The 144179-nt window shown below is 37.8% G+C and overlaps 3 protein-coding genes and 2 long non-coding RNA genes across 11 annotated transcripts in view; 2 read left to right on the plus strand and 3 right to left on the minus strand.

Annotated features, from left to right (window-relative positions):
- The first annotated feature begins 24099 nt into the window (after positions 1-24099).
- LOC125391305 (uncharacterized) lies at positions 24100-57492 on the plus strand. 5 transcript variants are annotated; one of them, XR_014997421.2, is made up of 8 exons: positions 24124-24209; positions 24798-24905; positions 26850-26925; positions 28502-32303; positions 33184-33326; positions 35561-35692; positions 48847-48984; positions 56464-57492. It is a non-coding gene; the product is annotated as an uncharacterized LOC125391305 (long non-coding RNA). The 5 variants fall into 5 exon arrangements; XR_014997418.2 differs by lacking the exons at positions 48847-48984; positions 56464-57492 and adding an exon at positions 39408-40325 and having other exon boundaries at positions 24100-24209; positions 24798-24817; XR_014997420.2 differs by lacking the exons at positions 48847-48984; positions 56464-57492 and adding an exon at positions 39408-40325 and having other exon boundaries at positions 33170-33326.
- On the minus strand, positions 25668-104828 carry Ca1 (carbonic anhydrase 1). 3 transcript variants are annotated; one of them, XM_048420650.2, is made up of 9 exons: positions 104649-104828; positions 38379-38422; positions 34317-34376; positions 33690-33887; positions 32155-32273; positions 29383-29478; positions 28722-28784; positions 26842-26997; positions 25668-26104 (listed from the first exon to the last, which is right to left on the minus strand). In XM_048420650.2, exons 3-9 carry the CDS (start codon positions 34351-34353, stop codon positions 25988-25990), a joined length of 786 nt encoding a protein of 261 aa, XP_048276607.1. In that variant the 5' UTR covers positions 34354-34376; positions 38379-38422; positions 104649-104828; the 3' UTR covers positions 25668-25987. The 3 variants fall into 3 exon arrangements, with proteins under 3 accessions (XP_048276607.1, XP_048276606.1, XP_085533526.1); XM_048420649.3 differs by lacking the exon at positions 104649-104828 and adding an exon at positions 62661-62844; XM_085677400.2 differs by lacking the exons at positions 38379-38422; positions 104649-104828 and adding an exon at positions 62661-62844.
- Positions 104829-111543: 6715 nt separating this feature from the next.
- LOC125390958 (MKI67 FHA domain-interacting nucleolar phosphoprotein-like) lies at positions 111544-112623 on the minus strand. The gene has a single exon (XM_048420184.3). It carries the CDS (start codon positions 112614-112616, stop codon positions 111963-111965), a length of 654 nt encoding a protein of 217 aa, XP_048276141.2. The 5' UTR covers positions 112617-112623; the 3' UTR covers positions 111544-111962.
- A 22283-nt stretch (positions 112624-134906) lies between these two features.
- Positions 134907-141971, minus strand: LOC125390762 (uncharacterized). Its single transcript, XR_007228866.2, has 3 exons — positions 141890-141971; positions 136548-136627; positions 134907-135820 (listed from the first exon to the last, which is right to left on the minus strand). It is a non-coding gene; the product is annotated as an uncharacterized LOC125390762 (long non-coding RNA).
- Positions 139954-144179, plus strand: part of Ca3 (carbonic anhydrase 3) — a 7990-nt gene continuing 3764 nt past the window's right edge. Inside the window, exons 1-3 of the mRNA XM_048419845.3 lie at positions 139954-140112; positions 140792-140989; positions 143239-143357. Of these exons, the coding sequence (XP_048275802.1) occupies positions 140079-140112; positions 140792-140989; positions 143239-143357 (351 nt within the window). The 5' untranslated portion in view covers positions 139954-140078. The remainder of the gene's footprint in view (positions 140113-140791; positions 140990-143238; positions 143358-144179) is intronic.

Consider the following 144179-nt stretch of genomic DNA (forward strand, 5'->3'; position numbering starts at 1 on the left):
CAATGGGGTGACTGGAACCATGGCACTGACTACACCATGAGAAGCAACCATCTGAGCCTTAGATACATTGGCACCTGGAAGATTGATCACCAGAATTACAGACAACATCAATCAGAGAAAAAGATGGGTAGACAAGGTAAGAATACATATAACACCACAAAGAGCAACATGCCATCAGTAAAACCTAGTGACCATACAACAGCAGGGCTTGAACAAGCAAATATAGATGAAGCAGAAGATATTGATCTAAAAAAATAACTTTAGGAGATGAAGGTGTAAGTCACAAAACAATCCCACACCAGTTTGGAATTATGATTAATAAAAGGATTATTAATTTAAGGAGAAAAACTTAGAGATCACTGTCCTAGACAACAACCCTCAGCATGACCAGGAACAGAGTCTAGTAGCAGGAAGCAGGAAATGAAAGCAAGAGAGAGAGCGAGAGAGCACACGGCTACCGTTGCTTTTTAAAGCAAAAGAGACCACACCCAAGTGGGCTGAAAGAGTGGAAGGAACTCCCACAGCACCTCTCACTTTGTTTAAATAAGAGAATTCCAAACCTGATACAAAACAATATACACTAAGAACAGATATCAAGTATAAGATTAGAATTACAACCAGCATATTAAGCAAGGAACATATGCTAAATGTTTTAATAAACATTCTATCCTATGGAGTCTAAGTCTTGTATAAGAAATGGCTTTGCTAGATCATAAGAGTATAGTAACTATAAATATCTAATCTTCAACCCTAACAAAGGCCTGAGAAGGGAGATACTATTACTTGAGCAGGCAGGAAGTATAATCAAGAAGGTTCCAAATCGACCAATATATGACAGACAATTAGCTACCTGAGCAATCACCCAAAGTCTCATTTTGCAATGTTGAAGCAACCAACTTTGACTAAGATCTAGCATAATTGACAGACCATTTTCCGAAGCAGAAAATTTTTCAAAACCATCCTACTCTATCTTGGCAAGATTTGACAGTCCTACTTATTCATTTTTCAGATACTATGTAACTTGTCAGTGACTGAGGTAGGAATAATAATGCAATATGAAAATATATCCTAAAAGTTGTATCAATATACAGCATGTCCTAAACCGAGGTAGAAACATGCATATATTCAATCTGACAAAGTAACTTTGCATAGGTGTACAAATGTAAACAAAAGTAACAGATAAAATTTGGACTTGTATCAATATACAAAAATTATACCAATGTAAATTATCCATTTATTATAGCTCACACGTATTCACATTTTTACCCAATATTACTATCTCCCCCCTTTTTTTGACAAAAATAGTTTTCACCCCAACCCTCTGTCTAGTACAAGTAATAATCACCAACCCCTAAACAGGCTGACTGAGGGAAGGCTCATGCCAAGTTGGATACACTCCAAGCTGGTGGCAGGCAGCTGAGCTGGAGGGTTCTAAAACCAAACTTTGGGGGCCAGATGAAGGCATAAGTCACAAAACAATTCCACAACAGTTTCGAATTATGATTAATAAAAGGGTTATTTATTTAAGGGGAAAAACTTACAGTTCACTGTCCTAGACAACAGCTCTCGGCAAGACCAGGAATAGTGTCTAGCAACCAGAAGCGGGAACCAGAAGCAAGAGAGGCTACTGCTGCTTTTTAAAGCAAAAGAGACCACACACAAGTGGGCTGCTATCTTAAAGGCTGTTGGCTGAAGGAGCAGAAGGATATCCCACAACAAGGAGAATGTTTGAGGCCCTTAAAGAGGAAATGAGAAATTGCCTCTAAGAAATGGAGGAAAAGACAAACAAAAAGTTGGAAGCCATCAAAAAATTTCTTAAAGAAAACCAAGAAAAAGCAATTAAACATATGAAAGAAACTATTCAAGACTTAAAAAATGAAATAGAGACAATAAAGAAACATAAGCCAAGAAAGTCATAGAAACAGAAATCACGAGAAAATGATCAGGAACCACAATTGCAAACATAAACAGCAAAATACAAGAGATGGAAGAGAGAATCTCAAGCACTGAAGATATAATAGAGGAAATACCGTCATCAGTCAAAGAAAAAATTAAATCTAACAAAATCTTAACAGAAAATCAAAGAAATAAGGGGCACCATGAAAAGACCAAGCCTAAGAATAATAGATATAGAAGGAGAAGAAGTTCAACTCAAAAGTACAGAAAGTATATTTAACAAAATCATAGAACACTTTCCCAGCCTAATAAAATATATCCCTATGAAGACACAAGAAGCTTAAAGAATGCCAAATAGACTGGATCAAAAATAAAAAAATGGTCCCCTCATCATATAATAATCAAAACACTAAACATACATAATAAAGAAAGAATATTAAGACCTACAAAGGGAATGGTCAAGTAACATATAAAAGGCAGACCTATCATAATTGCACCTGACTTCTCAATGGAGACAATGAAAGCCAGAAGGTCCTGGTGAATTATTATGCAGACATTAAGAGACCACAGATAGCAGCCCAGACTACTATACCCAGCAAAACTTTTGATCACCATAGAAGGACAAAACAAACTGTTTCATTACAAAACCAGATTTAACGAATACCTAGCCACAAACTCAGCCCTAAACAAAGTACTAGAAGGAAAACTCCAACCCAAGGAAGTTGGCTACATCAACAAAAGCACAGATAATTGATGAAGTCACAGAAACAAATTCCAAAATAAAAGAAAACACACAAATAAACAACACCACCAACAAAAACTAAATGACCAATAGATAGCAATCACTGGTCATTAATATCCCTTAATATAAATGGACTCAACTAACCTATAAATAGACACAGGCTAGAAGATTGCATTCAAAAACAGAATCTATCTTTCTGCTGCATACAAGAAATACATCTCAACCTCAAATACAGACATCATCTCAGAGTAAAGAGTTAAAAAAATTTTCCAATCAAATGTACCTAGGAAACAAGCTGGTTTAGCTATCCTAATATCTAACCTTACAGACTTCAAACTAAAATCAGGCAAAAGAGACAAAGATGAATGTTTCATATTAGTCACAGGAAAATACATCAAGAGGAAATCTCAATACTGAACATCTATGTCCCAAGTACAAGGGGACCCTCATATGTAAAAGAAACACTTCCAAAGCTTAAATTATAAATTAACCCCATTCTCACCACTGGACAGATCAGTCAGACAAAAAAAATTAACAGAGAAATAAGGTTGTCACTCAAATGAACTTAGCAGACATCTACAGAATATTCCATCCAAACAGGAAAAGAATATACATTCTTCTCAGCACCTCATGGAACCTTCTACAAAACTGACCACATACTCTGTTACAAAGCAAACCTTAACAGATACAAAATAATTGAAATAACCCCAAGTATCTTATCAAATCACCATGTCTCAAAACTGAAATTCAACAGCAACACTAATCCCAGAAAGCCAACAAAAGATAAAAATTAAACAATGCTCACCTGAATCATCAATGGATCAAGGAAAAATTAAATGGAGAAATTAAACACTTCTTAATAGTCAATGAAAATGGCCACACAATACCCACATTTATGGGACACAATGAAAAGCAGTGTTAAGAGTAAAGTCTATAGTACATTTTAAATGTCTACGTAAAGAAGCTGGAAAAAAATCCCACACTAGTGAATTAACAGAACATTTGAAAACTTTAGAACAAAAAAAAAACCAAAGTCACCTAAGAGAATTAGACTACAGTAAATAATCAAATTGAGAACTGAAATCGACAAAATAGAAACAAAAAAATTACAAAGACTCAATGAGAAAAAAAGTTGGTTCTTTCAGAAAATCAACAAGACAGACAAACATTTATCCAAACTAAAGGCAGAGAAAGAATATTCAAATTACCAAAATCAGAAATGAAAAGGGGGATATAGCAACAGATATGGAGGAAATATAGGGAATCATCAGGTCATATTTTGTAAACCTGTACTCCACAAAATTGGAAAACTTAAAGGAAATGGACAACTTTCTGGATAAATACCACTTAACAAAATTAAATCAAGACAAGATAATCAAATTAAATAGACCTATAATTGCTAATGAAAGAGAAACAGTCATCAAAAGTCTCCCAACCCAAAAAAAATGAAAAAAAAAGAAAAAGCAAAGGACCAGATGGTTTCAGCTCAGAATTCTACAAGATTGTCAAAAAAGAATTCATATCAATACTCCTCAAATTGTTCTACACAATAGAAACAGAAGGAACTTCACTAAACGCTTTTTATGAAGCTACAACTACCCTGATACCCAAACCTCATAAAAATATTAATAAGAAAGAGAAGTACAGATCAATTTCAGTCATGAACATTGATGCAAAAATACTAAGTAAAATACTGGCAAATTGAAACCAAGAACACATCAGAATCATCATCTACCTTAAACAATTTGGTGTCAACCCAGAGATGTAGGGATGGTTCAAAACATGAAAATCTGTCAACATAATCCACTATATAAACAAACTGAAAAATAAAAACCACATGATTATCTCATTAGATGCTGAAAAAACTTGTGACAAAATACAACATCCCTTCATGATAAATGTCTTGGAGAGATCAGGGATACAAGAAACATACCTAAACATAGTAAAGGCAATATATGGCAAGCCATCAGCCAATATCAAACTAAATGGAGAGAAACTCCCAGAGATCCCACTGAAATAATAATAAAAAAAGATAAGATTGTCCTCTCTCTCCATTTCTATTCAATATAGTTCCTGATGTCCTAGCTAGAGCAATAAGACAACAAAAGGAGATCAAGGGGATACAAATTAGAAAAGAAGAAGTCAAACTCTCATTATTTGCTGATGATATGATAATTTACATTAGCAACCCGCAAGATTCTACCAAGGAACTTCTAAATCTCAGAAACACTTTCAGTAATGTAGGAGGATACAAGATTAACTCAAAAAATTAGTAGCCCTCCTTTACACAGATGATAGATGGACTGAAAAAGAAATCAGAGAAACATCTCCCTTTACAATAACCACAACTAACATAAAATATCTCGGAGTAACTCTAACCAAACAAGTGGAAGACTTCTATGACAAGAACTTTAAATCTTTGAAAAAAGAAATTGAAGAGGACACTAGAAAGTGGAAAGATCTCCAATGCTCTTGGGTAGGTAGAATTAACATAGTAAAAATGGCAGTCTTACCAAAAGCAATCTACAGACTCAATTCAATGCCCATCAAAATTCCAGAAAAATTCCTCACAGACCTTGAAAGAATGGTACTCAACTTCATATGGAAAAGCAAAAAAAAAAAAAAAAAAAAAAAAAAAAAAAAAAAAAAAAAAAAAAACAGGATAGCCAAAACAATCCTGTATAATAAAAGAACTTCTGAAGGCATTACAATCCATGACTTCAAACTCCACTAAAGAGGTACAGTACTGAAAACAGCCTAATATTGGCATAAAAAAGACAGGAGGACCAATGGAACAAAATCAAAGGCCCAGATATGAATTCACACAGCTATGAACATCTGATTTTTGATAAAGATACAAAAAATATAAAATGGAAAAAGGAAAGCATATTTAACAAATGGTGATTGCATTACCAGATTTCAAGATGTAGAAGAATGAAAATAGATCCACATCTATCACCATGCATGAAACTCAAGTCCAAATGGATCAAAGACCTCAACATAAAGGCAGTTATACTGAACCTCAAAGAAGAGAAAGTACACTTGAACACATTGGCACAGGAGACCACTACCTAAATAAAACCCCAGTAGCACAGACACTGAGAGGAACAATTAATAAATGGGACCTCCTGAACCTACAAAGATTTTGTAGAGCAAAAGACATGGTCAACAAGGCAAAACAGCATCCTCTAGAATGGGAAAATATCTTCACTAACCCCACATCAAACAGAGGTCTGATCTCCAAAATATATAAAGAACTCAAGAAATTGGTCATCAAAAGAACAAATAAGTCAATAAAAGTATATGGTGTAGGGACCTAAACAGAGAACTCTCAACAGAGGAATCTAAAATGGATGAAAGGCACTTAAGGAAATGTTCAACATCCTGAGTCATCAGAGAAATGAAAATAAAAGCAACTCTGAGATTCCATCTTACACCTGTAAGAATGGCCAAGATAAAAAACACTGATGACAGCTTATGCTGGAGAGGTTGTGGGGAAAAGAGAACACTCTTCAATTGCTCGTGGGAGTGCAATCTGGTACAGCCCCTCTGGATATCAGTACGGTGATTTCTCAGAAAATTAGAAAACAACCTTTCTAAAGCCCCCATGTCTGCCCTTGTATCTGAGGTGTCCTTGGAATACCAGGTATCCCTATTTCAGTGCTGAGGAGTTTCATCTAGATGGATGAGTTTATGCTATCCTGGGGCAGACTGTCCTGAAAGAGAGCACATCTCCCCTACCCCAACTCCTGCTGCAGGGGCTTCTTTGTTACACGCAATCCTGCCTTCCCCAAGCCTGCCCTATTGTCTGCAAGGTCCTTGGCCCAGGAACAGTTACTGCTCCAGCTCTAAGGCTATCCACCCAAAGGGGTGAGTGTCTGCAGACCAGGCAGGCTGGAAGGGCACCTTCAGCTTCTGCTGCAGGGTCTTCTGTGTTCCACTCAACACTGCCCTGCCCCCACATTTGCCCTTTTGTCTGCGGAGTCCTTGGACTACCAGGAGACCCTGTGTCTGTGCTAAGGCGTTCCATCCAGACAGGAACAGTTCCTGCTCCTGCACTGAGGAGATCCACCCAGAGAGTCAGTCAGTCACAGCAGACTGGACCAAGACACCAAGACTCTTCTGGCTCCATTTGAAGGAAGAGATGGGCAGGCACCAATGCAAGAATTCCTCCAACAGCCTGAAAAGCAACATGACATCACCAGAAACCAGGGATCATGAAACAAGAAGAACTGAACACCCTACTCCAGAAGAAACAGAAGAAATTCACATTAAATGGAACATTATGAAAATATTAGAGGACCTTAAACAGGAGGTGGAAAACTGCCATAAAGAAACAGAGATGACAAACAAAAAAAGGTAGAGGAAATCGATAAATCTCTAAAAGATACCCAAGAAAAACAAGAAAAAGCAATCAAACAGGTAAGGGAAACAGTTCAAGACTTGAAAAGTGAAATGGAGGTAAAGAAGAAAACACAAACCAAGGGAATGCTGGATATAGAAAATCTGGGTAAATGAACAGGAACTACAGAGACAAGTATTACCATCAGAATACAAGAGATAGAAGAAAGAATCTCAGACACTGAAGATACTATAGAGGAAATAAACTCACTGATTAAAGAACAAAACAAATCCAACAAATTCTTAATACAAAACATCCAGGAAATCTGGGACACCGTGAAAAGACAAAACCTAAGAATAATAGGGGTAGAAGAAAGAGAAAAGTTACAAGTCGAAGGCCCAGAAAATATATTAGACAAAATTATAGAAGAAAACTTTCCCAACCTAAGGAAGGATATTCCTATGAAGGTACAAGAAGCATACAGAACACCAAGTAGACTGGATCAAGAAAAAGCATCCCCTTGCCATATAATACTCAAAGCACAAAACATACCAAATAAAGAACAAATATTAAGAGCTGCAAGGGAAAAAGGACAAGTAACATATAAAGAGAAACCTATCAGAATTACACCTGACTTCTCAATGGAAACCATGGAAGTCAGAAGGTCTTGGATAGACATACTGCAGACTTTAAAGGACCATGGATGCAAGCCCAGACTACTATATCCAGCAAAGCTTGCATTCACCATCAATGGAAAAAACAAGATATTACAGGACAAAACCAGATTTAAACAATACATAGCCACAAACCCAGCCTTACAGAAAATACTAAAAGAAAAATTACAAACCAAGGAAACCAACAACACCCATAATAACACAAGCATCTGACCACCCTCCAGCAGCACAACTCAAAGAAGGGAAACACACAAACTCTACCACCAGAGAAAATAACCGTAGTTAACAACCACTGGTCATTAATATCACTTAATATCAATGGACTCAATTCATCTATAAAAAGGCACAGGTTAAGAGAATGGATACGAAATCAGGATCCAACATTCTGCTGTTTACAAGAAACACACCTCAAACTTAAAGACAGACACTACCTCAGAGTAAAGGGTTGGGAAAAGGTTTTCCAAGCAAATGGACCAAAGAAACAAGTGGATGTGGATATACTAATACCTAACAAAATTGATTGCAAACTAAAATCAATCAGAAGAGAAGGAGATGGACACTTTATACTCATAACAAGAACAATTCATCAGGAGGAAGTCTCTATCTGAATATCTATGTGCCTAATATAAAGCACCCACTTATGTAAAAGAAACATTACTAGAACTCATTGCATACATCAAACCACACACTCTAATAGTAGGAGATTTCAACACTCCACTCTCACCAACGGATAGGTCAACCAGACAGAAACTTAACAGAGAAATAAGAGAACTATCAGATGTAATGAAACAAATAGTCCTAACAGACATCTGTAGAACATTCCACCCTATCAGAAACAAATATACCTTCTTCTCAGCATCACATGGAACCTTTTCAAAAATTGATCACATAATTGGTAACAAAGCAAACATCCACAGATACAAAGAAACTGTAGTAACCATCTGTGTACTATTGGATCAACATGGAATAAAGCTAGAATTCAACAACAATTCTAACCCCCCCAAAGCCTACAAACTCATGGAAACTGAACAGTCAACTACTGAACCACCCCTGGTTCAGGAAGGAAGAAATAAAGGAAGAAATTAAAGTCTTCCTTGAATTCAATGAAAGCAAAGACACATCATACCCAAACCTATGGGACACTATAAAAGCAGTGCTAAGAGGAAAGTTCATAGCACTAAGTGCCCACATAAAGAAAACGGAGAAAGCACACATTCGAGACTTAACAGCACACCTGAAAGCTCTAGAAAAGAAGAAGCAGATTCACCCAGCAGGAGTAGAAGACTGGAAATAATCAAACTGAGAGCTGAAATCAACAAAATAGAAACACAGAAAACAATCCAAAAAATCAATTAAACAAAAAGATGGTTCCTGAAGAAAATCAACAAGATTGACAAACCCCTATCCAAACTAATCAAATGGCAGAGAGAGAACATGCAAATTAATAAGATCAGAAATAATAAAGGGGACATAACCACAGACAGAGAGGAAATTCAGAGAATCATTAGATCTTACTATAAAAGCCTGTATGCCACAAAATTGGAAAATGTGAAAGAAATGGACACTTTTTAGATAAGTACCATATACCAAAATTAAATCAAGACAAGGTGAACAGTTTAAATAGACTTGTAAATTGTGAGGAATTAGAAGCTGTCATCAGAATCCTCCCTACCAAAAAAAGCCCTGGACCAGATGGTTTCGCAGAATTCTACTAGAACTTCCAAGAGGATCTAATACCTATACTCCTTAATGTGTTTCACAAAATAGAAACAGAAGAGTCATTGCCAAACTCCTACAGTCACCCTGAAACCAAAACCACACAAAGACTTAACCAAGAAAGAGAATTACAGACCAATCTCACTCATGAACATCGATGCAAAAATTCTCAATAAAATACTCACAAAGAGAATCCAAGAACACATCCAAAATATTATACATTATGATCAAGTAGGCTTTATCCCAGAGAGGCAGGACTGGTTCAACATATGAAAATTTATCAATGTAATCCCTCATATAAATAAACTGAAGGAAAAAACCATATGATCATTTCATTAGATGCTGAAAAAGCATTTGACAAAATTCAACACCCCTTTATGATAAAGGTCTTTGAGAGATTAGGGATACAAGCTTCATTCCTAAATATAATAAAAGCAATATACAGCAAGCTGACAGCTAACTTTAAATTAAACGGAGAGAAACTCAAAGTCATCCCACTAAAATCAGAAACAAGACAAGGCTGTCCACTCTCGCCATACCTATTCAATATAGTGCTTGAAGTTCTAGTAGTAGCAATCAGACAGCATAAGGAGATCAAGGAGATTCGAATTGGAAAGGAAAAAGTCAAACTTTTGTTATTTGCAGATGACATGATAGTGTACATAAGCGACCCCAAATACTCTACCAAAGAACTCCTACAGATGATAAACACCTGTAACAATGAAGCAAGATACAAGATCAACTCCAAAAAATACTTCCCCTCCTATACACAAAGAACAAAGAAGCAGAGAGGGAAATCAGAGAAACATCACCTTTCACGATAGCCACAAATAGCATAAAGTATCTTGGGGTAACTCTAACCAAGAAAGTGAAAGATCTACTTGACAAGAACTTTAAGTCTTTGAAGAAAGAAATTGAAGAGGATACCAGAAAATGGTAGGATCTCCCTTGCTCTTGGATTGAGAGGATCAATATAGTAAAAATGGCAATTCTACCAAAAGCAATCAATAGATTCAGTGCAATCCTCATCAAAATCCCAACAAAATTCTTCACAGACCTTGAGAGAACAATAATCAAGTTTATATGGCAAAACAAAAAAATCCAGGATAGCCAAAACAATCCTATACAATAAAAGTACTTCTGGAGGCATTACCATCCTTGACTTCAAACTCTATTACAGAGCTACAGTAATGAAAACTGCTTTGTATTGGCACAAAAACAGGGATGTTGACCAATGGAATCGATTCAAAGACCCAGATATTAATCCACAAACCTATGAACACCTGATTTTTGACAAAGGAGCTAAAATTATACAATAGAAGAAAGAAAACATCTTCAACAAATGGTGCTGTCATAACTGGATGTCAACCTGTAGAAGAATGAAAGTAGGTCCATTTCTATTACCATGTACAAAACTCAAGTTCAAATAGATTAAAGACCTCAATATTAATCTGATCACACTGAACCTCATAGAAGAGAAAGTGAGAAATAGTCTACAACACATGGGCACAGGAGACCTCTTCCTATGTTGTAGAACCCCAGTAGAATAGACAGTAAAAGGAACAATTAAGAAATGGGACCTCCTGAAACTGAGAAGCTTCTGTAAAGCAAAGGACACTGTCAGTAAGACAAAAAGGCAGCCTACTGAATGGGAGAAGTTCTTCACCAAATCCACATCAGACAAAGGTCTGATCTCCAAAATATATAAAGAACTCAAGAAACTAGACTTTAAATGCTAATTAACCCAATTAAAAAGTTGGGCACTGAACTGAACAGAGAATTCTCAACAGAAGAAGTTCGAATGGCCAAAAGACACTTAAAGTCATGTTCAACCTCCTTAGCGATCAGGGAACTGCAAATCAAAACAACTCTGAGATACTATCTTATACCTGTCAGAATGGCTAAAATAAAAAACACCAATGAGAGCCTATGCTGAAGAGAATGTGGAATAAGGGGAACACTCATCCATTGCTGGTGGGAATGCAAACTAGTGCAACCACTTTGGAAATCAGTGTGGCAGTTTCTCAGGAAACTGGGAGTCAACCTACCTCAGGACCCAGCAATTCCACTCTTGGGGATATACCCAAGAGATGCCCAAACATACTACAAAAGCATTTGTTCAACTATGTTCATAGCAGCACTATTTGTAATAGCCAGAATCTGGAAACAACCTAGGTGTCCCTCAATAGAAGAATGGTTAAAGAAGGTGTGGCACATATACACTTTAGAGTTTTACTCAGTGGTAAAAAACAATGACATCTTGAATTTTGCATGCCAATGGATGGAAATAGAAAACACTTTACTGAGTTAGGTAACCCAGTCCCAAAAAGAGAAATATGGTATGTACTCACTCATAAGTGGATTCTAGACATAAATAAAGGACATTGAGCCTATAATTTGTGATCCTAGAGAAGCTAAATAAGAAGGTGAACCTAAATAAAAATCTATAATTCTCCTCCTGGATATTGGTAGTTGGCAAAATTGCCAGACAGGGGTTGGGAGCCAGGGGGTGGGGAGTGAGGTGGGGATAAGGGGAGATGGGGGAAGAGAAGGGTGAAGGGGAGGATGGGGAGAGCTTGAGGGAATGGAATGGTTTGGATGAAGGAGGGGTGGATATGGGAGCAGGAAAGTATATATCTTAATTAAGGGAGCCATTTTAGGGTTAGCAAGAGATTTGACTCTAGAGGGTTTACCAGGTGTCCAAGAAGATGTCCCCAGCTTGTTCCTTGAGCAGCAGAGGAAAGGGTGCCTGAACTGGCTTTGTCCTATAGCCACACTGATGAATATCTTGCGTATTACCATAGAACCTTCATCTGATGATGGATGGAGATAGAGACAGAGACCCACATTGGAGAACTGAACTGAGCTTCCAAGGTCCTAATGAGGAGCAGAAAGAGGGAGAACATAAGCAAGGAAGTCAGGACCGCGAGGGATGTATTCACGTACTTACACTGTGGGACAGAGCTAATGGGAGATCACTAAGGCCAGTTGGAATGGGACTAATGGAGCATGTGATCAAAACCGGACTCTCTGAATGTGGCTGACAGTGGAGGCTGACTGAAAAGCCAAGGACAATGGCACTGGGCTTTGATTCTCCTGCATGGATGGGCTTTGTGAGAGCCTTGTCTGTTTGGATGCTCACCTTCCTGAACCTGGAGGGAGCAGGGAGAACCTTGGACTTCCCATAGGGTAGGGAACCCTGACTGTTCTTTGGACTAGAAAAAGAGGGGGAGGGGAAGTGGGGGGAGGGGAAGAAAGGGAAGTGGGAGGAAGAGAGGAGGTGGAAATTTTTAATTAAAGAACCAGTTTTCACATTAATCATTTTCTTGTAGAAGTATATTAACTGATAAGGGTGATTATTCATAAATTATTGACAAATTAAACAAATGAATTACAGACAAATAAGGTAACAATTTATAGCATTCATCTATATGGTCTTATCAATCTATATGATACAGCCACACATTTAGCTTTCTGTATGTCTCTTTACTCATACATTTATCTATATCTTTTTGTTGTGGGTTTTTAATGTTGCATTTTATTTTATGCATATGTGTATCTTCATGTATGTGTATGTACCACATGCATTTAGGATTCAGAGAAGTGTATTAAATCTCATGGGGCTGAAGTTACAGATGATGTGAGCTATCATGTGGGCTCTGAAACTACAATGGGGATCATCTGTAAGATCAGCCAACGCTCTTTCAGAACCTCTGAGCTATCTGTCTAGCTTCTCCCGTCTTTAAGCTCCCTTTACATACATGTGTGTATTCTTTTGCAATACAATAAAGAAAAACCTTAAGACTCATTTTTGATCAGTATTTATTCAGCAATTTTATGATATTGTTATATTTTAAGCTAAAATATGCATATTTCAACTGATAAACACTTTTTTATATTTATGTGGTGCAGTGAAGTGTTTTGATATATTCATGCATTGTGAGATCGGATTTGGTTGTTTAAAAAACATCTTTTAGGCTTATTTGTGTTCTATAATTTTTACACAGTGTACCTGTGTTATAGCCCTCATTCTCCAGCACACATTCTGGAAACACATCCCTTATGGCAGAAATTTCACAAGTTTGGTCACAAAGAAACACATTTCTTATACATACATAGCATTGTACCCATATGGCCTTATATGCAGAACAGTATCTGTAAAATTTATTCTAAATTCTTTTAGGTCAGAAATGTATAACTCAACAGTGGTTCAGCAATGACAACTAGTAAGGCCACAGACATGAAGTGTTATTGGTTTCCACACAGTCAGCTTTTTGTTACCAATTTCATTTTTAGCTCAAAGGTTTATTGGAGTAAGGTTTCCATGTTGTGGTGTTCAGGGAGGCATCACCATCTGAATTCAGAGGCAGAAGTGTTGACTGGTGTGGGAGGCCCTTTTGTATATGTGTTGCTTTTGTTGGTTAATGAATAAATAAACTACCTTGGTCTGTGAGGGTAGAATAGAGCTAGGCAGGGAAAACTAAACTGAATGCTGGGAGAAAGAAGGTGATGTCAGTGAGGTGCCATGTAGCCCGTTGTCAGAGGGGAAAGATGCAAGCTTCCAGCTGGAACCTTGCTGGTTGGCCATGGACCTCATGGTAAAATATAAAATAATAGAAATGGGTTAACTTAATATGTAAGAGCTTGCTATGGTAATTGACCAAGCAGTGATTTAATTAATATAGTTTCTACGTGGTTATTTCAGAGCTGAGAAGCTGGGAAAACACAAGTGGCCTCCTATAACAGTTAACCATCAGCTTTAACAAACAGACTCTTCTTATAGATGTTAGTTACTCAGAGAGCACTCAGAAAGGAATTAGCTCAGAGGCACTTTCTGAAGAGTCTAATCTTTTAGTTTTTTGTCTTTCCCACATTGGCATTTTACAGGTGTGGGGATGGTCTATGCCGTAACATGGTGCTCACAGATGACAAGATTTAATGAATGTTGTTATGAACAGTGGTATGGTGTAAGATCACTTTTCCTAAGTTCACATGTGTGTAAGATATAATGCTATGGCACAGAGTAAAATGTGAACATTAGTTTGTACAGTCCAGGTAGACTTTTCACTCATGATCCTCCTGTGTCAGCCTTCCAAATACTAGGATTACAGGCAGTCATCACCACTCTTTGTTTTAAAAGTAATTTTGAAGTTAGCTTTGAAACATTCTTTGAAGAGGCTGAGTAAAGTAAATATTCTGTCTCTGTTTTGTTGGATGCTCCCACTGAAAGAACTAAAAAGGAATAAGCACACATTTGATACCATGACAGAGACTGAAAAAGGTGCTGGAAATTGAAAGTAAACACAAACAAGATTGGTTCTTTACTACATCAGTTTAGAAGAGTTTAAGAAATGAATATTAAAGAAATTCAGAAGTTTTATGGTTTTAGAAAGAACTAGAAGCTCTTCTGCGGGGCTGTGGACATGTCCCACACTCCAGTTCTCATATAAACTTAAGTAACATTTTCTTAAGGAGTATCTTCAGTTTATAGACTCAACAATAAATCTTGGACCATAAAACTAAGTATATTTTTTTATGCTTGTCACCTCAGCATACTCCTCAGACCCTGAAGACTGACTGGATCTTACTATAGAGCCTGAACTCATGATCCTCCTTCCTCAGCATTTTGAGTGCTGTAAGAACAAGTGTCCCCCACATACCCAACCACTCTTATTAATTTATTCACAAGACAGCAAGACCAGAGGTCTGCACTAATCTAAAAGCTGTTTTCCCATCTTCTCATTTTCTCAAGTGTAATCTGATGTCTTCTTTCCTGACTGCATTACTCTAGTAGGACTTGCTATATACATGAAGTTCAGGAAATGAAATATTTTGGAAAATAATAGAGAACACTAGTGCATAATCTATATAAGCTCTGCCTCCTTCAGTAACTCTGCTGCATTCTGTGCATATTTCCACAAATCACTGCTGCTGTTCTCTCCTAAGAACAATAAAATAGACAACAATGAAAATAAACAAGAATTTTCTCACTGAAAAATATATTGCCTGCATCAATGAACAAATGTTTATTGATGATCTACCATGTATAAAGCATCAAGAACATAATAATGATGTGAAGAACAAGGTCCTTGACTTCATGGTAATCTCAGATACAGGGGCTGTGTGAAAGTCAAGGAGTGGGTAACATGGAGCTTTTGTTTTTTCTTTCTCATCCTGTAGTGACTCTCCTTAAAAACTGAAAATTTTGCTTGAGCTTTTGTGGCTTGGGGCCCATGTCAGTAAATGTATTCTTAAAGTGTGTACAGTGAGTATATAGGAAGAGGATCATTGTGGATGGAGTGCACAACCAACAAGTTAGTGTAGGAAGCATATGTTGTAAATTGGGTTTTAGGACTGTGCTTTTGACTCTCTTATCTTTCTTTTAATCCTAGCAGCCCATCTCATTTTTCTGTATATAAATGATCAGTCTGTAGATGTGATAAAGATATGTGACATTTCCATCCTGGCCAAATCAGCCTACACAAACTATGCACTGTTCTTACTTCCATGGGAGGATCTTATTGACCTGTCTCTTGTGAGAATTCTGCTTTTATATATCTGTTTCCTCATGCGTTAAGTAGAACATTCAATATCTCATGGCTTAAAACTTAGAACCCTCATATTTGCAAGTAGGCACATACATTGACTAGTTTCATTTCCTATTTGAATGAAAAGCCAATGGTGTAAAGGATGCTTTTGGAGAATTTTATAAACTTATAAACATAAAAACACAATGCAAATATCCTCAAGGCCCATGAAATTATTTAATAATATTTTGCCATAGGGGACTGATATTTTTAATTTTTTCTTAGAGCAAAGAAGCATTAACTCGATTTTGTTCTCTTCTGAAAATGACTCAGGGAAGTAATTAATTTTCCTTTACACCAGTGTCTGTAATTCTCATGTAGTTTTTGTTGTTGTTGTTGTTTTTTGGTTGTTGTTTTGTTTTTGTTTTTGTTTTTTTTTTTCAGTGTTTCGAGACAGGGCTTCTCTGTAGCTTTGGAGCTTGTTTTGGAACAAGCTCTTGTAGACCAGACTGGCTTTGAACTCACAGAGATCTGCTTGCCTTTGCCTCTCAAGTGTTGGAATTAATGGCACATTCCACCACCACCCAGTTCTCATGTAGTTTTTGTGACACAGAGTAAACAGAAGAGTCCAAATAAAATATTGCAGTATTCATGGCCACTCTGGAGCTGATCACATTCTGATGGCCAAGGCTACACATAGTTATGCTCATCAGTTTTATTTGTGTTAAACAATAAATATTACCTTTTGGGATCTATTGAATTCTAAATGTCTATTCACATGCTTTTTACCCTTTAAATAATTTTTCTCTTGAAATTTTTTTAGAACACCATGTTAATTTAAGACAAATTAAATAAATTATAATAAAGAAGTGCAACTATATTTTCACTATATATGTATGTATGTATGTATATATGTATGTATTGAAAAATGACAGTATCTCAAAGAAAGTTGCAAGTTAAGGGGTCAGATTTAGCTATTAAGAACTGAAATTTTCATCTTGTTTTAGTACCTATCTATCTGTTCTGAGATAAGGTCAAGAGCTCTCTAGAGCCCCAACTTTCTCATGTTGAAATTAAGATAATAATTATGTATAATTCATAGGACAGCTGTGGTGATCAAAGGAGTTATGTTAATGTAAAAGTCAGTGGAGTGTCACCTAACTTTCCTTGGGTATTTATTTATCAAGCAGTTAGCACTTTGAAGTATTACTATAGATCTGAGTCTTTGTGATATTATGCTATCTTTTCCTTTATCGAATGCCTTAATGTTAGCAACTTTGTAGGGTAGGTGATTTTATAACCTCTAATTTAAAAACATAGAGAGATCAAGGTACTGAGAAGTTAACTATTCAAAGTTAATAGACACTATCATAGAAGTATATGATACATATATACCCACACTCTGGAGGCTGAGGCAGGAGGATTGCAACTTCAAGGCCATTTTAGTCTCTGAATGATAAGATATATTCTCAGAAGCAAGTCAAAATAAAGTCAATAGACACAACCTGGGCTGGAGCGGGCCTGGAACAGTGAACTCCATGGGAGCAGAAGTGGATCCATACCAGGTATATTTGCTAAAGCAGGACTTGGTCAGAGACCTACGCCAGGGCAGGCCTGAGGCAGTGAGCTTCATGGGAGCGTGACTGAGCTAGTGACCTAGGCTGGAGTGGGCCTGAGATGCTGAGCTCCTCAGGAACAGAGCAGATAAGACCAGGGGCATTTACAGAAACAGGACTGAACCTGCAACTTTAGCTAGAGCAGACTTGAGATAGTGAACTCCACAGGAGCAGATACAGGGGAGCAAGCGCTGAGGGAGTGGGCTGTATTCAGAGATGTCTCTTGGTTCAGGCATGAGTCTGGGATCTAGAAGGGTGTAGGGAGGAACCAGAGACCAGGAATAGACCTGAGCCAGGACCCCTGCAGGTGCAGGGGTGAGTCTGGGACCTCTGAAAGTCAGAACCTAGATTTAACTGGAGAACTACTATGCTCAAGGATGCATGTTCTTAAACGAGGTTTATCCATGTATCTATTAATTAAAGCAATTTATTTCATTCCTACTATATGCCAGGAATTGTCATAGGCATTTGGGTGACAGAGATAAATTCTCTGGCCTTGAAAAAAATGCTGATTTTTGTGGTGAAAATATTCTGAACAAACCATTCTAATGCTATGTTGTGTATCACTGGTTGGCTTATACTGGAGTCTCAGAGGCAGTTCATAGCAAGCTGAAAGTCTTCCATCTCTGAACAACTCACTGGCTGTGGAGCAGGTATAATGGGAGTCCAATATGTCCAAAGTCTTAAACGTTATAAGTCAGTTTTTACAAAGCTGTTTTTGTAGTGATTAAGTGTAAATTATGAATTTTGTATCATTAAATATTAAGCCATATAAAGAAAACTGATTTAAAAATTAGTGAATATTTCTGTATGCTGTTTAGAAGATCTGTAAATATTTGGGCAAAAGATAATAGAAAAATCAAACATAACTCATTAAGAAAATTAATTTGTCCCACAAATATTTTGAGATTAATTTTTAAAAAGTGATGAATCATGGTATTATTTACATAATTTATTAATTATTGACAGGAATATACTGACTGCTCCAAAATATACTTATGAAATAAATATTGTGAAATTTTGCTGAGCTTGATGGCTCACACAGTTCCAGTGTTCAGGAAGGAGTGTCTAGTGGTCCAGGAATTTAAATCTTCCTTGGGTACATAGCTCAAGGTCAGTTCACACAAGAGACCCTATCTCAAAACAGAGAAACACCAAAGGGTGTAAATTTTTAACAAATTTTAATAAATTATCAGTGAAGGCAGTACAAAAAATTTAAAATTCTAATCCCATTTTTTTACCATTTTTTTGTGGTAAATTCTCATGTATCCCAGACTGATTTTGCACTTTGAATAACCAAGGATAATCTTGACCTTATGATACTCTTTCTCCTTACATTCCCAGTGCTTTGGCATTTGGTGCTGGAGAGTAAACCCTGGGCTTCACGTTTTTTTATTTTTTCGAGACAGGGTTTCTCTGTAACCTTAGAGCCTGTCCTGGAACTAGCTCTTATAGACAATATTGGCCTCAAACTCACAGAGATCTGCCCACCTCTGTCTCCCAAGTGCTGGAATTAAAGGTGTACACCCCCACTGCCCAGCAAATGAACAGAATTAGAAAACATCATCTTGAGTGAGTTAACCCAGACCCAAAAAACACAAATATGGTATGTACTCAGTCATAAGTGGATACTAGTCATAAACAAAAGGACACAAGCCTATAGTTCAAGATCCTAGAGAAACTAAATAAAGTGAACCCAAAGAAAAACATATATAGACCCACCTGGAAATTGGAATCAGACAAAAATTTGGGAGCAAGGGAGTGGGGGGTAGAGGGAAGAGAGAAGGGGTGTTGAAGAGAACTTGAGGGAATGTGATGGTTGAGATGGAGGAAAGACTGATATGAGAGCAAGGAAAGAGATATCTTGCTTGAGGGAGCCATTATGGAGTTAGCAAGAAATCTGGTGTGGGAAACACTCGAGTCTGCATCACCACCCTCCTGGTATGGACTGAGCCTCCATACCTTTATGAGCTTGGGCAAGGGCCTAGGGGTTAAACACAAGACATACACATATAGAGAGTCCGGGTCATTCGCCAAGAGGTGAATGCCAAGTTTTATTTTGCTTCCGTCAGGTTAATATACCTCTTTCCCCAGGAGAGAAGGACCCCCTCCCAGCCAGGAGTGAGATCACAGTGTTGAGAGCCTGGCGCTGAGTGGCAGGTACTTCCAGGCAGGGGGGGGTACCGAGCTGGGAGCTATGACAGACAGTTAGGAGAAGATTTAGGCGCTGTGGGAACTCTCTTTTGCAGGTGAAATTACCATACCAAAGACGAAACAAGGCTCTATGCTAATCCTCCAGGCTGGTAGAATTGAGCAGAGAAATTAACAGGAAGCTAGGCTGATTTAGTGTAAACATTTCTTGCATCCTGTGCTTTGGCCTCAAGGAGCAGGGGAAGAACCTGGGATCCAACAACCTGGCTCTAGAAAAATGCCCAAGAACCCTGAGGGATGAACCCAGCTGAGACCCTAAGCAATAAAGGCGAGGGTGTCTGAACTGACCTTACCCTGTTGTCAGACTGATGATTATCTTAAATATCACCTTAGAACCTTCATCCAACAACAGATGGGAACAGAGGCAATGACCCACATTGGAGCATTGGACTGAGCTCCCAAGATCCAGTTGAAGAGTGAGAGTATGAGCAAGGAATTCAAGACTATGAAGTAGGGGGAATCATCCATTGAGACAGTTTGCTTGAGCTAATGGGAGTTCACCAACTCCAACTGGACTGGGAGTGAATGAGCATGGGAACAACCAAGCCCCTCTGAAGGCGGTTGACAGCTGGGGCAGACTGAGGGGCCACTTATAGCAATACTGGGATATGTCTCTACTGTGTGTACAGGCTTCATAGGATCCTATTCTCTTTGGATGCAAACCTTGCTCAATCTAGACATAGTAGGGAGGGCTTGAACTTTCCACAGGGTGTGGTACATGGCACTCTCTTAGGGTTGGAGGGTTGGGGGGAAGGTCTGTGGATGGAGAGAGAGGGGACTGGGAGGAGGGGAGAGAGTTGGAATTTGAATTGATTTTTTTAAGTAATAAAAAAGGAAAAATAGAATATAAGATAAGCAATTAAAACTTAAAAGTGATATAGATATGAATAATTTGCATTTGTATGGATCTTGGTTTATTGATATAAATTTAAGGTCAATCGTGTTACATGTATATTTCTGTTCTTGATTAAAGTATTATAATCATAAAGTTCATTTAAAAATGTAATGTATTATTAAGAAATAAAAGTTAATAGATAATCATCTATAATAGTCAAGTTTGATTTTATAGTTGTAATAGATATATTTCAGATGGATAGGCATTCTTCATATCTTTCAAAGACTACAGAATATGGCATTTAAAATGTTTTAATAACCTAGGGCTTTTCATGACAATGAGACATGTCTGCTCCTGCTTCCTGAGGAAGATGGGCATCGAAGAGGCTCCTTATGGAGTTGGTTAGCCATTTGGCAAGAAACTGCTCTTGCCTGGACCGTTTCATAAACTGGCCATGAAGAACCTGCAAAGAGATGATTGCTGAACTTGCAAAAAGGTGAGATGGTCCTTCAGGGTTACTGCTTCATGAAAGAGTTTGGAGATATTCTACAGGATACAGAAGAAAGTGACTGAATTGTCTTTGAAATTTCCAGCTTCATGAACAAGTCTGCTGGATATTATGGACCTGTAGGCTGAAGATGGATGCCCCAATGGTGCAGAAGAACTTTGGGTAAATGTACAGGCAGCAAGATGTCTCTGTCATTTCTAGAGTTTTGGAAGTTGTTTACTTAGGTAATATTATATCCTTCTGAAGTCTTTGATGGAGTTGAAGAATTTATAGTTATAGTTTTACCTAGTTATGATAAAAGATAAAGTATATACAAATATTGTAACTGTAATTTTTGCTTGATAACTGTTTGGTTATATGTAATTTTTCTATGCTAAAGTTAAAGCCTTCCTTTTTGTTTAAAAGGAAAGGGGAAATGGTGTAGGAGTTCATTCTGTTTGTGTGTTGCTTTCATTGGTTAATGAATAAAAAAATTGCCTTGGCTTAGTTGATAGGACAGTACTTAGGTAGGCAGGGGAGACAGAATTGAATTCTGGGAGAAAGAAAGCAGAGAGAGAGAGAAGTCATGGATCCTCTGCCTGAGATAGACACTGGTTAGAATCTTCGGTAAGCCACAGCCATGTGGTGATACACAGATTAATGAAGATGGGTTAAACTAATATGTAAGAGTTAGCCAATAAGAAACTAGAGCTAATGGGCCAAGCAGTGATTTAATTAATGCAATTTCCGTGTGGTTATTTCTGGTGTAAACTAGCCAGGCAGCCGGGATGAACAAGTGGCCCTCTCCCTACAACAAGAGTCATGTTTTCTTGTCTCTTTGAAAGCCCTTCTTATTCATGCTTATTATATCTGTGTTCTTTTCACAGCTGGGCCAAATGAACTACATAATGCAAATTCAAATACGATGTTTTCTAAAAATGGTACCTTAAACAAAGGGTATGAGAAGACACATTGTCATTCCACATCTAGTCAACCCAGCCAGTGCTTACTCCTGGCTACGCTGACTCCAGTGTCTACTTCTGTATAGAGATGGACTTATTTTCTTTTTTTCATTTTGCCTGTTTATGTATGTAGTGCATGTGCATTCATGCATGTGTATATGAATTTTCGAATTATGTACGAAAATGTAAGTATAAGTGCACATGTATAGGTGGAGACTGGTGTTGAGAGAGGGGGCCCTTTGTTTGTCCCAACCACCCAGCTAGTTTATACCTGAAATAATCAAATAGAAATTATATTCATTTAAACATTGCCTGGTCCATTATTTCTAGCTTCTTATTGGCTAACTCTCACATATTAGTTTAACCCATCTCCATTAATGTGTATTGCCACTTGACTGTGGCTTACCGGCATGAGTCTAACTAGCATCCGTCTCGGGAAGGAGAACCATGGTGTCTGCCACACTGGCCTTCTTCCCAGCATTCTGTTCTGTCTACTCTGCCTATCTAAGTTCTGCCCTATCAAAAGACCAAGGTAATTTCTTTATTCAACCAATGAAAGCAACATATAAACAGAAGGACCTCCTACACAAGGCTGGCAGCTGATGTTAGTTGTCTTCATGATTGTTTTCTGCTATATTTACTGGGACATGGTCTCTCTTTTGATTAAGTTTGCTAGCCAGCTAGCTTATTCAAGGGATAATTTATGGTCACCACACCAGTTATGGTTTTTATGTGGCTTCTGGGGATCCAGATTCTGGTCCCCATACTTACAGAGAAAGTGTTCTATGTACTGAGTCATCCTCTCAGCCCTGGAAGTACTTTATTTTATATTGAAAGAGTGATTTTCTTCACATCAGTCTAGTATATCTATTCTCCTAGTACAATGCTCACCTCAGGAAAAGAGACATCTGTAGAGCATAAAGATTAGCCATTCTCAACCTGTGGGTCATGATCCTTTAGGGGGTTGAATCATACTTTCACAGTGGTCACCGATGAGCATTGGAAAACACAGATACTTATATTATGATTCATAAGAGTAGCAAAATTACAATCATGAAGTAGCAGCAAAAATAACTTTATGGTTGTGATTAACAGCCCAATATGAGGAACTGTATTAAAGTATTGAGGCATTACGAGGGCTGAGAACCACTATCTAGAGCCTTCCATTTGAAAGACCCCCGAAGAGAGTCTTCCTTCTGGAGAGACCCCTCCCAAGGATCAACGAGAACACCGTTGCGGATGCAAACAGCAAGAGGTTTATTTTCAGATACACAGGCGCCTGGGGCAGCAGAGTCTCTCAGAGAACTTGCGCGCCCTCAGGCTGTGGTAAGGGGTTTTTATAAGGGCAGAGAGCAAAAAGCGCGGTTACAGAAGCAGATGCCTTGGTTACAGGGATTTCATTGGACAGCTTAATTTAGTTAGCCAGGTTAAATTGGGGAGAAATTCCCCCTTGATACATGGACCCCCCGGTTAGGGCTGAGTTGGCCCTTTCATAACTGGCACTTCCCGTTCTTGCCTTGCCTTCACGGCTGACCACAGATATCCTGTTCTGCTACAGACAGTCTGTAATCCTGTTTTGCAATGTATGACTGTCCTCTGTCTGAATTCCCCAAAAGTACAAGCCTTGCATAAAATGGCGTTATTTTTAGCTGCGGCAGCAATTTGAACAATTTGGGTTGGGGTCTTTCACATTGTGGAGAAGAAACCCTTGTTGAGCAGTTGACTGTATGTATCCCAAAAGGCAGGATGATCTGCATCTCACATCCTGGTGGAAGCACAAGCTTGGAAACACTGAGGAAACTGAAGCTGATTCTTTTAGATCTTTCTTAGAGTTCCAGGGAATTTGTCATAAATGCCGGCTGTCAAACACTTTTAAGATAACAGAAAATCCTCTCAGGATGTTCAATATTCTACCAAAAATCAGCAAGCAGCGAAGGCACAGAACAGAAGGGAAGTGAGTAAAATCTTCAAATGGTCCAAAGGAGGTCCGCTCCTCTGATGCGGGAGAATTGTCTGTATTCTGTCAATCATGTTTTAAATAAACGCTGATTGGCCAGGCAGGAGGTGTAGGTGGGAAAACTAGACAGGAAGGGGAAATGATGCAAGGAGAGCAGGAGGAATTCTAGGGAGGAGGAAGCTGATTTCCCCACTCCTGCCCAGATCACCGAAGAAACAGGATGTAAGCTGCCCCACTGAAAAAGGTACTGAGCCACATGGCTAAAATAGATCAAAAAAATGGGTTAATCAAGATGTGAGAGTTAGCCAGTAAGAAGCTAGACCTAATGGGCCAATCAGCTTTATAATTTATAGAGATCTCTTGTGTGATTTTTACTTTGGGACTAAACAGCTGGGGGTTCGGGCAGGACAGAAACCCCAACAAACAAACAGGCCCCTCATTGTTACACTCCTCTATGTGTGAGAACGGCTGCTTTATCAGTCACTTTAAGAAAGCACGGAAGCCCTATGAAGGAGCAGGAAGGAAGCTGACTTTCTGGAAGTATTCAGCTTAAGAGAACCAGACTGATGACCTTCATTTGTCTCCCGCCCCATGCTTATCCTTCCAATTATGAGACTCACGTAACATACACACGAATAAATCCTGTAATCCATTTTAACCTTAAACAAACAACAAAGCACAGGTCATAGAATCCAGTATTTTCTAGGTCCTTCCTATAAAACTTATTTAGAAATTGCTCATTTCCAGAAAGTGTTTAAAATGAAGATCCTGAGCATTATTTCGACATGAATGTCTTAAATTAAGTTAATATTTCTTTCCCTTTGGTTCTTAGGACAGCTTGAGAATCCAGGTGTAAGTATGGGTTTGGAGAGATGGTTGCTTGTGAAGTGCTTACCACACAAAATGAGTACTTGAATTCAGATCCCCGGCACTAACACAGGTACTGGATATGCAGCTTTTGTCTGTAACACTGGAGAGAGAGAGACAGGAGGACCCTGGAGCTCACTGGTCAGCCTATCTAGTCAAATTATTGAACCCCAGGTTCAGGAAAAGACCTTGTCTCAAAAAAAAAATAGAGACAAACTGGGAAACATATCTGTTATTGGCCTCTCACCTCCACATATGCCTGAACACACATGTGCACACACGCACACACACACACACACACACACACACACACATCATCATCATCATCATACACATACAAACAATCAATATGACTCAATGTCTGCAATTGGCCAGAAAGCCCCTGAAATGTGCCTGTCTCTACCTCCTCAGTACTGGGCTGACAATAGTGCCACCACAACTACATTTTTATATGGGTTCTTGGGATTGAACTCAGGTCTTTGTACTTGTGTAAAAAGCACTTTACTGACCGACCAATCTACCCAGCCCCTTTCAGTTTTAAAACACAGACTATGCTTACAAACCCATCAATTATAATAATGGAAGAAAATCCCTACCCTTGGTAAGTCACTTTTACGTTGTAATCGTAGGGCAAATGGATGAAAGCAGTGCTTGTAGTAGCATAAAAGCACTAAATCTAGAGGCTTTCTTAAGTCAAAGAGATTAGTCAGTGCTTCATTCCTGGCTTCTCTTAGATGACATTTGAGGCGAAAGACTCAGGTAAGCCCTTTAAGGTTTAGTACTGTAAATGGAGGAGAAATCTAATGGTTTTAATAAAATGCACAATAGACAAGGAGAAGAGAGAATGCCATTTTTATTGCTTCAATTAAAATGGAGAGAGGAGAAAAGGAAATCCCTTAATTGTGATTTTCTTATGAAACATTCCACAGAGAGACATTAGTCACAGTGCTTGTATAGAGATTACAATTGGCAAGCTTATGGATTATCTGCATTAACACCAGGAATTAAAATGAATGGCTGTTAGCTTTATGGATTAGATTTGCAGGTTTGCTGTCTTGCTAGCACAGAAATAACTTTGTTTCTTAAAACTGACCACTGTACTGGGTGATGTCTGCAGAGGGCCGGGTCCTGATGGAGGATCCTTCTTGCCTAGCATCAAAATGAGGCTGTCACTGTTCTGCCCTTCAGCGGCTGGGTTGGACGGTGGTTGTTCAGAATAGGAACATCTGCCTCTCCCTCTGCATTTGACAGAATACTGCGGAGCTGTGCCAGCTGTGGGGTGAGACATTTAAAGGATGAAAAGCTGTTAAAGTCCAAGAAAGCACTTTCTTTCCAGAGAAGTTAATGTATTGTTGCTTAGAAAGCAGTTAAAGATAGTGGTGGTTCTCTTGGTGGACAGGAAGGGGGCTGCACTAATGTTCCCGCCTTCGCATAGTTGGCTCCGTCAGAACATCAGCTTTCCTCTGTTACTTGGGGAGCTTATGCAAGTTGTCAGTTCAGCACCCCTTAAATTCTTATAGCGTTTCCTTTTGGGAGTTGTTCAGATTAAGTGGCTTAATCCATGCAAAGGGCCTATAGTAGTGCTATAGTAGAGATATTTACTGATGCTCCACCAGCATCAGTAAATGGCAGGGCACAAGGCTGGGAGAAACACAAAACAGTTGGGGAAAGTAGCTCTTCCATCAAACAGCAGCAGCATCTTTAGAAATAATAAGCCAGAAGGTGCTTTGTTCGATGTTTTAAAACTTTAGCTAGAAAAACTGAGACGATTTGACCAACTGTTAAGTTTGGCCACCTGAGAGACATTGTGGAAGTTCCAAGGAGAATTCACTGTCTGTTCCTGACATTCGGAGAAGCCACCTAACAAGTTTTGACTTTTCTTTATGAAGAACAGCAGGAACTTGGAACTTCATGAGTCTACTCTCTACATAGAGTAAAAACAGTTATTGGAAGGACTTTATCTATTTATTTGTTTGCTTGTTTAGAAATAAATTCATTTTAATTGATACCTGTTCAGGGCTGGCAGTGATGCTCTCCTTGAGGATGAACCAGGTCACACTTTCATGAAGAGGAGGGTGAGTCAGAGAGCCAAAGTAAGTCCAATAATCCCGGGATGAAGGAAGAAGACAGGATGGGTCAAAATTTGTGAATGGGGCTCGTTTTCCCTGAGAACAAAAACAGTATATATTATGCTATAAAATGTATCAATCTATGCCCCTTTATATATTACCTAGAAATTTTAGGTGCATTAAATTTTGATTTTCTACTATACTTGTTTAATGTCTGGTATGTTTGTGAATATGAACAATATAAATAACATAAAAATACTATATGGAAGTTTTAGACATTGAATCTTCCTCTTCATTTGGTGGATGATGAAAAATCTAAAAATTTTATGTAATTTATATTTATCAAAAGACATTTAATATTCATTAGGAAATATCTCAATTTTCTTTAGATAAATAATAACTGATCAGGGATACTTATGGGAATAAATAAGAATAAAATGTAATTGATGGGTTTGTCCTGAATGCCTTTGCCCCTAGAACAGGACAGAGCATTATCCAAAGAAATTAACTGATATTCGTAAGGTAATTTTTATACAACCAGTTTTACCAGACTGCTTTTTTCAGTCAATTTAATTTTTTAGTTGACTCCTATAAATTTTCCAGGTAGATATATCATCGATACATGATAATTTTGTCTTTGTTTTCCCAATATTTAGCTTTATGTTTTGTTCTTTATTTGTTTAATAGTTAAAATTTTAATTATGATGTCAATTGTAATGGCGGTAGGCACTGTACTATTCTTTTTTCATGACTGCACTATAACAACGTCAGCTGAAGAAACTAATAATATGAATTTTCATATTTAATCCGATAATATAATGATCTAATCAAAGATTAGTTCTAACACTTAGCTATCCACATCTAGAGTGAACTCTACTTGGTCAAAAATATGACTTCATCAATAACACTGTTGTAAATGATTTGCTGTAATTTCAGAGTTATTTCAGCCATACTACTAGGAAAGGCTGTGCTACCTGCTGAGTCATCTTGCCAGTCCCTCTAATAACATTTGGTGTTTGTGCCAGCTTTCTTATACCAAGGCTGCCCAAATGATTCTTTTTGTTGCTGTTTATTCTATAGAGTAAATTCTTTATTTGTTGATAAAATAGTGTTTTGTATTCATCTGTAATTTTATTTCTTTTTTACTATTTTCTGCTTTTATCCTCACTATTTCCTTCTATTTTATTTTCATATATTTTTATATCCTTGAGTAGAATTTAAAGAACATTCCATCTCACTTTATTACATGCTCATTCAAAGTTCTTTTCTGAACTCAGCATAAAACAAACTTATTTTTCTTAAAATACAGTTGTTCTACTCACTGAAAAAAATGATAATTACTTTGACCTTCAGAATAAGGTAAAACAGTGTTAAGACTGTGGTGCTAAGAATGGATATTTTAGAAAATCCATTAAGGGTTTTAACTTTAGTTTAGAATCATAGTTCTCAAATAGGGCTCTTCGGGCCCATATTGTCATGTTACTGAAGAGTTCAAGATGTTCCTTTTATGAAACAGGAAGCTCTCACTGGAGTGTGATTGTTTTTTAGCAGATCAAGAAGTGTCTGATCAAAAAGTCACTTTTTTGATTGGTTTTATCAGATCAAAAAGTGTTCTACTAGAAACAAGCACCAAGAAAACAAAAGAAAACCAGCTCCTGCATCAATTGCTCCAGGACAAGAAAGGTTTCCACGGCACCTTGTGTCTGCTTGGCTTCTACGCCTGTCTTCCTGTTTCCCATTTCAAACAGGCAACTGGATGATTTATGTACTTCTGTGTGTTCTTGTTTTCAGAATTAAATTAGCTTACTTAGCTTATTTACCTTAGTTTTAACTGAGTTTAGGGCATCGAGTACTTTCTGCAGGTTTGGGTTGGTTGGACCAACCTAGAGAATTAAAAGATAAAGAAAGTGTGAGTTGCAGACTGATACTTTTAAAATCTTCTTTAGTCAAAATTTAGTTTTTCAAGTAACATCAATAACTGGAGAGAGAGAGAGAGAGAGAGAGAGAGAGAGAGAGAGAGAGAGAGAGAGAGAGAGAATTTCTTTGTGCTCTAAGAGGAAATTTTATGTGGCATGTACTTTTATGCGATCTTGTATTCTGCCAATTTCTCATCAGGTATAATCACAGACAAAACAGTCAAGAGAAAATATGGCTTAAATTTATTTGTGAACAAGATGGTCAAAATATGTAAGACATATTCTGGATGTTTATTAAAACAATGACACAAAATTGCACCTTCGATTTTATCTGTTATTTTAGTTATACTTGATGCATTTCTGTCATTTTCTGAATAAGTGTTTGATAAAAGTCAGGTCAAAATATTATAATCCAAAGACACTTAGTCATTCAGCCTCATCCAATTTAACGACAGCTTTCTTCAGAGCATCTCTTCAATGAAAATATAAATTTAAATGATAGTAGGTTTCACAGCATCTACCATTGTAAAAATCAAGTGAAAACTGTGTAACTCCTATGACTCACCTTCACCAAGACACCAATGATCGCTATCCCATCAGCCTTTGAGATGGCTTCAGCGGCACTAGAGTACTTTGCTGAATTCCAGTGAACTATGTGAAGCTAGAAGGGGTGACATGTAAATAATTCACTATTAATATTGTTGCAAAGGAAGAGACAGAAGATGAATTATATGTTAATGTGTTATATTTAAGATATTTCATGGTAGTGGTAGACAAACTCCATGTGAACTCTCATCTTGTGGGCAACTAGCTTTAGGATAAAAGGTGAAATAATTTTCTCTTCCATGAGAGAACTTTGTAAGAAGATCCTTGACTGCTTGGAAGTTTGGGCATATCAGTGTTTTTCCCAGGATCCCCTCAGTCAAATTCTGCAGTCTAAACTCTTGGTGAAATTTTAGGCTCATACATGCATGTGTGCCTGGATGTGTTTCTGATATTGTCTTTATATCTCCATATGATATCTAACAGATGTCTGAGGAGTCATATGGCTAAGAAAAACCTTGATTCCTCATATTACATCTGTCATTTTCTCCTCTTAGGAAAGGTAATACTGTTCTCCTAACCACTCAAGCAAAAACTACCACAGCTATAAAAAAAAATCTCATGCTTTACACATTTATCAGCCTCCATGCCTAGCAGAGTATACTTCTTCACTTGGTCATTGCTTGGTTTTTTTTTTTTTTTATTAACTGCTGAACTTTCTTTGTTTCTACAGTTAGGACTGAACTCAAATACAACACCTCAATGAGTCGATTATCCAATATAAAGTTATGGCCACCATAACTCAAATCTTTTGTTTTCATGCTTTTATCAGATCTCTTCTTTCTCTCTACCCCCTCTCTTTCCTTCTTAACTTAACTCACTTTTTAAAAAGACTTTTTATTTCCCTATAAAATGAGGATTCTTCTTAGTTACTTTAACAACAAAAATTTAGTATACTATAAAAACTCAATAAATAGTTGATAAATAGAGTAATTAGAACACGAATGTTGAGGACAATCACTCAGAACAGTCCTAGTTCACGTGTCGTCTCATTATCGTTTATACTCCCTGCTCACTGACAACTCTCTGTGTGCACTCACATTGCCATTTAGTAGTGTTTACTTCATTCCCACCATCGGCTCATGTGTTATCTCCTCTACAGAACTACAGGTAATGTTACTGATCACTTATGATGTGGAAGCTGGCTTGAGTACATAAGGAGATTGATGCTATAGTACTTAACTATAGAAGAGAAGAGTCACATAGCCAATATGGCCCAGCTTTGACTCCATGAAGGTCAAGAGAGGACCTTGCACATGTCACACATTACCCTATATCACCTGGTGTGTCCTCCACACAAGTTTTCAAGCTGTATATTAAATAACATGTTGAACTTTGTGACTAAATGCTTCTCATCATTGGCTTAGATTATTTTTCTCAATTTATTTGAGTGAATATAATCCCTGATTTAGATGCCATTAATATTTACAGGTATCCTTCCTAAAGCCTAATATTTTAGACTTCTATTCTACTTTAGTCCACCTTCAGTTTTGCAGAAGGGAAACTAGGAATGAGTTTTTATAGCCTTCTGAAACACTGAAAGTTATTATATAAAAATTATAAAATAAAACAAGTTAATGCTGTCTTCAATCCCCTAGCACCTAATTCTATCACAATAAACTGCATATATTTTAAAACATCTTCTGTGAGAAATTTCTCTTACATAGTTACTTCAATAGGTATCTCAGATAAAGGCATAATGTATTCATTGAAGGATTATCTGATAAAAACAACAGCAACAAAATTCATTGGAATATAATAACAAGCAGATATTGTAATTATCTATCAAGAAGGCTAGTTAAATAAATTCTGATATTTATATAATTGAAATACTGAGCAGTTATTTTTAAAAGAGAAAAAATTAAACCCCTTCTGACTTATAAAATAATGATAATACACTGGAAACTGGGGAAAAATTTCAAAATCATATGCATTATAGAGTTCATTTTAGCAAATTAAAACTAAAATGGAATCATACTTATGTACACACACTATATATTCATATAAATAGTGAAGATTTTTATCCTTTTTTCTCCCTAAAAGTAAAACAGTTGTGTTTGATGATGCGTATCCAGGTTTTCAAAGGAAATAGAGATATAACATCTAGAAATTGTTCACAAATTTCCATAGGAGGAAGGATCAAGAGGTGGCATTGTGACCTCTAAACAGGGACTCATAGAACCTTGTCCATGTGTGGGCTCCTCTTTTCAACCATTAACTCTATGATTAAAGTCCAGTGCTTTTTTTTTACTGTGTTATTTCACTGTTCCTGCCTGGACAAGTACATGATACTGGTGTGTCCAAATTTGAGAAGTTAAGTAAAAGCAACATGTAAAAGTAAAAAGTAAAAGTAAAATGTTCAGTTCAGTCAGGGACTTTGATGTTGATAATATGTCAATTTTTTTAGCTATCTTTTTTTTTATTGAGCTCTACATTTTTCTCTGCTCCCCTCCCTGCCTCTTCCCTCTCCCTTTCACCCTCCCCCAAGATGTCAATATTTTTCATGAACTCTTACCTATATGTTTGGGCATTTCTTTAGATAAATATATAAAATATCCCTTTATTGCAGTATATAGTGTGCCAGTGTTTGATTTTAATGGATTTATATGCATCTGTCCTACAAAGACCAGCAAGCTCTCCTCTTTGATGTATTCTGATAGTAGCTTTTCTAATTCATTCAGATATGTTTTGGAGGCATGCTCATGAGCTGTCTCTCATTAATATATCACATTACCTCTGCAGAATATTTGACTCCATCCACGGTATGCTCAGATCCATGGTCGTTGGAATTGCCCCAGTGAAAATGGAACTGGATGAGCCGATAGGTATCAGAGAGAGGGCCCCCTTTCAGAACTAGAAAGAAAGAGAGATACTCTCAGCCAGGTAATCTCTGGTTCATATTTAATATAAATCAGTGCTACTTTATGTTGTGTGAAATAGAAACAAACACCAGTGGGTGTCAACATTTTATTTTCATTGTGTTTCCACTCCACAACCCTGAGGATGACACTAATATATAGTGCCTTCCTGATTATGGCAGCAACGATATAGCTCATGAAATATTTACAAGTTACAGCAAAGTTTACATATTTATGTTGCCAAGATGATATATTTCAAGGTGAATAAATGATATGATCACAGAGTTTTCTTTGATCTCCATTAATTTACAAGGATACTTCTTCATTCAACCTTACTGTGTAGCTAGTAAGTACAATTTCTATTAACTAAAAATTCACTGTCACTTGCTTTTTTAAAAACAATTATTGAAGATATAACAATGTAGTTTGACTAATTTGTTGAGACCCTATGGCCAGGGACCAAGAGATACTTACTGCTTGTGGGGCAAGATCACTTTTTAAACATTTTCTCCGAATGACAATCCAGCCTGGTGAATCTGTCCAATCATGTGATTACCTAAGCAAAATACCCTCTAGACCTAACCTATTATTAATAAGGGGCACACCCCTAAGGTAGCTAACATTTCAAATTAGAATTTGGTGGGAAACTAGGGTAAGAATGGCATTCATGTCACTGGAACTCTTATAGAACAATCCGTTAAGAGCTTATTCAATAAATACTGATGAAAAGTCAACCATGTGGCAAGTAACATGCCAGATTCTCAGAAATGATGGGAACTCGCGCACCACCTGACTTCTTATTAAGTTCATCCACTCTCATCCTGTTTAGGATATTTCCTTTATGGCTTCATGTTTATTGTGATTTTCATACTAGACTCTTTTGGAAAAAAGTTGTCTCTTTACAGAAATAATGATGAAGATCCTGGAACAGCCAGAAAAGGAGAGATGGCTCATTAGGAAATAGAAGGATTGCAAGAAGAGCTGGCAGCTCTGCGAGCCGTCTTCCAGGAGGCCACAAAGCCTCCCAGTCGTTGCAATTGTAAGTAAGGTAAGGAATACAGTACACAATACACAGGACGCTGTGCTGCTTCTGAAGCTACTCTGACTCTTGCCTGCTCTTGAGACTGTTTCTCCTATTGGGTTGCCTTATTCAGTCTCAATACGAGTGCCTTGGCATTTTTTTTGTATCCTCTTTTGTTTTGTTTACCTGTTGTCTCTTAGACATGCTCTTTTCTGAAGGGAAGTGGAAAAGTATCTCTGCAGGAGAAGGGATGTGGGGAGGATCTGGGAAGAGTGGAGGGAGGCAAAACTGTGGTTGGAATGTATTATATGAGAGAAGAATCTGTTTTCAACAGAAAATACATTTAGTAGACTCTAAGGAAACAAGTATCAAAAATGTCTTTATGCTCACCAGACTGGCTACCGCTGTCATCAAAAACTACATGGAAGGAATGTCCCACGTTAACAATTTCTTTGGCAGTTGCAGGATTATAGGAGACACTGATAGGTTTCAGAGAGGTGTCATGTTTGACATCACTGGTTTTGATATCAACTGGAGACTGGTTGTTTCCATTGGCAATGGGATACAGCTTGCTCCATTGGTCCGGACCTATGGGAACAAACATGTCCATGTAGCTACAATTTTACAGAATGCTTCATTCCAAGTATCAGGACTTCAACTATTTCCTTGTTAGATTATGATTTAGTCAGGTCTCTTAAATGGCATTCAGTATTTGAAAATGTACTTTTCATTACTATACTAAAAAACAGTATATTTGGCAATATCATCAATACAGGCCTAATTACACTATCTGTACAGTTATAGTATAGAAATAGTATGCACATACCAAATATATTTTTGTAGATCTTTATGCCCAAAGGCCAACTACTAACACTACATACAATGATATTGTAATTATTCAAAAGTGCATCAAGTCATTAACCTGTGACTGTACAGTTAAGTTAAATGATTATTAAATTTAACAGTAGAAGTGGGAATAAAGTGTTATTTTGACAAATACAAAAGAAGTGCTCCTACCGTTTTTGGCATCATATCCCCAGTCTGCACTTGCCATGATCTCCTGTTTGGTTTTGGTTCCTGAAGAAAGAAATGATATGCAGAATAACCAACCGCTCCTGTGACCGCAGCGGAGATCTTCAGTGACACCAGGGTTTTTATAGAAATGTGTCTGCCTATAATAGTCCACTATTTCATAATCTCTGCTTATCAGGAAGTATACATATCAAAATAAATGGTACTGTAAAAAATGTCTCTCAGGATTAGGTCAGCTCTAATTGTTTTATTGCATTATAAAAATTAAATATCAAAATCATAGATGTTATTATTAAACTAGTCTTGTTCTCCTATGCTTGTAGAAGACATGGTTGAATATTGACTGATGTTTATCAAATTTTCTAGAATAAAAAGTACTTTGTGCCCTTAGGATTTCTAGTGATGCCATAACTGGTTAACTAAACAATGTTAGCAACAGTAATTTAATAAGGAAATGAATGTGCATCATGGTTTTAATTTAGAATCAGGTAACAGAACCCATAATTAATTATCTATAACATAATATTATTCATAATGACACATTTTATAGAAACACAAATAAACTTTCTAGATGAATTACAAAGAATGTGTCAATGTGAGACATTCTTCCTACATGAACTTTTAGGACAATAATAACCATTCAGGTTAGAAAAGGTCCTTCGTTCTGGAGACATGTTGAAATTCATAAGTGGGTATGATTTTATTAATATCAAAGCAGAACATGGTATAATAGCTTTCCACCTAAAATAAAATATGCCATCTTTATAGTTATCTGCAATTTATTATCTCTTTAATATTGTTTTATTATAGCACATATAAATTCTATAAAGTAGGAATGACCATTTTGTAGCTGAGGGATGTTGAAGGAATTCATCACAACTAACAAGATGTCTGAACCTCAGACTTTATAGTTCAGTTGCCTCCTTCATTCCACCACTATATGTGTTGCCCTGGGCGAAGTGTGGGTTAATGACAATTCTGCTTCTGGGTTCACAGTGCTCATAGATCAATCTGAGTATACACCATCGTGAGAACTCACCTTGTTCACTCACTCACACACTGTTTAGTGATGAGAAGCAGCAGAAACTTTCCAGAGAGACACAGAAAGCTGCCTGGGATGTGTCAGAATATGGATAAGCCATTTAAAGTCTGCAAATATTATTGTTTGGAAGTAAAAACAGAACCAAAAACTTCTGACATAATGAGTACCTTTCTTCCCTTTGCTGCAGAACTGTCTGCACTGCCATGAACCACGAAGGAAGATGGGCAACAGGCATGCTTAGCTAGGGGCACCATTCATGCTGTTGTTCTTTAATACTGATGACTGTATCCTTCCTCAGGAGGAATCTGGCCAGCCGCTGGTAAGTATCTAGAGCATGAGGAGGCTAAAGTTCCCACCCTAGGATCTTAGTAAGCATTAGGAAGCCCAGCTTGAAAGGAAACTTAATTTTATTTAAATAACATTTTTTTTAATTTGATGGTGCTCCGTGGAGTTTTCACATACAACATCATCTTGAAGAGCACATGTGCATTATAAAACATTAAATTCAATTAATAGTCACATTACTTTGAGTTGATTTTGTGACAATAGTACCTAATGTCCACTCTCTTCATTTAAAAGAATACAATCCATTACCATCAACTATAGTTAACTTACTCTACAATTCCTGTCTAATTGTAATTACTATCCCTTAGTCATCTCCTTAAATCTTACATTGAATTACTATATGAAACAATGCATTTGGAAGGAACAACATTCTTGCATTATTGCATGATGATTCACTATAGGAATGGCTTATATGGTATGGTAATATATTTAAAGTTTTAGGGGCAACTTCCTTGACTCCTACCTTCATGACCCTTTATTTTATGATGTACTCAGGGCATATTCAAGTATTCCCACAAAGAAAGAATTAGAGGGAGAGTTGTAAAATTTCATGAGGGTCCAACCCTAACATGGCTCTCACTTACTTCTATTCAATATTTTCTTTTCATAAACTGACTCTCTCATTTTTATGTCTAAGCTAAAGGAATGGTGTTTAATATTTTTTATCCATTGGACTTTGACTCATAGACCTCTTCCACTGTACTTCCCAAAGATTATAACATTTGCATTGCTTTTACTCCTAAGAAGATGCTCAAACTATACAGGCTCTTCTAAACAGCTTATTTCTTGAAACCATCAAATGTATAAATGGAAAAAAGCTTTGTGCTTTTACTGATAAACTGTTTTGAAGGAAGCCATATACTCCTGAAACTTCATCATAAATCACCAATGTTAATAGAATCATTATGAATTTCAACATATCTCCAGAATGAAGGACCTTTTCCAACCTGAATGGTTATTATTGACTGGTCCACTACCTGCTACTACGACAAAAGAATTAGAAGAATTAAGTTAGAAAATAAACAAAGTTTATTTGAGCTCATTGTGCTGGAGGTCTCAGTCCCAGCTCATTTGATCTGATGAGCTGTGTCATGGGTAGAGCGCATGGTAAGCAAATGTCTCACTTAGGAGGCAGAGATCCAGTGGTGTTCTGCAGTCCTCCTCTATGCTGTGCCCCCAATGAGTGGTTAGTGTTTCCTGAGGCCAAACCTCTTAAGGATTTGTCCTCCCTCTCAATAGGTGCCTCTCTGAGGACCAAACTTTGATGCATGGACTTTTGGGGGGGTGTTTAATATCCAAAGTAACAGACATGGTTTTCCCTGAAATGGCACATACATTTCCAAAATCAAGGACTATTAAGTTTGACATTAATCTCACAATACTCCCTAAATTTCATGTCCTTGCATAAATTATATTTTTGGTGTTGTTGTGACAAGATCAGTCTTATTTTGAGTGAATAATTTAGTCATAGAACATGGTAATATTAGCCAGGACATTTCTACATTAAGATAGATAAAACTATGAGAAACCAATTTAAATGGCTTATCTGAATTTTATACATACCACTTCCACCATATTGATCTTTCTCTTCACTTACATTGAAGACATGTGGGAAACTTTGTTCCTCCAGTGTCCATCTCAGGGCTTTGCTCCTGTGGACCTGCTTCCTGGAGTCAGAACTTGCTAAGGCTCATCACTCCCCTCTCACACTTCCAAACCCTCCACTGTGTCTCTACACTCTCAGTCTCTCTGCTATACCAGTCTATATCATTTAGTTTATAACCTTGGTTACATCAGAAATTATTTTGGTCACATCATGAAATTATCAGATTCACTATAATTTCAGATTTTGGAGCAGGATTCGTTTCAGATCAATGATATTCACCTCATATATGAGAAAATGCTCCAAACTAAATACCACAAGTTAATCCAAAATTTTAGGGATGGAGAGGGAGGAGGAGGGGGAAGGGGGGGAGTGGGAGGGTGTTCGGAGGAGGGGCGGAAATGGAAACTTTCATAATTTAATAAACAAAACAAAAAAAAGAAGGTGAACTCATGACCACATTTGAACTGAGCAGAAAGAATCTTTCCTTCACACTTCTATTAATGGGCTGGTGAAGTGACCAACTGCTTCTGTCAATCATTTCTGGGAGTGTGAAAACTTTGGTTCTTAGAAGTGTCAAATACTTTGACACGTTGTGTGTCAAAATTTAACTGTTCAATTTTTATATGAATTTTTTTGTGCTAAATTGAAAAAAATTCCTGGATTCTTAAGGCTACTATTGCTATGATTAGGGACAGTTTTTAACTCCCCCCGCCACACTCATATGTCTTAGAGCATATTACCCTTGAAGGCAAATTTTAAATCTGGCAATGAACTTTTAAAAATCAGTAACCAACTCAGCTCTACACAAATAATGACTTTAATTCACAGTTTCAGGGAATTTATAGCGTCTTGTAATTTGACATGTTTGTAAAACATTAAATTGCAAACATATTTAGTAACTTTCTTATCTACTAAAAATAACCCAGCTGGAAAATCCTTCTGAGAATAGGAATGTATAAATATTTATTAAGATAATAGTCTATACTGCCTTCTTTGATGATTGGAATACCCTCATATTTATCTTTAAAGCTGAGGAATATTATTTGTATCTTACCTTCTATAGCTGATTAAGGAAGGTGCTCCCCTCAACCAAATGACCTAAACAAGAAACATTTTCACATGAAAGCAAGGTATGTACATTACTTCATAAGCCATAAAATGAATTTAAATCCAAATGAGGGCTTGAGAACAGAGTTTGATTTTAACCCCCAGGCAAATAGACAATTACATAAAGCAAGAGAGTCGAAATGATTGCATGTGGCCTCAAATCCAAACAATTGCATAACAGATCTGCTCACCACAGCTTAAACTAAATACCACAAGTTAATCTAAAAGGAGATAAGTTTTCAAGTGTAAATATCAAGGAAGGTGAAGGACATTTTTATCAGTGATCTTGTGAAAATCTTTCATGTACCTTTTTGAGGTTTCCATCTAAAATCATCTTGAAATTAGAAGAAAAAGCTCTGCTGTCCCCCATTGCCTTTATTAACTCCAAAACTTTTTTTATTCTATCATAGTAGATTTCTAAAATGCATTTGCAGTTAAATATGTCCTTTCTTAAATCCCATGTTTCTTAATGCATTATTTACAGAAGACATGTCTTGGATTGACCTGGTAGTGATTAAAAGGTGCTCATGTGTGAGTCTTATTTTTCCATTACTTCTATGATATGATAGTATCTAGACTTGGTGATTTGTTAATATCAAGTGTGTTTCCTAAGCATTGGTAGCCCTATTAGCTATAACTGGGAGCTATGTGAATGATCCCCCATCTAATTTCTAAGAGTTATATTTAAATGAAACAAGTTTCTGACCAAATTCCTGACTGTGCATATATCATTAACAATACATAAACATATATTATTAAGTATAGATTATTAACATGAAATACATACCACTCTTTGTGTACTTTTACATATGTCGTTTAAGTAAAGTTTTCCCATATAGCAAGAGCTATAGACTATAACAAACCCCCAACATCAGGCATTAAAAGCCCTCCTTTGAGTTGTTGGTCATAGTTGTCCAAGATACTCTGAAAACATTCTAGGCAATGAATACTGACTGCCCTTATTTGCTTCTCACAGATGAAAGGCTGAGATCCTATAGCTGAAGATACCAAGTGCTTTGCACAAAGGACCCAGAGGATTCTGAGCTGGATCTGACCTGAAAGCTCCTCACTGAGGACTAGATTTCATGGTACCAGAAAGCTCCATACAAGCTTCCAAAGGACCGAAGTAACCAACAGTTCTACTCAGTCTATACCTATGAACCATAGCAACAATCACCATGGCACTGAAACTCTTAAGAGTGCAGTAGTGGCACACATACCTTGAAGTTAACCAGCAGCTCTCTAATAGGATGTAAGGACAGCTCAAGAAAGGGAAATTGGCCCTGATATTGGAAACTTGGCAAATTACCTAGGGTTATTGAAGTCATAGATCTTGGAAGAGAACCTTACAATCTCCACTTTAATAAACCAGTATAATCCCTAACTAGATTTTAAATATTTATCTTTATGTCCAGAGTCATATGTATGACTATCACCAGCCATCAAGAGAACTTCATTTTGAAACAGATGAAGGTCAATATAGAAGACCACAATGTTGTGAAGATTTATGAAGCCAGGTTGTTATATTTACAACACAACTTCTGCAACTAAGGCTCATGGATCATTTTGAAAGAGGGGGCGGAAAGACTGTAATAACCTGATGATCAGGAAGCTTGCTGTGAAACTGTCTCCTAGAGATGTCAGAGAAGTTACACCTATGAAGTCTCACTAAAGTGGCTACCTAAGCAAAACCTGACCAAGACAGTACCAATAGATACGCTAACTGTGGAAGGGGGAAAGCTGAGGAGGCCTCAATCCTAGACAAAACTACAGGTGACTGAGGAATGTTGAGAGCTGGACAAACAGTCTTCCTCAGAGAAAACTCACCAACCAGTAATCCAATACCAAATGATCAGCCCTGCAAATATACATAAAACAACATGATTCAGACCAATCAGGTTATGTTTATATATTTTGGAATACATATGTATGCACACATGCACACACACATACAAATAACAAAAACTAAAGAAGAAGGGGCCAGGCATTTGAAAGAGAATAAGGGGAGGATGCATAGAAGAGATTGAATGAGGAAAGGGAAGCAGGAAAAATTTAATTATATTACATTACTTAAAAATATTTTGAAAGTGAATGCAAAGTGACAAGCTGCTTAGAGTTACTGCTTTCTCCACTTTCCTGTTGTGACACAATTTATTCTTGAGCACTAATCCAGAAAAACACATTCTTCCCTTTAAAAAGAACACGAATGGAATTATTACAGGTGCCTTTCAAAGAAGAAATATTTTCTTTTATGCAGTCCCATGAAAAGATACTTTGAGTCACTGTAGCTTTACTTGTATGACCTTATTTTCAGTATTCTGTGTGGTGAAAGAACAAATATCTGTATTTTCATTTCAAAATGAAGGAAGAGCCCTTCATGGTTTAGGGGCTTGTCCTACTTGTCAAAATTGGTGATACACATCAGACTTAGAATCTCATCTTCAAACTATGTCAAGAATTCTTCACTATTATGAGTTAACTGAAAAAAATTACCCAACAACAGCCTTTCTCCCATTACATTTACTTCATTATCACCATGGAGTTCATTTAAACAAGGAGCTACCTTACAATGGTCACTGTACTTCCCTGGAGTATAGGTGACAGAGTTGACACATTCTTTTGACTCCTGCTTGGAGCTTGGTGTCCTTCATGATGCTGTCTGTGATTGTGAGTCACTATGTTCCCCAAAGGAGCATAGACTGTAATTCTGCACACGTCAATAGCCAGTGTACACAGACCCAGAGAGCTGAGCAATTGCTTACTTTTCTACCGAGGTTCCCTAAGTGCTCACAAATCCTATGCTTTTGTGTAGAAACCAAGCAATGCAAGGCTTACACCACCAGATCCCAGTGTAGCTTGCGAGGACATTTCTCTACATTTTCACAAACATTTTCTCTACCTCTTCCAGGTCTAGAGGTGAAGGATAGATACTTTCCCTTCTGTTTCTTAATCAGGTAGGCAAAACACCATTAGATTTATATTTGAATCACTACAAAAGACATCAGGAAAGACTTCTGTTCTCCTAGCAAAGGGTGAAGTAAACAAGTTTAAATGAACATACTTTTTTAGCCTGTCTTCATTAGGTAAAAGTTTATTTGAAAAAAATAATTTAGTTGATAATGGTTATCTCTTGTTTTGAACTTTCCATTTTTCTTTCTATTATTTTTTGCAAGTTGTTTCAGGCAAAGGAACATACATTACATAAATATTTTGCTTGAAAAGATATTTAAATATTGGTTTAAGGAATGCCATAGCTCTTGGAGCTTTCTTATGTATGTGACTCCTCAGTGCAGAGTACATACAGTGTTTCCTTCTCTTTTTTCCTGAGTCAAGTGTTCTGAGTAGGTCATGTAGGCAAGAGTTCTCAAATGTGACTTACAGGCACTGACTTTCTGGACTCCAAGGTTCTGGGAAATGTATCAAAGGACAAGATCCCTGCTGCATCCCCTGGGAACAGTATTTGGCCTGTCCCAGAGTTCTTTAATGTGAAGTACTTTGAAATTGCAGTAATATCTTTAAGACTGCTCTCAACTTTGCCTCTAAATAGTTGGCAAACTTCCACAGAAGCTTTGTGCAACTTCCCAAGATTTACAAAAGCAGGGACGGATGCTGGCCAGTGCTTTCATTTCCCATCATCACCCAGGAGGAAGCCAGGACCTGTTTGGTGAGAAAGAACTCCAGGAAAAACACTTCTCAGGTTCATGTCAACATTTTTAAAATGGGCACCCATAGAACCCAAAAGAATCCCAAGAGCCCAAGTTGCTAAAAGCCATGTTCCAGTTAAGGTGAACCCTATAACTGTGGATCTCTTGGGACACAAAGGGCTGGTTTTATATAGTGGAGTGATTTGATATGCAAGATAGATTCCTGGCTATGATCTCCATGCCTCCCGTTGGTAATCCCCAGGGCAGCTGCAGAGCCAGTGCTCACATGGACATTCTTACAATGAGGTCTTTTGTTGTTCCTGTGCCGAGCTCTGAGAATTCTCATAAATTCCTCTGCAGAGCAGGGTAAGATTTGAATGCGTGGTTCCTCACAGATGGCACCAGCTGTAGCTGCTCTTTTCTATTTTATTTTTTGTTTTAAAAATTTTCTTTGTAGTTTTCACTCAGTTTCCAGCTGCTGATGCACATGGTATTATCAGCAGAGACCAGTTGTTTCCCCCAAGGCACCCCTAGATACAGGCTGACTGAATGATTTATTCTATCTAGTTAATAGAATGTTTTTAAAAGAATCATCATAATTTTATAGCCAGAGGCAAACAACACAATTTCAATGAATTATCCAGGGCTTAAAATGTAAGAGTAAAGTAGCAAGAAAAAGAAGTGATTATTATTTAGCAGTAGCTAAATAGACTGAATTTGAAGGAAAGGGTGATAGTGTGTCTTTTATTAGATCAAATACTGACGGCAACATTCTGGCATGATGGACGTGCCTTCTGCATGAGATGACTATGACATCCTCTCAAAGTACAGTCCCGAGGCTACATGCCAAACATAATAGATGTGACCTTTCAGTACCGTGGCTTCTGGCATGGCACTGGTGTAATCCTAGATCACTCATTTTTCCATTTGGATGTAGCTGAGACTGACAGGGCAGGTGTGAATCCCAAAGTAACTGATTTATAGTCAGCTTTTAGACTCTTTCCTGCTTGCCTCTTCCAAATTAAGCTTGAAAATCTACTTCTCTTTACCACTTCTGTGGATAACCTGGAGACAAGAGTTGTGATATTCCTGATGCTTCTGCTAAGCTGATATAACTTGGAGCATTTATCAGCACTGCTATCAAACGTTACAAGACTAAGCTGCAGCTTCTTCCTACAGCGGACATGAACTGCAGTGAGCAGACAAGCAATGTTTGCAGTGCAACAGACGGCAGCATGGCTGTGGGCACTGCCTCGAGCACTGCAGCGCTTAGGGCTGATTTTATAATTCAGTGACATATTGTTATTGATGCTACCTAGGATGCCTGTCTGCAGAGATGTCCCCAAATCACTCCACACAACACCTAGGACAGGATGGAGAAAGCTTGTTTGGAACTCAATGGCCCACATCTTCCTAGGGTAAAAACCTGGGACAGATATTAGTGAAAATAGAGAGGGAGAGAATCATATTGCCATATTATAAGCAGGAAAAATGCTTAAACCAGTGTAGGTCATATTTCAGGGATAGGTATGTCTTTTCTTGAAACTGGCTTCAAGTTAACCTGAATACTGAACCCACACACTTACACTTGGCCTCATTTTTGTTTTGGACCACCAGAGATTTCTGAACCTTAGCCCTGGTCTTTCAGCCATGACTCTGACCTTGCCTTTTGTTGGATTATGTCACAGCTCTTACTGCTATATGGCTCAAACCCTGCCAGGTCAACCCATCTCTGAGGCCAGGACCCCTTATTCTTTGTGTTCCAGGACCTGTTACTGACTGTAGTTGAGTTCAGACAGCCTAGGCAACTGTTTGCACATGATGTTGAATTTATGCCAAGGAAGAAAACTGTGCACAAGGATCTAAGCCACAGGGGGAAGAAAGCAAGGCAACTTGTGCTAGGAACAGAGGGCATATTGAGTTCTCCAAACAAGCAAGCAAGCAAACAAACAAAAAAAAACAAAACAACAAAACCTCAGGGATCTCTGATCTTTGGCTCTTAAAAGGCATGCGTCAGAGAAGGGGAATAGATCTGAGAGACAAATGGCTTCCAGGGGGAACTTTGCTTTCTGTTTGGTCACCTACACTTGCTCAGGTTACACTAATAATCTTGACAGGGAACTAAGAGAGACAGAGGGATCCTTTTGTGTTCCAGGAAAACCATGTTTAAGGGGAAGTGATTCAGTATCTTTTTTCAATGACAAGACTGGGCAGAAACTCATCTTCTGTAGTCACACCTAAATTTCACTTTTTAGTGAAAAAATCCGTTCTAATTTCCAGAAAAGGTGCTAAAATGGAAATGTTGAGACAGTCTTTCATTCTTTAAAAACACCTGCTTCCTTCGACATGCACAGAATAAAAAAGAGCTAATTGCAAGTAGAAGAAGAGAGAGGCAGTTTTAAGTCATTGGGAATAGATTCAAGTTTGAATCTATTCAATTGTACACAAATTGTGTACATTTGTGTACACAAACACAAACACACACACACATTCAATTTTAAAACAAAAATCAAAAGTACGTTTTCAATTTAAGCAATAATAAAACACACCTTATTTTTCATTGTAGCTTAAAACTAAGCATACAGTATGAATCTAGGCATTTTTATCAATGGCAATTGTGATAAATTTCCTTTTCTGGTAAGAAGGATCAAGAGTGTTGGCATGCAGTGGCTTCTTGTAATGCATGGTGCTTCCAGCATTTGACACAATTCTCATGACAACATGTGAACCCACTATAGTGACAATCACTTCTGAGGGTGGGCAAGAATACCTGATATTACATTTCAGGATGAGAGAGATAAAATTTGATTCCATAAAAAGGGACTAAGTCCAACTGTGTCTTTCACCACAGTTAGGAATTTTAAAACCACATTGAACTTTTCCATGCTACACTTGTAAGAATAAAAGCTCTTCCTGAGTTAATCCACAGGATGTGTGGGCCTACAGAAAGATTCCTAACACCTTAATTGTGCGAATAGAAATAAATATTTTAACCTAATTGGACCTCAGTTTCATTACTTGGAGGGATTGTGATGGAGTAAAAGGACTTGGTGAGAATTCTTTTGAGTGCTGATCAGTTAGTTTTCTGGAGATGTTTAAGAAGTGTGTAGACACTGTCTCCATGGGCATTACACTTTACTGTACACTTACAGAAGAAAACAAAAGCAGCTTGCTGAACATTGTGGCCACTTCTCTGAAGGGAATAGCAAGGCTGAAGAAGGCCAACAACTATAGGGGCAGAACAAAGAGGCAACTTACGGAAACAAACGTGGGAGGAGGTGGGGCTGGTGCCAGTGACCTGGCAGAGGAGAGGTTTCTCCTACCTTGGACCCTCCTTCTTTATAACACCCCATGGCTAGCTCCTCTCATCTTTCAGATTTTAGGTCCGATGACATTCCTCCAAAAATCTTATTGACCTCATTGTCTCTCCATTTTTTTCCAGTTATTCCCTATCTGTTACTTCAATTTGTTCCATCAGACCATCTTATGATTGTTAAAATAATCTAGATTTCTTTTTGCAACTTCTTTATTTTGTGTTTTTTCTTTTGGAAAAGAAGATTAAACTTTTATGTATTTTATCCACTTACATGGCTTTAAAAATAAAGAAATGAAACGATGTAAAGATCTGTAGGATGAAAAGAACATTGAATATTAAGCATTGTGAGGTGCTGTGATTTGCAGTGGCTCCTCCTGAATCCTGTCCCCTGGGCTTTACTATACCAACTACTTCTAATGTTGACTCTGGAGTTGGCTAATGGGACAGCAGCAAACCACGCAGTGCAGGCTTGGTAAGTACTTGCTTAGAACAAAGGAAACATGTGAGGGAACCTGTCCTAGTTCCATCTCTTCTCAATATGAAATACTGCTAGGAGATCAAGCATCCCAGACATGTACGAAAAGCTTAGAATTTTCCCTTCCTCCAAGATCTTCTACTAAAGTTTAGCTACGTAAGTAAGCCCAGTTAAAACCAGGGGAGTGATCCCCTCACCTTACAAAAATATGATGAAAACATTTGTTGCCACGTAAGATGATGAGGTTTCAGGTGATGTAGTTCTTGCAGAAGAACTGGAAAGGGGCTAAGACAGGGAAGAGGGGAAAGAAGAGAGTTCAGGGTTCAGAGAAGTCAATCGGAATCTTGCCCATGCAAACTCATTTTATACTACACATGATGGGAAACGATTAGCAGATTTAAAGGGAAAATGATCAGGATCAAAGAAGCCAGTTAGGAGACTATTTTAACCACCTGTTGCTACTGGACTAATGGAATATGAGAGAAGATCCCAGCACCAAGCTCTAGGATCAGGACTTTAATGACTTTAGAGAATCTCCAATGTCCTTTCTAGAAACATTCTTTCGGGAGCCTAAGCCTCCATTTTAAATTTTAATGGCTTCTGGTGATTTAACCCATGTCTGTACATGTTAGATAAGTGCTCTACCACTGGTATACATCTCCAGTCATCAAAGCTTCATTTAGAAAACTGGACACTATGCTCGGGAGAACATAAGGAGAGGTAGAACAGCAGATCCCACACAATTTTAGAATAGGAGGCACATTCATCTCACTATGGAAAGAGACCGAATTGTCACCTAGGGCCCCAGATATAATCTCTGAATAAGTAATACAGTACAATTATACATGTCCCTTTACAGATCAGAAAAGTGAACTCAAGATGAACCACTGACATATATTCAAGGACTAACAAAGAAAAGGGTGACAGACTAATTTAGACTGCCTAATTGGGGAACAGAATATGATCAATGTAAGAGACTGGACAGCTCTGGATTGAAAATATGTGAGAATGTTCGTGATTATGGGACATACATGATATCAAATATGATATTAGAGTCAAAAAAGCAAATGAGAGGAAAGAAATGTCTACTATTAGAATGCACCTCAGCCACTTCTGTGCTATATCCTACCCCAAGAAATGTTACCTTCTGTGATAATCATAACCAAATGTACATCCGAAAAATGAGACCTCCCTAGTCTACTTTCTATACTTACTGTTTCTTGATTTACTTTAACGAAAAAAACTTAATTTATTTTATATTGTAGTTTATGGCTCTTTATGTGTTTTAAGTATCAACCAGTAGCAAAATGAAGAAATATATTGTGGCATAGTTGTATTGTTGAGTATGAACAGAATCATCTGTATCAACATAGAAAATCCACAAAATGTATTAAATAAGCAAAGAAAATTACACTGGATAAATGTATATTCTATAATACTAATTGCATGAAGTTTAAAAAATCTTAGCAATAAACAGACAGCTTATACATCCTTATTGTGCAGCAACCACACAAACAATGCACTTGAGCAATTAGCCACCAAGTAAAGACTGCAATGACTCCCTCTATATGCAAAAAATAGAAAGAATATGGAAGACTCTCACAGACTTTACCCTAGCTGGAAATGACACCCTCCCATGACAATTATAGGCCACAACTGAAAGAAAGTCCACATGGAAGAGAAATATTTCAAAGGCCTAACAAGAACATCAGTGGAGAGAACATGTCCAGAGTTCTTTCTGAGTGCATGAACATTCTGAATGATTTTCTGAGCCAGCTGAGTGAAGACCTGTGGGACAGGGTGTGAGGATAATCTGGTTTACAGGCTGATGCTATCAATCAATGACTTCACTGGGTAGACAAGGCCTAGGGAATTCAAGGAACATTTAAAAATTGAACAGTTTAGGTCAGTTAACTCATACTAAACATAAGATTCCATGAAATGCAAATGATCATTAGCAGGACCTTTCTTATTTTACATGGTGGAGAAAATTGAGAAAAAGAAGATGCCAAGTCTAAACATCAAAGAGTGTTGTCATGGAGCTAGGATAGAAGAAGGAAAGGAAGCTGAAGAAAGAGACTGACGTTATCTAGTCATCTTATTTTCTTTATGTGTTTAAGAATCTGAGAGAAGCAGGTACAATGGAATGTCGCACGCTTGTGGACAGCCTGATGGACAGCAAGGTCTTTTCAGAGGCACATAGTCTGTTCATCATCTGAACTCCTTGGGGTAGTCTGGGCACACATATACTTTGAAAACTGAGTTCTATCTGGTTACAACCTTTTTGTTGGTCTTGGACATGATACACTAATGAGGAGACCAAAGTCTTTGGAGGAACATGGAGAACGAATGCTGGTATTTTATGCAGATTGTGTTTCCTCATATCATTTGGTGGAAAGAAATTAAGTAAGCAAACAGAAAGTACAAAGGTACAGGAAGCATCACTTGAGTCCTAATAAATACTTGTCAGTCTTCTCCAGTTCTCTAAATCCTTCCTGAAAGATAAATCATGAGATTTTCACCCTTTTACTTCCATTAGTCCTACTTATTTGACATATTCACTAACTTTTCCTATTTAATAGAAAATCAAGCTCAGATATACTTTGTTCATAAGGTGATAAAATAATAAGCATATGCGAATATGAAATAAAGACAGTACTGATCTTTATTTATTAATCTACAAAGTAATCAAAATTGTTCTGATCACTCAGCATTGCACTTCAAAGCAATAAAAGTAGAAAACAGGCAAGTTGCTTCAACAAAGTGTAAAATGCAAGGTCTGGCTCCCATCCCCCTACGTTTTCTCTCGATTTTACTTTTGTAAATGACATTCATAGCATTCTTCTTTCTTGAAAAAGAAATCTCATTTTTTTTGAATATTTTGTTTCACAAAACCTACATATCTAAGAGCCAGCAAGCTCAGTGGCTTAAACCCATCTCCTTTTCATTACCTTCTACCTCTGTCATATCCCTTCTGCAGATCCATCTGACTCTGGGTAGATGTTCAGGAAGAATATGTGTCATGCAAAAGATAATGGAATCTTCAGAAGAGACATTTGTCTGTCTCAAAGGAAGATAAAACTTTCCACAGAAGACTTGTGTGCAAGGGAAGTGCAAGGTGAGGTAGATGCTCATAACCACTGTGATTTTGGTCCAAGGTGAGAAAGGTCTGAACTTGTGAGTTTTGTCCATGGAGAACAGATCATGACAGAAACTAGTTATGGCTCATGGTTAGTGGCATCCAATGATGATGATCTCTCTGAATTAAAGAAGGCAAGTCTGGGCATTTAGAGTAACTTGTGACCATCAAGCAATGATCTCACAACAAAAGAAAATAAGGAAAAAATAGATAAGAGACAGTATATAAAACATGTTGAAGGATCAGTGAAACTCCGTGGGGCTTTTGTGTGAACGTCCATTCAGGTTATACTTGTTCCTTTCTTCTGTAACCCACGCTGAACGTGCTGCTTCTTCAGCTATCATCACCTTGGTGTTTGTGTAGGTCCCACAGTACCTCTCCCTGTGTAGGAAATCTACAGCTGTGTGGCCAGAAGTTCTTGGCAAATCATACAGAAATAAGGGAGTAACATATTACTAAAATTTCAGCAGTGTTAAAAGAACACAAAATCTTTCTCTTGACATTTCTGGAAATCTCAGATCTGAAATGCACCCTAACAGGCCCAGCTTCATATGATGGTAGGGCTGTATTATTTCAAAGGCCCTAGACAGGAATGCTTTTTCAGCTTTTAGAAGTTGTCTGCATTTTACTACTCCAGATTCAAATCCAGCAGCATAGAATCTTCTCTCTCTCTCTACTCTTTACCTTCTTATAAAGAATCTTCTTACCTTGGTGACCTTAAATTTAACTACATTATAAAGTTCCATCTTCCATGAGAGTTATCATATTTGAAGGTTCTGGGAATTCCCCTGAGGACATCTTTGGGGCCACTAAGGAGCAAAGATTTTGAAGGATATATAAAACTATGATAGAGATTGGAGGTGGGAATAGATAGGATATCCTTTTGAAAATAAACCAAAGAGGGGACAAGAGTTTAAAATGTTTGGATAGTATATTTAGGATATGATACTCAAAGGAATTAGCTGAATTTTGTATGAAAAAGGCCTAGATATTTTACTCTAATACATGGAGATAAGACTGAGGGCTTGATTCAACAGTAGTATGTTCTAGAATATGAAAGGCCCTGGGTTCAACCCTGTCAACCAACCACTTGACTACCTTAATGGTTAAATGTAATGTGAGTATAATTGTGAGAAGTAATTGAGAATTGGGATAAAATGATGACCAAACAATTTTATTTCCACCATGAATAGGATTCTGATACTTTTCAAGTGATTATAGTTGGTGTAACATGTCTATTCATTACTTTATAATATATTTAAGGCAGCTAATATGTCATACTACTTGAGGAAAATATCAGTGCTAATGTCAGCAACTGAAGCCTAAGAAATGACTAAGAACTGAAAATGTTTGTTTTGTCAAAATCATTGCCAATAAAACCATTCATGTGGACTATCCACCTTAATCCCTCTGCAACACAATAGCACAGAGGTGAGTCAGTTTGATTTTGTTTCGAGTTTTATTTTATAGGGGCTATTATGACTGCAGAGATTTGCTTAGTCACCAGGGTCACTATTCTGTCACAAATCCATCACTACAATTTGCAGATACAAAAAAGGAAACGCCCCACTCCCCTAAACACTTGTTTCATTCAGGGCAGAGATTCACTACTAATGAGAAAAACTCGAGTTTTCAAGGTTAATTTCAACATAAACCTTTGTCTGTCCTTCTAAGTCCTGGGGAATCATGAACTGCAGAGGAGCAGAGTAAATATCTGTTCACATGGCTTAAGAGTGATGCCAAGAGCACCACCAGCCAATCATTATAAAACACGCAGAATCACATTCAAAGGGCATCTGTAAAAATGTCTTTAAGGTCTACTCGGTCTTTCTGTGTAAAGGTCAGCATGAGAGAAGTGACTTGTCTGTACTCAGTCCTCCTATCTCCAAGGGGATATGTGATTCTTCCCTTCAGCCTTTGTCTTCTCTATGAATGGGATCACCGTGATGGAGATCTAGATCCTGACTCACTGTCTTGGTGTTCCCTGTCTTCTTCCTCTTTTTTGGCTCCCAAACGTGAAGACTGTCAACTTTATCTTCACAGGCCCTCTGGAAAAGTGCTCCCTTCACTTTTCACTGTTGACATTGCCACTTACCTGATGTTAAGTGTTAAATTCACAACCTAACTGGCCATGCTGCCTGCTGAGCCTTTGTTCTTTCTTAACAGGTTCAAGTCCTACTGAGAATAGTCATCCCGAATCTCAATTCTAATTACCACATTAGCGGTTTTCTTGCAAAAATGGAAAACAGCATCTCTGATGCTTAAATCCATTAAATATCTAGGCCTTAAATCCATTCTTATAGAATACTTTGGGAGTTCCTTTCTATGCTTTAATTTTTAGTAAAACATGACTTTCTGTCATCTCTAAATCTAGTCTGCATGCTTCCTGCCACCTTCAGGCTTTGCTACACATTTTACTCTTGTGTAAACTTCCATTTTAAACACATATTCACATAGGAAAACCCAAGAACCTCTGACATAGCAGGTACAGTAGTGCCCTATTATCTATGAGGTACTTCCACGATCCTCTAAAAACACATGCCCAAAAACACATGAATGGCACAAAAATCTGTAAATACTGTTTCCTCCTATAATATGTGCATTTATGATATATTTACAGCTTACACGAAACATGAAGTTACACTAGGCATGAAGTTAGTAAAAATCTAATAACAAACTAAAATTTCAAGTTTTCATAAAATTATGCAGATACTTACTGTACTTTCCTCATTAATTTTCCTCCTTGAGGTGATATATATGATACAGTATCTATGTGATGTGCTGTTCTGTGAGCTTAGGTCACTACGCTAGAAATACTTGAGGACAAGTCTTGCAATTCCAAATAGCCAATTTGATACCAAGAAGCCTACTAAATGGATTATGTAAACATGGATACACACAGACCACAGGGTGAGTCCCATTCCAGAAAGAATGACAAGAGTTTTTGTTTTTTACAAAAAAAAACAAGAGTTTTTGTTTATTACAACACTGAAAAGAACGTGTGACTTAAAACTTATCAACTATTAATTTCTGCAAATTTCTATTTAATACTCTGGGACTGCAATTGGCCACAGGTAACTGAAACAGTTAGAGGAAGAGCTGATGAGGGAACCATACGGTATTTGCTTAGTGAAGGTGTTCATGAAATTTATACTGTCTTGAACTGAAAGACGTTGCCACATTGTCACTGGATTTGTTTTATATCTTTTTGACACTTTTCTCATTGAAACCATAATTACATCCATGCATGCACTTCTCTCTCCTACTCATAGCAAGGTTTTTGAGGTTAGAAGGTGACTCTTATCACTCTTACATATTTTTCATTATTCTTCATTTATACGCTGTGTTAGCATGAATGAAACAATAATTTTTTTTCATTTATTTCATGGGAAATTAGTGAAATAAGAACAAATCATTTAAGCCCACTCAAGAATAAGAATTCTAGAATAGTGGATTATTCAGGTGAATAAGATGGTACGTGAATACAGCAAGCCAAGAAAAAACTCATCTCTGGAAAACAGCATCTTAATACTCCATTTTCAGGAAAAACATAGCATCTCACAGCCTAAGACTCAGTCTAATCTTAGAACCAGAAATCTGAAACCTCCTCTCTGGAGAATAAATAAGTTTCAGTTTTTAAACTGTCACAGAGCTGAGGGTATCAAATTAGCCCAAACATTAGCCACTCTCAAGAGCCAGCAAAGAGGCATGTGGAGAGAGGTGCTGTGCTTGGGACTAGTACTTGCTCTCCAATCATGATATTGGCAGCAACAACTGTTCATGTCTCTGAAGGCAGCTCTTGCTCTCCCCAGTCAGACAAGAGAGGGATGTGACACGCTAAGAGCTATCAGATGAACTGGGGAGGTGGGCAGTCATCTGGGTAGGGCATCAGAAGAGGACTCCACTCTCCTCTGGAAATAATGTTGAAAGGGTATAGAGCAAGGTCTATAAATAGGCCAGGAAATTTCAGATCAAATTATAATATTGAATAGAGAGATGATATTGCATCTTTATGAAAAAAGGGGAGGTCTTCATAAAAGGTAAATTTTCAGGTGCTACATTTCAGAGAACTATGAACAAATTATAGGCACATAAATCTACAAGGAGCTAGGTTGAGCTCACATAAGAGATGATGAAAGGTGAGATTACATGATGCTGAAATGTTGCCTGACCTGATAAACCTCTGAGATTTAAGAAAGAGAACCTTGTCTGACTGCACTGAGCCTCACTAGCTTTATTATGGGAAAAGGAATTTCTCACATTGCAGGCAGGGGAAACCAAATATGGTCTTCACGCAGCATCATCCTGTACATCTTACACAGGGCTTCCAAAGACTCCTTTAGAGAACTGGGAGATTGCTTTGTGTATTTTGCTTGTATTTTATTATAGATAAATTTGTAGAAAGTTGACGTATTTTAAGCATTATTTTAAATTCATCATCTCTTTGATTTTAGTATCATATTATTAATTTGTTTCTAAACAGAGGGTGAAGAACTAAAACCATACAGTTGAGAATGACTAAGATATTGGGAAAGATGGCAGCTTAATTCTACACCCACTGACTTCTCCTGGTCAGTATTACACTCAAAAGATTCAGACAGTAGAATAACAAAATCAGTGAACCTCTGAGATACAGTCTCAATACCAAACAGGTGTGCACCTCATTGTTTGAGACTCAGGAAGAAGGCAGGAGCTCCTCGATCGGTGTAGAGCTAATCTATTAGTTTTGGTTGCAACTCTAAGCCCCAATTTCCTGAGTGGGTCCAAACACTTAAACCAAGACTATCCTTCAGTCTGGGAAAATTCACCTCTCAGTTTCTAGTGAGAACACCCTGGAGAGGAACTGTGACTCTGAGTTGAACTGCTGTTTGACCACATACTTGAGAACTGGAAGAGCCCACTATATCCTTCCTTATCAGTAACATCAGGGTATTAGTCTCTTTCCCACAGACTCATGGAGGTCTTTTGACTCTTTGGTGAAATTTTTCAATGGTAATAACGGGAGAAAAGATGACCTGAAGGAACAGTGTGTCAGAAAATGCAAAATGAAACCCTGGGAGACACAGAGATGGAGAAACAAGGAAATTGATACGTTTTTATGTAGAACTATAAAGCGCACAAACAGTTACTTTATAGACTATTTATAAATTATGAATTGACATAGAGTAGGACCTTACACTTCATTTTTACAAACCCACTAAGAACTTAAAAGGAGTAAATAGAGATAAATATGTCAGAATGCTAACTGAAAAGCAGGCGTTCAAAAATCTAATAGGGAGTGGATGATATAAGGTAACTGCGTTTCTGCTACTTTATCTGTTAAGGGTTAGTTTCTGAACAGTGACATACAACGATCCTGATTTTGTATATGAAGTTTTATGCACATACAAGCTTATGCACTCAGTGACATGAGAGTTCATTTATTTCATTCATATCTGATTTATTTGGTGATTATAATGAACACAGACTTAAAATATTTATTTTTCTCAAAAGTCATATTTAAAAACATAAGAGAAAAATAGGTTTCTATAGTTTTTTTTAACCTACTGACAGTTCAGATGCTATGCAATTTTAAAATACTATTTTGCTGTCTCATAGAAGCAAAAAATTCTCCTAACCAGGTAAACACACGGAGAAGACATTTTATTTTATTGTTTTTGCATGATTATGATATTCTTGGGAGATGAATGAGTACTTGTTTGGAGAAAAATCTGAGGTTTGGAGAAACCAAGGGATCAGTAAACTGAACTCCATGGCATAAGAAATTAAGTGATTGGGAAAGAAAATCTCAGGGTAATCTTTGGGGAATGATACTCTTTACCACATGCCTTTCAACCACTGCTTCCGAGACAGCAGTATGCATTAGAACCATCTGCAATGTTGTGAAAGGTTACTGCCCTACTTTACCACCATTGTAAATAGGTCTGGGTGAAAGCTGGGATGGTATACTCGTTCTTAGTATCCAAGTGAAGTTGGTGATGTTGGCATAAGGACTGTACTTACATAACCATTGCTTTATTTTTTTTATTCCTTTTCTCAAAAATGGCTGAAATTTCTAGAAGTGAGTCTCATTGACAGACAGTTTTCTATTGTAAATATGATCCCAAAGATAAGTGTTCAAGACATGAGGCTCCAGGTTTGTCACTATCATCTGCCCACAGGGCTTCTCTCTCAGAAACTAAATCTGCCCTTCTATGTGGACCACTACCATCCCCTGGAGTGAGCTTCATAGAAAGGATCTTTTGGGTCTTAAGGTGTCTACAAGAAGGCTCAGCAAAGTTTTTCTTTCAGTTTGGGTTTGTTACTAACCTAAGAATATTTCTAAGCAAAGTAACCTCCCCCACGCCACCCCCATGGCCTCAAACCCTAGTCTTTGAGCTTTTTCCATCTCATTATATTGTACAACATAATTGCATGGCCACTGTAGATATACTTTCAAACTGTATGTTTACTTTGTAAAAGTGATTGCTTTAGGAAAACCAGAGGTCAGAATTGCAGTTGGGTGACAGATCTAAGAAAATGAGGCTTTGCTCTCATTGCTCCTTCCTTGTATCAGATTTCCTCTTGCTTGTTCCGAGCTCACTGTTTTCTATGCCATCGCTGGGCAGTTCTACTCTGGGGAGTATCTAGCTTGCCTTGGATGTATCTGAGTCTTGTTCCCAAACTAAACCTTCCTGAATTTGAATATTTAACCATCTTGATACAAATTTACAGCGGTTGTTAAAGGGAACATAGCTAAAAAAATTCTTCCAATTTAATCAGTGATTTACATGAAAATTTTAAGTTCAAAAACAATTACGTAGGGGAATACATTTTCCTCAGTGGGCTGTCTCAATCATTTACAGTCCAGGAAGAGAGAGAGAGAGAGAGAGAGAGAGAGAGAGAGAGAGAGAGAGAGAGAGAGAGAGAGAATTGGAGCAGTTCCCCAGTGTCTCTCACATCACAGCACATCAGCTTAAGATGAGGTGAAGATTGTGTTTGTGAGGATGCAAGCAATGTTCTCCTTTGAAAGACCCCAAGAAATCCCTAAGAAGGAGGTGAATGTGATCTTACACTGTAAAATGCATCCTTACATTGTTGCCCCAAGAGCTGGACCCATGCTAACCTATTTTCTACAGACTAGTAGTAACATTTAATTATGGCTAAGAAATCCTTTGGTTCTAGCTCTGTAAGTAGAGAGCAGAATAAAAGTTCAACAAATTGCCAAGTATAGTATGGGAAAGTTAAGTTCTGGGGCTCTGTGGCTAGATCAGGGGTAGGAGTCTAGCAGACCAGTTCTTACAGAGAAATAACAGGGTACCACTCATTTATAATCAGGACTTGAAGTGACAGTGTGGGGGATGGATGACGTACTAGCTGCCTGAATTTGTTATGTTTTTTTATAAAACAAGCTATCTTATCTATACAGGCTATAATTCATAAGCCAATCAGGTTTTGTTTTTCTTATATTTCTTATAGAAATGTCTGTCATGTGGCAGTTTGGGAAGATGAGAAATAACCCCCCTTACCCCTCGCCCTTACCACCTGTAAGAGATGAGAGGCTACCCCCAGACCAGCTGCAGCACTCAGGAAACAGGCCCTACCCCTCACCTAGCCAGCACAGCAGACATGCCCAGTGGTCTGAGGTAAGCATCACCCAGTCATAAAGTTACAAGCAAAGGAGAGCTGCACCCCCATTACTCATCAGACACGTGGTAGTATGAACAGAGGAGAGGTGCCCTCTCCCCAACCTCCCACCCATCAACACTAGAAACAGGTGGAGAGCTGGTCCTGGGGTCATAAGAGAAGGAGGGCTGTCCCTATCCCTCACCAGCTGTAGCACTTCGAATTGTGGCACCTGTACCTCACCTGGACTACACAACAGAGCTGACCCTAAAGGTGTAGGTGTGGGAGAGCTGAATATGAGGGTGAGAAAAAAGAATCTGCTCCACTTCTTGCTCATTGTTGTAAGAGGTGAATTAGCTGGGGCAATGCTGGAGAGCTCACTCTGGTGGTGAAGACAGAAGAGAGCTGGTTGGTGGACCAACTCTACAGCACCCAGACCCAGAACCAGGATTATGTCTTGGCCTGCCCCAATATGCTTCCTTTCTATGATGTGCTGGAGCACGTGAAGGAATCTGACCTGCAGAACCAAAGCTGAAGGATATCTACAACACAGGGCAACAACAGGATATCCAAGAATTACCCTAGTGAAAGCCCCACATCGATGGTGCAATAGAAATCAGAGGCCTCGAACTAAACCAATGACTCTTTGCAATGAACACTTGCAAGTAAAGATGTATGGATAAAGTATGCAAGACTTACTGCGTCATACTACTGCTTTCATTATGATATTTTAAATTTATTCTTTTCGTTTTTTCTCTGAAATTTTGTTTTGTTTCTGGGGGTACAGGGGCAGAGGGTGGCTACGAAGGGATGGTGAAATGAATGGATCAAAATGCATGATGTAGAAGACAAAAATAATAAAAATATATACATAAAAATGTTTATATTGATTCTCTTGACTTTGGAAAATCCAAGACCATCTTAATTTGGTAATGAAAATCATGGCTATTAGCTTTGTTCAGACTGCATGAGCTATTTGGGGATAAGAATAGAAGTGACCATGACCATCAGGGGACAGTAAGTCAGGGGAAGTCACACCAAGACTCTAGACTCAGAAATTATCTTTAGTAGGACTAAAACTTTCACATTCTTGAAAATACGATTTCAAGGCAGTGTTCTATTTCAGCTTTGTAAATGAAAGGATCTGGAGCCCCTTCCATCACCTTTGGCAGCTGCTTCAGACAGGAAGTAAAATATTCTGACTCACTTATAGAAGCAAAGAACTCAATTACAACTGTCCAGTTTACCTTTCTGTCTTGACCTAGGAAAGTAGGAGAGATTTTTATTCATATAGACTAACTGGAAAGTAACCTCAATTTCCAGGAAATGACAATTACTGTCAACATTTATGACAACTGGGCTGGTGAGATGGCTTAGTGGGTAAACGTAGCTGCCACCAAGCCTTGACAACCTGAGTTTGATTCCTCATGTGTACACCCCACACAAACACACAGAAAATAAATACATGCAAAAATATAAATGAATGATAGTTTTCACTACTATATATAAGAATACATTGTCACTCATTTGCTTTCTTACTTTTCTCAGCTAATATTTGTTTTTATTATTTTCTTAAATGATTTTAACCTGACCTACATGGAAAATATATAATTTCAAACTTTTATTATCATATAAAAACACAAAGACAGATTAAAGTATAAATGAAATACAAATAAAAACCTCTGTTGTGTTCATGTAGATCTACGATTGTTAAATTTATGTTTTCCTTATTAATTGAGGTACTTTGGGAACTTTCATTTGAGGTCATAGTTCTATCATCTTTGCATGCCTGGATCTAGATCCATCTAGAATGAAAGCAGTTTTGAGACATTGAAGGCTTCCATGTCACCTGTACTAGCATCCCAAGTCACCAGACTCTGTGGCACTGCTCAGGTAGATTTTGCCCACTGCAAATATTTGTCTAGAGCCACACCCACAGAGATACTGCAATTTATAACTTTATGAGAAAAATAAAATCATTTTCTGAGCACAGTGAAGCTGTTTTAAGGAATGAGAACAATAAAGGTTTTAACATTGATACAGATCTCATTGCATTCAGTGGGTTATGGAGCAGTAAGGCTCTTATATTGACCTTTGGTTCCTCTTAATGAGAAGTGCCTCAGGGATCACTATGGTCAAAACAGTTTGCCCAGGGTTTCAGAGATTATTTTGTGTACCAAAGCAGAAAAAAAATACTGACTGTATGTTAGACGATGAGTTATTGATTAGAAAATCATGCAAGAAAGAGATGTGAAAACAAGTAAAAGTGAAAGGCAGGTTGAGGTGTGATTCCACTCTGTATGCTGTATGTTTTATTACCATTGGTTAATACAAAAGTGGCTTTGGACCTGTGGCAGTGCAGAATGGGGCTAGGCAGGAAAACTAAAATGAATTCTGGGAGAAAGAAGACAGAGTCAGGGAGACACCATGTAGTTGCTGAAGGAGGAAGATACCCTGAAACCTTACCAGTAAAATATTAAATAGTATAAATGGGTTAATTTAAGATATAATAGTTAGCTATCAATATGCCTAAATGATTGGTTGGTCAATCAGTGTTGTAATTAACACAGTTCTGTGTGATTAATTAATGTATGAGCTGCTGGGAATGAAGAAGTGGCCTCTGTCTACAGCATATCTTTCTAAGCATGGACTAACAGCTTTGCAAGCACTCTTTCAAAAGACCTTCAAGAGAAGCCTAAAGACACATCTGCTATTTTCCTTGTTTTAAAAGACCAAAAAAGAACACAGGAAGTAGAGTTAATTGTGATTGACTTTTTTTTCCCACAGTAGAACTTCAGTGTCCACGGGAATCCAATGAATGAAGAGGATTATTTTGAGTGGTTATCTTTAAAGTACATCTGCCTGCAATTATAGTTATTAAGCAAACAAACAAATGCATTCTGGAAAATAAAAGATGTTGTCTATGATGTGGAAACAAAAAATCCCATTCATTCAAGCAGGGATAAAATGGTATAGCCATAATGTAAATTGAAAGGCAATTCCTTACAAAATTTTAATACAATATTATCACCTTGTAGTTGCCATTCTACTTTTGGAAATGTACCTAAAATAAGTGAGAGTGGAGACTTGAGATATTGGTGCACCCACACCCATAGCACAGTGAAACAATGGCGTGACTGTTGTCACATACATGGGTGAGTGAAGGCATTTAAAAGAGTAAAATTACTTTAGCATAGGCTAAGTAAAATAAGCCAGACCCCAAAGGACAAACACTGACACTGCTCACATGAAGAGTAAGAATAATCACATCCACAGAAACAGAAGCAGAGAGTCATCACCAGAGTCTGGGGAAAGTGATTTTCTGGGTAGAAAGTTTCTGTTGGCAAAGTGAAGAAGAATCATGGTGACTGTCACACAGTAATGTGGTTGTCCTTCATGACACAAAAATGTTTAGCTGGATATGTTTCACAAGTATCAAAACCAAAATAAAAATCAGTATCTGTGAACCATATAAATTAAAGCTAGATAAATATCATTCTTAACTAGGCTTCTTTTATCAGGATCTTGGCAATGTTTGTAGAATTCCATCTGACACAGAAAATACAACAGTTGGTAGATGGTAGACAATCTGGAATGATAATAACTTTGACTGTCTCTGGGTATATTTTATAAATTTGATAGAAGCATATACGACTATAAATGCATGTGTAGGGCCCTCTAGGACTACGTTTGTAGACCAATTAAACAGTCCTCATGCTTAAACAGTGTATTCAAAATAACAGCATCCTGCAGAAGTCTGTTTGCTTTTGGCATGCCATTGTTCTACCTTAAATAATCATGAAAAATTGAGGTAAGGCAAGGAGGAACAGTAATTAGACAGAAAGGAACACAGGCAGCTGTGCCGAAGAGGCTGGAAAGTTAGCACTCATCTTGCTCACTCTGAGCTTCATTGAAAGGCATAGTCTTGTTTGATGCTTTTATTACCACTTTCAGAAAGTTAACACAGTCTCCTCTGCCTCCCAGCACAGGAACTTCTGTGCCTGGCCCATCTGCCTACACTGACCAGTGCTGCCACAAAAGATTTATTTCTATCTCCCTCCATTCCTTCCTCCTTTTCTTGTCCTCCCTTCTTTACTTTCTTCTTTTTTCTTTTTTCCTTCTTTCTTACTTTTTTCTTCTGAAGAGAATATTTGCAACAAATGTTCTGAGCAAATAGAAAAATTAAACTAGACATTGTCAGGGATAGACCTGAAAATAAAATAGGATGTTAGAGAGATGGCTCAGTGGTTAATAACACTTATTTTTACAGAGGACCAAGGTTTGATTCCCAGTACCCACAAGTTGGCTTATAACTGTCCATAATTCAGTTTCAGGTGATCTAAGGTCCTCTATGAGGATCAGGCATATATACAAACATATATACATACATACAGGCAAATCTTCACATATATAAAATAAATCTAAAATATCAAAAGAGGTCAAAATATTTTCATGGAAATCTTACATGCTCTAAATGAGCACCCATGTTCTCTCTGAAAGAGTAGGAAGAATGCTCAGGCAAGATGCAGGTTCTAAGATTGACTGAGAGGCCCTGTGGAGTCTTTGCAGAACTATTGTGCAGGCACATACAAAACCAAACTTCAAAGCAGGATGGTAGCAGGCAGTTAGCTGCAGAGCAGTGAACTTGGTGAACTGAATGTACATTTACATAATACTGTAAAATAAAACATCCATAGGATAGTGTTTATTATGCAGGAAATGGTCAATAAAATATGATTGCTATACCTGTTTGAAAGATATAAAAAGCTTATAGAGTCCAGTAATAAAAAAATAAATTAGTCAAATTTAAGTGTATTAGAATGTAAATAGATTTGCATTGACCAGGTCAGAGTGTGACTTAAAAATTGGGTAAATGTCTACAAGATGTGTAAAGTTGTTACCACATGCTGATCTTTGTCTCAGGCCAGTCACCTTGTACATTCATGGTCTCAGCTAGGTCTCTGATCCTCTCTAAGATGTTTTATTGACACTTCATCCTGAGTCATGATTCTCAGTACAGTAACCTCAACTTTAGGGTCATAAGTCCCTTCCCTTCATTTGAGTAAGTGACTTTACAATCCTAGAAGAAGGAATAGATGCCTAAAAAGTGTTAAATTCATAGAATTTGTGTTAGTGTTAAACTCAAGAATTTAATGTTTATAATCATTAAAGTAAGCTATTTCAGTTTTTGAAAGCCTGGCATATAATAAAAGAACTTAACATGTTAGAAAATTAGATGAATGAGAGCCAGTGAGTTGGCTTAACAGGTTAAGGAACTTGCCTATAAGCTCTGAGGACCTGATTTTGATAATACACAGGAGGACCCTCATCACATAATACCTTTAAGTTATCCTTTGACCTCCACATATGTGCCATGGCTCCACTCTTTGTATACATAATATAAAAATAAAAGCAATTTGAAAAAAAATAGATTCACAAACTATATAATTTTAGGTTTTAAGAAGCAATATTTTTTTGGCCTGGAGACTCTAGGATAAGGAACATACTGATCTTGTTTTCTTTTGACTTTTTGACACAAGGCCTCACTCTGTATTCTAGGCTAGCTTTGAACTTGAACTTCTGCCTCAGCTTCCTGAATGTTAGAATCATGTAAGTGCTTCGTCATCTGAAATTGGTCTATTTTTACCAACATTGCCTTAACTGTTATTCCTTTGCCTATTTCAAGGTTGTGAAATATTAACTTGCAAAACATTTGGGATGCTTAAAAGATTATGATAGACTAAGTTTGTAATTTTTGTAGGATATAGTATTTAAAGAAACAATCAAACCTATTTATAACATAGATTAGGGAAATGAATGTTGAAATAATCCAAGAATTGGTGTAACTAATCAATCATATCCCTACCCCAAATTTCAATATTTATTAAGACTTACTTGTTAAACATAAAGCTTTGGAAAGGCTTGAGTTTAAACTTTGTAACTTTAATATATTGAGAAACAGGTAGCACTCTGTTTATAAGATCTTTTTAATGGTTAGGTTCATAAGAATATGTGTCTAGGTGAAAGATAGTTCCCCCCATGTTACTTACAGCTGCAGAGAAGACTGCTGGTCAGGTCACACAGTGGATCCTTCCTGAGGATGGGTACAGCTATGCGGAGGGATAGGAAACAATTTATATACAGTAGGCAGGGTAAGGTTAGCTATGAGCCCAGGTTGGCTGATTTGAATAAATCTAGTGTGCTGTAGGGCTCAGGGACTGACCCAAATTGTCTGTTGCCTGACCTTAGGATGATTAGGGTAGATTCATAATGGGCCCCAGAACATGAGACCCTGATAAGGGAAGTAGTTGGGGTGTGGACTTAATCAACCGTTCAAGAAAGGAAACTGGCCAGCCACTGACAGGGTCTCAAAAACCACTTCAAGACAGTATAGGAAAAAGAAAAAAGAAAAATAAAAACACACATAGCCTTATGTTATTGTTGAGTTGTGAATATCTAGTTATCAGTTTCAAACTCAACTACTTGAGTGATAGTTGAATGGTTTGAATGGAAGAGACTCCTAGAGAATTTGGAGTTTCTAGAAGGAGGAAAGAGAGTCACTTTTATAAGGATTGAGTAGATGAGTCCAGAGAGTATACTATTATAATAGTATAAGAAAACTAAGTAAAAACATGAAGTGATTGAAGTTTAACAGGCAGGTGGTGTTAGTATTTGCTTGGTATTAAGCAGGCAAGCAAATCAAGTGAGACTTCACCAGTAATTTGTCTACATTGCAGATTTTTGCTTAGAATTATAGAGTATGACTAATGATGCTAGTTTGGTTCAAGTTTTGTTAGAGTGAAGCCTTGGTTGGAAGTGTTATTCCAAAAACAAGAATAATGAATGTTACATATACCAGCTGAACTAGCTAATAGAGATTTGATGACAAATTTATTGTCAGAACAATATTTGTTGAGTTTTCTGACCTTCACAAAGCAGGTCTAATATGTGTCTTGCTTTAGAAAATTGAAATAGTGGAGTTTGGGGGAACTTGTAGGTTAGCACTGATGGCTTTTAGTGTTGGGTTTGAGCAATGGTTGCTGTGGCCATTCTGTCATGTCTCCCGGCAGCAATGAGGAACGTTGTAACAGTTATGGGACATTGGTGACATCTGCCCAGGTATGTGGGGGGATGATTGGTATTATATGGGAGAAGGCAGGAGATATGAGAGTGTTTCCACATGGCTCTAGGTTTGAAGGTATTGGAAGGAAAAAAGTAGAGAAATGTGAAATTCTGTTGTGGAGCAACAGTATAGTGTGCTATCACCTTTAAGTTGGTTGAATGGTTGTATCTCATTTTATAAAAATTGGGCATGAAGGATGGAAATGGAGGAGCACAAAATTTCTGTGAGTCTTGAGAGAGCAAAGACACGTCTGTTGTAGGAAACATGAGGGCCACTTGTCATGAGGGGGAACCCCATATATTGTGTCTCTAGGGTAATTTTACCAGCTTGGTGTCTGTGTGGTGTGTGAGATAAGGCCACAGAATGATTAACATGTCTAACAGCCTTATAAGAGATAACTTCAGACAGACATGTGTGTAGTTTGGATATCTATTTAAATATCTGAGGTCTATGACAATAAGTTTGGATTTTACTGTCTGTGTAGTTTTTTAGAATGCAAGAGGCCAAGGTGCTTTTAATAGAGGGTGGGGTAGGGGTAGGAGACATAACACTGAAGATGGCAGGGAAGGATAAAGGCGACTGAATGACTCGAACAATTAAAGACAGATAGAATTGTACTGTGGCACCAGGAGAGCACATAATATGTGGCCTTTGGTGTACATATTCATTAGGTAGAAGAAAGAGGTGATAGCAGCAGGAATCTACACCTTAGAAGTTAATGGGAACACTAGATGTGGTCCCATGGAGGCTTAACCTTGGCATATAGTCAAACTGTGATAACAGAGAAAAGAACTTAGATGTATAAACAATCATAAGACAGAGTTAATTTGCTTGGCAAATAAACTGAAATGTCTTAAAAGTTACCCTGCTTGGTGAGTCCCACATTTTAAATAAAAAAAGGACTCAGTAATAGAATGGGTCACTTCCTGTGGTGGTGAGGCTTCCCAAAGCATGGTGAAGTTCACTCTCCTGGTAGTTGGAGATATGACAAATTCATCTCTAAAGGTAAGTCTTTGACCTGGATAATGTGGAACTAGGTATGCATTCCCACACAGCAACCACCTATGATATAATATTGCGGCTTATATCATTATGTCAGTCATTATTTAGAGATGGAACCATTTGTAGGATCCAAATGCAGTACTGGGATCTAGAAATTTGATTTGATCTATAGTCAGCTGTAGACTTTTGGGTACTCAGCATTGTTACAACTATAATTGGATCAAATGCCAGAGTCTGACTGATACAGTTTTAGTCCCAGTCAAGAGTAGGTATATCTAAATGCTCTCAGCAATGCAAGGTCTTTTGCGAGTGAGTGAGGAGACATTAGGGTGTACTCAAAATTTTAAATCACATAGTATGATTTGTGTGTGTGTGGTCAGTAGGTATTAGGAAGTTTGCTTATTAAAATAAATCTCTGGATGAAGCTGGGCCTCTTGTACGAGCTTATAGGTGACTTCATGCCATCAGTCACTTAGGCCTTTCATCTCAGGTGTTTCTTAGTAGTGATAGACAAGTCTTGAAGACATTTTGGTTTCAGGGCTTGCAAGAGCTAAATGAACAGGCCATGGAATTTGCTACATCACATTGAAACAAGGGCTTATTTGGAAATTTTGAGCTTCTAAATCATATAACAATGAAAACATACAAACCAATAACAGAATCAAGGTTCACCCAGCCTGTGTGTCTAAATCCAACAAATTCTTAACAGAAAACATCTAGGAAATTTTGGACAACATGAAAAGACCAAACCTAAAAATAACAGGAATAAAAGTAGGAAATGAAGTCCAACTCATAGGCACAGAAAATATATTCAACAAAATCATAGAAGAAAAGTTTACAATCTAAAGAAAGATATCCCTATGAAGATACAAGACACTTACAGAACACCAAATAGACTGGATCAAAATAAAGGTCCCCTTGCCACATAATAATCAAAATGCAAATCATACAGAATAAAAAAAGAATATTAAGAGCTGCAAAGGAAAAAGATCAAGTAACATACAAAGGCAGACCTATCAGAATTATACCTGATATCTTGATGAAAGCCAGATGGTGGGTGTGGGTGGTCCTTCTGTATATGTGTTGCTTTTATCGGTTAATGAATAAAGAAACTGCCTTGGTCTGTTGATAGGGCAGAGTAAAACTAGGAGGAGAAAACTAAACTGAATGCTGGGAGAAGAAGGCGGAGTCAGAGAGAAGCCATGTAGCTCCACCAGAGACAGATGCCAGTACTTTACCTGGTAAGCCACAGCCTTGTGGTGACACAGAGATTAATGGAGATGGGTTAAATTAATATGTAAAAAGCTACCTAATTAGAATCTAGAGCTAATAGGCCAAGCAGTGATTTAATTGATATAGTTTCTTTCTGTGTGGTTATTTAGGTTTGAGTTGCCAGGAGGCTGGGAAACAAACAAGCAGTCACCTACTACAAATTGTTGCTCCAACGTGATCAACTGTATCTACATAAAACCTGAGAGGGCTTGGAAAGAATTTCTACACACTAAAAAACAAAGTTTAGCAACAGGTATTTTTGTATTTTTTTGTTTTTTGTTTTTTGTTTTTTCAGAATGGGCTTTGCTTCCTGGCAGCTTTCTGTGGCTCCTTTAAGAGAGGTCTTTCTGATTCAGCAGTACCAGAAAAACAGGCACACAGTTTTGAAATGCTAGTTTCCTGGGCCTGGGCTGTGTTGCCAGCACAATTGCTGGCTCTTTCAGGAGACAGAGCATTTAAATGGGGTTTGTGAGCAGACTGCTACAACTTGCTTAATGGCAACATAGACCCACTGTGTGCCTGAAAATGGGGCAACGTACATGGCTCTTAGAGGCAACAACAGCTCCACCATGCTGAACTAGGCAGAGCAAGAAGGCACCTAGCAATGCTGCCACTTAGGGTCTTAAGGGCTTAACATTTTAAGAAGCACTCTTGGACAAAAAATAATTACAGATACACAATAAAGGAAGATTTAGGCAGATGTAAACTTCTAAATTGTTTACAGTGCTGGCTAAATATATGTAGGCTTGGGAGAGAGAAGAAAAAGATTATAGACAGTTGTAAAAATAAGTAAATATTTTTAGAAAAATATAAAGTCTTTAAAGAGAGAGAGTACAGACAATCATTTATTAAAAGGAGTAAAAAAAATAAGTCACATAAAGATAAATATATATAGAAAGAGTCTGGATTATGTATACTATTGTGTTTTCTTTGAATTTTTTGACTGCAAAGAGATATTTGATTCTGGGGACTGCTAAGCTAAGCCAACATATATAGTTTAAAAAGATCTTAAATTCAAAATATAGATCTAAGGATATTTTGCTTTGAAAAAGAGGTTCTGATTTTGTTTTCACAGAGGATGAGAACCTGTGGAATCCTTCCAGACCAATGTGGCTTGATGGACCAAGAAGCCCTGAAAGGTCACCTTGAATATACCTCAAAAAATTACTTTGCCCAAAAAACAGCAGGAAGCAGTTCGGAGAGAACCATGCCCATATTCCCAAATATTGTTTATAAATATTTTTTTGCATTGAAAAGGGGATATTCTATAGAGATTTGCATTGGTATTGATCTTGGTTTATTGATACAAATTCAAGGTCAATTTTGTAATATGTGTATTTATGCTCTTGATTAAGGTATTGTGTTTGTGCAGCTCATTTAAAAATGTAATGTATACGGGGCTGGAGAGATGGCTCAGAGGTTAAGAGCATTGCCTGCTCTTCCAAAGGTCCTGAGTTCAATTCCCAGCAACCACATGGTGGCTCACAACCATCTGTAATGGGGTCTGGTGCCCTCTGCCCTGCAGGCATACACACAGACAGAATATTGTATACGTAATAAATAAATAAATAAATAAAGTAATGTATAATTAAGAAATACAGGTTAATAGATAATCATCTATAATAGTCAAGCTTGTAGTCATGTTTGTTAGGTTTTCTATATATAGAGAGATATAATTCAGTTAAATCGGTGTTCTTCAAATCTTTCAGAGACCTTCAGAATATGGCATTTAAGATGTTTTAAAAACTTAGGACTTTTCATAACAATGAGACACATCTGTTCCTGGCAGCACCAATAACTTCAGGAGAAAAAATGGGCACCAAAGAAGCTCCTCATGGAGTTTGTTTTCTATTTGGGCAAGAAATTGTTCTTTCCTGGACTGCTTGATGGTACGCTGTGTGACTGGACATGCAGGATCCACAGAGAAATGACTGCTGTACTTGCCTAAAGGTGAGATGGTCCCTTGGGGTTCCTGCTTCATGAAAGAGTATGTCAGACATTCTGCAGGACACAGAAGAAAGTGACTGACAAACTGCTAATATAGGCAAAATAGTCTTTGAAATTTCCTGCTTCATGGAAAAGTCTGCTGGATACTATGGGTCTATAGGCTGAAGATGGATGTCCCAGTGATACAGAACTTTGGATGACTGTGCAGGCAGGGAAATGTCTCTGTTAATTCTAGAGTTTTGGAAGTTGCCTACAATGCACTTCCTGTTTACTTAGGTAATATTATATCTTTCTGGATTCTTTAATGGAGTTGAAGAATAGATAGATATAGTTATAGTTTTCTTTATTTATGATAAAAGATAAAATAGATATAAATATTGCAACTGTAATTCTTTCTTGATAACTGTTATATGTAATTTTGCTATACTGCAGTTAAAACCTTCCTTTTTATTCAAAAAGAAAAAGGAAAATGGTATGGGAGGTTCTTCTGTATATGTGTTGCCTTTATTGGTTAATGATTAAAGAGGCTGCCTTGACCAATTGATAGGGCAGAGTAGAAGTAGGCGGGGAAAACTATACCAAATCCTGGGAGAAGAAGGCAGAGTCAGAGAAAAAAATCCATGTAGCTCCACTGGAGACAGATGTCAGAATTTTACTGGTAAGCCATGACTTCATGGTAATGCACAGATTAATGAAGATGGGATAAATTAATATATAAGAGATAGCTATTAAGAAGCTAGAGCTAATAGACAATGCAGTGATTTAATTAATACAATTTCTGTGTGGCTAGTTGGGGTCTGAGCTGCTTTATAGGTGGGAAACAAACAAGAGTCCTACTACTACACAGAAGGTCCTGGGCAGATTGCTGCAGACACTAAAAGACCATGACTGCAGGCCCAACTACTACACCTAGTAAACCTTTCTATCACCATCAATGAAAAAAAAAACAAGATATTCCATGGCAAAACCAGATTTAAACAAAACCTTTCACAATCCAGCCATACAGAAAGTACTAGAAGAAAAATCCCAACCCAAGGAAGCTAACTTCACCCACAGGAACACTGGAAACAGATAGCCTCACACCAACAAAATGTAAAGACGGGAAACACATACACTAACACCAAAAAATAACAGGGGTTAACAATCAGTGGTCATTATTGTCTCTTAATATCAACTCACCTATTAAAAGACACAGACTAAGAGACTGGCTATGAAATCCAGATCCAGTTTTCTGCTGTATACAAGAAATACACCTCAACCTCAAGGACAGACATTACCTCAGAGTAAAGGGTTGGGAAAAGATTTTTCCAATCAAATGGACCTAAGAAACAAGCAGGTATAGCTATCTTAATTTCTAGAAAAAGAAACTTCAAACTAAAATCAATCAAAAGAGACAGAGAAGGACACTTTATTTTATAACAGGAACAATCCATCAAGATGACGTCTCAATCCTGAACCTCTATATACCAAATAAAAGAGCACCCACATATATAAAAGAAATATTGCAAAAGCTTAAATCACACATCAAACCCCACACACTAATCATAGGAGACTTCAACAGTCCACACTCCCAAATGGACAGGACAACCAGACAGAAACTTAACAGAGAAATAAGAGAAATAACAGATATAGTGACTCTACAGACATCTACAGAACATTTCACCCAAATACAAGAGAACATATGTTCTTCTCAGCATCTCATAGAACCTTCTCAAAAATTGACCACATATTCAGTAACAAAACAAACCTCAAAGACACACACACACATACACACACCAAGAAAAAATGGAATAACGTCTTGTATCTTATAAGATCACTATGGTTTAAAATTAAAATTCAACAGCAACACTAATTTCAGAAAACCCACAAACACATGGAAATTAAACATGCTCTATTGAACCACCACTGGGTCAAGTAAGAAATGAAGAAAGAAATCAATGGTTTCATAGAAGTCAGTGAAAATGAAGGCACAATCTACTCAATCCTATGAAAGCAGTACTAAAAGGAAAGTTCATAACACTAAGTGCCTACATAAATAAAGTGGAGAAATCTCACACTAATGACTTAACAGCACACCTGAAAACTCTAGAATAAAAAGAAGCAGATTCACCCAGGAGGAGTAGACTACAAGAAACAAACAAATTGAGGGTTGAGAGCAACAAAACAAAACAAAACAAAACAGAAACAAAGAAAAAATCAATAAGACAAAGAGCTAAGAGCTGGTTCTTTGAGAAAATCAACAAGATAGACAAACCCTTCTCCAAACATATCAAAAGGCAGAGAGAGAATATCCAAATTAATAAAATAAGAAATGAAAAAGGAACATAACAACAGACACTGAGGAAATCCAGATAATCATTCGGTCATACTTTAGAAACTTATACTTCACAAAATTGGAAAATTTATAAGAAATGGACAATTTTCTGGATAGATACCACATATTAAAATTAAATCAAGACCAGGTCGACAATTTAATTTAAATAGACCTATAACCTTCAATGGCAGTAGAAACTGTCATCAAAACCCTCCCAACCAAAAAAAAAAAAAAAGTCCAGGGTCAGATGGTTTCGTGCAGAATTCGATCAGGAGTTCAAAGAATAGCTAATACCTATACTCCTCAAAGTGTTTCACATAACAGAAACCAAAGGAACATTGCCAATTCTTTTTTATGAAGCTACAGTTACTCTGATACCAAAACCACCCAGACTCAGTGAAGAAAGAGAATTACAGACCAATCTCACTCATGAACATAGATACAAAAATACTCAATAAAATACTGACAAACTGAATCCAAGAACACATTATAAAAATCATCCACCATGATCAAGTCGGCTTCATCTTAGAGATGCAGAGATGAAGACTGACCTCCAAAATATATAAAGAACTCAAGAAATTAGATATCAAAATATCAAATAATACAGTTAAAAATTGCGGTACAGATATAAACAGAGAATTCTCAACAGAAGAGTTTCACATGGCTGAAAGACCCTTAAGGTAATGTTCAACATCTTTAGGCATTAGAGAAATGTAAATTGAAACAACTGTGAGATACTATCTTACAGTTGTTGAAATGGTTAAGATAAAAAAAAACACCAATGATAGCTTTTGCTGGAAAGTATGTGGAGTAAAGGGACCACTCATCTATTGCTTTTGAGAATGCAAACTTATACACCCACTCTGGAAATCAGTATGGTGATTTGTCAAAAAATTTGGAATCAACTTGCCTTGGAACCCATCAAATAATACCCACCAAAGGATACTCAACCATACTATAAGGACATTTGCTCAACTATGATCATAGCAGCATTATTCATAATAGCCTGAACCTGGAAATCACCTAGATGTCCCTAAACTGAAGATTGGATAAAGAAAATGTTGTACATTTACACAATGGAATACTACTCAGTGGTAAAAAGCAATGACATCTTGAAATTTGCATGTAAATGGATGAACTAGAGAAAACCAACCTGAGTGAGGTAACCCAGACCCAGAAATATGAGCATGGTGTGTACTCGCTCATAGGTGAATACTAGGTGTAAAGCAAAGCATAAGGAGCCTATAGTCCATGGCCCCAGAGACGTTAAGTAATAAGGAGAACCTACTAGGAACATATAAAGATCCTCCCTGGGAATGGGAAATAGACAAGATTTCCTGAGAAAATTGGGATCATTGGCATTGGAAGAGAAGGGAATGTGAAAGGTAAGGAGAAGGGGAGAAAGGGAGGAGGGAGGAGAACTAGAGAGAATGGTATGGTGTGGGGGGAGAGATGAACAAGGAAAGAGATATCTTGATTGAGGGAGTGTTTATGGGACTAGCAAGAAACCTAGAACTAGAGAATTTCCCAGGAATTCACAAGGATGACCCCAGCTAAGACCCTAAGCAATAGTGGAGAGGGTACTTGAGATGACTTTGCCCTGTAGTCAGATTGATGACTATGCAAAATGTCATCAATAAGCGTTCATCCAGCAACTGATAGAAACAGATGCCAGCAGAGTCTTGGGCTGAGCTCCTAAAGTCAGTCGTAAAGAGGGAGGAGTGATAATATGAGTGAAGAGGTCAAGACCATGATGGGGATAGCTACTGAAACAGCTTACCTGACCTAATAATGAAAGTCTTCCAACTCTGGCCTGATAGCAAGGGTACCAGCATAGAACCAAACTAGGTCCTCTGAATGCGGGTGACAGTTGTATGTCTCGGGCCGACTCTGGGACCACTGGCAGTGTGACCAGAATTTATTGCTACTGCTTGTTCTGGCTTTTTAGAACCCATTCGCTCTGGAGGGATACCTTGCTCATCCTAGATATAGTGTGCTTGAATTTGTTGACTCCTGCATGGGAAGCCTTACCCTTTCTGAGGAGTGGATGGGGTGTGGAATGGGAGTTGGGTGGGAAAGGAGGAAGATGGAGGGAGGCAGGAGAAGGGGTGGGAGTGAGAAGTGGATTTGGCATGTAAAATGAGAAAAGGTAGTTCTTTTTTAAAAAAAATTAAAAATATACAAAATAAATAAATAAATAAAATTGAATCTTCAAAAAAAAAAGATGTTGTTCCTGTTACCCATGTGTTTATTCATTCAGTTATTTACCAGGTACCTGCCCTGAAGCCAATACTTAAACTGAATTGCAGTGCATTTGCATTTTGCCTGAGATCACAGAATGAGAGCAGGTTGGATATAGTCTTCAATTGTAGACTTCACTAAGACCCTGCTCTTTCCCTTTCTTTTCTCCTTCCCTGAGTGTTACTAATGGGTTCTTAAGATAGAGAGAGAGCTAGGTTTACAGGCTTGGAGATTGTGTTCCCCAAATGACATCACTGGAGTACTTTGAGCTTGCACATAATGCTTTGATGGGCTCTGATACTCTTTGGCTGGTTCAGCTATGACACCTGTCCACAGACACTTTAAAGACAGAGCAGTAGTTCTAATAAGTTTCTGAAATAGCTGAGCATTGAGTATCAGCTTCAAACATGCACAGGGAATGTTTTAAAGGCCCATTCGTGCAAATTCCAGGGCCCAGTTGACTGAAGGTCACTGGAGAAGACGTGATCAGGATTGAGAGTGCTTGACCTGAGCAATGTCTAAGTACCAGGGCCATGTGTTCTAGTCAGTAGCAGTGAGTAAGCATAGGTTGAGCACTTGGTAGACAGTATAGGAGAAGAAAGGTCCAACCACAGACACCAGGAGTGAACACATGGTTCCAAACTGTTGTAAGTTATATGAAGATCAAAGTCTCTTGTGTGAGATGCTTGATTACATCATTTTATCATCTGATGTATGATATTTTGCTTTTTTTCTGACAAATAAACCTTGCCTGGAGACCAGAAGGCAGAGTTGCCACTAGTTAAACATAGAGGCCATAATCACAATGGTGACACATACCTTTAATCCCAGCATTTGGGAAAATGAAGTAGGAAGATCAGGAGTTCAAGACCACCCTTGGCAATATAAGATTGATCCAGCCTAAAAGAGAAACCGCCAGGAGGTGTGGCTCACACCTTTAATCTCAGCATGTGGAAGGGTCATGCTTTTAATCTCAGCATTAGGGATGTGGAGACAGGAATATGAGACGCATGGAGACAGGATCTCACCCCCCTTCAGAATTTGTAGAGACAGGACTGCCCCTAACCACCAATGTCCCCAAATCGGTCTGAGATTTTGCAGAGGTAAGAACTCTCTACTGGCTGACTACCCTGCTTCTCTGATCTTTCAGCTTTCACCCCCTAAATCCAACTCCGGGTTTTTATTTTTAAAAATGAATTAGATTACCCTTCAATTACCAAATGTGAAGAAGATTCTGACTTACTCCTATAACTTTCTTCATTCATAATTATTTACACATTGATATCTTCAGAGAAAAAAATATGGCCACTAAAATTCATTTTTATATAAACTTATATTCTAAAACATAAATTTAGGATAATAGTTAAAGAAGTTTCTGCAAGCATTTCCAGGGGATTACAAGAACCAGGGATAAAGTTTTTAATTCATTAACTGGAATGCAATCTTAGTATTTCCAAGTTTTCTCTTTTAAAACTTCTGTGAGCTCCAGAATCCCATCGCAGCCTTCATCCAGGCATACCTTCCTCTCTTCCCCCCTTCCCCCTGGGACCACAAGATCTCCCCAGAGCTGCTCCCTTGCACGCTGGGCCTGGGCTGTGAGCTCAGCCCGGCAGGGGCAGTTCCTGTGCTTTGATAGCCTGCCTGAGGACAGGCAGGCCCTGTGTCAGCTCAGCCACATTTCTGGCCAGCAAAAGATAGTGAACTTCTAGCAGACATCCATTGGAGGAGGGGTGAGTTTGCTCCTGGCCCGAGGGCTTCGGGTAGGAGGAATTCAAACTTTCCCCACCCCCCTCGACTTTCTGGACAACCTGCAGTGGTGGCTCCACCCTGTGGAGCTCTCCTGAATCCCATCCCAGCCTTCATCAAGGCACACCTTCCTTTCTTCCCCCCTTCCCCCTGGGGCCAAAAGATCTCCCCAGAGCAGCTCCCTTACACACACTGGGCCTGGGATGTGAGTGCAACCTGGCAGGACAGAGTGCCTGTGTTTCAATAGACTGCCTGAGGAAAGGTAGACCTTCTGTCAGTGAAGTCCCTGCCCAACAAGGGAACCTGACCTGGTACCAGAAGATCCAATAGAGAGCATTTGAAGGAAGAGATGGGCAGACGCCAAGGCAAGAACTCCTCCAACAATCTAAAAAACAACATGAAATCACCAGATTCCAACGACCCTACAATAAAAGTACCTGAACCTCTTAATTCAGAAGTGGAAAAAGTGCCATTATGAAAGCAATAGAGTCCCTTAAACAGGATATGAATAACTCCCTTAAAGAACTGGATGAGAAGTACAACAAAAAGATTGAAGAAATGAGTAAAGAGTTGGATGAGAAGTATAACAAAAAGTTTGAAGACATGAGTAAATCCATGAATGATACACTGGGATACCAAGAAAAAACAATCAAACAGGTAATGGAAACAGTTCAAAAATTGAAAACTGAAATGGAGGCAATGAAGAAAACACAAAATGAGGGCTGACTGGATATGGAAAATCTAGGTAAATGAACAGAGACTACAGAATCAAGCATAACCAATAGGATACAAGAGATGGAAGAATGAATCTCAGAGTCTGAAGATATCATAGAGAAAATAAATGCTCTGATCAAAGAAAACAGCAAATCCAACAAATTCTCATCACAAAACATTCAAGAAATCTGGGACACAATAAAAAAGTCAAATCTAAGAATAATAGGGATCGAAGAAGGAGAAGAACTGCAGATCAAAGGCCCAGAAAATATATTCAACAAAATTATAGAAGAAAACTTTCCCAACCTAAAGAATGATATTCCTACGAAGGTACAAGAAGCATACAGAACACTGAATAGACTTGATCAAAAAAAATCCCCTTGCCATATAATAATCAAAACACAAAACATACAGATTAAAGAAAGAATATTAAGAGCTGCAAAGGAAAAAGGTCAAGTAGAATATAAAGGTAAACCTATCAGACTTACACCGGACTTCTCTATGGAAACCATGAAAGCCAGAAGGTTCTGGATAGAGGTACTGCAGAAACTAAGAGACCATGGATGCAAACCCAGACTACTATACCCAGCCAAGCTATCATTCACTATCAATGGAGAAAACAAAATATTCCAGGATAAGAACAAATTTAAACAATTCGTAGCCACAAACCCAGCCTTACAGAAAGTAATAGAAGGAATATCGCAACCCAAGGAATCCAACATTGCCAACACTGCCTATAATAACTCAGACATCTAGCGACCCTTCATGAGCTTAACTCAAAGAAGGGACACATACAAACTCTATTAAACAAACAAACAAAAAATAATAATAACTGGAGTCAACAAGCACTGATCATTAATATCACTCAATATTAATGGACTCAATTCACCTATAAAAAGGCACAGACTAAGAGATTGGATACGAAAACAGGATCCAACATTCTGCTGTTTACAAGAAACACACCTCAACCACAAAAACAGACATCTACTCAGAGTAAAGGGTTGGGAAAAGGTTTTTCAAGCAAACAGACCTAAGAAACAAGCAGGTGTGGCCATTCTAATTTCCAACAAAATTGACTTCAAACTAAAATCACTCAGAAGAGATGGAGATGGACATTTCATACTCATAACAGGAACAATTCATCAGGAGGAAGTCTCAATCCGGAATATCTATGCCCCTATTATAAAGCCTCCTACTTATGTAAAAGAAACACTTCTAGAACTCAAGGCAGTCATCAATCCACAGACACTAATAGTAGGAGACTTCAACACTCCTCTCTCACCAATGGACAGGTCAATCAGACAGAAACCTAACAGAAAATTAGGGAATTATTGGAGGTATTGAATCAAATGGACTTAACAAACATCTATAGAACATTCAACCCAAATAGGAAAGAATATACCTTCTTCTCTGCAGCTCATGAAACCTTCTCGAAAATTGACCACATACTGGGTAACAAAACAAACTTCCACAGATACAAAAAAATATTAGTAACCACCTGTGTCTTGTCAGACCACCATGGAATAAAGTTAGAATTCAACAACAGTGCTAAACACAGGAAGCCAAGAAACTCATGGAAGTTGAACAGTCAACTACTGAATTACCCCTGGGTCAAGGAAGAAATAAAGAAAGAAATTAAAGTCTTCCTTGAATTTAATGAAAATAAAGACACAACATACTCAAACCTATGGGACACTATGAAAGCAGTGCTAAGAGGAAAGTTCATAGCACTAAGTGCCCAATTAAAGAAAACGGAGAAAGCACACATTGGAGACTTAACAGCACACTTGAAAGCTCTAGAAAAAAAAGAAGCTGATTCACCCAGGAGGTCTAGAAGACTGGAAATAATCAAACTGAGGGCTGAAATCAACAAAATAGAAACACAGAAAACAATCCAAAGAATCAATGAATCAAAAATCTGGTTCTTGGAGAAAATCAACAAGATTGACAAACCCCTATCCAAATTAATCAAACGGCAGAGAGAGAACATGCAAATTAATAAGATCAGAAATGAAAAGGGGGACATAACCACAGACACAGAGGAAATTCAGAGAATCATTAGATCTTACTACGAAAATTTATATGCCACAAAGTTGGAAAATGTAAAAGAAATGGACATTTTTTTAGATAAGTACCATATACCAAAGTTGAACCAAGACCAGGTGAACAATCTAAATAGACCTGTCAGTCATGAAGAATTAGAAGTTTTTATCAAAAATCTCCCTACCAAAAAAAGTCCAGGACCAGATGGTTTCAATGCAGAATTCTACCAGAACTTTCAGGAAGAGCTAATACCTATACTCCTTAATGTATTTCACAATATAGAAACAGAAGAATCATTGCCAAACTCTTTTTATGTAGCTACAGTTACCCTGATACCAAAACCACACAAAGACACAACCAAGAAAGAGAATTACAGACCAATCTCATTCATGAACATTGACACAAAAATACTCAATAAAATACGGGCAAATCAAATCCAAGAATACATTAGAAAAATTATCCTTTACGATCAAGTGGGCTTCATCCCAGAGATGCAGGGCTGGTTCAACATAAGCAAATCTATCAATGTAATCCATCATATAAATAAACTGAAAGAAAAAACCATATGATCATTTCATTGGATGCTGAAAAAGCATTTGACAAAATTCAACACCCCTTTATGATAAGGGTGTTGGAGAGATTGGGTATACAAGGATCATACCTAAATATAATAAAAGCAATATATAGCAAGCCGACAGCTAACATCAAATTGAATGGAGAGAAACTCAAAACCATTCCACTAAAATCAGGAACACGACAAGGCTGTCCACTCTCTCCATACCTCTTCAATATAGTGCTTGAAGTTCTAGCAATAGCAATAAGACAACATAAGGGAATCAAGGGGATTCGAATTGGAAAGGATGAAGTTAAACTTTCGTTATTTGCAGATGATATGATAGTGTACATAAGCGACCCCAAAAACTCTACCAAAGAACTCCTACAGCTGATAAACACCTTTCGTAATGTGGCAGGATACAAGATCAACTCCAAAAAATCGATTGCCCTCCTATACACAAAGGATAAAGAAGCAGAGAGGGAAATCAGAGAAACATCACCTTTCATGATAGCCACAAATAGCATAAAATATCTTGGGGTAACTCTAACCAAGGAAGTGAAAGACCTATTTGACAAGAACTTTAAGTCCTTAAAGAAAGAAATTGAGGAGGATACCAGAAAATGGAAAGACCTCCCCTGCTCTTGGATTGGGAGAATCAACATGGTAAAAATGGCAATTCTACCAAAAGCAATCTATAGATTCAATGCAATTCCCATCAAAATCCCACCAAACTTCTTCACAGACCTTGAGAGAACAATAATAAAGTTTATATGGAAAAACAAAAAATCCAGGATAGCCAAAACAACATTATACAATAAAGGAACTACTGGAGGCATTACCATCCCTACTTCAAACTTTATTACAGAGCAACAGTATTGAAAACAGCTTGGTATTGGCATAACAACAGAGAAGTCGACCTATGGAATCGAATAGAAGACCTGGGTATTAACCCACAAACTTACGAACACCTGATTTTTGACAAGGGAGCTAAAGGTATACGATGGAAAAAGTATAGCATCTTTAACAAATGGTGCTGGTATAACTGGATGTCAACCTGTAGAAGAGTGAAAATAGATCCATATCTATCACCATGCACAAAACTCAGGTCTAAATGAATGAAAGACATCAACATTAATCTGACCACTTTGAACCTGATAGAAGTGAATGTGGGAAGTAGTCTACAAGATATAGGCCCAGGAGACCACTTCCTAAGCAGAACCCCAGGAGCGCAGACAATAAGAGAAACAATGAATAAATGGGACCTACTGAAACTGAGAAGCTTCTGTAAAGCAAAGGACACTGTCAGTAAGACAAAAAGGCTACCTTCCGACTGGGAGAAGATCTTCAGAAACCCCTCATCAGACAAAGGTCTGATCTCCAAAATATACAAAGAACTCAAGAAACTAGACACTAAAACTCTAATTAACCCAATTAAAATTGGGGCACTGAACTGAACAGAGAATTCACAACAGATGAACTTCGAATGGCCAGAAGACACTTAAGGAAATGCTCAACATCCTTAGCGATCAGGGAAATGCAAATCAAAACAACTTTGAGATATCATCTTACACCTGTCAGAATAGCCAAACTCAAAAACACCAATGATAGCCTATGCTGGAGAGGATGTGGAATGAGGGGAACACTCATTCATTGTTGGTGGGAATGCAAACTTGTGCAGCCACTGGGGAAATCAGTGTGGCGGTTTCTCAGGAAACTGGGAGTCAACCTCCCTCAGAACCCAGCAATTCCACTCTTGGGGATATACCCAAGAGATGCCCTAACATACTACAAAAGCATTTGTTCAACTATGTTCATAGCAGCACTATTTGTAATAGCCAGAACCTAGAAACAACCTAGGTGCCCCTCAATAGAAGAATGGTTAAAAAAGGTGTGGAACATATGCACATTAGAGTTTTACTCAGCGGTAAAAAACAATGACATCTTGAATTTTGCATGCAAATGGATGGAAATAGAAAACGCTTTACTGAGTGAGGTAAGCCAGACCCAGAAAGAGGAATATGGTATGTATTCACTCATAAGTGGATTCTAACCATAATTAAAGGTCTTTGAGCCTATTATTCGTGATTCTAGAGAAGCTAAATAAGAAGGTGAACCTGATGAAAATTATTTAGCTATCCTCCTGGAGATAGGAAATAGACAAGAGTCCCAGGTAACCTCGGGTGCATGGGGGGGTGGGAAGGTTGTTGGAAGGGGAGAGGGTTAGAGAGAAGGATGTAGGGGAGGAATGGGGAAAGCTCGGTGGACCGGGATGGGGGGCAGGGAGGAAGGATGGATATGGGATCAGGGAAAAATATATTTCAACTAAGGGAGTCATTTTAGGGTTTACAGGAGACTTGATTATAAATGGGATCCCAGGTCCAAGGAGAGATCCCCAGATTGTTCTCTGGATAGAGGAGAGGGTGCCTGAACCGGCCTTGGCCCATAACCATACTGATGAATATTTTGCTTATCACCATAGAACCTTCATCTGGCGATGGATGGAGATAGAGACAGAGACCCACATTGGAACACTGGACTTAACTTCCTAGGTCCAAACGAGAAGCAGAAGGAAAGATAACGTGAGCAAAGAAGGCAAGACCAGAGGGAACCTTCATCCGACGATGGATGGCGATACAGACGGAGACCCACATTGGAGCACCGGACTGAGCTCCCCCCCCCCCCAAGGTCCAAATGAGGAGCAGAAGGAGGAAGAAAATGAAAAAGGAGATCAGGACTACGAGGGATGCGATCACCCACTGATACAAGGGGACTGATCTAATGAGAGTTCACCAAGGCCAGTTGGACTGGGACTGAACGAGGACGTGATCCAATCAGATTCTCTGAATGTGGCCGGATTCTATGAATGTGGCTGGCCTGGAGTCTTTCTGAAAAGCCATTGACAATGACACTGGGACTTGTTTCCTCTGCATATACTGGATTTTGGGGATCCAGTCTGTTTGGATACTCACCTTCCTGGACCTGGAGGGAGGGGGGAGGAACTTGAACTTCCCACAGGGCAGGAAACCCTGACTGCTCTTAGGGATGGAGAGGGAGGAGGAAAGGGAGTGGGGGGGAGTGGGAGGGTGTTGGGAGGAGAGGCGGAAATGGAAACTTTTATAATTTAATAAAATTACTTTCTCATAAAAGAAAAACTTCTGTGAAATGGTGTTTTCAATATCTGTACAGCTTTTAACTACTAACCGGAAGTCATGCAGACTCATAGAAGATCAAATGCAGAGACTACCTGTGTGCAATCTCTGTATTAACCTATTAGTTTAATTCAGAAATTATTAAAATCTTTGGAGGTAATTTATCCTTCATTAAGATCATAATGTTGCAGGCATGTATTATTATGAAAAAGTACTAGGCTGGAGACTCTTTGATGTGGTATTCTTAAATTTGCCTGAAATGTGGGTATCATCAAAGCTAAGCTGATCCCAGAATAAGTAAAAAGTCTTTAAAGATAGAAATATTCTCCCGATATCTAGAATGAAATGAGATGTAGATGTTGATTACCCTAAGCATAACCGCGAAGGCTGCCATGTCTGGCGATGCACAATCAACCATGCTCTTGTCAGCAGTGATCCTTCTACAGCATCCAGATGAAGCTATGATCTTAGATTTTAACCAACTATTTTGAAACTCTTAGTCAGGATCAATGATGCTGTGGTCTAAATTTCCTTATTAGCAATGATCCACAGATGAGTGACTCCACCTGCAACTGAAGTCTAGTGTGGCAACACTTAATATCCAGGATCATGCCACCATCACTGGCATTCTCTGACCACTTTGCCTTTGGGGATGGAGCGCGTTCTTATATAACATCGTATTCGCTCATGACAAAAGAGAAACAGGTGAAAGTGTATCAGATATATCAGCAGAGGAATGACAAATGAAAATAATCTCAAGTAAACAACGTAGGAAAGGGCCCCATTTGTGTACATAGCTAGTTAAGTTATGTACACAAGACATCATTAGCTAAATCATCCACCGTTCATTGATAATGTGTTGGCAAGTATTACTTGAAGGCGAATCATCTGATAGAGTGACAGACTCCAGACCAATCAGCTGTGTCTGTCTGTGGTCCATTGGCAAAGATCGCAGATTTAGTTTCCTCATCTGTAAAGTAGAGGTTATAAAAAGCAACTGCCCAGAGTTGCTTCTGAGACTTAAGTAAAGCGAAGAATTGGCACAATTAACACCAGGCTGGGGTCTGAGAGTTTCTCAGTCAGCTACAGCTACACTTCAGGTTTTACCTTTAAATAGTTGGCATGTTTATAGATATAATTTTTGCAATGAAGTTTTGATATTGTCTAAAATGTTTTTTAGAAATGGGATTTTTCCACAAATAATTACAGTTTTAATGCCAGAGTTCATGAAAAATTAAGGAACTATTAATTTCAATTTTGTTTGTTGTTTAGTTGTTTTCACACAATTCTTTACTCACTTTCTACAAAAATATTCTGAACTTCAATATAACAAGATATCATGTACTTTTAATTTAACTGTATGAATTATAATTTTAACTATAACTCTACTGTATGCAAATAACACTGTACTGTACTCACTCACATTTAATACTTTCATAACTCTTTTGTTTTAAAAGTACCTAAAATTTTATTATTGTTGTGTTGTGTACTTGTGAGTGTGTGTGCAGGGGTGCTTGCATGCCACACTGAGCATATGGAAGTCAGAGACCATCTTTATGGAATACATTTTTTTTCTTCCCTTTTACCTGTGTCTGGGGATGAAACTCAGGCCACCTGACTTACACAGAACGAACCTTTACCTGCTGAGCTTTCTCACCAGCTTCTTTCAATTACTTTGTTTGAAATAAGGTCTTGTACAGTCAAAGCTAGCTTAAAATCCCCTATGTTATACTGATTGTCTTTGTACTTCTGGTGGTACTTTGGTTTTAGTCTACTAAATGCTGGAACTACGGGCAACTGAATTCATATAATTGTTTGTATGTTATGTTTAGCTTCTTTATTTTAAAAATAACTGTGTATAGTTAGGAAGTATAAAATGATGCTTGATCAATGTGTACATTGTATAATTAATCTAGACAACCATACCTAACATATAGCCAGCTTGTGTAATTTTTTGCAGTGAGAAAACTAAACATATATTCTTAAGAGAAAAATTGAAATGTACCATATATTATAGCTAGCTATAGTGCCAATGCTTCCCAATTGGATCACAAAAATTTATTTATCCAGTCCGCTAGAGTCTGCATGCTCTTTAAGTGACATCTGTGCAGCTCCATGGCACCCTGTCTCAGAAAACTGATAGCTCCACTTTTACACTATTAATGTTTCTAGCATTTATAATAAGGTCATATATTGTTTATCTTTCTGTACCTGTGTTGTTTCACTTAGCATTATATCATGCAGCTCCATTCACATTGATGTGAATGACAACATTTCCTTCTTAGAGTCACATAGTATTCCATTGTACTAAATTTCAAAATTCATTAATTCATCAATATTGTATTTGGTCCTGTAACTTTGCTATTTTGAGTAGTCTAAAATAAAGATAAGGGAACATAACAATTTCAATTCTTTTACATATATATTTTAAAAATGGAATTGCTAGATCATAATATAATTAAAAGGTATTTTGAGGCACCTGTCTATTACTTATTATAACCGTCCTAATTTAAATTCCACTTATAGTGTCCTATATAGTTTCATCATTACTTGATGTTTTCTTCTTGGCACAATTGGCCTTTGGGCAAGGAACTGCCCATACCTCAACCACTGACAAAGTACATGGTATCCAAAATGTATAAGCAGGACATAGGAAAAAAAACTGCCAAATCTTACCAAGACAGGGTAAGACAGTTCTGAAACATTTTCCTACCTCTGAAAATGGTCTGTCACTTATGCTAGGCCTTAGCCAAAATTAATTGCTTCAATGTTGCAAAATGAGACTTTGAGTGATTGCTCAGGTAGCTAATTGTCTCTGTCATATATTACAAACTTTGGAAGCTACTTGATTGTACTTCCTGGCTGCTCAAGTAATGTTATCTTCTTTCTCAGGCCTTTGATGTGATTGTAGATTAGATAATCATAGTTACTGTACTCTTATGATCTAGCCAAGCCATTTCCTATACAAGACTTAGACTCCTCAGGATAGAATATTTATTAAAACATTTAGCATATGTTTCTTGCTTAATATTGTTTATGCTGGTTGTAATTCTAATCTTGTGCTTGATATCTTTTCCTCATGAATATTGTTTTATATTGGGTTTGGAACTCTCTTATTTAAACAAAAGGGGGAGGTGCTGTGGGAGCTCCTTCTGCTCCTTCAGCCAAAGCCTTTAAGATACCATCCCGGTACCAGAAGATCCATCCTGAGAGGTGAATGTGTGTCCAACCTGCTAGTCTGATGCCCCAGAAAGGGAACACAGGCACCCTTCGATCCCCTAAACTTTCTGACCATACAGCAGGGGCTTCTCCCTGGCTACTGGCTTTTTCTTCTTATCCCATCTCAGCTTCCTTCCAAGTACCCCTTTCCATCTGTGGGGTCATAGGATACCCCAACTCAGTCTACTTCAGGGCTGAGGGTCTGGGGACAAAATGGTGAGTAAAACTGCTGCAGGAGTCTCTTTTTTCCATTGAGCCTGCACCCAGCAAGCCCACCCTTTTTTCTGTGAAGTCCCTGGCCAGCAAGTGGCCATGATCCTGTACCAGAAGATCCATCCTGAGGGGTAAGTGTGTGCCCAACTGGCTGACCTGATGCCCTGATAAGGGAGCACAGACACCTTCCAATCCCCTAAACTTTCTGGCCATTCAACTGGGGCATCTCCCTGGCTATTGCCTTTGTCTATTTAGCCCATCCCAGATTGCCCCCCAAGCACTTCTTTCCATCTGTGGGGTCCATAGATACACCACCACAGCCAACTTCAGGGCGGAGACAATCTGAGAGCCAATTCCAGTGCTGAGGGGACCAAAGAGAGGGCAGACCGAGAAAAAAATCCCAAGCATACAGGTAGCCACAGCACAGTTTGGACCAAGTCACCAAGACTCTCCTAACAGGATTTGAAGGAAGACATGGGCAGGCACATATGCAAGAATTCCTCCAACAATCTGAAAAGCAACATGATAACACCAGAATCCAGTGAACTTACAACAGGAAGACTTGAACACCCTAATCAGAAGAAGTAGAAGAAATAGACTTTAAATGTAACATTATGAAACTGTTAGAGACCATTAAACAGGATGGGAAAAACTCCTTTAAAAAATTGGATGAGAAGACTAACAAAAAGTTAGAAGAAATGAATAAATTTCTCAAAGATACCCAAACATTCAAACAGGTAATGGAAACAGCTCAAGACTTGAAAACTGAAATGGAGGTAATAAAGAAAACAAAAACTGAGAGATGGCAGGATATGGAAAATTGGGGTAAATGAACAGAAACTACAGAGACAAGTATAACCAACAGAATAAAAGAGATAGAAGAATGAATCTCAGAAACTAAAGATACAATAGAGGAAATAAACACACTTATCAAAGAAAACAGCAAGTCCAACAAATTCTTAACAAAAAATGTCCAGGAAATCTGGGACACCATGAAAAGACCAAACCTAAGAATAGTAGGGGTAGAAGAAGGAGAAGAATACAAGATCAAAGGTCCAGAAAATATATTCAACAAAATTATAGAAGAAAACTTTCCCAACCTAAACAAAGATATCCCTATGAAGGTACAAGAAGCATACAGAACACCAAATAGACAGAATCAAAAAAAAGCGTCCCCTCGCCATATAGTAATCAAAACACAAAACATATAGAATAAAGAAAGAATATTAAGAGCTGCAGAGGAAAAAGGTCAAGTAGCATATAAAGGTAAACTATCAGAATAACACCTGACTTCTCTATGGAAACCATGAAAGCCGGAGGGTCTTGGATAGATGTGCTGCAGAATCTAAGAGATCATGAATGCAAGCGCAGACTACTATATCCAGTCAAGCTTTCTTTCACCATCAATGGAGAAAACAAGATATTCCAGGATAAAAACAAATTTAAACAATACATAGCCACAAACCCAGCCTTACAGAAAGTAATAGAAGGAAAATCACAACCGAAGGAACTCAACAACACCATAAAAACTCAGACATCTAACAACCCTCCACCAGCACAATTCAAAGAAGGGAAACACACAAACTCTACCACCACAAAAAATAGCTGAAATTAACAACCACTGGTCATTAATATCACTTAATATCAATGGACTCAATTCACCTATAAAGAGGCACAGGTTAAGAGAATGGATGCGAAAGCAAGATCCAACATTCTGCTGTTTACAAGAAACATACCTCAACCACAAAGACAGACATTTACTCAGAGTAAAGTAAAGGGTTGGGAAAAGGTTTTTTAATCAAACAGTCCTAAGAAACAAGTGGGTGTGGCTATACTAATATCTAACAAAATTGACTTCAAACTAAAATCAATCAGAAGAGATGGAGATAGACACTTTATACTCATAACAGGAAAAATTCAACAGGATGAAGTCTCAGTCATGAATATCTATGCCCCTAATATAAAAGCACCCACATATGCAAAAGAAACATTACTAAAATTCAAAGCACACATCAAACCCCACACACTAATAGAAGGAGACTTAAACCCTGCTCTCTCACCAATGGACAGGTAAACCAAACAGAAAACTAACAAAGAAATAAGAGAACTAATGGAGGTAATGAATCAAATGAACTTAACAGACATCGATAGAACATTCCACCCAAATAGGAAAGAATATATCATCTTCTCAGCATTTCACGGAACCTTCTCGAAAATTGATCACATACTCAGTAACAAAGCAAACTTCCACAAATACAAAAAAAAAATTTTAGTAACCACCTGTGTCTTATCAGATCATCATGGAATAAAGTTAGAATTTAACAACAATTCTACTCCCCCAAAGCCTACAAACTAATGGAAACTGAACAGTCAACTACTGAACCACCCCTGGGTCAGGGAAGAAATAAGAAATTAAAGTCTTCCTTGAATTCAATGAAAATAAAGACACAACATACCCAAACCTATGGGACACTATGAAAGCAATGCTAAGAGGAAAGTTCATAACACTAAGTGCCCACATTAAAAAAATGGAGAAAGCTCATATTAGAAGCTTAACAGCACAACTGAAAGCTCTAGAAAAAGAAGAAGCAGACTCACCCAGGAAGAGGAACGACTGAAAATAATCAAACTGAGGGCTGAAATCAACAAAATAGAAACACAGAAAACAATCCAAAGAATCAATGAAACAAAGAGCTGGTTCTTTGAGAAAATCAACAGGATTGACATACCCCTATCCAAACTAACCAAAAGGCAGAGAGAGAGAACACACAAATTAACAAGATCAGAAATGTAAAGGAGGACATAAAAACAGACACTGAGAAAATTCAGAGAATTGTTAGGTCTTACTACAAAAGCCTATATGCCACAAAGTTGGAAAATGTCAAGGAAATGGACTTGTTTTTAGATAAATACCATATACCAAAATTGAATTAACACCAGGTGAACAATTTGAATAAACCTGTAAGTCATGAGGAAATAGAAGCTGTCATAAAAAACCTCCCAACCAAAAAAAGCCCAGGAACAGATGGTTTTAATGCAGAATTTTACCAGAACTTCCAAGAAGAGCTGATGCCTAAACTCCTTAATGTGTTTCACATAATAGAAACAGAAGAGACATTGCCAAACTCCTTTTATGAAGCTACAGTTACCCTGATACCAAAATCACACAAAGACTCAACCAAGAAAGAGAATTACAGACCAGTCTCGCTCATGAACATCGATGCAAAAATTCTAAATAAAATACTGGCAAACCGAACCCAAGGACACATCAAAAAATAATCTATTACAATCAAGTAGGCTTCATACCAGAGATGCAGGGCTGGTTAAACAAATAAAAATCTATCAATTTAACCCATCATAAAAATAAACTGAAAGAAGAAACCATATGATCATTTCATTAGATGCTGAAAAAGCATTTGACAAAATTCAACACCCTTTATGATAAAGGTCTTGGAGAGGTTAGGGATACAAGGATCATATCTAAATATAATAAAAACAATATACAGCAAATCAACAACTAATATCAAATTAAATGGAGAGAAATTCAAAGCCATTCCACTAAAATCAGGAACAAAACAAGGCTGTCCACTCTCGCCATATCTCTTCAACATAGTGCTTGAAGTTCTAGCAATAGCAATAAAACAACATAAGGATATCAAGGGGATTCGAATTGGAAAGGAAGAAGTCAAATTTCGTTATTTGCAGATGATATGATAGTGTATGTCAGTGACCCCAAAAACTCTACAAAAGAACTCCTACAGCTGATAAATATCTTCAGTGACTTGGCAGGATACAAGATCAACTCAAAAAAATTAATAGCCCTCCTATACACAAAGGATAGAGAAGCAGAGAGGGAAGTCAGAGAAAATTCACCTTTCACAATAGACACAAATAACATAAAGTATCTTGGGGGTAACTCTAACCAAGGTAGTGAAAGATCTATTTGACAAGAACTTTAAGTCTTTGAAGAGAGAAACTGAAAAGGACACCAGAAAATAGAAGGATCTCCCATGCTCTTGAATGGGTAAAATCAACATAGTTAAAATGGCAGTTCTACCAAAGGCAATCAATAAATCAATGCAATCCGCATAAAAATCCCAACAAAAATTTTTCAGAGACCTTAAGAGAACAATAATCAACTTTATATGGAAAAACAAAAAACCCAGGATAGCAAAACAATCTTATACAATAAAGGAACTTCTGAAGGCATTAACATCCCTGACTTCAAACTCTATAACAATACTGAAAACAGTTTGGTATTGGCATAAAAACAGAGACGTTGACCAATGGAATCGAATAGAAGACCCAGATATTAACCCACAAACCTATAAACACCTGATTTTCGACAAAGGAGCTAAAAGTATACAATGGAAGAAAGAAAGTATCTTCAACAAATGGTGCTGGCATAACTGGATGTCAACCTGTAGAAGAATGAAAATAGATCCATATCTATCACCATGCACAAAACTCAAGTCCAAATGGATTAAAGACCTCAATGTAAATATGACCACACTGAACCTGATAGAAGAGAAAGTGGGAAGTAGACTGCAACACATGGGCACAGGAAACCACTTCCTATGTATAACCCCAATAGCACAGACAATAAGAGCAACATTGAATAATGGAACCTCCTGAAACTGAGAAGCTTCTGTAAAGCAAAGGACACTGCCATTAAGACAAGAATGCATTCTACTGAATCGGAGATCTTCACCATCCCCACATCAGACAAAGGTCTGATCTCCAAAATATATAAAGAACTCACGAAACTAAACATTAAAATTCTAATTAACCCAATTGAAAAATGGGTTTCTGAACTGAACAGAGAATTCTCAACAGAAGAATTTCAAATGGCTAAAAGACACTTAAGGTCATGTTTATCCTTCTTAGCAATCAGGAAAATGCAAATCAAAACAACTTTGACATACCATCTTACAGCTGTCAGAATGGCTAAAATCAAAAACACCAATGATAGCCTATGCTGGAGAGGATGTGGAGTAAGGGGAACACTCATTCATTACTGGTTGGAATGTAAACTTGAGAAACCACTTTGGAAATCAGTGTGGTGGTTTCTCAGGAAATTGGGAATCAACCTACCTCAGGATCCAGCAATACACCCAAGAGATGCCCAATCACACTACAAAAGCATTTGTTCAATTATGTTCATAGCAGCATTATTTGTAACAGCTAGAACCTGGAAACAACCAAGATGCCCCTCAATGGAAGCATGGATATAGAAAGTGTGGAATATATACACATTAGAGGACTACTCAGTGGTTAAAAAAAACAAAAAAAAAAACAAACAATGACATCTTGAATTTTGCATGCAAATGGGTGGAAATAGAAAACACTATCCTGAGTGAGATAACCCAGACCCAAAAAGATGAATATGGTATGTCCTTCCTCATTAGTGGACTCTAGCCATAAACAAAGGACATAGAGCTTATAGTTCAAAAGCCTAGAGAAGCCAAATAAGAAGGTCAACTCAAAGAAAAACATATATAGAACCTCCTGAAAATTGGAAGCAAACAAGATACTGGACAAAATTTGGGAGCATGGGAATGGGAGTAGGAATGGGGGTGTGGATGGGGAAAGGGGAGAGGGGGAGAGAAAAAGGAGAAGGTAAAGCCTGGGGAGAGCTTGGGGAAGTGGCATGGTAGTGATGGAGGAAGGGTGGATATAGGAGCAGGGAAGAAGATATCTACATAAAGGGAGCCATTTTAGGGTTGTCAAGAGACTTGGCTCTAGAGGGGAATCCCAGGTGTCCACAGGGATGTCCCCAGCTACATCCTTGGGCAGTAGAGGAGAGGGTGCCAGAACTGTCCTTGCCCCACACTCACACTGATGATTATCTCTAACATCACCATAGAATTTTCATCTGGCAACAGATGGAGATAGAGACAGAGACCATCATCAGAGCAGGAGATAAGAGACAGAGACCATCATCAGAGCAACAAACTGAGCTCCAAAGTCCAGTTGAAGAACAGAAGGAGGGAGAAGATGAGCAAGGAAGTCAGGATCGTGAGGGATTGGTCCACCCACTGAGGCAAAGTACCTATTCTAATGGGAGCTCACCAAATCCAGCTGGACCTGGACTGAATGCACATGTGATTTAACCAGTCTCTCTGAATGTGACTGACATTGGGGGCTGACTGAAAAGCCATTGATAAAGGTTCTGGGACTTGTTTCTACTGCATGTACTGGCTTTTTGGGACCTTAGTTTATTAGGATGCACAGCTTCCTAGGCCTGGATTTAGGGGAGAGGGCCTTGAACTACCGACATGGCGGGGTTTCCTTCTCTCTTTTGAGAAGGGATGGGGAGATAGGAGGGTAAGTGGGGTAGTAAGAGGAGAATGGGAGGAGGGGAGGAAGTGTAAATTTTTGAATGGAAAATTAAAAATAAAAATAAAACGATACTAAGATCTAGAAACAAGCAAAAAAAAAAAAAAGATACCAGCCCACTTGGGCATGGTTTCTTATACTGTAAACGCAGCTGTAAAAGTGAGAATGCTCTCTTGCTTCTGGCTCCTGTTTCCAACTGCTAGACTCTGTTCCTTTGTGTGCAGAGAACTGTTATCGAGGACTGTGATCTGTAAGTTTTCCCCTTAAATAAATAACCCTTTTATTATTCATAATTCTGAATGGTGTGGTATTATTTTGTGACTTCTGTCATCATAAGCCATTATAAAAGATTTAGGTAATCTAATGCTGTGGTTTTAATGTGTATTTCCTTGATTATTCGAATTAGTTTGTCTGTTGGTCATTCACCTCTTTTGAGGAACTAGTTTCTACTCTTTTTTTTTGATTATTATTTTCTTGTTACTGAGTTGTTTGAATTACTTTTTTATTTTGGATATAAACCTGTTATCAGATATTTTCCCTTGATTCATGTATTTCCAATTTCTTTGTCAATTATTATTATTATTATTATTATTATCATTATTATTGTAATTATATAAAAGTATTTTAGCTTTGTGCTGCTCCATTGTTGGTTAACTTTCAAGAAAGCATTACTCAGACCAATGACATAGCACTTGTCATATATTTTCCCCTAATAGCTTTATCATTAGACTTGTCTGATTGTTTTAATTTCAGTTTTATCCATTTTGAGTAAACTTTTGTAAGTAATATTAGATTAGGTCCAATCTTATTCTATGGAGATTCATCCATTTTTCTCAACTTCGATTATCAAAAAGATTGCCTTTTTCTCCATTGTGGCAATACAGTGCTTTCAAAGAAATGTCAATGGATTTGAACAATAGAGAGCTCAATAAATGTAGTAGGTGGAACCTATACCCAACACTGCCATGGTGGCCAATAATCTGAGTCTAAATAGACTATACCAAGAGAAAAATCAAATACTCCTGGTTTTTTGAAGGAACATAATAGTAACATGATTCCTAATATCTATCATTCTGCTGTATCCAAAGGTCAATGTCTCACTCACTTTTCATCAGAGAAGCTTCCTACTGCAGTATATGGGAACTAATACAGAGACCTACAACTGGAAAATATGCAGAGAGTTAAAGACCTTAGAATACTCAGTACTAAGTGGGATGTTTCCATCAAATCCTCCTCCTTGGGGGCTCAGGGAATATGCAGAAGAGGAAGAAAGAGTGTAAGAGCCATAGAAGATAGATTACAACAATGAAACCATCTTCTAGACATAACAGGACTGACACACATATGAACTTACAGAGTCCTATAAGTTCAGGTCCTGTATAGGTACAAACTGATATGAGGAAGTGGACATACGCCCACATTCCGAACCCAGAATTTATCTCTAAGTAACAACAGCTCTCAAAGGAAAAAAAATCAGTTTTCTCCAAATGAGTGTCACTAGATATAGAAACTACACTTACGGGCACACCTCATGCCCAGCAGTAGATGGCCAATGCAAAACCAACTCAAAGGCATTTTTGTAGATTTTGTTTTGTCTCATGTTGCTTTTTTTTAGCCTTTTTTTAAAATCCTACTGGTCTTTTGCTTGATGTTATGATTTCTTATTTTGTGTCTTTATGGTATATGTTTGCTTATGTGTGTATTTCTCATGCTCTTTGTTTCCTTTTCTCTTTTTTGTTTGTTAAATTTTTAATTTTTATTTTGTTCTTTTTTTTACTTGACTGTATGTTTTCTTGAAAGAGGAAGAAGGTGTAATATTGGAAGAATAGGGAAATAGAGTAGATATGAGAGAAGGGAAGGGAGGGGAAACCGTAAACAGAAGGTATTATGTAAAAAAATCCTTTATTTTAATTAAAAAATGAATAAAAGAAAAATATGCTTTAGTATAACCTAGAAAAATTATATAAATACATTGATTTCAAGAAATAAATTATTAAATTATAAAACAAAATAAAATGAATATAAGGCACACCTTAATATGAAGAATTAAGAAGGAAACAAAAATAGGCAGTTAACATATATAATGATACTTAGTACTCCCTTTAAATAGCAAAGTAAGACAATATGCATGGAAATAAACTTGAAATTATGAAATATGAGGGGGACATAATGATACTTGAACAAATTTTAATGAGATGATTCCTTAGAATGATATAAGTTCTCTCTAGATTAATTCATAAACATAATGCAATTTCAGTAAGATAATATTATGCACAGGAGAATAGAGAATGATGAATCAAAATACTCCATAGGCTACAGGAAGTGAAAGGTAATATAAATACCTAGAAAGCCACGGGGCTAGCAGTGGTATCATTAACAAACAAGTGCATCACCCAGAGAAACACAACTGCCTGTCACGAAACAGATGCAAACACATGGGGGAGGGGTTGCTACTAATAAGAGTGACATTTTAAAAGCTGGGCTTTAAATTGCCTGGAGGACAAATACCATTTAAGAAAAGATAAAGTCAGATCAGCAACTCATTCTTTTTATAAAAAATGTATTCAGTGACACAGATATTTAGAAAGAAAGAACTGAAGAAAAGAAGAAAGTGAGGAGAAGAGAGGGAGAGACTGAAGTAAGAAGAGAGTAATAGAGGGAGGGAATGTGGAAAAGAAATGGAGGAAGGAAGAAAGAGAGGAAGGAAATTGGTGGGCTACTAGGATGAGAGAATCCCTTTCATGTATTTTGTCCACAGCAACAAGTGCCTATTATATGCAAGAGTAAGTCATTTCCTCTCACCTGTAGCAATTTTCTTGCTTCTTCATTAACCCTCACAATAAGGAGATTGGTGAGGTTGGTGGCCCATTCAAACTCCAACCAATCAGCATCTCAAGCAGTCAGTCTTGTTTCAGTACAGTGCAGACCCAGAAAACCCTATTGTCAATGCTTCCCTGCTTGTGCACCAAGCTGTGGAACCCTATCAGCAGTACTTTCTGTGTCCAGCAAAAGAAGCAACAGACCCAGTCCTTACACTAAAAAGAGGTGAATAGAGGGAGTCACCTGTGAGGGAATGTAAGCCCAAAAAAAGCCTTTGGTGTCAGCACTGTTCAGCTCTGGGACCCCCTTTTCACATCAGAAGTTATAATACTTGTCAATAGACTGTACTTTCACTTTGCTCTGAGCAGCTTTCATGTCTTTTAATTTTTTAATTGTCTTTCCAAAAGAACGCAACACCTAGCTAGTATTAACAGAAGAAGAAGAAGAAGAAGAAGAAGAAGAAGAAGAAGAAGAAGAAGAAGAAGAAGAAGAAGAAGAAGAAGAAGAAGAAGAAGAAGAAGAAGAAGAAGAAGGAAGAGGAGGTGGGGGAGGAAGAAGAAGGAGGAGGAGGAAGAGAACGAGGAGGAGGAGGGGGAAAGAAGGAGGGAAGGAAAGGCACTTAAAATGTATAAATTCTTTTGTTATCTAAACTTAAGAAGACTTCCCTACAGATTCAAAACCTACAGGTAATAAGAAGAAAAGTTTGAAAATTTTAGGACCACAGAATGAGTCCTAAAAGAGGGAAAATTAGTCTCTCCCACGGATAAGCTTCCTACTTAGTTATCAAATATAAGGTGGTCAGCCCTGAAACCGTATACACACAGACAATAAAAATGGGCTCAGAAGGTTGAATTTAGATATTTGTGCATATTGTATACATATGTATACATATATATAGTCAAAGAAAAGAAGGCTAATGATAGGAGAGTGAAACTGGTAATGGAAGGGATGAGAGGGAGGAAAGATAAAGGCAGAAGTGATGAAAACATATTTGTTAGAAATATATTTTTAAAAATTCTCAAGATAAAAACACCATAAGTGAAGTATATTTTTAAAAGGTGAATTAGAAAACAATATAGAAACTAGATGGGAAATTTCAGGAACCAATTTTCATTAAGTTTTCTGTGCATGTGAAATTTTTAGAAATATTATCTTGAATGTAGCCCATCTCAGCATGGTTACTGAGACACTCATTACATCATCATAAGTCAGCTCAGTTATACAGTCACACGCATTTCCACTGGAAAACTTTGCTTTTTGAAGGTGCAGGAGAAGTTGGAGCTCTCTAACAAGAAGCTGAGAACTCGCCTTGTGATTACTTTTCATATGCCAGCTTTATTTCCAAGAAGCCATTGTTCTTTTCTTGAACATATTCTCAAAGTATCTTTATGAAAAAGTTAGACACATGGAATACAATTAATAATGTAAACAAACACTTAGGTTATGAGATAATATAACACATTGCAACAATTTCATAGCACTTTTAGACACAAAATAAAATGTAAATATGTATTTATACATGGTTAAGTGAGCACATGTGAAAATTTATGTTCAAATGGACTTCATTCATTGAATTTAAATAGAATTTATACTTCCCATGTAATATAAAGGTGATATTTTCTTAACTGAATAGTACAAAGCATGCATTAGGTTCTAGACTGATCTCCACACTACAAAGAAACATAGAAATGAGGCTGGAGAGATGAGATGGCTCAGTAGGTGCTTGTTGTTTTCTCAGAGAATCTGAGAATCAGTTTCTGGGACCCATCACAACTACTTGCACTTGGATGGAATACCAGACCCATGGCATTTGACATTATTTTTTGGCCTCCAAGGGAAACTGAACATACATGCATATACTTATGTGTGCATGCAGGTGCACACACACACGGGGTGGGGAGACAGAGACACACAGAGAATTAAAATATAAAATTTAAAAGAATCAGAGGAAAAAAGCTCAACTAATTCTATTTAACAATAGAGAAAGCCACATTTCTCATTTAATTTACTATAATCATGAAAATAGAATGGAGGCATTGTAACCTTTCCTTGGTTTGATGTATAATAAGACTTGGATATTTCTTTTTTCTATTTGAACAATTTATCATTTCTGTTTTTATTGTGCTTTATATTTTTCTCCATTCCCTTCCCTTCTGTTTCCCTCCCCTTTTACCCTCTCTCATGAACCCCATGCTCCCAATTTACTCAGAAGATCTTGTCTTTTCTACATCCCATGTAGATTAGATCTATGCATGTCTCTCTTAGGGTCCTCTTTGTCTAGGTTCTCTGGGATTGTGACCTGTAGGCTATTTTTTTTATTTGCTTTATGTCTAAAAGCCACTAATGAGTGAGTACATATGATATTTGTCTTTCTGGGTCTGGGTTATCTTTATCAGTATGATGTTTTTTAGATCCATTTGCCTGCAAACTTCAAGATGTTATTATTTTTTTCTGCTGTGTAGTACTCCACATACAACATTTTCCTTATTCAGTCTTCTGTCGAGGGACATTTAGGTTGTTTCCAGGTTCTGGCTATGACAAACAATGCTGCTATGAACATAGTTGAGCATATGTCTTTGGGGCATGATTGAGCACCCTTTGGGTATATACCCAAAAGTGGGATTGCTGTGTCTTGAGAAAGGTTGTTTCCTAATTTTCTGAGAAATCACCATGCTGATATTAAAAGGGGCTGTACCAATATGCACTCGCACCATCAATGGAGGAGAGTTCCCTTTACCCCACATCCTCTCCAGCATAAGATGTTATCAGTGTTTTTGATCTTTGCCTTTCTTACAGCCATGAGATGGAATCTCAGAGTTGTTTTGATTTGCATTTCACTGATGGTTAAGGATATTGAGCATTTCCTTAAGTGTCTTTCAGCCATATTAGATTCCTCTGTTGAGAATTCTCTGTTTAGATGTGTACCCCATTTTTTATTGGATTATTTGTTCTTTTGATAAGCAATTTCTTGAGTTCTTTGTATATTTTGGAGATCAGCCCGCTATCCGATGTGGGGTTGATGAAAATCTTTTCCCATTCTGTAGGCTGCTGTATTGTTTTGTTGACCGTGACCTTTCCTTTACAGAAACATGTCAGTTTCAGGAGGTCCCACTTATTCATTGTTTCTCTCAGTGTCTGTGCTACTGAGGTTATATTTAGAAAGTGGTCTCCTGGGCCATGTATTCCCATTTTCCCATGTACTTCCCATTTTCTTTTCTATGAGGTTCAGTGTAGTTGGTTTTATGTTGAGGTCTTAGATCCATCTGGAGTTCAGTTTTGCACATGGCGATAGATGCGGATCTATTTTCATTCTTCTACATAATGATGTCCTGTTATGCCAACACCATTTGTTAAATATGCTTTTTTCATTTTATATTTTTTTTGCTTCTTTGTCAAAAATTAGGTGCCATAGCTGTGTGAATTAATATTTGATTCTGTTTTATCGGTCCTCCTGTCTGTTTTTATGCCAATATCAGGCGTTTAAAATACTGTAGATCTATAGTAGAGTTTAAAGTCAGGGATGGTGATGCCTCCAGATGTTCCTTTATTGTACAGGATTGTTTGGGTTATACTGGGGGTTTTGTTTTGCATATGAAGTTGAATATTGTTTTTTCGAGGTCTGTGAAGAATTTTTGTGGGATTTTGATCGGCATTGCAGTGAACCTGCAGATTGCTTTTGGTAAGATTGCCATTTTTACTACATTAATTCTACCCACCCAAGAGCATGAGAGATTTTTCCATTTTCTGGTATCTTCTTCAATTTCTTTCTTTAAAGATTTAAAGTTCTTGTCATATAGGTCTTCCACTTGTTTGTTTAGAGTTACGTCAAGATATTTTATGTTATTTGTGGCTATTGTAAAGGATGATGTTTCTCTGATTTCTTTCTCAGCCCATTTATTACCTGTGTAAAAGAGGGCTACTATTTTTTTTAGTTAATCTTGTATCCTTCTATATTACTGAAGGTGTTTATGAGTTGTAGAAGTTCATTGGTAGAATTTTGGGGGTCATTTATGTAAACTATCATTACATCAGCTAATACTGAGGGTTTGACTTCTTTTCCGATTTGTATCTCCTTGATCTCCTTTTGCTATCTTATTGCTTGAGGTAGGACTTCTCTTACAATATTGAATAGATATTCAGAAAGTAGCAACCTTGTCTTGTTCCTGATTTCAGTGGAATTGCTTTGAGTTTCTCTCCATTTCCTTTGACATTTGCTGTTGGCTTGCTGTATATTGCCTTTACTACGTTTAGGTATGTTTCTTGTATCCCTGATCTCTCCAAGACCTTTATCATGAAGAAATGCTGTATTTTGTTGAACGTTTTTTCAGCATCTAATGAGATAATCATGTGATTTTTTTTTTTCAGTTTGTTTGTACGGTGGATTAAATGGACAGATTTTCATATGTTGAACTACCTCAGCCTCTCTGGGATCAAGCCAACTTGATCATGGTGGATAATTTTTCTGATGTGTTCTTGGATTCGGGTTGCCAGTATTTCATTTGGTATTTTTGCATCAATGTTCATGAAGATTGTTCTGTAATTCTTTTTCTTATTAATGTCTTGATATGGTTTGTATCAGGGTAATTGTAGCCTCATAAAAAGAGTTCCTTCTGTTTCAATTGTGTGGAACAATTTGAGGAGTATTGGTACTAGTTCTTCTTTGAAAATCTTGTAGAATTCTGTGCTGAAATCATCTGGCCCTGGAATTTTTTTGGTTTGGAGAATTTTAATGACTGTTTATATTTATTTAGCAGTTTTTATTTTATTTATTAATTTTTTAATTTGCTTATCTCTACCTAATTTAATTTTGGTAAATGATATTTATTCAGAAAGTTGTCCATTTTCTTTAAGTTTTCTAATTTTGTGGAGAACAGGTGTTTGAGGAGGCTGCTTGTTTGTTTCCCAGCCACCTGAAACCAAAATAATCACACAGAAACTGTATTATTTAAATCACTGCTTGGCCCATTAGTTTTATTGACTAACTCTTTCATCTTAATTTAACCCATTTTTAATAATTTGTGTATCGCCATGAGGCTGTGGCTTACCAGCAAAGTTTAGTGTCTGTGTCTGGCAGAGCTACATGGACTTTCTCTAACTCCTCCTCCTTTCTCCCAGCATTTAGCTTAGTTTTACCTGCCTATCTCTATTTTGCCCTTCTATAGGTCGAAAGCAGTCCTTTATTAACCAATGGTATTCACAGCATACAGAGGGGAATCCCATATTACCTCCCTTTTTTGGTTTAAATAAAAAAGAAGGTTTTAACTTTAACATAATAAAATTATATCTAACAAAACAGGCATCAAGCAAGAATTGTAGTTATAATATTTATATCTACTTTATCTTTTATTATAACTAAGAAAAACTATAATAATACCTATCTATTTTTTAACTCTATCAAAGACTCCAGAAGGATATAATATTATTCTAATAAATAAGCAGGAAGTTTATTGTAAGCAACTTTCAAAACTCTAGAAATGACAGACATCTTACTACCTGGACAGTTACTCAAGGTTTTTTGTAGCGTTGGAATAACCATCTTTAGCCTATAGGCCCATAGTACCCAGCAGACTTTTCCATGAAGCAGGAAATTTTAAAGACAGTTTTATTCAGTCCCAGTCCAGCTGAATTGGGTGAGCTCAGGAACACTGTCTCAGTGGGTAGGCCAACCCCTCATGGTCCTGACTTCCTTGCTCATATTCGCCCTCCTTCCACTCTTTAACTGGACCTAGGGAGCTCAGTCCACTGCTCCCATGTGGGTCTCTGTATCTATCTCCATCTGTAGTAAGATGAAGGTTCTACGGTGATATTCAAGATAGTCATCATTCTGACTATGGGACAAGGCCAGGTCAGGCACCCTCTCTTCCACTGCCTAGGATCCTAGCTGGGGACATCCCTGTGGCTCAAACTGAACCCTCTGAATGTGGCTCACAATTGAGGCAGACTGAGAAGCCAGTGATAATGGCAGTGGAACTTGTCTCTACAATTGGAATGCTACTCTATTTGGATGCATACCTTCCTAAGCCTGGATGGAGTAGGGAGGGCCTTGGACCTCCCACAGGGCAGGGTACCCTGCACTCTCTTAGGACTGGAGAGGGAGGGAAAAGGGTGATTGGGGAGCAGAAGGGAAGTGGAAGGAAGTGGAAATTTTGAATGGTATTATTTATAAAGTAATAAAAAAATTATTAGAAAAAAATTGAAGCAATGAAAAAAAATAAAGGCAGTTTTGCCTATATTGGCAGTTTGTTAGTCACTTTTTTTCTGTATCCAGCAGAATGTCTGGCAGACTCTTTCATGAAGCAGAAACCCTGAATGATCGTCTCACCATCAGGCAAGTTTAGCAGTCATTTCTCTGTAGGTCCTGCATGTCCAGTTCACATAGCACACCATCAAGAAGACCAGGCAAGAGCAGTTTCTTGTCCAAATGGCTAATAAACTCCATAAGGATTATTTTTGATGCCCATCATCCTCTAAAAGTAGTTTGGTACTGTCAGGAACTGATTTATCTCACTGTTATGAAAAGTTAAGTTTTTAAAACATTTTAAAAGCTATATTTTATAGTCTTTGAAATGTTTGAATAATGTCTATCCATCTGATATACATATCTGTCCATCTAGGAAATCTAACTAACATAACTACAAGATTGACTATTATAAATGATTACCTATTAAGCTATATTTTAATATGTATTTTATTTTTAAATGAGTTCCACAAACAAAATACCTTAATCAAAAACAGAAATATACATATAACAAAATTGACCATAATTTGTTTTATAAACTAAAATCTACACCAATGCAAATCTCTAAAGCATATCCCCCTTTAAATGTAAACAAACATTTATAGACAGTATTTGGAAATATGGACATAATTTTGTACAAACTTCTTCCTGCTGTTTATTGGGTTAAGTAACTTTTTGAGGGATGTTCAAGGCAACCTTTCAGGGGATCTGGGTCCATCAAACAATATTAATCTGGAAGCAATCCACAGGTTCTCATCCTCTTTGGAAACAAAAGAAGAACCTCTTTTTCAAAGCAACATATTCTTAGACCCAATTTTGAAGACAAGATACTTTTAAAGTATATATGGTGGCTTAGCTTAGCAACCCCTAGAATCAAATGTCTCTCTGTAGTTAAAAAATTCAAAGAAAACACATAGTATACATAATCTAGACTCTGTGTACATTTCATCTTTACCTGGCTTATTCTTTTTTACTTATTTTAAACTATTACTATCTGTACTCTGTCTCTTTATGAACTTCACTTCCTTTTTTAAATAGACCATTTACTTCCCTTAAGAACTCTTTGCACTCTTTTTCTTCTCTCTCCCAAGCCTACGTACATTTATCCAACACTGTGATCCATTTAGAAGTCTTTTATGTCTGAATTTCTCCTGTTGTGTATTTGTAATTTTTTACTATCCAGAAGCACTTCTTAAAACTTTAAGCTGTGCCATTGCTAGGAGAAATATGGCACTGCCTGTTTGACCCACCCAGTCCAGCATGCTAGAGCTGCTTGCTGCCTCTGAAAGCCATGCACAATGCCCCATCTCTCGGTGCACAGCCACAGCCAGTCTATGTTGCCAACAAGCAAGCCATAGCATGTTGCTCATAAACCCCATTCAAATGTTTGGTCTCCTGAAAGAGCCAAAGTTTGCACTGGCACGGCTTTTTTTTCTACTGCTGAGTTAGGAAAACCTCTGTTAAAGGAGCTGCAGCACGCCACCAGGAAACAGCAAGAAGCTAGTTAAACTTTATATTTTGTGTCTGGAGTTTATTTTGAAGTTCTCTCAGGTTTTTAAGTGGATTTTAGTTTGCCACATTGGCACCAATTTATTATAGGAGGCTGCTTGTTCATTTCCTGGCCACTTGGAACCGATAAAAATCACACAGAAACTGTATTATTTAAATCACTCCTTGGGCCATTATCTTCTTATTGGCTCACTCTTACATCTTAATTTAACCATTTTTAGTAACCTATGTATCATCACAAGGCTGCAGCTTATGGGCAAAGCTTCAGCATTGGTGTCCGGCAGGGCTACATGACTTTTCTCTAACTCCTCTTCCTTTCTCCCAGCAGTCAGTTTACTTTTTGCCACCTAGCTCTGTTATATGCCCTGCTATAGGTCTAAAGCAGTCCTTTATTAACCAATTGTATTCACAGCATACAGAGGGGAATCCCACGTCATACAGGTTTTTGAAATATGACCTTATGACTCTCTGCATTTCCTCCATGTCTGTTATTATGTTTCCCTTTTCACTTCTGATTTTGCTAGTTTGGATATTTTTTTTTATATTTCACATTTTCTTTATTTATTCATTTGCTGACAGACACTGGGTTTATTTCCCTTACTTGGCTTTTGTGAATATGTTGAACACGAGAATGTGGTATCTCTTTAAGATCTTGAATTCCATTCTTGTGTGTGTGGTGTGAAGGACAGAGGTCAACCTCAGGGTCATCTGATGCCATCCACCTTGCTTTTTGATAGAGTCTTTCATTTGTCTGGGACCTCACTGTCTCCATCAGGCTGGTTTCCAGAGAACCCTGGGGATCTACAGGTCTCCACCTTCCCAGGAGACAGTGACAAACACATGCCACTGTGCCTGACTTTTAGGTAGGTTCTGGGGCTTGAACTCACGGTGGGGCAATCACTCCATTGGTTGAGCTGTCTCCACAGCCCTGATTGCAGTTCTTTTGTAGGAATATCTAGAAGTGCATTTGCTGGTCTATCATCTGGTCTTTCTCTTTTTAGACTTCAAGAACTGCTGTGCTATTTTCTGTATGTACAATGACACCACTTTATGTCCCCACCAACAGTGCATGAGGGCTCGGGTTACTCTACATCTCAGCAACACTAGTCATTTGGATTTCGGCAATAGTTTTCATGACAACCGTGGAGTTTTAAGAAGCCATGGTTGAAAAAAAAATACCAGTGATTCCACTTGCATGCCATATGGAAAATAGCCAGTTTCATATGATCAAAAAAGTTAGTTGTCAGGGACCAAAGGAGGGGATAAGTAATCAATGAGTGTGCAGTTTCACATAAGCAAGGTTAGAAAGTTCTAGAAACCTATCTTTACTACATTATATCTACAGCCAACTGTAGTTTTGAAGTTTTTTCAAGAGGAGATTTAGGATTAATTGTTCTTACTACAATAGAAGAAGGCTAAAAAAGTTTTTAAGGAGTAGCAGCAAAAAGAATTATATGTTTAATTTTATAAATTCAAAAAAATATGTTTATGAATAAGAAATTAGCCTAGTTAATTGTGTACAAAATAGAATACTATGTAGTCATTAAAACAGATAATGAGGCCAAGAATGTGGGCAGTTAGGGGACAGAGGTAGATAGATGGGTTTCTGAAAGTTCAAAACCACCTTGCTCTACATGGTAAGTTCCAGGCCAGACAAGTTTACAAGATGAGAAAATGTTTCAAAAACAAAATAGATAACGAAAGCAAAGAAAGGGCTCCATAGTATATTATTAAAGTAAATACATATTATGTATAACATATGACATTTATGCTATATTCACGTGTTTATACATTTTTGTCAAGTATTTGTATTTATGTGGGGGGAGTGGGGTAATGCTTGCTTTCAGTGTACTTTTCTGCATTATTTTATTAACACTGAATAATATTTATTATTACTTAAACACTAAAGTCACATATAGTACATATATATATACTCTATATTAATAGCTAGAGCACCATATGAAAAACACTGTACTAAACATTTTTATATATTATCTGTATAATAGCCAGTAGAATAATAAATACCAAAACCAAACCTGAATACAATCTACCACATTTGATAGCAAGAGAATTGTTTAAAAGTTATGTAAAATGGAGGTGGAAGTTCTTGGGCATAATGTCAGGAGTTAGCAGGATTAAATCAAGTTTGATGATGGCCTGGGCCTGGGCTACAAAGTGAGACCCTGACTCAAAACCAGATGAGACTCTTAGAGGTGAATAGTTCAGACAGGATTTACTGGTTCCTTTTCTGTTGCTGTGATAGAACACTGTGACCAAGAGTAACTTATAGAGGAAAGAGTTCATTTTGTCTATGGTTCCAGAGGAGCCATTGTGGAGAATGCGTCCATTGTGGAGAGAAAGACACAATAACAGGCAGCCAGAGAAGAAACCTGAGAGATCCCTTCCTCAACCAAAAATATGAAGTAGAGAGAGAAAGCATGGGATTTGGGACAGGACTATCATCTCTCAAAGTTTACCTCCTGTGGTGTACTTCCTCCATTTCTAAAATGTTCCATCATCTCTCCAAAGAGTGCCACCCACTGGGGACCATATGTTCAAACACATGAGCCTATGGGGTACACTTCTACATCAAGCCCTTCTTCCAAAGCCTGAAGATCTTAAAAAAGGTGTTGACTTTCTGTTGGCCCTTCACTGGGTTCTGACTAAATTTTGGAAGGGAGAAATTGTAACCAAGTTATATTTCAAGTTAAATCTTAATGGACTAGCCTGTGGGTTAAAAAATTATTGAGCTTGTTCTTTGATAATTTCATACAAGTAGAATATGCATTATGATTATTGTGTGCACCTCCTAATTGCCCTCCCACCTCTGCTTCTCCTATCCTCTTTTCTACTTTCATAACTCTTCAATATTTTGTGGGGACTCTGTTTTAGTTTTTGAAACTGTCTTTGTTAGGGTTTCTATTCTGATGAAACACCATGACAAAAGAAACTTAGAGAGGAAAGGATTCATTTGGCTTACACTTCCACAGCTTTGTTCACCACAGAAGGAAGTCAGGACAGGAACTCAAACAAGGAAGGAACCTGGAGGTAGGAGCTGATACAGAGGTCACGGCAGGGTTGCTTACTGGCTTGCTTCCCCTGTGATTTGCTCAGCCTGCTTTCTTATAGAACCCAGGACCACCAGCTCAGGGATATTACCATCCACAATGATGTGGTACTCCTCATTTATCACTATTAAGAAAATGTCTTACAGCCAGACCCTATGGAAACTTTTTTTTCTTTGATAGTCCCTCATCTCAGAATACTTTAGCTTGTATCAAGCTGGCATAAAATTACCCAGCACACTGGGCTACATAATCTACAAAGACTCTGTCTACAGAAACAAAAAAGGCATTCCAAGCAAATACCAAAAAAATAAACCTTAAGCTAAAATTAGTTGAAAAAGAAGATCATTTCATGGGATGAAGGGCATATCAGCACACCTAGCTTAAGGGCACAAACACCACTGAATGTAAAGACACAGACTAATCGTTCCAGGAAGACAACAGCAGAGGACTTCCTCAGCATCTCATTTTCACCAGTGGTAGGTTATCCCAATGAACACTAAACAGAGAAACATTATACGGACTTACAGAATGTTCCATTCAAACACTGCAGAATAGTTATGTTCTCGGCTGGAGATGTCACATTCCTGCCTGATTTCCCTAAAGGATGGACTGTTGCCTGGAGTTGTGAGCCGAAGAAGCCCTTTCTCCTTTACGTTGCTGTTTGTCTGAATGTTTCATCACAGTAAGAGAAGAGACGCGAGGACGCGGCTCTTCTGGAAGCCAACCTCAGCAACTGACAGGTCCCAACCTCAGCAACTGACAGGTCCCGAGAGGACGTAAAGTGTCGTAAAGTGTCCAGAAGAAGTGAGGCACAGTGACGGGGAGATTCTTACAGCCCGACTGACCAGCAGCCTGAGTGTTTATTTATACAGAATTTAGTAAGCAGGGATAGATTCGTGTTGTTCCAAAGCACATCATACTATTTTTGGTTTTAGACATGTGTTTCACTTCCTCTTGCTTATCTTTTAGTCATCATTGATAAAACAGGACAGAACAGTTATCTTTTACAATCATTTTCCTTCAAGTTTGTTCACCATTGATAAAGAGTTATCTTTGATATTTATTGTTAGTCATTAACCCCATAACCAACTTTTTAAGACTCTAGAGGCATATGACAGCCAGTTCTGAGGCCAGTAGCTTTTGTGGCTACAAAGACACTAGACCAAAACCAAATTTCCAAGCCAGACCAGAGAGACAGCCATGTCCCTAGCAGTGGATAATTAACTCTTAATGATTACAGTAACACCTCCTCCCTCCCCCCTCCAGATTCTCAGGCCAAAGCTGCTGCAGTTATTATTCAAATTCTGGCATAATATAATATTTATATTTTCTAATTTATAGAATTTGTTTATATGTCTAATCCTGGAATTCTGACATTCTTTGGTCATATGACATTGCAGTGGCTATAAATGGACTGACTTTTCTAAGAGGGAGGTGCTAACATCTCATTCTTTTTTTTTCCATTCAAAAATTTATACTTCCTCCCCTCCTCCTATTTCCCCCCACTTCCCCCACTTACCCTCCTCCCTCCCCATCCCTCCTTAAGAGAGGGCAGAAAACCCTGTTCTGTGGGAAGTCCAAGGCCCTCTCCCCTACATCCAGGCCTAGGAAGCTGTGCATCCAAATAGACTAAGGTCCCAAAAAGCCAGTACATGCAGTAGAAACAAGTCCCATTGCCTTTATCAATGGCTTCTCAGTCAGTCCCCATTGTCAGCCACATTCAGAGAGACTGGTTTAATCACATGCGCATTCAGCCCAGGTCCAGTTGGATTTGGTGAGCTCCCATTAGAGCAGGCACACTGTCTCAGTGGGAGGACCAACCCTCCGCAGTCCTGACTTCCTTGCTCATCTGCTCCCTTTTTCTGTTCTTCAACTGGACCTTAGGAGCTCAGTCTGTTGCTCTGATGAGGGCCTCTAGTGATATTCGAGATAAACATCAGAGTGATAGTGGGACAAAGCCAGTTCAGGCACCCTCTCCTCTATTGCCCAAGGACCTAGCTGGGGACATCCCCATGGACACCTGGAACCCAATCTCTTGCCAACCCTAAAATGGCTTCCTTAATGTAGATATCTTCTTCCCTGTTCCTATATCTGCCCTTCCTCCATCTCTATCCTCCCCAGGCTTTACCTTCTCCCTTCTCTCTCCCCGTCTCCATTTCCCCATCCCCACCCCCATCCCCACTCCCATGCTCCAAATTTTGCCTGGTGATCTTGTTTGTTTCCAATTTCCAGGAGGAACTATATATGTTTTTCTTTGGGTTGACCTTCTTATTTGGCTTCTCTAGGCTTTTGAACTATAGGCTCTATGTCCTTTGTTTATGGCTAGAGTCCACTAATGAGGGAGGACATACCATATTCATCTTTTTGGGTCTGGGTTATCTTACACAGGATAGTGTTTTCTATTTTCATCCATTTGCATGCAAAATTCAAGATGCCATTTTTTTTCTTTTTTTCTTTTCTTTTTTTTTACCGCTGAGTAGTCCTCTAATGTGTATATATTCCACACTTTCTTTATCCATGCTTCCATTGAGGGGCAGCTAGGTTGTTTCCAGGTTCTGGCTATTACAAATAGTGCTGCTATGAACATAGTTGAACAAATGCTTTTGTAGTGTTATTGGGCATCTCTTGGGTATATTCCCAAGAGTGGTATTGCTGGATCCTGAGGTAGGTTGATTCCCAATTTCCTGAGAAACCACCACACTGATTTCCAAAGTGGTTTCTCAAGTTTGCATTCCTACCAGCAATGGATGAGTGTTCTTCTTACTCCACATCCTCTCCAGCACAGGCTATCATTGGTATTTTTGATTTTAGCCATTCTGACAGCTGTAAGATGGTATGTCAAAGTTGTTTTGATTTGCATTTTCCTGATCGCTAAGAAGGATAAACATGACCTTAAGTGTCTTTTGGCCATTCGAAGTTCTTCTGTTGAGAATTCTCTGTTCAGTTCAGTACCCCATTTTTTAATTGGGTTAATTAGAATTTTAATGTCTAGTTTCTTGAGTTCTTTATATATTTTGAAGATCAGACCTTTGTCTGATGCGGGGTTGGTGAAGATCTTCTCCCATTCAGTTGGATGCCTTTTTGTCTTAATGACAGTGTCCTTTGCTTTACAGAAGCTTCTCAATTTCAGGAGGTCCCATTTATTCAATGTTGCTCTCATTGTCTGTGCTATTGGGGTTATATGTAGAAAGTGGTCTTCTGTGCCCATGTGTTGCAGTCTACTTCCCACTTTCTCTTCTATCAGGTTCAGTGTGGTTGGATTTATATTGAGGTCTTTAATCCATTTGGACTTGAGTTTTGTGCATGGTGATAGAAATGGATCTACTTTCATTCTTCTACAGGTTGACATCCAGTTATGCCAGCACCATTTGTTGAAGATACTTTCTTTCTTCCATTGTACATTTTTAGCTCCTTTGTTGAAAATCAGGTGTTCAAAGGTTTGTGGGTTAATATCCGGGTCTTCTATTCGATTCCATTGGTCGACATCTCTGTTTTTGTGCCAATACCAAGCTGTTTTCATTACTATAGCTCTGGAACAGAGTTTGAAGTCAGGGATGGTAATGCCTCCAGAAGTTCCTTTATTGTATTGGATTGTTTAGTCTATCCTCGGTTTTTTGTTTTTCCATATAAAGTTGATTATTGTTCTCTCAAAGTCTGTGAAGAATTGGGATTTTAATGAGGATTGCATTGAATTTATAAATATTCTTTCTCTGCCTTTTGGTAAGTTTGGATGAAGGGTTGTCTATTTTGATTTTCTCAAAGAACCAACTTTGTCTCATTGATTCTTTGTACTCTTTTCTTTGTTTCTATTTTGTTCATTTTAACTCTCAATTTTATTATTTCCTGCCATTTAGTTCTCCTGGGTGAGTTTGTTTCTTTTTGTTCTAGAGTTTTCAAATGTTTTCTTAACTTCTTCTGGGACTTTTTAAGCTTCTTTATGTAGACTTTTAATGCTATGAACTTTCCTCTTAACACTGCTTTCATTGTGTTCCATATATTTGGATATGATATGTGGTATATTTCATTGAATTTTAAGAAGTCTTTAATTTCTTCCTTTATTTCTTCCTTGACTCCTTGATGATTCAGGTGAGCATTGTTTAATTTCTATGTGTTTGTGGGATTTGTGGAATTACTGTTGCTATTGAATTTTAGATTTAAGCCATGGTGATCTGATAAGATACATGGGGTGATTTCATTTTATTTATCTATTGAGGTTTGCTTTGCTGCCTAGTATTTGGCCAGTTTTTGTAAAGGTTCCATGAGGTGCTGAGAAGAAGGCTTATTCTTTTATGTTTGGATGGAATGTTCTACCAATGTCTGTTAAGTTCATTTGAGTCATAACATCTGTTAATTCCCTTTTTCTCTGTTAATTTTCCATCTGACAGATGTGTCCAGTGGTGAGAGTGGGTTATTGAAGTCTCCCACTATTAGTGTATGGGGTTTAATGTGTGATTTAAGCTTTAGTAGTGCTTCTTTTACATATGAGAGTGCCCTTGTATTTGGGGCATAGACGTTCAATATTGAGATTTTCTCTTTTGGATTTTTTCTGTAACTAATATGAATTGTCCTTTGTTTATTTTGATTTATATTAGACTGAAGTCTATTTTGTTAGATATTAGGATATTTACACTAGCTTGTTTCTTAGGTCCATTTGATTGGAAAATTTTTTTCCCAACCCTTTTCTCTGAGGTGAAGACTGTCTTGTATGTAGCACAAGGATGGATTCTGTTTCTCTATCCAATCTGTTAGCCTGTTTCTTTCTATAGGTTAACTTATTTATATTAAGTCTATTTATATTAAGAGATTTTAATGATCATTGATTGCTTGTTCCTGTTATTTTAGTTTTGTTGGTGGTGATGTTATTGTGTGTTTTCCCTTCCTTGTTGGTGTGGGACAATTCTGTATTCTGTCAATTATGTTTTAAATAAACACTGATTGGTCAAGTGTTTACTACAGGCAAGAAGTATAGGTGGGAAAACCATACAGGAAGTAGAGGTGGGACAATGAGAACAGGAATATTCTGGGAAGAAGGAAGCTCTCTCGCAGTCCTGTCTCAACCACCTAAGAAGCAGGATGTGACCTGCCCTGCTGAAAAAGGTACGGAGCTGTGTGGCTAACTTAGATAAGAATGTAGCAGGTGTGGTCAATCAATAATTAAAAATCAGGCAGAATAGCTTAATACAAAAGATACAACTTTAATAAAGAGAAGGAAAACTTACACCAGAGTCCCAAAGTTCCTCCGGAACCCAGGGGCCAAGAGAGGGCGGGGAAGTGCACCCGCCAGGTTTATAGGTAAATTTTTTCCTTAGGTCAACACGCCCCATGGACAGAATGTGATTGGCTGAACTCCCCTATCATAAGAATAATGGGCTATATAAGTTATAAGAGCTGATACAAAGCCTGAGCTAATAGGCCAATCAGTTTGTAACTTATGGAGACCTCTGTGTGATTTTCCTTGGGACATAACAAATGTGGGAACCGGGCAGGACAGAAACCCCAACAAGCAGGCCTGCCATGTTACACTTTGGGATTTGCTGCTGTGAGATCATCTATTGTCTATGTTTTTGTGGATGTAGCTAACAGTGTTTCTGTATTTTTCTCCTTTGTTTCCAGAATACTCAGTTCCTAGTGAGTGTTTTGTTGATGAGCTACTGAAGATGAAATGTACTAGTTTTTTGCCTAGCTTTTTGCCATTAGAGTAAATTGCAGAGACTTTCTAAAGAACAATGGTTTGTTTGGGATTACAGTTTCAGAGGCTAAAGTCTAGGATCTTGGCCTCATTTCTTGTAGTGTGTTTTGAGGGAGTCCAGTGTTATGAGGTCTGCTGGTAAAATAAAACTTCTTAATTCGTGGCCAAGGCATAAATGAACGGGGGGACAACAAGAACCCATCTGCCTCTCAAGAGCACCCCCAGTGAACAGAGACTACCAATCAGACCCCACTTCTAAAGGCATTGCCATGTCCTAATGGGGAACCAAGCCCCCATTATTATATTATTATTAATATATGGAGCTTTGGAAGATATTTAAGAGAAAGATTTGGCCTATTTACTTTTCTTAAATGAGATGCCATTGAAACAATGATTCCCACTCTTTAGATTTAAAAAGAGCAGTGTGGATTCCAGGTTTGGGCATGCATGAAAACCTGTTACTAACAATGTATTATGTTTAGCCTGGAGTTAGCACTACAGATTGTGTTCTGGAATTCACAATTATATAGATTTGTTTGTCTGTCTTGACATGTTCCCATGTAGTCCAAATTGGCTCTAACTTAACTGAAGGAGACCTTGAACTCTCAATCCTTTTGCCTCTGTCTCCCAAGTGCTGGGTTCACAGACATGCACCATCAAGCACAGCATTATTACAGAAGTGTAGTTTTCTCTCATTTTGCCTCTTGAATGTCTCTTTCCTTCTCTCCCTCCCTCTCTCTTTGTTTTCATATTTTCCTCCCTATTCTCTCTCTATTTGGACACTAACAGAATAAGTAAGATGTAAGTACTTAAATTGTGAATATAAGAGTTTGCCCTCTGTTATTAGAAGAAGCATCAAGACAGACGCCTGTGTAAGCATAATAGTAACAGAGAAATCATACTGCATAAAGTACTGTGCGAAGAAGTCCTTTTCTGTATGACGATGGCTTGAATTTTATATTTTAGTTAATAAATGTAACATATGTAATATGTGGATATATTAACCAAATTTGTATACTAGAAGTTTTATGAACATGAATATGATCCAACAGGTATTTTTGAAGTATTTCTAAAAGTTACACATTGAAATTAATGGGTGTTTTGGCTCCAAAGGAAAATGATATTTTACTACTTATAATTATGATTTATCCAGTGAAATAAAATACCTAGACATCATCAACTAGACATGAGTAATGCAAATCAATTTAAAATCATTTGTTTACTTATTCGACCAATTTTTAGAGCTCCAGTGACAGTCCAGACTTGAGACTATATACATACTTCTAGGACTTGAGAAAAATGTTACTAGAGGAAGCATGCTAACCTATGATGAGAGTACAATGAGTTTGCTAACATGACTATATATATATATATATATATATATATGATGATTGATAGGTATATTAACAAATCTGCATGAGCAATACAAAAGCACAGCAACAAACAGATGGTGGAACCCACCACCACCACCAATACACAAAGTTTTTTCAGTTCTCTCGTACATGGATAAATGGTAGAAAAGTTTGGTCACTGTTTGAATCTTGACTATACCTGCTGAAACTGATCTGTCAAACCGAAACTAGCTCACTGTAATTATGTATGAAAACAAGTTATTCCAGATTATTACAGCACTTGTGCAAATGTGTATTCACATGTGATCTGCCTCTTGTTCTCTGTATGTGTATTTAACTTACAGTTTCTGAGGTCTAAGGTTGAAGCCTGCAATATTCTTTGGGGTTTTAAGTCCACATCATTGGTGGTATTTAAGTCTGTAATGTGATACAGGCAGAGGAAACTAAGGCAGCTGTGAAGCATGAATAAAACTCAGGCCAGGAGAGGGCACAACAGCCAACTTCATGATGGCGTGCCTCACTGGCATGAACATGTGGTTTTCCTCCAATAATCTCGTCAGTGACTTGCATGTCGCTGCACCAGTAACATATGTAGGCCTTTATAACAAAACCACATCTGCCTGGAGACAACACAGCGTACTTTCAGGGTCACTGGCTGCTCTTCCTTTTCCTTGGTCTTTTTGTCCCAGAGCGTGCAGGTGTTGGAGTCTTTTCTGCCTCTTCTTTCACTGGGGGCACGGGCAGTTTGAAAATGATTTCATCATCTTTATTGTCATCGATTTCGGTCACTTGTGATTTTCATCTCTCCAAAAATGTTGGTGTACAAACTGGTGTGGGATCCTGGTTATCCTTGGACTCTGGAGTGCCCTGTGAAGCCCCTTTCTTTGGATTAGGTAAGACCAACGAAGGGAAACTATAATCGATCCCCTTCTTAGCTAGTTTCTTCCGGAGTAATTTTTCCTTCTTCTTGAACCGATATTCCGTCTTCATTTGCAAATGCTCCCGTTTCTGATTAGAGCGATTCACTGCCGGAAATAATGGCGGATGAAAGGGAACATTCCACTCTTTAGAAAGGTCTTTATGAACTTTTTCTGGTGGCAAAAATTTACACGACAAAAATCTTGCACCAAAAAGGTAGTTGTCCATTGTTTCTGCAACTATCTTGGCAACATCCTCAGACTCAAACTCCACAAAATCATACCCTCTGCTGTTTCCAGTCCGTTTACTTCTGGACAATCTGAATCTGCTAATAGTGCCAAACTGGATAAAGTAATCATAGAGGTGACTTTCAGAAAATATTGCTGGCAGGTGGCCTACAAAGATCACTCCAGAATTAAGACTTTTTTCTTTCTTCTTTTGCTTTTTCGCGAGCTGTTTGGCTTGTGTCAGAACCTTCTGAAACTTCACATCTTCCAGCGGGTTCAGCGCTAGACTCGGCTTTGCGGAAGCCATGTTGAAGGAGTCCCGACAATATATTTTTTTAACAGCAGTGGATTCATGGGCTGTAGAACAATTAATAAAAACCCAGAGACAGAAATTGGGGTTCAACCTGAACGTCAGGAAAGGAAAATAGCCAGAAACTGGCTCTCACCTCTTCCTCAGTCCAAAATGGTGATCCTGCCTCCAGGAATCCTCAAATTGAAACTGTGTCTGAGAGCTGTCTCCTCCCATCTTATATTCCTCTCCAGTGCTAGGATTAAAGGCAGGCACCACTACCTCCCTATTTCTATAGCAAACTAGTGTGGCTACTGGGATTAAAGGTGTGTGTTACCACTGCCTGGTCTGTAAGGTTGATCAGGGCAGCTGTTTTACTCTCTGGATTTCAGGCAAGCTTTATTTATTAAAGTACAAATGAAATATCACTACAGTGGGCCTAGGAGCAAAAGAGGTATTTCTATACTGTGAATGAGTAAGCACATGAAAATAAGGAATTTCATGAGTAAGGGAAAAACTTCAAAGACAGGAGATATTAAAGAGCATCTGGCTACAGTAGACACGATTTCTTGTGTGGAAGCAGTAGATCTCACTGCCAATTGACTTGGAATGTCTTTAAAAGTTATTGTGACTCCCAGAATCCTAAAAAAGTTGAAGACCCAAGTTCAGAACGGAACAGAAAATAAGGAGGGAATGTCTGTTGGTGCTGTCTCCTGCGACTGGACACCTCCCCTGGCAGGCCTGCCACTGGTAGCCTTGGGGCTAGCCACCATTACCACTTCCTGGAAACATTGCCCCTTACCACTGCAATCCACTGCTATCAGCCATAGTTGAAATGGATTTTGTACTATCCTTTTCCTTTTGCCTCACTTGCTCCATAAATAAAATCCTGGGAAATGATGATGGTTTAGCTAAGTGGTTCTCAACCTCCTAATGCCATAACCTTTTAGTACAGCTCCTCATGTTGTGGTGAACCACAACCACAAAATTATTTTTGTTACTCTTACATAACTGTAATCTTACCACTGTAATGAACCACAATGTAAATATTTTTCAAGACAGATGTCAGGAGTTGTGAGCCACAGGTTGAGAACCACTGGTTTTGACAGAAGCTTCTCGTTCGAGAGCCCAGAAAGGAAATAATTCCCCCCCATAACTTTCACAGTGAGAAGCAGGGCTCCTTATTGGTAAAACATGGAGTTATTTTGCTAGATATTTAGCCATCTCTAAAGGGAGATTGGAAGTCAGGAGAGAAAGAAGGGACCTGTTCCTTTTCTGTGCCTCCTCCAGTTACTGATACCCTAGGAATGGCTGTTTATCCTTTCAGGAACAGAGTCAATTCCAGTCATGAGTTCTTCTCCTTACACCAAATAGTCATGAAACCAGTATGACTCTTGTTTTGTTTCATTTGTTTGACTCCTAAAAGACATAGTATCTAAAACTCTAAATATATTGAAGTTTCTCGGTCATGAATATGAGGATGAGTTAGTTTGAAAGAAATGAAGCCAGGGTCTAGTGAGGGTCTGGTGAGGGACTCATGGCTTCTATGTAGTGTGTACTCCACAGAAATCAAGAGGGATGCTGAAACTTTCTGAATACAGAGGTAACTTTCAAGTTGTCTGTTAGGATGCAGTGCTGATAGTGTATGTGATGAATTGTGGAGCACAAGTCAAGTTTAATGAAAAGGGTAAAAGACTGTTGCAGTAATGCTCAACTTATTGAAGCAAAACAAATGTGGTTTAAATTTCCATAAATTAATTTATCCAGAAAGGTTATATTGAAGAAAGAGCAGAAAGGGGAGGATGAGGAGAGGCAAAAAAAATCCAGCTGTACTTAGGGGTGTTTTGAAGATCTAAATATGGGAAATTTGTGAGAATGAAGTTGGAGTTGAAATCAATCAAGAGTTTAAATGTTATACAAGCTAAAGGGTAGTTCAGGATGTGTAATCTAAAAGGTCAAAGATAGGTCCAAATAGATTCCTTGAGGCTTTGAATAAAAATGCTAACGAAGACTTGAGTGACCCAGGAGAGAAAGTCAGTAGATGAAATCAAAGGGTCAGAGTGGCAGAGAAAGTGAAAAAGAAGTCGGTATACAGAAAGCAGCTGGAGGTCAGCCAGAACAAGGCTGGGAAGAACTAGCTGGGTTTTGCAACTGATAGGTAACTGCTGACGTTTGAGAACACAGAACCAGGGGAGGGGGCCTGCAAGAATAGAAGACTGAACCAAAGGGGAGAAACTTGAGTTAGTGGGGCTGACCCCTTGTTTCTGGGGGAGAAGTTACAGAGAAAGGTGAAATCTCCTAGTTTCAATTTGTGTCTTTCTGTTTGCTAGGGTTGTTGAGCACTTTCAAAATTACTTATTGGCTTTTTTTGTACATTTTGAGACCTGACTCTTCAGTTTCTTAGCACTTTTATTGATTGGAATTTTCTATGATTTGATTAACAGGTGGAGAATTATGAGTGAGTCATTATTCATTGTTGCTGAGAGATGTGAGGCACATGGTAGAAATCAGAATGAAGATTATTCAAAAACAATTAAAAATAGAAGTACCATCTGACCCCCATGGGTAACATTCCTGGGAATATACCCACAGACCTCTAAGTCCTGCCATGGATATTTGCACATGGATATTTGCACATCCATATTCATTGCTGCCTTCTTAACAAAAATTATGAAGCAATAAGCCTAGATGTCCACTCAGAAATACAAGTACAGCCTGCTTTAACTCATATGTGAATCCTAGATATGTTTATGTATATGTGTGTATATGGTGACATACATATAGGGAATGAAACTAGAAAGGGGATCACAAAAGAGCAAAAAATAGATTTCAAAGAACGGTTGGGAGAAAGAACAGAAGAATACATATGACATGAGAGCTGAATGGTAGCAACTGAGGGAAACAGAACAAGTGAACAGAGGAGGGAGAAGAGTAAGCCAAAAAAGTGTATATGAAAAAAGCTATCAAAACACCCTTTATGTTGAATGAGAATGGATAATTAAGAAACAAATAAAAATATTAAGAGAGAAAAAAGAGAGAAGGCAGAAGACAAAGAAAGCTAGGATGGTGCAACTGGAGGATTTTTGTGTTGGGCATTTTCTTTGTTTCTTTATTTACCTGCTGAGAAGAAATAGGTGAAGTGGAATTGTTAATAATATTAAAGGATATCTGTAGATTTTGCTTTGTTAAACATTTTTATCTCTTTATTCAGAACCAGAGAAAACAAAGAAAAGAAAAAAAAGAGGTTCAGATAACAGAAATGATTCAGTCCTACCACCCTGTTTTCTTAGGAGCAACAGATGGGGGTAAGAAAGGAAAAGATTGCGACAAACAGGGAAAAACATAAGAAAGGCATTAGTAGAGGATTTTTTGTGACTAATAAGAATGGAGTCTCATAGAAAAAGCAGGGAATTTATTAAATACAAAAATTTGAAGTCAACCAGCTAGAAGACATTTTGGCTGTATCTTTGAACACTAAAGATATTGTGATCATATGATTTAGATAACTGTCTTTGGTATTTAACAAAATGATCTGAAAAATTATGTCACCACAAAAATTATACACCTGGCAACTTTACATCATAATTGCTAGAACTTTGAGGCAGCTCTTTGTCCAACCTTTTCAGGACATTTCATAAGATTTCAGTCTTCCTGGTCTTCTTAGAAGAGATGAGACCAGTTTTTCAACCTATCATGTTTACAAGGCAGAAGCTATTGTAGTGTTTCTTTAAATGATTGAATATTCTCTGTGAAATCACTCTACTTATACCGTCAAAGATGTGTCTTTAATTAGCAGCCTGGAACTGGAAGATTGTGTATCTAAGGAAGTATATTCTGAGATGGCTATCTCTCCTCCATGTGGATGCCGTCCTTCACCAAGCTAGCCTAGGCTTGCTGTCTTGACAGCAAATTCCGAGAAAATTAACACTACATAAAATCTCCAAAAGACCCATGGTGCAATCACCATAACATCACATTCTTTTTTATTAATTAATTTATTTGTTTATAAAAATTTCCACTTTCTCCCCTCCTCCCCCTACCCTCCCATTCTCCCCACTCCCTCTCCTCCCCCCCCACTCCTACCCCTCCTTCCCCTCCAGTCCTAAGAGCAGTCAGGGTTTCCTGCCCTGTGGGATGTCTATAGGCAAAGCAAATCACTATCCTGGGCAGATTTACAGAGCAGGAAAAAGACATAGTCACATGATATGGTATAGACAGGGTAGAAGCAGAGACATGCCAGCTATGAATCCCATTTCTATGTGGTAATAAAAAAAAGTATGTATCAGAGGGATGAGAGGCGGTCTGCAAAATTAATAGGACCCCAAGCCTTATAAATAGGAATGAACCTGTACACTGGTAGATAATGGGAGGCACGGAAGATGGAAGCAGAAAGGCTATAGGTTGGCATCTGACTTCAGGAAAATAACCGTGGTAGCAATAAAGTATGTGAACTTAAGGCATCCAACCCTTTTCTTGTAAACAAATACCTGAGATGGAAACCTGCATAGTTATCTATGTATTTATATCCCTTCTCATTCCAGAGAAGATATGACTCTTACATCTCACCCATACTTACTTTCAAAATTGTATTTATTAATTCCCTCTTTGCTGCTAGAAAGAATTTGAAGCAGCTCTTTTGAATTCTGCCCAAAGGCTATCTTGGAAGCGTGTCATGGCCTGCCTTAACTGAACTACCCATAAATGAAGCGCCAGAGCTCCCAGCCAGAAATATTCCTGGAGGCAAAGTAAACAGAGGTGAATCTGGCTGTTTAAAAACACATGTAAGCACTTTATTTAGAACTCTGATTTCATTATGGCTGAAGGGAAAGAAAGTCAGGGCGAGTTCAAAAAGAGTATTCACCATTTCGACTGTCTTAAAAAATGTTGCAGTGACTTATGCTTTGCAGGCACTGAAACAGGCTGGTAAAATTGTTCATCTGTCTGCAGAGCAAAGCGTAGGTAGCCAGAAAGGCCCTTAGAGACAGGGCAGGGACTGGCAGGCAAGGCTGCTCTCCACTTAGTGTTAAAGTGAAGCAAAGTGTTAAAGTTGAACAGGCCTTGTTTGCTTTATCTCTTCCACTTGCCAATGATAACAAAGTAAAACAAAGGGAGGTTGGGAGACTTCTGACTTTTGCGTGGTACTATCTTCCTCAATATTAGTGAGGTCTATATATTTATTTACTTCTTTATTGTTATCTTTTAACCAAGATGAAATTCATCTTTAAGTCAATTGTAGTCAAGTTGAGGTTAGGACTCTTGATTCTTCGCCATAGTCTTCCACAGGTTATCAAATCTAAGCATGGTAGGTCTGCGCTAAGCACAGGCTACAGAGTGGAACAATGTATCCTTGGGAGTTGTTCATACATAAACACCACAGCTAGTATATAACTACAAATGAAGTTCAGTGGCTACGGCTAACAGCAATAGCCTTACTTTTTTGGTTCCTGCCCCTTGTCTCAGGCCCTGTTCTCAACCACAGATTTCTGTTATCTGCACTTTTCACTTCAGGCTGCATTCTTGCTGTTCTGTTATATCATATGCTCAACATCTCACAGGACTTTTTAACAACATATCCTTCGATAGCTCTGGCACCAAAAACACATTATACAGCCACGGCACTAATACAAATGGCGGATATCTCACAATAGCCATAAGTTAGTGTTTCACCTGTTGTAATTTTTTTTTCTGTGAATTACAAGTTATCCAAAATCTGGCTTCTGCTTTCTTTGATCATGGGTGTGATTTTTCAAGATGTCTGCTCTATGATAGGGCTGGTGTGAGTGGTTGAAAAACAGTTCTCAGAACAGAACTGAATACTCTGTGTAGAGATCATAACCCTGGGGACCAATCAGTGTCTGACATCCATAAGAACGAAGCTGGCTCTGACAACAGCTTCTTATTTGTAACTTGGTAGGAAAGCCACTCCTTGGAACACTTTGAACTACAAATGAGACCTACATTCCAGTCTTAGATTCTCACTACTGTGTTAATCTCAGCACTTGGTGCCCTTGTCATGGTTTCAAAATATGCTGAAGGCGCTTTGCTGTGTTCCCTAAAAAATTCTGAGAAAAAACTTTAAAATGATTTCATAAGGTAATATGGAGAAAGATTTTCTGTCTTTTGTCCTGGAGGAGACTTTGTTTTTGCACCTACTTGGACTCAGTTACTTTAAAAATCACATATATAATTCAGTGCTCTTTGGTTAGCAAGATTTTGTTGTTTGTATTTCTATAATACCTAATATTCAGAATGAGCTTAGTTTGAGTTCCATTATAATATGAACTACTGGGCATTAGAGCCACATAGGCTAGGGTTGATACCTATTTTTCCAGTCTATAGGTTTGTGATTTGGGACAGCTTATTTTCTCACTCTCAGTTACATCCATTGCTGAGGCTTTCTGAGGACTTTGCTATTTGAGGACCACAACCAGACTCCAGATGCTGACCAAATGTCCATGTGTTTCTTTCAGCATCTCTCTGGAAAGAACAACACTCCCAACCTTTGAGACATTGTCATTCTGCACTTTAAGAGATGTTTCTAAAATTCAAAGGATCTTATTTTCACCTTCATAAAATTGTCTGTGATAAAAATAATCTTTGTCCACAAATAACTTCTGGTAATATAAGTTCATAAAGAATGACATGGGTGGTTCTCTAATCTTCAGATTTTGAAGATATCCTTTTTAATTATAATAAAAACATTTTCTAAGGGAACTAAAACAATGATGATAAGTTGTTTTAATTTGTACGTAAAAGTATTGAATTTAACAACTGCCAATTAAATACAGTATTTTTAAAGCTAGACAAAGTTTTTTAAAAAACTGTGAAAAAACGTGTCACTCTGGTAGTATTAAATCATGATAATAACAGACACTGGTACCTTGTTGCAGAATGAGTTGTGCTACAGTAAGGAGGACCTGTCGAAATGGGGACATTCTCCAGAGGACATATATCTATTATAGTGTATGCACATGATGAAAGCCAAAGGCCTTTTCAAAATGTCCTGTTCTTTGGTAGGAGAGCACATGGAAAGATATTTGATGAGGACTGGAAAGGGGGCAAGAATGTGTAGAGGTGTTAGACGTGGAGGAGTGGTACAAGAGATAGCAGGCATTTGACCCAGCAGAAGAGCAGATCCTGCGTATCACAGAAGTCTTTGAAGTAGAAACCTATGATGATATGATTTCCATGGGTGAGCTACATCAGGAAAATACATCTAGCTATTTGTGCAAATAACTCTTACTGGGAAACAAATCACACATTGAAAAGTTGTGCCCTCACATCTGCCTACTTTATTACTTTTTCTTTATTCTTCAAAGTACTAATCACATTTATTTTGCTTTATAATTTATCAAATGTTAACTATATTCATATTCTCTCACTAGAGAGAGCTTCCTGAGGTCAGGGATTTTTTTTAGTCACTTTTACATCCATGACATTTTTTTTTTCCTAGAATGAATTGATGAATGCCCACATGTGTCAGCTCTTTGAGGTTGCAAAAATGTGATTCTCCTTAAGAAGCATGGAATAATACGTGCTCATTCAATTTTATAAATGGAGTTATCAGTTCATGTACATAACTGTGAAATAAATAGAGAACTCCAAAAACTGAGTAATACAATCTCAATATAGTCTAGAAAAATATGCTTGCCAGGAATGCTTTAAATGGCTTTTTGGACCATTTTGCTTGCCCTTTTTTTGATTTGTTTTGTTTTGTTTTGCTTCTACCTCACTGTAAACATTATTGTTATAGCATATCAATTTCCATTTGGCAAAACAAAAGTGAAAACAGCCTGTTTCACTGTATAAGTTTAGTCCCTAAGAAGGAAACATAACCAGAACTGAGGGTTCCTTGGATTCAGGAAGGCATTTCCCATCTGGGCCACATCTTCTCTCTAAAATGACAGAACAATAAAAGGGAATTGGTTACAGACTTAGGAAAATTTCCAAACCTCTATCATTCAACAAATAGGTAAACATCTTCCTTTTAATATATTAAATCTAAGTAAAGAAAAAGGCTTAGATAGTTGCTTAAAGAAAACCCTAAATGTGCAAAGACACAAAGATAGAGGGATTGAGGAGTGTGTAGAAATAAGAATTTCTTATTGCTAGTGTGTAGCAATCCTAGCATTCGGATTAACCCACTAATTATATAAATGTCAAGGACAATATTAGTTCTGACTTGGGTGAAATATAACTGTGGAAAGCAACTCACTTATGACTTTTACTCATCTAATATTTTGAAAGACTTTAACTGCTTCTTGGAACAGTTGTGAAAGTTTGAAGTGGGTGAAAGGAAAGCAGCCAGCTCCCACTTACTGTCAAGGACTGAAACCTGAAGAAAAGGAAAGAATTGTAAGGAAGTGCAATTTTATTTCAACAAGTTAAATAGACAATAAAAGGATTACTTTTTAGCTGATAAATTGTACAAAGCAGTTAAAGAGCAACGAATATCTCTCATTTAAAACTCTTACAGGGCCACTTATATCATGATATTATATTCAGAAAAGCAGACAATAGAAAAAAAGTGGCATCATAAATGTATATGAAAATCAATACCATAATGACATACAATTTCTTATTGGATAGGAGAGCTACAAAAAACATAGAGAAAACAACAACAACAAAAAGCCAAAACAAAAATTAAGCAAACCTGTATAGATCTTTGCTCTAAAATTTCAAAATAGATTTCCCAGTGATTCAGCAAAGCTCCTCTTAGGTATAACCAGGAGAATAATAGTGAAGAGGGATATAAACAGACATCAGCATTCAATGAAGTATTAGTAACAATGTTAAACTGTGTTACAACAATTATCTGCTGCTACTTCATTAAAAGTGCCTGCTTTGTACTGGGTATTGGAGATACAGAGGTCAGAATAAGACAGGTCTCCATAGTATTAGTGTACTAACTAAAAAAGAAAAATGCATTTTTAACTGGAAAATAAAATTTCTCAGTGGTTAAATAAGCTAGTAAGTGACAAAGCAAAATTTTTAGCTATTATATGTGACAATAAAGCCCAGGCTGTTTCAGTATGTCTCGTTTCCAAAGGCAGCATGCTTGTGTCTAAAAGAGTCATGGTGTGAGTAACGAGAGTTACACTGCTAAATCACTGTATGCCTGAAACCTGAGCTTATACTGATCTCTGTCTCCAGTATCTTCATAGAGTTCTGATCCTGGTTGGATTCTTGTCAATATTTTTATCAGCAATATAAATGAAGATCCAACAACATTTTCTATATACACAAAGCTGGAAGAGACAGTTAATAAATTCACAGGAAAGAGTAAGGATTCACAGAGATTCATCAGATTGGAACTATGGGTTGAAATTAATACAAGGCTCAAGGAGAACCTTGAATTAGCAGGAATTCACATGAAAAAGACTTGGATATTTTAATTGACAGGCAGCTCAATGTGATCCAAGGTACGAGCCAAAAGAGCTAAAGTACTCTTATCCTGTATTAAGAGAAATACAGCATCTAGGAAAAAGAATGCAAGTACATTGCTGTTCTCTGCTGTTGCCAGATTCTGCAGAGTTTGGCTGTGCAGGCTGTCATTTGTAAGAGGAACATCAACAAACTAGAGTAAGTACAGAAAGAGGAGCCAGTAGAGTGGAATTGTCCTATGAAGATCAGGGTAACTTAACTTGCAAGAGTAGAGCATGTGCCACATAATGAGAGTTGGGACCAGAAGGGGTATTTTAGCGTAGATGATTTATTCTAATCCAGGACCTGTAAGACAGTGATGTAGAATTCTTCTCATTTAGTATGCAGCATTGGCAGGTGGGGCAAGGACACAACTACACACGGGAACTACTGAAGAAGAATCAGGATGACCATTTGAAGTTATTTAACTGGCAGTCCTGAGCTTCCATGAGGATTGGTTTAAAAGATCTAAAAGATCTTCATGAATTTTTAAAAAGCAAAAACAATAAGTAATTTTCATGCTATCGACTAATATTGATGCCGTTAGCAACCTAAGAGTTTATAACAGGCTTTCAGCTTCCATTTACAAGTGAGAAAATTGAGGCCGTAGGCTGAACTTTTCTCAAGACCTATGACACAGATACAAGCCGTGGAATTCTGACTGTACATAAACAAACTCTCTTTTAAAACTCTCATTCTTCATGCTGTCTAGTGTGCTTAATGGATTGACCATAAGAAGAAAAAATATTTAAATAACATTATTTTCTTTTATTTTACATACCAACCAGTTTTCCCCCTCTCCTCTCCTCTCCTCTCCTCTCCTCCCCTCTCCTCCCCTGCCCTCTCCCATCTACTCTCTCCCCATTCACTCTTACTCCATCTTCATTTAGAAAGGGACAGGTCTGTCATGGGCTTGCACAAAGCATGGTGCATCAAGTTGAGGCAAGGCCACACACCTCCTCTTATGACGAGATGGGACCAGGTAATCCAGCATGGGGAGCAGGTAAAAAAGCCAGCTAAGCTCCAGGGAGAGGTCCTGCTCTCACTGTTAGAAGACTTACTAAGAGACCAAGCTACAAGACTCTCACACACATGAAGAGGGCCTATGTTGTCCCATGCAAGCTTATAGAGAGAAAATTTAATTTGAATTCTATGTGCTTAGAATGAATATAAATGAGACATGATGCAGGTGGATATCTAAATAATTCGAGGTCAACTAGAATGCTTATCTCTGTGGAAAGAAGGGACCTTTCAGCAGAATTTCATCCTTCTCCAGTTTAGCATTTACAAAAACATTATAAAATGAGTTTATAAGCTTAGCTTATAACTCATTCTTGAATCATTTTAAGAAAGAGAGTGCCGAGATCCCAAGGTCCAAATGAGGAGCAGAAGGAGGGAGAACATGAGCAAGGAAGTCAGGTCTGCGAGGGGTGCGTCCACCCACTGAGATGGTGGGATTGATCTAATGGGAGCTCACCAAGGCCAGCTGGACTGGGAGTGATGGAGCATGTGATCAAACCAAACTCTCTGAACGTGACTGACAATGAAGGTTGACTGAGAAGTCAACGATAATGACACTGGGTATTGATTCTACTGCATGGACTGGCTTTGTGGGAGCCTGGTCTGTTTGGATGCACACCTTCCTAGACCTGGATGGAGTGGGGAAAACCTTAGACTTCCCACAGGGCAGGGAACCCTGACTGCTCTTTGGACTGGAGAGGGAGGGGGAGGAGGAGTGGAGGGAGGGGGAGGGAAATGGGAGGAGGGGAGGAGGTGAAAATTTGTAATAATAATAATCATAGTAATAATAATAATAATAACATAAAAGAAAAGAAAAAAAGAGAGTGCCAGAGTACACAAAAGCAGAGAGCTTGGTTTCAAATTTTCATTCCTGAATTGGGATTTCAATATGAACGTCTTGCTTGTAGAAGCCTAGAAGAGAATGGAATGAAGAAAGGATAGAAATTACCGTATTTACTTCAGTGTCAGACGATTAATTTCTGCAATGTGTGGTTTTATTTTCCTGTTCATAGCAGTTGAGCAGCTGACCCGTGTTTCCTGGTAGACTTGAAATATGAGTTTAGTTTAAATATCTAATAGGCTCAACACAAAGTGTAAGTCATTGTTAGAAGAGAAAAGTGGCAGCATATCACTTTTGTAATTTCCTTTCTCCTTAATTGGTGTACTTCACTGGGTTTCATAAGAATATTTTCATACAGTATATAATGTACTTTTGCCATATTCCTTTCCTATACTCCCTTCTCTCCCCCTTTCTCTCACATCCTCCTCCTACCAGTTCCTTTCCCTTCTCTAGACAGTTTTGTGTCTACATTCCTGCAATACGTATATACAGGACTTTGTGTAACCATATAAAATAAAAAACAATCTACAAGTGTGAGAGAACATGCTATATTTGCTTATTCTAACTTCACTTGATCTGATAATTTCAGGTAACTCAATTTTCCTTCAAGTGACATAATATCATTCTTAATGGATGCAAGAAATTTTATTGTAGACATAGATGCCTTCTCTATTAATTTTTCTAATGACAGGCACTTAAGTTGACTTTATAACTTATCTTATTGTGAATAGTGTTTCAGTAAATACTATGTGCAAATATCTCTGTGATATGTTCACATATAGTACTTCAGGTACATACCCAGGAGTGAGAGCTAGGTAATATAGTAAATTTTTGTAAGCCTTTTCAGTAATCTCCATACTTATTTTTATAGCAACTAGAAATTTACATTCCCATCAACACCATAAAGTTTTCTTTTTTCTCCACATCCTCATCAGCATTTATTATTTGTTTTTATTAATGACTGTCATTATGATTTTGGTGAGATAAACCTCAGAGAAGTTTTAATCTGCATTTCCCTATTACCGGTGATGTTAAAAATTTTTCATTTTTATTGGCCATATTTTGATAACTATCTGTTCATTTTATTGGTCCGCTTAGTGGCTGAATTGTTTGAATTCTTGGCATTAAGATTTTTGAGTTCTTTGTATTTTGGTCTTCAGTCAGATGTACAGCCTCTAAAAATTTTCTCCAATCTTGCAGACTACCTCTTTATTGGATTGTTCTCTTTCCTGTATAGAAGTTTTCTTATTTCAGTCTCACTCGTGAAGTTCTGCATCGTTTCTTGAGCAATAAAAGCCCTGTACAGAAGGTCCTTGCCAAATCCTATACCTTGAAAGTTTTATCTCCTTTATTTCTCTAATAGTTTCAGAGTTTTTGTATTTTTATTTCAGAGGTTTTGTATTAAGGCCTTTACTTCATTTGGAATTATTTTCTGTTCGGGGTCAGAGATGGAAATATACTGTTTTCTACATGTAAATATACTGTTTCTCATTACCACTTGTTAGAGAATCTGTCTTTTCTTCATTACGTTTTTGGCATTTTGTTAAAAAAAAAATCAGGTAACTCTAGCTATGTATGGTGAATTATGACTACTCGACTGTGTTTCTCTGACCTATGTGTCTGCTTCTGTGTCAGGACCCTGCAGGTTTTGTCACTATTTCTCTCCAGGATAATTTGAAATCAAGTATCAATACCTGTAGTATTGATTTTTTTTTTAATTTTGACATTGTTTTTTTTCTTTTTAAAATAATTTATTAGATTTTTAAAAAATACCAATCCAAGTTCCCACTTCCTCCCCTCCTCCTATTCTCTCCACACACCCTCCCACCCCACCCCCATCCTACCTCAGAAAGGATAAATCATGTTGCTTTGTGAAAAGTCCAAGGCCCTCCCTACTCTTACTAGGCTGAGCAAGATATCATCCATCCAAAGAGAAGAGGTTCTCAAAAAGCCAAGAACTTGTAAGTCTTTGAAGAAAGAAATTGAAGATAATACCAGAAAATGGAAAGATTTCCCATGCTCCTTGATAGGATCAACATAGCAAAAAATGGCAGTCCCACCAAAAGCAATCAGTAGAGTCAATGCAATTCCCATCAAAATCCCAACACAATTCTTCACAGACCTTGAAGGAACAATAATCAACTTCATATAGAAAAACAAAAAATCCAGGATAGCCCAATCAATCCTGTACAATAAAGTAACTTCCAAAGGCATCACAATCCCTGAAATCAAGCTCGATTATAGAGCTACAGTAATGAAAACAGTTTGATACTGGCATAAAAACAGAAAAGTTGACGAATGGAATCAAATCAAAGACCCGGATATTAATTCGTACACTTATGAACACCTGTTTTTTTGACGTAGCATTGTCCTTTTTACTCAAAATTGCTTTGGTTATGTGGGGTGTATTGTGATTTGAATTTCAGAATTTTGTTTTCTGTTTCTATAAAGAACATTATTGGAATTTTGATGGGGCTTGCATTAAACCAGTATACTGTTTTGGTTTCTATTTTCATTTTCACAGTATTGATTCTTTCTGGTCCATGAGTATTTTCTGGTCCAGTTATATTTTCATCTTCTAGTGTGTTCTTTGCACTACAATTTTCAGTATAGAGAGGTCTTCCTCTGCCTTAATAAAATATGTTCTAAGGTATTTTTAAGTTATTGTCAATAGCATTATTTTTTTGAGTTTTTCCTTAGTGTGTTTGCTCCTAGTAGGTAGGAAAGCTACTGACTTTTGGGTGATGTTTTGCATACTGCCACTTTGCTGATAGAGTTTATCACTTCTAATAGCTTTAGGATGGAGTCATTAAGGAGTCTCTATAGGATCATAATATCTGCAAATAAGAATCTTTGCCTTATTTTTTATTTCTATTCATTTTATTTTCTCCTCTGGTCTTACAGTTCAAATGTCAACTTAAATTACTATAATGAGGAAGTGTGGGCTCTCTTCTCTTATACCAGAAGTACTATGAAATCTTCCCTTTTAGTAAAGCATTGGGTATAGGTTTCTCACACATAAACTTTAATATTTTGAAGTATGCTTCCTCTGGTCCTATTTTCTTTAGGGATTTTTTTTTCATGAAAGGTTATTGGACCTTATTTTTAGCAGAAGAACTTTAGAACCATGAAACTAGAAATAAATTCATTCATTCATTCATTCTTGGAAGCGGACAAATGCAATAACTCTAGATCTTAAGAACTGGAAGAAAGAGCATTCATATGAGGCTCTTAAGAAACAAGAGGTAGGTCTACATATTATCCAGCTATCCTATCTCTGGGTCCATATCAAAAAGAAATAGTATATTCATAGCAGAGCCAACTGCATCCCTTCCATATGTCTTGCCTCAGTCATCACAATACCTGACAACATAATAAACCAAAAAGTACACCAGCCAGTGAATAGATAGCAAATATGTGGTATATGCAAATGAAATTTTGTTTAACTATAGAAAGAATAGTTTTCTTTCTGTCATTTGTCCAAAACAGGTGGAAATAGATTCTACATAATCTACATATGTGAGGTTTTTTTCTAACAACTCCATCTGAACGTCCAGTATTACTAGAAGTAGGGAGATATGGGAGAAATGTAGAAATAAGGATATTGACTAATAACACAGTTACAGAATAAGTTGTACTGCGATAAAGCACAATGTGTTGGCTGTCGTTCACAACAACATACTGCATATTTATGATTGATTAGAGCAAGCAGGCTCTAAGACTTTAATCACAATATAATGATGGAAACAAGGAAGTGATTGCCATGATTTAGGAGTGCATATTATAAAAATGTATTAATATGTATTACTGTACTCACAAATATGCACAATTATTACATGCTAGTGAAAATTGAGACATTGAAATAGATGAAAGCTTTAAGTACAGCAAGTTGATTTTATGCCATATTCACATACTGAATTATCACACTGCATGCTATAAATACAAACAATTATAATAAGAATTAGAAAATAAATCATAAATATCATACAGGCACATCTATTTAGATGGGAAAATTGTGAAGGCCATTCTGAGCTTGTTACTTTTAAGCTGAAGCTAAGTCTTGACAAAGAACCTGAGCACAGAGAGCGTTGGGGGAAATCGTTTTATATGAGTTAAGAAAGTGCAAAATTCCTGCCACAGAGAGAAATTACGGCCACACTGAGTACATTGCAATAACCTGCACAACTGGACTTGTGCTGTGATGTCAGCAATAGAGAAGATCACTGGAGGTTGCATTTAGACACTAAGGTTGACTTTATACACGCAGTTGATGCTTCACCTATACATGAGGAATTTTGGAGACCCTACTGTATACTCTCCAGAGCTTTTCAGCATATTTAAGTCTTTCATCAAAGTCTAGTACTGAGCAGCTCCTTTTTTCTATTTTGAGAGACCAAGCCAGCTCCTCAGTCCATTCATCTGTGCTTGAGGAGCTTGGGCTCCCACTCCGCCCTTGCCTTCCTGCACCCCTTCATTGCTATACTGTATGCTACATAATTATCTGACATCAAACAACATATGGGGTATGTGGTTCTGAACAAAACCAGGCCTGGATTTATCTCCATGTAGCTTTCATTTAATTAGGAGTTAGTTAACCAGAATGCAATTGTATCTACTTTATGTTTCTATTTTTCTTACCTAGTAATTATTGGATGTCTATTAAATTCCAAGTATGTTACATGTGTTATCTTTTAAATGTTATGTTAATTGTAAAGAGATACTATGACCATGATAACTCTTATAAAGGAAAACATTTATTTGGGGTTTACTTACAGTCTCAGAGGTTTAGTCCATTGTCACCATGACAGGAAACCTGGTGGCATGCAGGCAAACAGGGTGATGGAGAAGTAACTTAAGAATTCTACCTGTGAATCTGCAGGCAGCAGGAAGATAAAGACACTGGGATCTGGTGTGAACTTTTGAAACCCTCCAAAGCCAGCTCCCAGTGACACATTTCTTTAAACAAGGCCACATCTACTCCAAGGCCACACCTCCTAATTCCTGCCAAATATCACATCTCTAATGACCAAGCATTCAAATAAATAAGCTTTGCCGGCATTCTTATCCAAACCACTGCAAAGTTTCCTATTTGTGTGTGTGTTATGGGACCCCTTATCATTTTACTACATAGTGATAATCTTATATATATATATTTAGAAGTCTGGCCTTTCTGGAATCTCTACTGTGCTTATCCATATTCTCATGATAACATTTACATGGTTCATAATTGTTTAGAAAGGTCCTTTTAAGTTCATTATACATGTTATAAACAGTCCTAGAGGTTAACTTTATCCTGAGGACAAAAGAAGCACTCACCACTCAGAAATTAAAGGGAAAATAGTATCTTTAGTTTTGAAAGACTATTCAGAATAATCCACTTTTTTGTCCCTAGGAGCTGGTTTTGTTTTTTGTTTTTTGTTTTTTTGAAAGTAATTTTATTAAATTATAAAAGTTTCCCTCCCACTCTCCCCACTCCCTCTCCTCCTCCCTCTCCATCCCTAAGAGCAGTCAGGGTTTCCTGCCCAGTGGGAAGTTCAAGTTCCTCCCCCTTCCCTCCAGGTCCAGGAAGGTGAGTGTCCAGACAGACTGGATCCGCAAAATCCAGTATATGCAGAGGAAACAAGTCCCAGTGCCATTGTCAATGGCTTTTCAGAAAGACTCCTGGCCAGCCACATTCAGAGAATCCGGCCACATTCAGAGAATCTGATTGGATCGCGTCCTCGTTCAGTCCCAGTCCAACTGGCCTTGGTGAACTCTCATTAGATCAGTCCCCTTGTATCAGTGGGTGATCGCATCCCTCGCAGTCCTTATTTCCTTTTTCATTTTCTTCCTCCTTCTGCTCCTCATTTGGACCTTGGGGGGCTCAGTTCGGTGCTCCAATGTGGGTCTCCGTCTGTATCGCCATCCATCCTCGGATGAAGGTTCCCTCTGGTCTTGCCTTCTTTGCTCACGTTCTCTTTCCTTCTGCTTCTCGTTTGGACCTAGCGAGTTAAGTCCAGTGTTCCGATGTGGGTCTCTGTCTCTATCTCCATCCATCACCAGATGAAGGTTCTATGGTGATAAGCAAAATATTCATCAGTATGGTTATGGGCCAGGCCGTTTCAGGCACCCTCTCTTCTGGGGATCTCTCCTTGGACCTGGGATCCCATTTATAATCAAGTCTCCTGTAAACCCTAAAATGACTCCCTTAGTTGAAATATATTCTTCCCTGATCTCATATCCATCCTTCCTCCCTCCCAATAATCCACTTTTAAGAGATTATTTACAGCATTTTAAATGCAATTCTTTAATCTATTTTTAACATATTTTATCTTGTTTTATAAGTTTTCTAATTCATGATGATTTATTTAATCTAGTTGACATATAACATCTGTATATATTACAAGGATTTAACTTTGCATATTGTACACTGTCATGGTTTGCTATCTATTTCTGTGATAAAACATTCTGATTAAAAGTAATTTGAGATAAAGGGGGCTTAATTTATTTATACATCCCAATCACAGCTTCTCATTCAGGGAAGCCAGGCAGGAACAGAAGCAGAGATTGAGGAAGAATGTGGCTTGCTGACTTGCTTCCCCGTCGTGGCTTGCTCATTCTGCTTTCTTATATAACCCAAAGCCACCTGTCCAGGGATGACATTGCCCCCAGTCAGTTGAGGCCTCCCACATCAATCATTAACTTAAAAAAAAACCTCAGATATGCCTATAAGCCAGTCTTATGGAAGCGTTTTCTCAAATGAGGTGCCCTCCTCCTAGATAATGATTAGCATCGCACTTATACAGTTACTTCTTTTGCTGCTTTAACAAATATCATTTCATATCTCCTCCATTCAGCATCTATCTGTTTCTTTTGGCTAAATATTGGGGCTTCCTCATATAAGTGTAATCACATGGTATCTCTGTTTTTATGTCTTGCTCATTTGGCTTTGCAGTTATAAACTGAATCTATTCAGTGTGGCTGCAGGTGGTAAGATTTTCTTCCTTTGTAAAGGCTGTATATTTCAGTTTTCTCTCTCTCTCTCTCTCTCTCTCTCTCTCTCTCTTTCTCTCTCTCTCTCTCTGTCCGTGTGTGTGTGTGTGTGTGTGTGTGTGTGTGTGTGTGTTGGTGTGCTCATACGTATGTATATATACACATTATTTCTTTTCCATTTTTCTAACAAAGGATATTTATGTAATTCTTATTTTGAACAATGCTGAAATGAGCATATGAGTGCAAGTATGTCTTTGCAATATTATCTTATTTAATTCAGATTTATATTCAGCAGATGGCTGGATCACATAGTTATTCTGTTTTTAATTTTTTAATTAATTTGTTTTTAATTTAATTTTTTAAATTTTGTTTTTAAACTTTTCTTAATTGCAAGATTTTGAAGTCTTCCTGATTCCATTTTTAAAATAAGCAATTAAATACACAAATGAAACCAATCACACAAACAAATAAACACTTATTCTAGCTTCTCCACGCTTTGCTACAGCTGAAGTTACTAGCTGGGCAGGCTCTGGGGGGCTTTGTGACCATTTATCACTCTGTGCTCTGATCTATATCTAAGAAATGTATTTTAGTTTAAGTCATAAGAAGATGACTAAGGGAACTCTCTGCTTTCTCAGTTAACTGTCTGACAGCAACTCCTCATCTCACAACATGGAGGGAACCAAGACAGTTCTCAGCATTTCCACTATCTTATTTTACTCTTATCCATATTGAAATCTTGAAATGGGTTTTGCTTTTTTTATTCTTCTTCTTTGTGTAACCATATCAACCTTCCTAATGATCTATGAAATTGCTAACTTAGTCATATAAAGTAAATATTTTGCTGAAATCTTTGTAAAGCAAGTTATGTGCTTTTCTGCCTCCACCTTTATTCATTTCCTTCTTCAACTACAGTAAGAAGCAGATGATGTGAATCAGGTTGTGTCTCTCCTCCCTGCTACATTGTCTAGCTCACCACTGCATCAAAGTGAGCTATTCACTGTGACTTCAGGGCCTCCATGGCCTGTTCTCAGCATCCTCCCTAAGCTTGCCTTACACCACCCTCTCTCTGAATCATCACCCTCCAGCTATCAGATTCTTGGAGTTCCTGCCACTGTCAATGTCCTTCCTTGAACTCTTCAAATGATTAATACTTTTCCAAGGGTTAGTTCTTTGAATTTAACTTTTTGGGAAGCCCTCCTCCCATAACTGTATTCAAAGGAGATCTGTTCTTTCTGGTCTACCCAGTACATCATTCCCTAGCTTAGCCTTTTATTCTAACATGACTCACAAACCACAAGTTATCAGTCTGCTTGGTTTATGTAAGTACACGGACCAGAACAAACTGGTCCTAAACTGAGGGAGAAAACCTCCCTCTTGTTCCTTGACAAATTGCTGGTGCTTAGGACAGAGGTCAATGCGTACGGCAATGAGTATACGTGTTGAATGCATGAGAAAATAATTTCTTCAGTTGTATTTTTCAAGTTTATCTTTTGAGCATATTGGATTTTGTTAAAATATCATTGCATTTGAAATTAATCAAATTACATATGACTAGGTAATCCTATAATCTTCTGCAATAATAGGTACACTGTTAGTCACCTATGTCACAGGGTTTTTTCTATGATAAAAGAGTGATTTTAGGGAGATTATGGATTTATGATAAGATTTGTGATATCTGTGTCTACAGAAAAGTCTAAATTAAAGATATCTACTCTAGTAAAAATACATTAAATTTATAAAACAGTTTTTGCATTTTGTGTTTTTAGTACAATCACATGATTTCATTTTCAGATCTTTTCTTAATTTTTCACCACCAGCGAGAAGTATTCTTTTGTTTCCTTTGATAAGAGACCTTGAAAAATCCACAAGGGCTTAAGTAATGCAGCATTTCAACAATGGGAAACCATGGGAATTACGCTTGAATCAGAACTACTGGGCTTTTGTTTTAAAAAATCTGTTCTGATATTATGCCCATTCTTTTTTGTGCCTGGCAGAAGTGACCAAGTGGCCACTTCCTTCTCTCGTCACCCTGGCAGAGGAGGCAATGCTATTGGCTGCAGAGTCCTGAGGCCTCATCAACAACGACCATCACTCATTCTCTCCTTCGAATATCAAGGTGGGAAGACTTTGACATAAGCCAAAGAAGAAAGATTTGACCAGCTGTACCTCTCAGCTTCATGTCTCATCCTTGTTTGAAAGAAAGAGTACCCCAGGAAAGGATTGAGAGTCTAAATACAATGCTGTCGAACACGGAGTGTAACCCTGTTTATCTTGGAAGCGACTTGTGCATCAGTTTGGCTGTGAGAAAGGAATCTTATATGAACTTCTGCTCACAGGGCCAGCCAGGTTCATTTTGCTTGTCTCATTGCAAATTTCTTTGTGAATTGTTTGATTTTTGTATCTGGCACTTTCTGAAAAGATCATGTCTTTAAGATCAATAATAAATGATTATGAATATAAGGCTAAACAAAATTTGATTTGATCAGAATTACCAGTCTTCAGGACTGAAGGTCTGATAAAGTCGAGCTGGATGAACTGTCCTAAAGATTAATATCAACAGGTCCTCAGAGTTTAGTGGGGGAGGTATCAGAGCAGAACTGCTTCTAGCCAGCATAGAACACTCCAGTCTTTACAATCCTCCCCCCCGAATCCACACACTGTATGCCACAGGTTCTATTTGTCTGATTGATACTGTCATAGCTCTGCACTACAGACATGGTGTCCCACTGCCCCATTTGTTGACATTTATATCTATTGCATGACGGTAATTAGGTGCTCTATTCTATGGAATGTGACATAGTGAGTTCTTTTTCCCTGCGTTTCACTGGGCCTGCTCTCTCAAGGACTGAAGTTCACTTTTGCATGCCACAAAAGAGCTTCGCACTCGGTTCTGCTCCTTTATCAGTGGAACGTCCCAGTAAGTTAACATTATAAAAATATAAAAACCAGCTTCTGTATTGTCAACTGATATTGTATTTCAAGGTTGAAATACATTGATATAAAAATTAATTATTGTCAACTTTAAATTTCTCAAAGTCCTCATAATTTACCAGATACTTCTGATACATGAAAACACAAAACAAACAACAAAACCCACAAGAAGATGATACTGTATCATTGGGACATAGTGAACTGGACAACTAAGAAAAGCTGAAGAGTTAAAGGTCAGCGAGGCTGTTTACTCTTATAGTAGACCTGCTTGGCCCCAGTAATGTGTCCTGTACATTTAAGTTTATGCTATAGTTACCTTGGTGACTACATAGCCTAACCTCATTAGGCTCCACAGTTGCATTTTTCTTACAGTTGTAGTTTTTAATGAATAAGTCTATGGCTTGAGGAAATTAATTTAGAGATTTTATATTAGTTATTTAATTATCAAATACCAAATCATATACTAATATACAACTAAGATTTTAACTGCCTACAATTTATAGCCATGCTAAATTGCATCATAGCAATTAATTTACCACAACATTATAGGTCCTAGGAATGAACTATGCAGAAGAAAACAAAACAATAATCATAGATATTTCTGAGGAAAAAAACGCATGTTTTTTTCAACAAAACATATATTTTTATGTGAAAAAAATTAAAAAGTACAAGTAACTTTTCTTAAGTTAATAGATTATCATTAATCATACCTTTGTCTTACAGGCACTGTCTTACAGGGATGACTAATTTGTGATTGATTGTATTATTTATTTATTTTTTAGTGGTTTTTGAATCCAGGGTTTAACAACCCTGGCTGTCTTGAAACTTGTAGACCAGACTGGCCTGAAACATATCCACCAACCTCTGCTTTCCCGAGTAGTTGGATTAAAGGTGTGCACTATTGCTGTCCAACTAATTGACAGTATTTTTAAAGCATTGGGTTGTTGTTTTTTGAAATTATTTTCTTTTCTTTGGAGCACAAAATAATGCTTTATATTAAAATGAATAAGGAAGAAATGGAGATATATGCATAACATTTTCTATAGAAGCTATTTTACTCTTACAATATTATTTTTTTTCACATTGATACTCAACATTTAAAACATTTAAGAATAGACTTTAAATTTAATTATTTATTAGGAATAAATAGGACAAAATAGTGATATAATGCATTATCTGAATTGAAAGAATCATGTTATTGAATTTTAGAAAGCCATGAATAATGGCATTTTAGAATGATCAATAATGATGATTTTGTACCCTATTATATGGAAGTTGAAGAAATACAGTCTCCAGTGTTCTCATATCTTTAAGATGCTGCTATATTTTGTTACAGTTTGATCCCTAGTGTAGTGGTGATATGTGCTATAACTTTTAAGAAGTATGGCGTAGGAGAAGTTCATTTCGTCCTGGGGCTCTATGCTTATGTATGGACTAATGCTACCTCTTGAGAGTGGATCAAGCTTCATAGGACATCCTCTGGAGGATGACTGTCTGTGGTGAGTCTGGCACCCATCCAAACAAATATTCTGTGTGTGCTGTTCACCCTTGCCATGTGTCCTTCATTACCCAGATTCTGCCCCCTCAAGAACCCTTCCAGAGCCAAGTCTTTGGAACAGCCTGTTTGTAAACTTCTAGAAGGCCAGCTTTATAGATTTGGGGTCAACATAGGTGTGTCTTGCAAAATGGCATTTACAATTTAAAAGCCAATCTTTTTTATTCTCCATTAACTATTTGTTCAACTAAATTCATAACATGAGAGCAAGAATTAGTGCAGCATGTTACTTTTCAAATGTACATGTATCACTCTGTTTGCTGTTGGGAACCCAGAGAAGCATCCACGTTATTTTGAGATGTTCGCAATGCTTTAAGATGTGAAGGTTACATAGGAAACTTCTAGCTCCTATAGAAATGATGTTGCTGTATTTTTCTTCCCAGGAAAGCAAAGTACATGAGAGTTGATACAGTCTTCTTTCTTTTCTCCAAACATTGGTTGTTTCAACTCCAACAAGTGGCTTTGCCTGGAATTAGACTGGCAATTGGAAACAAAAGAAGAGATATGTAGTACATCACTGATCTTCTAGATGACAAGAACACGGCATTTTTATGCACATGACACAGTAATAGAAACAGTTTTAAGCTGCAGGACAGAGAAGAGCAAGCTATACTAAAGGAAAGTGTGGGAAAAAAAAGTCACCAGCAAGAAAGAATAAAAAACTTAGGGGAAGACCAAAGTAGACTCTATTGATGCAGTAAAGGATGGGTGAAGAACATGTGCACTGAGCTTCTGAAAACACCTGACATTCCATTAATGTGAACAAAAACCATGGTCATAAAGTATCATAACTTTTCAGCCTTGTGGGATGATTTTTAGATATTATTGAAGGGCTGCGAGCTTCACTGAGTTCTATTTGATTAATGCATTTTGTGCATAATTGGTTTTGGGTAGATTATAGATCATTTTCTATGATCCCTGTGTGGAAAAGGGTCAAAGTATGATTACTCCAAGTAAACATGACAGTTTGTAGGAGATACTGTGAGTATCATTTTTTTAAAATTTCATACACGCATAATAAGTCTTTCATGTAAATGATGTCTGCGAGTTAGCACCTACACTTTGCAACATACAAGGAAGGTCAACAAGGGACAGGGTTTATTTAGGGTAGATGAGATTCCAGAGAGATATTCTATGTAGTGAAAAAGGAAAGACAATAACTTCGTTAAGTGCTTACTCTACTATCTTAAGCTATGCTAGTTACCTGCCTTGTATATTGTCCTGTAAGCTTCACAAGAACTTTGTAAAGTGTACATTATTTTCTTCATTTCCCATAGGAGGCACCTAAGACATATATATATATATATATATATATATATATATATATATATATAGAGAGAGAGAGAGAGAGAGAGAGAATCAACCACTTAAGTCAACAAACAAACAAACAACAATAAAAACCCATAAAAGTTAGCACCACTTGTTAAATTCTATAAACAAACGTCATCAGGAAATTATTAGAAACAAGTCCATGTTTGAGTCTAAGAAAACACATTATAAACCATGTTTGAGTCTAAGAAAACACATTATCAACCACTTTCTCCTCTTAATATTCTATTACTATATTTTAAAATAATGATTTAGGTTTGAAAGAAACAGTTTGAACTGATGGACCTCGATAAACAGATTTTTTTGGGTAGATCTGGGAGGACTTCAAAAGGGGCCTCCTGCTCCCACTTTCAAGGAAAGTGATCAGGCTGACATATCTCAGTTGTGGTAGGCACTTAGGCCTCTCTCCTCCAAGCTTGCCAAGAACAATGGCCAAATATAAGATATGATCCAAATGGCCCAGCTAGCAAACTTGGGAACTGAACCTGTCATTATCTATAGCACACACTAGCCAATCTTTAGCTGACAGTGCTGAGGAGGAAGGCTAAAGTCAGGGTGTCCATCACAGTCAGATAGTTTTGTTGAATTTTTAATTTTTTGTTGCCAATTTTTTGCATTTCTGTCCTAGAGTTTATTTTATGAAAATAAATAGTAGGAAATCCATATTCCTAAATATAATATTTAAGCTGAATTATTAAATTACTTCAGATCCTAATTGATGGCTTATTTTTTAGTAGTGTAATGCAAACGCCAAATGATATCTATTTGTGGAATATTTGAGTTAATAGCTTTACAAGTTATCTTTGCCAAATAGAATGATTAAATCATGGAAAAATATATCTAAATTTTAATATTTTAAATTCTAGTATTTTAAATTCACTTCTAATATTTTAAATTTGGTTGAATATTATCTAGTTGACTCTGCCAGAAACACCTCTTTGGCTAGTTTTCTCCTTTCTTTCCTACTACCGTTTTCTCTGTTTACACACACTCGCTTTGGGAGGAAAGTCCAGAAAATTGTCCACTGCATCAACTTTCCTAGGATTCCGCTGGGAGAACTGGAGGACACAGTCTGTAGTCAATTATTAATAGCTATTTCATCTTTCTCCTAGTTTTGATGTATACCTAGCATTGTTCCTTTCCATGCCAACTCCAAAGGCCTAAAAGTCCTTGACCCAATTTAAAAGTCTCTTTTTCTTTGTGGACAGACAGTTTTGTTGAAGTAGCTCAATTTAGATGGAGATGATAAGCTTTCAGGTAGGTTTGAAAATTTCATTTGCACTTGAATTCAGATGAGGCATAATTACTTATTTCTTTCTTTATTGAGAAAGGGTCTCATTATGTAGCCTTAACTACCCTTGAACTCACTGTGTAGACCAAACTGGCCTCACACTAACAGAGATCTGCCTACCTTGTTGACTCCTGGTGCTGGTAGTAAGGATGTAAGCCACCACTTCTGGCTTAGAGTTACACAATTATGTTTACATTATGCTAAATTATACTTTTCACTAAATTTTTACAAGAAAGTAAAAATCCCAAGTACTGCTTTCAAAATTATTGTATCTAAATCTCTTAGATATTTCATTTTTCTACTTAGTGCTTTTTTATATTCCTCACTGTGTACATTATTAAATTGTAAATGAAGCAGTTAAAAAGTTATCTCCGGTACGAACAGTGGTAGCATAATGAATGTCTCATATGTCTTAACTCAATAATCAGTAACAGATGACATTGGTAATTATGAGATTTAGTTATCCCAGGTCAGAGAAAAGCTAGTGTCAGAGTTAATGGCCTGGATTGAGATTCTGGCTTATTCACCCATAACCACTTGCTGGTAACTTTAAATCACCTCTGGTAACTGCAAACTCAGCAGAACCTATCACAATGAGCTAGAAACCCAGACACACGTGGCCCCTTAGCTTAGAGCTGTGTTTGCTTGGATTTTCCAAACTAACTGAGGGTTCCTGATTCCACAGTGCTATTGTGTGGATCAAGTGATCCCTGGTCACAAAAATACCCTGGAGACTGACTACCCTGGCGTCCAGGTTCTGAGTGTGGTCAGGCATTCCACATGCCTAGTCGATGAGCTGTCTTTGCCATGATGAGAGACTTCCTTCTCGGGTTTTGTAACCCCCAAGGAAAAGTAAAATGGGAAAAGCCATTTTAAAAAGTAGAAGGTATAAGAAAATGTATACAGAAACCTCATTCAATTATTTTCTTTCTGGTCTTTTAAAAAGATATCCTTGTCCAAACAAGAATATTTTATAATGTATGCATAGAATTGCACACATCTGCCATACCAATTTAGTGTGAGACGTAACCAGATATTTCTAATTATACCTTTGACAAGCACACATGGGATACTCCAGTTTTACTCTTCTTTTATGTGGGTATTGTATTACGAAACACATTAGAACTGAGAGGAAAGAAACGGCCCCTCCCCCCAAACCAACTCCGTAGATGCTTTCCTCGTTTGGGCCTAGTCTGTGATTATGCTTTGGAGAGTGAAATTTTTAGGTAACATATTCATTTTATGGTCTCCTTGGCGTCCGGAGACCAATGGAGCCCAGTTCCCAGTGTGACTGACTCAGTCCCAGGCAGCTGCAGGGTGAGGCTGGAGTGCAGAGTTCTTGCTCCGCCCAGGATCCGGCGCTGTGCTCCGAGTTCTACTGGACAAATACACCCGCTAGGCTGAATGTGAAGCCTGGCACAGTCGGCCTCAGAAACTCATCTCTTGAAGAATAACGGGACTGGGCAGCGTGTAGTCCCGGGTTCCTCCTCATCTGTGTTCCCAGGATTTTACACGTTTTCACAAGGGAAACATGATTGAGTCAGAGGATCAGAGGAGTTCTTTCCCCGTCACCGTCGGGGGATTCTTTCAGGAAAAGGAACTTTAGCGTTCAGAAGATCACAGCCGGTGGTACTCCAGTCCGAGAGAAAAGCAGTCTTCTGAGTGAGGCTGCTAGAGCAGTTTTTAGTTGCTGACTAAGCAGACAGGACTGTATCCAGTGCCGCGCCTGCCCAGACCCCCAAGAGGGAACCCCTAGGATCAAACCCGGAGCTCTTAGAAAGCCCTGCCGCTTGGAAACCTGCAAAGAGAGCCGGGAAGGAGCCACGCTTGGCTCGTGTGAGAGCCAAAGAGGGGCCTTTCGTTCCCCTCCTGCCTCCTCCTGTCACCCTCTCTCCCAGACAGCTGTCCAGCTCTTGTAATTCATTGGCTTTCCCCGCCCCGCCTTCAAAATACCACCCCAATCCAGTTTAGTCCCCTGCCTCACCCCGCTGACCTAATAAGGCCATGCACACTGCAAGAGACTTATATAAAAGTCGGGACTTGTAGGGACTTTGCAGGACACCTGGAGCAAGAAAAGGAAAGAGCTGTCCAGCTTGGAGAACCAAGAAGGTGACCATGGCTAAGGAGTGGGGCTACGCCAGTCACAATGGTGAGTGGAGTCAGGGCATTACAGAGTTGCCCTTGGCATTTCACAGGTGTGCTGGAAAACGTGGGTGTAGGGGTAGTTAGGAAGTAGCATTTACTGAGAACTTTCAGGTGTCCCATGCTACTGGTTCTTTGAACATGATTCACTGTTTTCCTTTCCACGGAGGAACCTGAAGCTCAGAGACACACTGTAACTAGTCTAAAGTTCAGTGATGAATCTGAGAAGTCACTCAACCCAAAGTCAGGTCCTATTGAACATTACTCCGTGAAACTGAGCAGTGAGCACTTGCTTTCTTTGAGCTTGGGGCCCCAGTAACAATCATTGTTTTGATTTTTAGTCATCTCTTAGCCGTGGGCAAGAGAAGAAAAGTGTCCCTTGAAAGCTCCAAAGTAATACAAAAATGTGATCAATATGTGATTCATTTCAAAGATTAGCTTTCAGGCTACATGATTCCCAAGCCAGGGGAGGGACTGCAAAGACTGAAATACTCTTTGAGCATAGATAAGCAAGGTTCTAAATAAGTTTGGAATGCAAAGTGCTGTGTTGCTTAATCTGAACCCAAAACCTCTTAATATGAAGCCAAGACTGCTCTCTGGCCTATGCATAGTTTTCCGGCTTAGTCCACTGGGAAGAGGCCTTGGGTTGTACTAAATAAACATACTCTCTTCTTTTTACTTCCTAGGACCTGAGCACTGGCATGAACTTTATCCAATTGCCAAAGGGGACAACCAGTCACCCATTGAGTTGCATACAAAAGACATCAAGCATGACCCCTCTCTGCAGCCCTGGTCAGCATCTTATGATCCCGGCTCTGCAAAGACCATCCTGAATAACGGAAAGACCTGCAGAGTTGTGTTTGATGATACTTATGACAGGTCCAGTAAGTACAGCACTTAGGAAGGGTCATGTGGGTGTTTTTGGTTCTATTGTAAAAATGCAGTTTGTGACACAGTGACAGAATTACTGGGAAGAGGGAGAAGTTCATCCCAGAAATGGAGATGATATTCAGCTTGGCTCTAGCTGTAAAGAATTATATTTATGGAATGAAGAAGAATATCATACCCTCCAACTACTTTCGAGATGGCCATATACCAAAGTTAAACGTTTATAACACACTCCTAAGACAGATTATGGTTGGGCAGGGAGTCCACTTGGACTTTCTTCTGACTATTGAAAGTTGAAGTTTTTATGTTTCTTGATGGTATGGAGAACAGGCTCCCTCAAACAGAAGGAAATCAATTGATTCTTCTCCTTCCTGAGTCACTGGAAAAAGGCCAATCACTGGAAAAAAAATATTGTGTGAGTTCAGGTGACCTGGGTTCAGTACCTCACTGGGGTCCAATCAAAGAATCTTTGTGTTGAGTGTTTCTGATGTATATGCCCACTTCTTCTTGGGTTAGTGTAAAACTGGAGTAATGATATGTTTTTTACACTCTACACTAGTATCCAATCTGTGAAATAAATAAGACTAATTTGACTTTATTTCAGACAGGCTTGGTGGCTCTCACCTTTAAATCCAACACCCAAGAGACAGATACAAAAGGACTGCCACAAATACAAGGCTAACCTGGTCTTTCTAATGAGCTCAGGGCCAACCAGAGCTAAAGAGTAAAAATTTGCTTCAATTAAGCAAGCTTTATTTCCTTGCAAACAAGTCTAAATAAGAATTATTCTTTAGTTATCAAGAATGCAATTTCCTAGACCCATGTTCTTCATGAGCTAAAATGAATAAACATCCTGGTGATGTCATAAGAAACAATGTTAGAGTGGCCATTCTTACCTTCCAGGTAAGGAAGAGGACAGAAGCTTATCGTTTCTTGAGCAATTATTTCAGGCTGCTCTTTCCTTTGCCTTAAAAGCCGAGGTTTCATTTGGAGGAAAAAACAATAAAATTAAAAACTACAAGCAGAATCACATAAAACACCATTAAAAAAATAAAACAATGAGTATTAGAGATTTAATATAGTTTAGTCCAATAAGTTATACTCATATCCTAATCATAGTTATTCTCAATGATTGGACTACAAACAAACCAAAGCACCTGCTTTCCATTTGATCAAGCTGGTTCAAGCCTAGAATTATTGCTCTAGGTCTGCATTGTGGGTTTCCTGTCTCACTGCAAGAAACCAAACCTTTCTAAAATAGCTGCTGTTACAATGCTATTTGCATCTAACTTAACATTGGTAGATCTTGACTTTGGGGTTTCTGTACAGTTTTCAGTATCTTTTAGAAGATATTTGAACTTTTAAATTATTTAAATTAATTCTCCAAACAGCATGACTAGAGATCAAATTGCATGAGAGATTTAGGTAAGTGTTGTAAAAGCCCATATTAATGCCCAAGAATTATCATATCTTATATTTAATATATACCATATGTCATATTTCATACATATCAGTCATATATCATATTTCATACATATCAGTCATATATCATATTTCATACATATCAGTCATATATCATATTTCATATATATCAGCCCACCCTGACTAGCTTCCTGGGAAACTGCTGAAATTTTGTTTCATTCGACTCGAGCAGTCATAGTCTAAGGTAGATGTGTGTGAGAGGTCTCATTTGTCATCTAAAGTAAAACACAACTGAAATTGGGACATTACGGAAGAGTCCCCACCTGCTCAATGATCCCTTGCAGGGCACTGTGAGATGAGCACCATTTAAGTGCTTGATCTCAGTTAATCCTCACAGCAGCTCACAAAGTGTGGAATTATTAACACCTTCTTAGAGATTCAAAGACCAGTTCAGAGAAGTTGAGCATCTTGCCTGAGATGACACAATGATGTGGGTGGACTCAGAAATGGTATCTAAATCCTGTCAAATACCTAGCTCTTCTCTGAACTACTAACCTGTCCTCAGGGTTCTATAGTACATCTGCTACTTTAATTTGTTTCCTAAAGTGTTGAAAAGACAAGAAAAACAAGCAAAAATAAGAGAGAAAGGAAAATTCTTCCTTTGATATATTTGGACTTTAAGTGACAAACACTTGCAGATGGCTCCATATTCCCAGGAGGTGACACCTTTTACCCATGGAGTCTTCTCTAGAGTGCTGGTTTCAGATAAGGCTCTGCGGGGGGGGGGGGGGGGGGACTCATCAATCACCTTATTATCTTACAGTGCTGAGGGGTGGTCCTCTCTCTGGACCCTACCGACTTCGCCAGTTCCATCTTCACTGGGGCTCCTCGGATGACCATGGCTCTGAGCACACAGTGGATGGAGTGAAGTATGCTGCTGAGGTAGGAGGAACCACCCAGTCCACTCTAGGTCTCAAATGATCAAAACTGGAAACTTAGAAACAACTGCATAACCCATTCTGCTTCAAGTTGCTCACTTACAAAGTGAAGCCCCTCACAAAGTGAAGCCCCCAAATAAACTAGGACAGAGAGAAGTGGCTCAGTATTCTTAATGAAGATTCTCCAGATTAGACTGAAAAAAAAAAGGGGCATAATCTTGAAAGGAACCAGGACCAGCAAGGCAGCTAATGTGTGTGAAACTAATGTGTGTCTTAGCTGATTTGATCCCCACCACAACAACCGGTAAGAGGTTACAGATAAGCAACATAAGGTTACATAATAGAGGCAGGGTGGGCTTGGTCTTCTTTGTACAGACTGGCTCAGGTACCTCTTTTATGAGTACATATAATGGTTCAAAAACAACACTTAGTAATTACAAGAATTCCTTGCTTTCTGCTTGTATGTATATGCATCTTGTTTAAGGCAGGAATTTTCAGATGGAATAAGACAGGCTACCTCCCATTTTCATTAGAAAATCGAGTCTGTATTGCATTAGAAGTGAGCAAAATTCATTTTTTTTCTGCTTTACTCTTTTCCAAAGCAGATGTTGGTGAGGAGTGGGATTGGATGGAAATGTGACCATGGCAGCACACTTGCAGCTGATCCATTTTTGGGCATCACTGAGTACTTAACTGTTGGTTAAATAAAACTTGATGAAACTCCAAATACTACCCAGGCCTTGCCTGGTTGGCTTCCAAATTAGATGAGATACAACACATTTAGGGTGCCACAGCCATTTCTATACAGCCAATGAGGTAGAGACCA

Source organism: Myodes glareolus, chromosome 16 (assembly GCF_982192425.1).
Source record: "Myodes glareolus chromosome 16, mMyoGla1.1, whole genome shotgun sequence".
In the NCBI taxonomy this organism is placed as follows: Eukaryota; Metazoa; Chordata; class Mammalia; order Rodentia; family Cricetidae; genus Myodes; species Myodes glareolus.

Coding starts and splice junctions, on each gene's coding strand:
- Ca1 (XM_048420650.2), bottom strand. CDS start 34,353: ATGGCAAGTGCAGACTGGGGATATGATGCCAAAAACG. Junction 26,998..28,721: donor TAAACTCAGTTAAAACTAAG/GTAAATAAGCTA, acceptor TTTTGTTCTCAG/GGAAAACGAGCCCCATTCAC. Junction 26,105..26,841: donor TCACTGCCAGCCCTGAACAG/GTATCAATTAAA, acceptor CTCACCCCACAG/CTGGCACAGCTCCGCAGTAT.
- LOC125390958 (XM_048420184.3), bottom strand. CDS start 112,616: ATGGCTTCCGCAAAGCCGAGTCTAGCGCTGAACCCGCTGGAAGATGTG.